At 39.0% G+C, this 144,179-nt stretch overlaps 2 protein-coding genes across 2 annotated transcripts; both read right to left on the bottom strand.

Annotated features, from left to right (window-relative positions):
- Positions 1-68,504: 68,504 nt before the first annotated feature.
- Positions 68,505-117,626, bottom strand: CPE (carboxypeptidase E). The gene is made up of 9 exons (XM_087724686.1): positions 117,102-117,626; positions 88,635-88,831; positions 85,035-85,202; positions 78,657-78,774; positions 77,633-77,815; positions 75,927-76,066; positions 73,393-73,492; positions 72,261-72,379; positions 68,505-69,746 (listed from the first exon to the last, which is right to left on the bottom strand). The coding sequence occupies exons 1-9, from the start codon at positions 117,418-117,420 to the stop codon at positions 69,648-69,650; spliced, it is 1,443 nt and encodes a 480-aa protein (XP_087580812.1). The 5' UTR covers positions 117,421-117,626; the 3' UTR covers positions 68,505-69,647.
- A 12,058-nt stretch (positions 117,627-129,684) lies between these two features.
- Positions 129,685-140,104, bottom strand: LOC106550763 (methylsterol monooxygenase 1). The gene is made up of 6 exons (XM_014068723.2): positions 140,002-140,104; positions 138,148-138,455; positions 135,153-135,301; positions 134,584-134,710; positions 133,730-133,884; positions 129,685-130,491 (listed from the first exon to the last, which is right to left on the bottom strand). The coding sequence occupies exons 2-6, from the start codon at positions 138,400-138,402 to the stop codon at positions 130,284-130,286; spliced, it is 894 nt and encodes a 297-aa protein (XP_013924198.2). The 5' UTR covers positions 138,403-138,455; positions 140,002-140,104; the 3' UTR covers positions 129,685-130,283.
- Between the last annotated feature and the right edge of the window lie 4,075 nt (positions 140,105-144,179).

Genomic DNA, 144,179 nt, shown 5'->3' with positions numbered 1-144,179 from the left:
CCACGCGACCTGTTTAGGATGCCACGTAAGTAAAGGGCCCGAGCGGAGCCTCTGGGAGAGTGAAAAACATGCCTCCCAAAAGTTCCAGAAGGGCCTCCAGAGCCTGAGAGAGGCCGTTTTTGCCCTCCTGGAGGCTTGAGGAAAGCCTCTGGAGCCTGGGTAGGGTGAAAAACAGGCCTCCCAGAAGTCTGGAAATGAGCCCGATTCAGGCCACCAGAGCCCCGGGAGGCAGTTTTCGCCCTCCCGGAGGCTCAAAGAAACCCTCCGGAGCCTGAGGAAGCCATTTTCACCATCCCAGAGGCTCAAGGAAAGCCTCCAGAGCCCAGGGAGGGCAAAACCATCCCTCCGGTGTGGTGCAGAAGGCCAACTAGGCCATGCCCAGCATAGCCGCTCCCTCCCAGCAACCAGGCAGAAAACCTGTTGCTAAAATTTTTGAAGCCCACCCCCAGAGATGACTATGGTGTCCTCCAGGTTTATGGTCTTGACAGTCTTCAATGTTTGAGCAGAGGTTTATTAACAAAAAAATCCAAACATTAACTTCTGAACTTTATAATTATTCAGCTTTTTGAAAAATCCATAGGAGTGGATTGTAAGCAAATATTTATTTTTCCTTCTGTGGATGATATTACATACCTCTTCTTGTAGCACTTGGTCAAATGTGGCCCCATACCCCCAACTTCTGAGAAAACCTCAGGAAAAAAAATAACAGTTTTGAATTGTTTTCTTTGCTATCAATTAGGAAGCATGTTATAGACAAAAATGACTGAACAACTTTGGCTTTGAAGGTAACCTGTGAGATGTTTTTAGCTATATGTCCACACTGGCTGGGCTGACCCTGGAATTTCCAGGATGAAATGTTAATATACGACAGGATGTATAAACATTAACTTTTAAATTTTCACATGGGGTGAAATGATTCTCCTGTATCAGGAAAGAGGGAACAAGGGCTATACTTAAACTCAGAGTGGAATAGAGATGATCGGGCTAGTTTTAATCTATTCAGCAAGGGACTTTGTACTGTTTCCAGTATAAAATTCTCCATGGAATTCTGCCTAGTGCATAGTTATTGGATGTAATATTTTTAATTTAAAAACATCAACCTTGGTCATGTGGCATTTTGATTCAGCTCAGGAATTTATTAATCTATCTTTAAATAAGACTGATTGATCACCCTAACTCAAAGTTTGGGAAGGTTTAAAGTCAAATGCCCAGAGGCTGCAAAATTACCTCATAGTTTCCAATGAGGCCAAGTCTGAGGTGGCATTTTCTCTTATAACTGATTTGGTTTTATATCATCCTCTTTCCTCTGCTAGCCTTACTTAGTGAGTTTATTCATCATATTCCAAACTTATATTTTCCTTAGAAGATATACATATATATATTCAATTTTACTACTTTTTTACTTAATTTCCTTTCCTTATTTTTCTGTCACAGTTTTGTAACATACGTACATATGAATATACTATTGGGGGTGTTTGCTTTCTTTATGCCTTGCCTTATAAGCAGTACAGTAGTGGGATTCAAATAATTTAACAACCGGTTCTCTGCCCTAATGATTTCTTCCAACAACCAGTTCACCTAACTGCTCAGAAAGTTAACAGCAGGTTCTCCTGAAGTGGTGCAAACTGGCTAAATCCCACCACTGAAGCAGTATCACCATTGAACTTTACTGATAGCTCTGTGTATAGTCATTTGTGTGAGACAGAGGAGGAGAGAATTAGGCAGTGCCACAAAGAGGTTGACACTTCCATCACAATCAAATTATGCTGGCGCCAAGTGCCAGAATTTCCCCCATACAACACAAAACGAGTTAAACTTTTTTCCATGCTGACGATCCGGTGGCCTAGTAGGTTTGTACAACCTTTGTACAGTTCTAAAGGAAATCCTTCAGAGATGATAGTATTTGAATTGGTTTGTGATAAAATGAATAGCGAAGACGAGACAATAGTTCAGACAAAAATAACCTACCTAACATTTGCCTGTACCTCATGAAACTGAAGAAGAAGGCATGGTGTAAGAACAAGAAACAATAACCACCAGAAAAAATAGGTTGTAATCTAGCATATTTAGCTTATTTTTGTAGGCATCTCTATTAAATTGTGTTGTTGGGGTTGTTTATTTATTTATTTATTTATTTATATGATTTATAGGCCGCCCAATCCCAGAGGACTCCGGGCAGCTTACAACGAAGAAAAAGGTAATAAAAAATGAAAGTAAAAACAGGTTAAACAGGTTGTCGGAAGTGATAGGGCCTGGGCATAAGCTTATCTTGTCAGTTTAAAGTGCAATGCAGAAAACTATATTTGTAATATACTTGATACTTTAGAACCCAATATGACAGGAATTAGGCCATTATTTAAATCTGATATAGTAATTTGAGTTAAAGCAAAAAGTCAAGCTGGATATTAATAATGGATTAGTCATTTGTTTCCCTCTTGCAGAAAGTTCTGCCAGAAAGATTCATTTGCTTTCTTGATTTTTTTTTCATTACCTGGTCAATGGTTTCATTATTTTTCCAAATATGGTAGATATTTTCAAAATTCTGAAATACAAAACTCTTCTTTTTATTTTTGCCCTTGTAGCTTTTTGTCATTATATTTGACTCGCAACATAACTGTTTGCTAAAGTCTCTGCAAATAAAATCAAAGGGCAATATAAAAAGTCATTTAACTAAGTCATTCATGCCATGTCATTTGATGGGATTCCGTAGTTGTTTAAAGTGAGCTTTTACAACGGTTCCACCACAAATGCGCGAATGACAAAAGCGCGCCTGACTAAACCGTGGTGACAAAACCGCGCCGACAAAACCGTGCCGACGAATGACCACTGAAGCGCGCCGACAACAGCGCGCCGACAGAAGTGCGCTGTAACATAACCCTAAACCTAACCCTAAACCTAACCCTAAACCTAACCCTAAACCTAACCCTAAACCTAACCCTAAACCTAATCCTAACCCTAACCCTAACCCTAACCCTAACCCTAACCCTAACCCTAACCCTAAACCTAACCCTAACCCTAACCCTAAACCGTACCTTAACTTAAATCGCGCTTCTGTCAGTGCGCTGTTGTCGGCACGCTGTTGTTGGCACGCTTTTGACATTGCGGTTTTAGCGCCGCGGTTTTGTCGGTGCGCTTTTGACGTTCGCGCTTTTGTCGGGTCACGTTTACAACACCCTAACATAGCTATATTGTAAGAGTTAATTGTTACTAAACTTTCCAACAATTTTAAAATCATATCACACATATTAAGATGTTGTATAAATTTAATCTGTCTCCAAACTCTATTTACCTAAAAAAAAGTCCCTCTCCCTTGAATTCAATGGGTGTAGGCACGGGTTTTAAAATGAGAATTTCTCCCTTCTTTATAAAAAGTTTTACATCGTCTTAAAAGGAACTTTTCCTGAAGAATTATCGAAACACTACTTCTGTAACTTTTTCCCAATAGTTTTAAAGTTTCCTTTATTATCCCTTTTTAATCTTATAATGCATTTTTAAGTAGTAAGACACACTGCTGATGGCATGTGTTACATTAATAGCATTACTGGAAAGGCTTCTATGTTTTTCTTTGGGATAATTTATCCCAACTGGAAAGCTTTTCAAAAGCTGTCAGCAGTATTAGCTTGTCCCCTTCTGAGGCCCAACCAAGGGCATTGGATGCATATTGATTTGTTATTCTAAGAATGGATGGAAATGCATGAGAATAAGCAACTCAGAGATACCTTTAGCTATGCAGGCCAAGTGAAGTTTAAGATGTCATTGTCAGCTCTATTTTTTTTTTCTTTTTGTGAGAGTAATAAAACTTTCCAATAGAAAGGACTGAGGAAAGAATGCAACTTTACCACAATTGTAAGGCAATCTTTTCAGTTTTATCTATTAAGGTCCCTTCTTTCAACATATTGGATAGATTTCTTTAAAAGCTCTCTACTAATTGAAAAACATTCTTGTTGCATATGAAATTTGGAAGGTTATACTTAAATTGAAGCATAAGTTTGAGAAATTAAAGTATAATTTCTGTAATCCATTCCGCTTACATAAAAATCCTATATTTCTTCTACTCAAAAGTAGATCCCACTCATACACTATCAAAATAATTCTAACATGTTTTAAGGTTTAAGGTTTTAATGGATTTGTATGCCGCCCAATCCCAAAGGACTCCGGGCGGCTTACATAAAAACAATTTTTAAAAAATATTAAAAGATATTAAAAGAATTTAAAATACAAGACAAAGTGAATTAAAAAAGGCATAACATGCACTCAATCTTAGTGGGGCTGAAGCTCAATCAAAGATCAGCAGCCCCAGGCCTGCCGGAGCAGCCAGGTCTTAATAGACTTTCGGAAGGCCGAGAGAGTGGGGAGGGTCCAGATCTCGGGGTAGATCGTTCCATAGGGGCGGGGCAGCTGCAGAGAAGGCTCTCCCCTGAGGAGCCGCCAGACGACATTGTGTAGTCGACGGCACCCGGAGAAGGCCCACCCTGTGAGATCTTATTGGGCGCTGGGAGGTATGTGACAGGAGATGGTCACGGAGATATCCAGGTCCTAGGCCATGTAGGGCTTTAAAGGTGATAACCAGCCCCTTAAAGCGTGTTCGGAGACCGGCAGGAAGCTATTTAATTAGCTATTGTGACAAATATATAATAATCAATGCAGGCAGATGTATTGGTTGAACAAAAATACACATTTTATATGGTCAAAATAAAGTGCAAAACTTTGAATTAAAAAAAATAAGGTTTAAGTTTCAGGCTTTGTGCCTTATTTTTCTTTTCTACATCTTCCATCTTCATGGTTTGCCCCTTGATACTTTTAAATCCTAACTTTGATTTTCAAACTAAAAAAGAAATGAAATTATGAATTAGTACATATCTTTGAGATATGTTGGACCAGAGGTCCAATCACCATACCTATTTTTAGTGCAATATTAGGGTGCAGAAATACTGATTTACTTAAAAAAAGGATAAATGTTCAGGTAGTCCTTGACTTACGACCACAATGAAGCCCCAAATTTCTGTTGTTAAGTGAGACATTTGTTAAACGAGTTTTGCCCCATTTTATGGCCTTTCTTGCCATAATTGGTAAGTGAATCACTGCAGTTCCTAATTTGGTAACACGGTTAAGTGAATCTGGCTTCTCCATTGATTTTGCTTGTCAACAAGTTGCAAAAGGGGATCACAAGATCTTGGGACACAGCCAGGGCCGGATTTTCCTATAGGCTAAGGGCCTCAAGATCAGGGCCTACATTCAAATTGTTAGCAAAATTAAAATTACACTATTCTAAAAACAGTGAACACTAAAACACTGAACAGAAAATAAGGAGAAATTCTATGCATATGACTAATAAACAAACATAAAAATGTATTGGTTAAGATCATTCCAGCGCCACGGCAGTTGGGGAGCCCACCCACGTTCCCGGCACCGGTGGTCGGGCGAGAGGCGCGGCTGCTCCCAGTAGCCGCCCCGTCGATACGGAGCCCACCAGCGGCCAGGCAGGTGAGGGCGAGGGGGCTGAGCCGGGCAGCTGAACGCAGCAGGGGAGGCAGCTGGCCTCGCTGCCTTTGCCACAGAGCAGAGCCGCCCTCCATCGGGAGGCCAGCTATATATATATTGATATATATTGATATATATCACGGTAATGATGTATTTTATTGTCTCTCATGTAACTTATAAACTTAAAAATGGGAGGTGAAAGGGCCTCATAAGTGGAATAGCCTAGGGCCTCTTTTCATCTAAATCCGGCCCTGGGCACAGCAACAGTCATAAGTATGAACCAGTTGCCAAGAATCTGAATTTTGATCAGACAATCATGAGGATGCTATAAAAATTGCAAGTGTGAAAAAATGCTCATAAGTCATTTTTTTACAGTGCAATTGTAACTTAGAACAGTCATTAAATCAGTGTTTCTCAACCTTGGCGACTTTAAGTCCTGTGGATTTCAACTCCCAGAATTCCCCAGCCAGCAGCTGGAGGAATCTTGGTGTCCACAAGACTTAAAGTCGCTAAGGTTCAGAAACACTGCATTAAATGAACTGTTGTAATTCAATGACTACCTGTATTTATTATGCATCAATGTCTTTGTCTGCTTTACCCTTGCAATAAATCATCCATATAATTTTTGAAAAGATGGTTGAAAAGAAGGTGCTACTTTTTCAGATTGCACACTTTGAAGAAGCTTTATGGGATCACAATGTGACAATTACTCTTTCTGTGTCTCTCTACATTTACTTTTCATATATATATATATAAGCTGAGCTCTCTGCAGCAGCCGACAAAAGTATCAATTTCATTTCAATGGGCTTCGGTTCAAGTGACAACAGTGCAGACTTTTACAATGTGGAAAATTAAATAAAGGAGGAGAAGCTTTGAACTTAAAAAATCACACTGTCAGGAAAAAAATATATCCAGAGATACTCCCCCACCCCCTGTTTCCCATGAATGTCACAGTGAGTCATAACTTTCTGATGGATAGAAGGAAATCTAGTTGAACTATATCTGCTTCACATGTTATTATGTGAAAAGCTAAAGTCAATTCTAGAATAAACTCTTCATTGTCCAGTTCCCTCTTCAAAGTCAGAAATGAATTTTACGATTGCCTAGAAGTTTGCCAGTGGGTTATAATTTTGCAGGCTTTTGAAAAAGAATATGAAGCTTCATATTTGTGAGCAATTGTTTCACATGCTTCAAAGGTATTGATTTCACAAAGTTGCATTGTTGTGCAATAATCGTATAAAGCCGTTGTAATATACTGCAAATGAAGGCATTTCTGAGGTTTATAACTAATAACATTATGTCTGGGACCATTAAAATCTGGTGTCCTCGGGCCATAATAATGCTCAGGGCTCATAATACATGTGTGGGAACTTAAGTAAAAAAAAAAAATCAGAATGAGAATATATGTAGCTCAGAGTTATTTATTACATTTATGTTCCATCTCATCAAAAATAACTGTGAGAGGCTTACGAACATTAAAACTGGCATACATTAAAATAATAAAATAATAAACAACAACAATAAAACATACCATTAAAAAATAGAGAGGAGAGCGACATGAAGAACACAGGAAAAGGTGAGATATTTCCTGACCCAACAGCTATCTCCGGAATGGTGCACCCCTGTTGAGTCCCGGGCCAGCGGCCATCCCCATCCCACTCTCACCAGAGAGCATCAATGTGTGGCCAATGCTGTTTCTGTCCCATAACAGAGCCTGATCCTGAGCAGAAAGGGTTCAGATAATCCATTTCATCCATGACCCTCTGAAACTACCAAGCAGCCATCTTGGTTTTGTCCTACCTTGTGCTCAACAATAACTAGAGTACAGGTAGAGCTCGACTCACAACCACAATTGAATCCAAAATTTCTGTTGTTAAGTGAAACATTTGTTAAGCAAATTTCACCCCCTTTTACACCTTTCGTGCCTCAGTTGTTAAGTGGACCACTTCAGTTGATGTTAGTAACGTGGTTAGTAACCATGTTACAAGTAACACAGTTAAGTGAATCTAGCTTCCCCGTTGACTTTGATTGTCAGAAGGTCACCAAACATGCTCACATGACCTTGGGACACAGCAACGGTCATAAATATGAACCAGTTGCCAAGCATCTGAATTTTGATCACATGATCATGGGGATACTGAAAAGGTTGTAACTCTGACAAATGGTCATAAGACACTTTTTTCACTGCCATTGTAACTTTGACTAAATGTACTGTTGTAAGTTGAGGACCACCTGTGGTTGCCAATGAAGCCATTTTGCTCTCTCACATGAACTGTCTTAATAGAAGACAATTTAACAGAACTGTTCCATTCCAAATAAGCTTATATTCTGTCTTTTTCAGTATTCTATAGTTCATCCTTCCTCTCCAGAGTTACTTAATAATTTTAATTGGAAATAAGAATTGACATAAATCAGTGTTTCCCAAAGTGTGGTATGCGTACCCCCAGGGGTACGGGAAGAGTTTGGTGGGGGTACGTGTTGTATCCGGTTTTAACAGAAAAAGTCCTGAAATACATCTTGCCTTTTCCAACTTCATATTTATGCGAAGTTGCTTTTTCTGCATTTGTAGACATTAAGTTGAAAAAAAGGAACAGACTATTGGACGTGGAACTGCATCTCAGATTAAAATTAACAACCAGGGAACCAAATTATGATGATCTGTCATCTCAACATAAACAATTTCATCCTTCTCATTGAATCAAATAAATGTTCTTTATAATATAACTTTCGTTTATTTTGCGTATGTACCAAAAAAATAAAAAATAAATATATTTTGATTTTTATTAAAGCATATGTTTTTATGAAGGGTACTCAGCGTTACGAAAATTATAGAAGGGGTACACATATGTCAAAAGTTTGGGAAACACTGGCATAAATGATTGAAGAGGGACAAGAGACAGAATTTTAAAAAATGGAATTTAACTAATTTAACTACTGTGATATGCAATATTTCTTTCACCAGGATATGGAACTACTTGTTTTGCAATAAACTGATGATTAAAAAGGAAAGTAACATCCATGTGACGGGCTGATTTTTAAAAAAATAATAATAAATATCTGGAAAGTTATTTCTGCTAATACTATGCAAAGTTTGAATGTGTTTCTTATTTGTTTTAATCAGAAAAAAATTCCACTGGAGAATACAGATCCAGAGAAGCCACTCAGCTACTTGAGTCAAATAACATAAGTACATCAGGAAGGGAAAGGTCAATCTCATTACTAGCTTGATACAGAAAAGGTTGAAGAAGTCCAGCTGAGACTTCTAAGATCAGAGAAAGGTGTTATCTATAACTCATTTAATAGCAGTAATCAAACTCTTGTTTATTTTAATATGCTTTACACATATACATTAACAACCAGTTCGCCGAAAATGTGAGGAAATGATGTCAGGCAGTCACAGTCAGTAAAGCAGGTGAGGCATCGCAATCACCTGGGCTTCACAGGTGGGGAATAAAGCCAGAGAGAGAGATAAATAAGACAGGTTAGCTCTGGCATGGGTGAGCAGGCCCAGCCGATGGTGGGAACTACCCATCTGCCCCAACCGGTAAAAACCGCCAGCAGTCCACCTTTGACTTTATAGAACGGTTTACAGAGTCAGCATATCACCCCCACAGTCTGGGTCCTCATTTCACCCACCTTGGAAGGATGGAAGGCTGAGTCAATTTTGAGCCGGTGAGATTGGAACCGCCGAACTGCAGATAGCAGTCAGCTGAAGTGGCCTGCAGTACTGCACCCTAACCACTGCGCTACCTCGGCAAGTAAAGTCAACGGGGAAGCCAGATTCACTTAACAGTTATGCTACTAACTGAACAGCTGCAGTGATTCACTTAAGGATAAAGGTTGTAAAATGGGGCAAAACTCACTTAACAACTGTCTCACTTAGCAATATAAATGTTGGGCTCAATTGTGGTTGTAAGTCAAGGACTAACTATCCTTAGGAAGACCCATGTGGGATTAGATGTACTAGCCTATTTCCTTTGCTACTATTCGATGCATAATAATATTCAAGCCATTGTATCTCTACTTTTTTCATTAATTTCCTGAGCATTTCAGATTTGCTTTATCTTCAGTAGCAAATAGAGCATACTAATTAGTATTACTGTTATCTGCTAGCTGTGTTATTAGCTTCAATTTGTTCTCTTTTTGCCTTGTAGCCATCTGATTACTTTTTGCAATTTGCAAAATTTACAATGTACTTGAGCAAACAGTGGCTTTTTTGCTAGATTATATTTTTATTGCTACTTTCTGTAGCGTTGGAGACTTCATTTTTTGTGTAATTGCATTTAGATCATCTTTATATGAAATCAGGTCTAGTTTTTATTGTTTTTATAATGTTTTGTCTAGGCACGTATTATAGCTAAGATTGTCCTTATTGGCTTATCTGCAAATTTTATTGCACAGCGTAAATTTTATTATACATTGTTTTTGTATTAGTCTATGACAGTAATAAAAATGTATCACTTCATCACTTCATCAGACTAGTCTCTCTCTCTCTCTCTCTCTCTCTCTCTCTCTGTCTCTCTCTCTCTCTCTCTCTCTCTCTCCCTCCCTCCCGCCCTCCCTCCCTCCCTCCTTCTTTCATTCTCCCTCCCTCCCTCTCCCTCTCTCTCTCTCCCTCCCTCCTTCTCCTCCTCCTTCTCTCTCTCTACCTCCCTCCCTCCCTCTCTCCCCCTCTCCAAGTAGAATAGAAGGTCTTTAGCAAAACAGGTGGGGGAGAGGCAATAGAGGAATAAAAAGGCTTGATATTGCATCACTTAAGACATTCATGCAAGTTAAGCTATCAATAGATGACAAAAAATAACTTTCTCCAATATGCTAGTACAAAACTTAAAATGAGTATATTGTGGGTTGCAAAGTACTATGTTCTGGACAGTACTTAGAAATTTTATGGTTTCAGCAACACGTGATTTATATTCTAACTGCTCAAATCATTCAAGTTAGGGATTTCAATCTGTTGCTTTCTTGAAACATCTATGCTTTAAGGTTTATATTAAAATGCACAAAATATGTATCGCTGGTATTTCTCATATGACAGAATTTACTATAACCAGTAATAAATAAGAGTACAAAACCTCTATATGGGCAATGTCTCTTAATAAAGCACATTTTAACACTTAAGCTAAAATAAAATTCTGGGAAATATTTGCCCTAAAGCAGTGTGAGTTACTTTAATGTTAAATGCAAAGTTACATCATTGTTTTACAGGGGGGGGGAGGGAGAAAAAGAGGGGGAGGAGAGGGGGGTGGGCTGTAGGTGTATGTTTGTGGGGGGGGAACAATATCAATTATTACACAAATTATTAATACTGTTAGAAACATATAAACAAAATTTATTTCAGGAAATCTGACTGGGGACTGTTTATATTCATTTATACCCAAATCATATTTTAAAAGTTCAAAAATAAATTAGCCTTAGTTTTTTTAAAAAAAAATCAAATAATTTTTTTATTAGTAGCTGGAAAATTATTTGGAGAAAAAGAATTCCAAGGCCAATTTATTTTTAACTTTCAAAATATGATTTGGTTATAAATAAATGTAAACAGTCCCCCGTTAGATTTCCTAAAATAAATTTAGTTTATACGTATGTTTCTAACAGTATTAATAATTTGTGTAACTTAAAAACTGGGGGAAAGAAACATTAATTTCTTTCAGTGTCTCCGAGTAAATTTGTCAGTTGCTATGGTTAATATGTTAATAATCTCAAATATATTTATGCACTTATATACATAGTTAGTTAAACATCAGCATGAAGACTTTAGAGATAGCAGAGAATTATTACCCATTGTTATTAGAACTTTGTAGAAATCTGGTAGCAAGGACAAAGGACTCCTAAAGAGAAAAGGATAAAAAATTAGACTCCTGTTGGAAAATGTGGACAAAAAGATAAGACAGCTGTACAGTGGCCAGGAAAGTTAAAAGTATAAAAGTGAAATAAAGAATTGCTAATAGAGCAATGTTAATAGGGAAAATGGACCAACTAAAAATGCAGTAAGGAAAGCAAGATAATTATAACCTGAAAAAGGAATGCTCAGCAAATAGCAGAATGTCGATAATCATATAACTGCATGATTTTAAAACCAATATTTGTCACAGCATTTTTCTGCTTTGCTGGGAAAATTAAATGAAATCCTGAGCATCTGCCAGTACCTTTTTATAGTTTGTATGTTTGTATTGTATGTAACAGAACAGAAAAACAGAGCTGGGTGGGAGCTTGGAGAAGACCCTACATCATTTCAGACAAGTGACTGTCCAGTCTCTTCTTGAAAGCCTCCAGTGATGAGGCACCCACAACTTCTGAAGGCCAGCTGTTCCACTGGTTGATTGTTCTGACTACCGGTATTTGGAAATTTCTCCTTAATTCTAGGTTGCTTCTCTTCTTGACTAGTTTCCATCCATTATTTCTTGTCTTGCCTTCTAGTGCTTTGGAAATAGGTTGACCTCTTATTTGTGGCAGCCCGTCAAATATTGGAACATTATCCTTTTGGACTATATATAAAGGTTATTAATAATAATGACAATAAAAAGAACAAAATTAGACACAGCTAATTTTTAATTATTAGGGGGGGTATGTTATGATATAGGATATAGTTAAATAAAGAAAGGATAATGATAATAAATTATATACATCTATGGGTATAATATAAGGGAATTTGATGTAAATGGTAAACAGGGATTTGGAAAGGAGGATTAGAAAAATTTGGTATTAAATATTATGGATGTTTAGCTAGAATAGGATATGAGGATTTAATATTAATGGAGGATTTTATAAATAAGTAAATAAAATGCCAGTATGTGGTTATGTATTAAATCTTGGTATATTTTATGATGAAGGACGTTTAAATAATCATAGTCAAATAAAATGGAGGTATGATGATGGTAATATAATAAATATCCAAGTTAAGATATTAGAGTTAATATGAACTATATTTGATGACGGTAGAAGAGATGCACAAAAGCCTTTTTTAACCAACTGATACACTTTCTGCAATATGTAAAGAAGGAGGATTTGTATGTTTGTTTTGAAAATAAAAATATATTAAAAAAAATATTGGAACATTGCTATCATGTCACCTTGGGTCCTTCTTTTCACTAGATTAGACTTACCCAATTCCTGCAACCATTTTTCATATGTTTTAACCTCTAGCCCCCTAATTATCCCTGTCGTTCTTGTAGTCTTTCCAGAGTTTCAAAATCTTTTTTTATATTGTGGTGAACAAAACTGGATGCAGTATTCCAAGTATGGCCAAAGGAAGGGTTTATAAGGCAGTACTAATACTTCACATGATCTTAATTCTATCCCTCTATTAATGCAACCTCGGATTGATTGGCTTTTTTTGGTATAAAAGTGAAATTATGAAAACACCAACCAAATTTCTGCTATTCTGATAGCTACCTAGAAAGCAAGGATCCACATAGCAAATATTAGCAACACCGACAACCAAGATTTCATTCCTTTTTGAAAAAAATAAAATGATGTGTTTAATTTGGAAGAGGAGGATTGGATGACACGTTTTATGAAGCTAGATCATAAACATTGTATTATTGACTGATGAACTTATAACAATAGGTATAAAAGTAAGCACAGAATTTTTAAGTCAGTGCGTGTACTAAACAAAGAGAAATTTGATATTCATTTTGCAGAACTGAAAGCTAAAATTGTTTTTTTAAAAGCATAATGTCACTCTTTCTTATACACTCTGTATTTAATTGCTGTTCATAAAATGCAAGAATATGGATGAAAACTACATCTGCAACCAAGGTGAGATTTTTGGATGTACATTCTTTTAAATCTAAATCAACGCTGAAATCCACGAAATCCAGAAAACATAACAAATTATAGAAGATACATTTCTGACTTGAAAGTAATAACATTTTAAGTTCGCTTTTAATTTACTACTAACTTAGCCAGATTTTGGCATAAAAATTCCTACCTCATCCTTACGGATGGTATGTCTTCCTCAATCTTACATCCTCTAACAGACGCCTAGGAGTTGGAGGGTTCTGCACAGTATCTTAGCTGTTCCTAACATGGCCATAGTACCATTAAAGTAGAATAAAATATGGATTAAAAATATAAGAATGAAGACATGGCATAAAAGGGACAGTTAGAAGTTTGGTTAAAGGAAATTTCATCATTTTCTAAGCACAAGATGTTCTAGCCAACGTCCCTATGTCAAAAGTCCAAACCACAAGGTTCAGATAAAGTTCATTAATGACACGTGGTCCATACCTGTAACAAAAGGAGAACTAAGACCCTCATCTATTTATTTATTTATTTATTAGACATATACCGCTTCATAGGGCTTTCAGCCCTCTCTAAGCGGTTTACAGATTTTTAGCAAATTGAGTCAGCAAATTGCCCCCAGTCTGGGTCCTCATTTCACCCACCTCGGAAAAATGGAAGGCTGAGTCAACCTTGAGCCGGTGAGATTTGAACTGCTGAACTGCAGATAACAGTCAGCTGAAGTGGCCTGCAGTACTGTAGCCTAACCACTGCACCACCTCGGCTCTTATAAAAGCCTTATAAGGCTTTTTCCCCAAAATAACCAATAAGAAATGAGTTAAGTATTTCTGTGTTGCAATGCTTTTGAGAATGTATAAGAACGCGTGCTTTGATGATGAAGGTTGTTCAGAATTTGCAATGTTAGCCATTTCGCTAACTTTTTGAACCTAGGTGCCAAATAAACCTTTCCTGTATCCTGAGAAGTCTAAAGCCTGTCATTTTCTGCAACACCATGGTACCTTTCCACCTTCTTAAACTCCTTTCTGATGTTACTTGGCATTGCTACATTTATCACCACTATTATTACCTGCCTATCTGCCTGCATCAGGCGGTCCCATAGGATCTTAGTCCTATTATTCTCCATGACACTCTGTGGAACCTCCCATCTGGACTTGGATGGGTCTAGCTCACAGCAAAACCAAATAATTGGTATTATATGCAAATGTTCTTCTATACCATACAGGTTTGGTTGTGCCACTCAGTTTAGGCTGTTCCTCCCTGAATATTATTCCTTGCCACTATGTATTAGGCTACCTCCGAGGCCTCTCTGCACAGTTTGCACCTTGGATCATATCTAGTGTGGTAGATCCCTTCTTCTGTGGATCTGACGCTTAGTGCCTTTTCTTGTGCTCCTATGATCGGTGCTTTGGTGCTGTCTTATAGTTCAGCCCTTTCCAGACACTGGACAGATTTTCTTACCTCGTCTATCTCTTTATTGTAAATCCCATGCAAAGCCTTATCTTGCCATGGAACTTCTTCTGCTGGGCTCCTCCCATGCCTGCTGCTACTTCAGTCATTTGCTCAACCATTGGTTTTTGAATGCCACCTTCTTGGTGAACTCTTCTATTCTCTGGGTTTGACACTCATCAGATCCAACCTAGAATGATGTACATTCTCTGGGAGTTGGACATGGGGTGGAAACATCTGTACATTGTAAGGAGTTACCAGTTCTTCATATTGGCAGTCTTCATGTCCCCTTTTATTCTCTTCACTATCTGACGTAGATGATACGAACTGAACTGTTCTTATGGAGGCAGTGTATTTTCAGCATTCTAGATGAAAATTATATAACTTAACTGCCTTCTATAGAGAGCAAGTGATTTTATCTGTGATGAATAAATTGGGTAAATCAAGCTTTTCAAGGATCTCAAAGGAAAAAAAGGAAAACATGCACTACATCAAAACAACTGTACTCACAAGGGGTACAAGTAGAATGGTGGTCTTGGTCGTGACCCGACAAAAGCGCAAACGTCATAAGCGTGCCGACAACACCGCGGCGCTAAAACCGCGATGTCAAAAGCGCGCTGACAACAGCGCACCGACAACAGCGCACCGACAGAAGCGCGATTTAATTTAAGGTAAGGTTTAGGGTTAGGTTTAGGGTTAGGTTTAGGGTTAGGTTTAGGGTTAGGTTTAGGTTTAGGGTTAGGGTTAGGTTTAGGGTTAGGTTTAGGGTTAGGGTTAGGGTTAGGGTTAGGGTTAGGTTTAGGTTTAGGTTTAGGGTTAGGTTTAGGGTTAGGTTTAGTGTTAGGTTTAGGGTTAGGTTTAGGTTTAGGGTTAGGGTTAGGGTTAGGGTTAGGGTTAGGGTTAGGGTTAGGGTTAGGGTTAGGGTTAGGGTTAGGGTTAGGGTTAGGGTTAGGGTTAGGGTTAGGTTTAGGGTTAGGTTTAGGGTTAGGTTTAGGGTTAGGTTTAGGGTTCCGTTACAGCGCGCTTCTGTCGGCGCGCTTTTGTCGGCTCGCTTTATGGCTAATTAGTCGCTCATTCGTCGCGTGGTTTTGTCACTGCACTTTAGTCACCGCGGTTTAGTCAGGCGCGCTTTTGTTGTGCGCGCATTTGTGGTGGAACCGGTCTTGTTTACAGATACAGTCAAGGTTTGCACAGGATAGGAAGAAGGAAGGTATTGCCAAAGATTACACAACATTAGATAAACTTTTAGAGCCGAGGTGGCGCAGTGGTTAAATGCAGCACTGCAGGCTACCTCAGCTGACTGCAGTTCTGCAGTTCGGCTGTTCAAATCTCACCGGCTCAGGCTTCCATCCTTCCGAGGTGGGTAAAATGAGGAGCCGGATTGTTGTTGGGGGCAATATGCTGACTCTGTAAACCGCTTAGAGAGGGCTGAAAGCCCTATGAAGCGGTATATAAGTCTAACTGCTATTGCTATTTTGATACAGGCAGAAAATAGGCTGATCAAAGTATTGTATAGATTTTTGATGGAATACAAGCTAGAGGAGGAGCATGTCAAAGAAACTATGGTCGCCTGGGCAAAAAAAATCGGTTACAATGTGGAATTGGCTAAGTGGGAAAAACTTTGGATACTTAATCAGAAACTAACAATGGCTACGCCGTATAAAGAAAACCTTTATACGATGTTCTACAGATGGCATCTCCCCCCAGCAGGGCTCTCCAAAATGTTTAAAAATCTGGCCCCAAATTGTTGGAAGTGCAAAAAAACACCAGGCACTTTTTATCATATGTGGTGGACGTGCAATGAGGCAAAAAAATATTGGAAAATGATTCAATCATGGTTAGAACAAATGGTGGGAGATCAAATCTTGTTTAAACCGGAAATTTTTCTCCTAGGTATAATACCGGAGGGGTTTAAGAAAGATACACTTTATTTAATTATACATGTACTAACTGCGGCACACATAATTTATGCACAATATTGGAAAAAAGAAAATACACCATCAGAACTAGATATAATCAGAAAAGGGTTGGCCTGTGCGGAAGCAGATAGGCTCACTCTTGAACTTAAAAATAAAGGGGAATCAGAATATTTTGAAGCCTGGAACAGATTTTATGACAGATTTTAAGACAAGGTGACAAGACTGGAACAAACTGTATATATTGTGAAGGATAGACAATGTATTAAGTAGGATAATTGTTAATGGTTGAGACTAGCTGTATATAATGTGAATGTATGGTCACTTCGACTTCGCGGTACTGCATTGTTTTAAATGTAAAAATAATAAAAATATATTGGAGAAAAAAAACCTGACTCCTATCCTTTCCCCTGATTGCATGAGTTGTCAGTTGTTAGCTCAATTTGCCTAGGTTTCTGGCTTCTACAAATTTTGGGATAATTTCTTTTTAAAAAGTCATTGTTGTGCAGAGGTATGGTCACTGAAATGGTCATTTATTTAACATATTTATATGCTGCATGTTTAATGACAGACAGTGAAGAGGAACCGAAGAGCCTCTTGATGCGGGTGAAGAAGGAGAGTGCAAAAGTTGGCTTGAAACTCAACATTAAGAAAACTAAGATCATGGCATCCGGCCCTCTCAATTCCTGGCAAATAGATGGGGAAGAAATGGAGGTAGTGACCGATTTTATTTTCCTGGGCTCCAAGATCACCGCAGATGGGGACTGCAGCCAAGAAATTAAAAGATGTTTGCTCCTGGGGAGGAAAGCTATGGCAAATCTAGACGGCATAACTAAAAAGTAGAAACATCACCCTACCAACAAAAGTGCATATAGTCAATGTTATGGTTTTCCTAGTTTCAATGTATGGTTGTGAAAGTTGGACCATAAGAAAGGCTAAACGCCAAAGAATTGAGGCCTTTGAACTATGGTGCTGGAGAAGACCCCTGCGAGTCCCTTGGACTGCAAGGCAATCAAACCGGTCAGGCCTAGAGGAGATCAACCCTATCTGCTCCTTAGAAGGCCAGATCCTGAAGATGAAACTCAAATACTTTGGCCACCTAATAAGAAGAAAGGACTCACTGGAGAAGAGCCTCATACTGGGAAAGATTGAGAGCAAAAGAAGAAGGGAACGACAGAGAATGAGTTGGCTGGATGGAGTCACTGAAGCAGTAGGTGTGAGCTTAAATGGATTCCAGAGGATGGTAGAGGACAGGAAGGTCTGGAGAAACGTTGTCCTTGGAGTCACGATGGATCAGACACAACTTCGCAACTAACAACAAATGCTGCATGTTTCAAACTGCTCCAAAGAGATTAAAAAAAATACAACTAAGTTGACCCTTGGAAAATGTATAGGAAGATTTGTTTGCATGCCAGAAGTTCTACAATGGGAAGTTCTATGAGACAAATCTAAACTCCAAATCCCATCCATAACCAAAAACCTATAGTACAATGAATACTAATGGGAAAGAGTCTCTCAAACTGAACATTTTTCCAGGTGACCCTATATGTTCATGTATTTTTTTTAGCAGCAATGTGAAAATTATATTTATCCATATGGTTTTTTAGTCTGACTTACATTGTTGGTATTTTCTGGTTGTCTTCCATCTAAGTATTAAGTCTAATCCTGCTTTTAAAAATTTACATTACAATCCAACAATTATGCATGTTTATGCAAAATTAATTCTTGTTGAGCAAATTCAAGCTTAATTCCAAGTAATTATCTGTAAGTAATTATCTCTGCAGCCTTTGTGCCTTTTAAATAAGAATAAATTATTGTACAGCTTCTGTACAAACTTCAGAAAATGGTTTAATAGATCCAAAGCTCTATATTATTGGTTTATTACTTTATCCAGCTGTTGAATTATCCAGCCCCATCCGAAATTATGAATGTTGTTGCAATTTTAAACTGTTGTTTTATTTTTATATTCCCTCTCCCTTTTTATTGTAAACCACCCTGAGTCTTCCGAGAGTGGGCGGCATACAAAACTAATAAATTATTATTATTGTTGTTGTTGTTGTTGTTGTTGTGATATCTTACTCTTATCACTATTAGATTAAATTTAACCGTTATTTGAGCTTTGAGTACAGCTAGTCCTTGACATGACCACAATTGAACCCGAAAATGTTGTTGCTAAGTGAGACGGTTGTTAAGTGAATTTTGCCCCATTTTACAACCTTTGTTGCCACAGTTATTAAACGAATCACTGCAGTAGTTAAGTTAATAATACAGTTGTTGGATGAATCAGGCTTTTCCGTTTACTTTGCTTCTCAGAAAGCCACACAAGGTATTTATATGACTCCGGGAGACTGCAACCGTCACAACTATGAGTCAGTTGCCAAGTATTTGAATTTTGATCGCATGACTATGGGGGTGCTGCAACAGTTGTAAGTGTGAAAAACAGTCATAAGTCATAAGTCACTGAACAAAGTGTTATAAGTCAAGAACTACATTATTTGTTTGCAAATATGGCAAGTTTATAGGAAACTCCACTCTACAAACTTGCCAATGATCTCCCGAGAAAATAGGAACTTCACCAAATTATTTTTGATCAACCTTCATCGGAAAGTGGGATAATGAGAACTAAATGAGAACGAAAAGCTTTAAAAACCCAGTAAAACCCAGTAAAAGCAGGTTTAAATAACTTTTGCCAAACTTCTGTCTCTTTGCCATAGCTCTCTTTTCAGTTCCCTACATAACCAATTATCTGCTACACCCATATCCTACACAGCTGCATTCCTGGCAGTATTTGAACTGGAAGAAGGGGATTTTAATAAAATTCACATGCTTTTACCCCCCCCTCACTTCAGTCAATTGTTGAATACCCAAAAACAATAGATGGGAATTACAAGGAAAAGAAACATTATAGCCCCACTAGAGATTATCATTTACACGACTAGATCTGGGAGAAGAAAGAGGTAGTCCACCAATAATTCTCACATCAAAAGATTGTCCACACCTCAGCCGGCAACTGAATAAATAGAAAGTTCTGAAGTGGGAGCCTTCTCTTTTATGCATACCTAACCTGAGGCATTTCTCCTATGAGCTATTCTCCGCTTTTCCTCCCCAGACTCTTTATCATCTGGACACATCTCAACAAAAACTCACATCTCACTTATCTAGTTGCTTTGACCATATAGCAATAGCAGTTAGCAATAGCAGTTAGACTTATATACCGCTTCATAGGGCTTTCAGCCCTCTCTAAGCGGTTTTACAGAGTCAGCATATTGCCCCCAACAACAATCCGGGTCCTCATTTTACCCACCTCGGAAGGATGGAAGGCTGAGTCAACCCTGAGCCGGTGAGATTTGAACAGCCAAACTGCAGAACTGCAGTCAGCTGAAGTAGCCTGCAGTGCTGCATTTAACCACTGCGCCACCTCGGCAGTGTGCATCCAATAATTTTCTTGGCATGTTGCCAGAATATGATAAAGGGTGCCCTTAAATTCAGCTCAAATGGCCCAGCTAATACTCTTCATGATAACATGCTGTATATTCAGAGAGTGCATAGACAGGGTGAGTCGTGTTTTTATGATACTCAGTAGCTCATAGGACAAGAGCCAAAGTTATCACAAGGAAGCATTTCCCAAAACTATTATACATCTGTACATTATTACTGCAAAGGCAAATGGTTTCAGTTACACATTGGCTCACAAAGACAATCATCTAGACATATTTTATTAATTTCACATAGCATCACTTAGCAGCGTACTGAAAACCTTTCAGAGAAATCCAGAGAGCCGAACACAGATAATTTGTTTAAAGTTGTGAATTGGGGAAAAATCATAACTATAGTGAGAACTGCCTGGCAAAGGCTATTAAAATGATTTTTTTAATAAAAAAAACCACATCATTGTAACCAGATGAAATGCAGGTTGACATTTTTGGATGTTGGCTTGTTTGATTTCCTGTCATAAATTCAGACTAACTTTTTTTTTAAAAAAAATCTGTAATCAGACACTTTTTCTATGGAAAACTCTGAAGCAAGCAAGGTGATTCGTGTCTGTTAGAAATAAACAAGTGTGGGTGAGCCAGCCCCAATGTTTACTTATGTAAGTAACAAAATATATTTTGCACAACTGTAACTACTGTATACTTCTGACTTTCTTAGAACATAAATAATTTCTCAGACCCTTTCTAATACATACAAATTTATGAGAAGGAAAGAGCTTTAGTCCTTGAGGCTATTTCAAAAATAAAGGGATGGTAAAACTTTACCAAACTTTTATCAGGGGCTTTCCTGAAATCTTATCTTAAACCATAACGAAGCATCATATGGCTGCTGGATTCCAGCCACACAAGATTCCTGGGAGTTCATTATTGTCCAAATTACTGAAGAATGTCTGATGTTAGCTAGCTCTATCTACATTCCTCTAGGACAGCTTTCCAAAATCTGGCATACTACCCATATAGAAGGATAACAGTTCCAGAAGGTCATATGCTCTGGGAATTATGAAAGCTGAAGTCAAAACATATGAAAAGGTGTCAGATTGGGAAAGGCTGCATGTGATTAAACCTGGCTCAGTAATCATTCAGAGAGGTCTGGGAAGCGGGACTTTATATTAGTAACAGAAAACATAGCAACCACAAATGACAGGAAAAAGGTAGGACTGCAACATATGCATGTTCAGACATAATCCAGAATTACTGTGTTTCCCCGAAAATAAGACAGGGTCTTATTTTCTTTTGAGCCTCAAAATAAGTACTTGGCCTTATTTTTGGGGAGGTCTTATTATTTTTGAAGTGAAGGAGGTGGCGAGCGTGGTCACCGCATGGCTGCTGCTGTGTTGCAATATTTTCAGGGGAGGGCTTATTTTGGGGGGGAAGGCTTATTTTAGCACATGCGCTCAAAAGCCCAATTGGGTTTATTATCCAGGGAGGTCCTATTGTCAGGGAAACAGGGTGTGAATAATGTTTGTTTATTCATCACAAAAACAACAGGGTAGTTGTGCATACTGTTGATTTGCTCTGTTCTACTAGTAAGGTAAAGTAAAGTGCCCCCACACATGCGTGCTAGTCATTTTCGGCTCTAGGGGCACTGCTCATCTCCGTTTCTATGCCGAAGAGTTAATGCTGTCCGAAGGCGTCTCCATGGTCATGTGGCTGGCATGACTAAATGCCGAAGGCACATGGAGCGCTGTTACCTTCCCATCAAAGTGGTCCCTATTTTTCTACTTGCATTTTTTTTATGTGCTTTCAAACTGCTAGGTTATCAGAAGCCAGGACAAGTAATGGGAGCTCACTCCGTTACGTGGCACTAGGGATTCTAACTGATGAACTGCCGACCTTCTGATCGACAAGCTCAGCGTATTAGTCCCAGAGCCACCGTGTCCCCTACTAGGTCTACTAAAGTATTCACACAAAGCAGCGAGCAAAAACAGCCTCTTATACATTAATCTGGATTCTTCCACTATGACATTCCCTGACAAATAAAGTGTGCTTTGTGAAAAGCTTAAATTTATTGATTAATGTCTGTTAATCGAATTAAAGAACAAACCAGAGGTGTTTTCAAGCAAAATGAATCATTTGTTGCCAGTAAACGTGTTTCCAAAAGTATAATAGCAGCTGTCATCTTTAAAATGACATTCATACTGGACAGAACAGGGTGTTTTGTTGACTAAACGATTAATGGTGCAAACTGGGGAAATGAATATTTGTGCATGAAATTCATAAACAGAGGTGTCCATTTCAGTCACTGACAATCTGACGTTCTACAAAGGAGGGCTAGATTGCTTCACCATGTGACTGTGCAGTTTGCGTACCACAAGGGTTATCTTCATAGGTGAATTTGTATTTAATTTTATAAGAATGTAAGAAAACAGATGAAGCAGATTCAGTGGCATCCTTGGAGAGTATCAACATCTAAAGGTCTAGTGTTATAATCAAAACCCTCTGTCTGCCATTTTGAAGATTTTGACCCATATGCATATCATACCATACCATGGATATCCCCCCCCCAATCCCCCAAAACAGCCTGCCTCGCAGGTGAAGGATGATATGGGTTATAGTTCAGCTCACCTACAGTTCCACAGTTGTTTTAAGCCAGAATAATATGTTCAGTTTAAGGAACTTGGACTTCAACTCTCCTTAACTTTTTGCTGTGGAGTTACTCAATTAGCTTATACTTAGTTCTATGTAAATGCTTGTATTACTATATCAATGTGCAAAAAACCTATAATCTTTCAGTAATCACAATCGAAATAACATTGATATCTTCTGATCCTTTCTGCTTTTTAAAGAGAACTGTTTCTAAAGCTAACACTGATGATGTTACTTAGTTGAATAATGAAATGTCTGCCCCCCCAAAAAAACCCACCAAGCTCAGAGAGCACCAAGGATCTCACTGTTTTAAAGAAAATATGGTGGCACTGAGTTAAATTGATTTGATGCATTGTGTCATAGGAGGAGGAGGAGGAGGAGGAGGAGGAGGAGGAGGAGGAGGAGGAGGAAGAAGAAGAAGAAGAAGAAGAAGAAGAAGAAGAAGAAGAAGAAGAAGAAGAAGAAGTAGTAGTAGTAGTAGTAGTAGTAGTAGTAGTAGTAGTAGTAGTAGTAGTATGTGCTTTGAAAGGGAGAAAAACATTCTGAAAGCTTTATCTTAGGGGAAACTCATATTCAGAAGTCATCCTTACAGAGTGTGCTTTCTTAACAAAAGTTCTAAGTTAGAGTTATCACATTTGAGCTCTGAAAAGGCAAATGGCAGCAGAAACACTAAGCTTCCATCTACTGGTCATCCAGATTTTTGCAGGCAGATCTCTATCCCATGTTTCACATTACAAAAACTAATGGTGAAGAAGCATGATAATACAGTACGTTACTCAAAATTTCCAGTCTAGAAATTTTCAATATAGATAGCAAAAGCACTTAGACTTATATACCACTTTACAGTGCTTTACAGGTTTCTCTAAGTGGTTTACAGAGTCAGCATTTTGGGCCCAACAATCTGGGTCCTCATTTTACCGACCTGGGAAAGCTGGAAGGCTGAGTCAAGCTTGAGCCTGGCGAGATTTAAACTGCCAAATTGCAGTCAGCTGGCAGTCAGCAAAAGTAGCCTGCAATACTGCCCTCTAACCGGTGTACTCTGTGCCACTGTGTAACTGTGTAACTATAAATATGGAAATCCCTTACAGCTATAAGTTTTGCCTGATGTTTAAAATGAATCAATTCACTGCAAACTCCCTTCTTTGAGAGTTACTTTGCAAAATGTTCTGTCCTGTTTTCGTATGAAAGAAAACAAAGTTGAAAGTGGAATCAAAGCTGAAAATTTAAAAACAAGATGTATATGAGCCAAAGTAATTTAATCACATAGAAGATAAGCTAACTGTCATCACTTTAAAGTACGACTCAGTGAAAAGCCTGTGTTAAGACTGTTAGTAACACTGAAAAAGATTCATGAGTTGTAAGAGATAATCTCTGATTGGCAAAAACAGATTTTTTTCTTGAGAAGAGAGGAATACACCCTATATATATATATTTCCTTTCAATGAAGTTAGCAAATACACACACACACACACACATCATTGAACAACTAATCAGAATTTAATCCTTTTCAAAACAGTCCACTACATGCCATTCACCTTATTGTAGAAAAAAGCTGTCTAAATATCTCACCAAAATATGGTTTTGTCCAGAAGCAAAATACTGAACTCAGTTTTTGAAGGCCATTGCATCTTAGAGCAAGGCATTACCACAGAACGGAAATACAATACAAGGTGAACAAATTAATGGAAGTCTCAGCTCCTTTGGTCCTCTGACTGCAGGCCAAATTGTGCTGAAGGATGTCATTTGTCAAGGATGTCATTAAGATTTAATAATGCATGAGTTTCATTTAGTCTCTATAAGAAACCAATAATTAGTTTGTTCTGCCCCATAACAGATTCCTTCCTCTTCACACTCAGAAAGTGAATCTGAATGTAACTAGATTTATAGTCATTCAAGATTAATAAGAAAGATTTTATTACAGAAATATTGATTTTGCTGATTTACCAAGTCATGCTCAGTGCAAAAAAAAAAAAAATTAAAGAGGGAATTAAAAGAAATGGAAATTATAAGAAAGTTTCTTTTAAAACATTTTTGTTTAAGTGAAGCATCTTATATATTACATGGCATATAAGCGACAAATGCATAGTCAATCGTAATGACTTCTCTGGGTGAAGTCCTATTGTTAAGTGTGTGTCTGGAGAAAGATCACATCCAAACAGTGGGATTCCACAGTTTTGTTTAGTTGTAAGCTGCCCAGAAATATTTAGCAGTTGGGTGACCTATTAATTAATTCATTAGCAAGAACATTTACCAAGAATAATAGAAGCACAGAAATGAGAGAGCTTTTGCTTTTTAGAAAAGGAAAGTACATGCATATTCTACAATTTTGTATCCACTGCCCCCTGCACGCAGAACCCTCTTTATCAGAGGTGTCAAACTCATGTTGTCACAGCAGCATCATGGGACGTATTGGGACTTCCCCCCCCCCCTTCACTAAACCGGATGGGGGCATGGCCCTGGGCCTGGAGTTTGACAGCCCTGCTGTACATTCTCTAGATCCGTGATGGTGAACCTATAGCACATGCCGTCACCCCAGTTCAGCTCTGCTGTGCATGCACACATGCCTCCTGCTGGCCAGCTGGTCTTCAGGTCTCTCCCCCACATGTGCAGGGAGAAGGACATGTGTGTGGGGGCATGCACACATGCATGGGAGGGTGGAGTGTGTGCAGGGGGCCACAGGTGCATGCCCATGGGGGTGCATGTGGGGGCCCACATGTGCATGTGGGGGGGCCAGGCACATGAGAGGGGCCTGTGTGTGAATGTGTAGGGGCAGGGTGCATGCACAGGGGCACACACATTGCATTTTGAGGGGTTGGGGACGCACCCCTTGGACACTCAGTCCAGAAAAGGTTAGCCATCATTGCTCTAGATGATAAAACTTTATTTTCTGTCTAGTAAGCAGAGGAGACCTCATATTGGCAATTTGAATTCAACATTTCAAATACGTCTTATTGCAGCAACCAATGTTCTCAGTATTTTGATGTACCAAGAATGAATACCATACTTTAGTTAGTGGCCAACAAGAGAACTGATCAATTCAGAATGTAAACAGCTGCCATTTGGTCTTGCAAGAGTTCAGTTGTTTGTTCTCCATTCAGGCCCCCATAACCTCCAGATACCAAGAGGTCAGCAACCTGGGTCACCAGGAGTATAGAGTTGGGGATAATCAGTATACTATATGTTCTGACGTTCCCCCTCCCTCCATACGGTGAGTCACGCCAACACAAGATGACTGTTAGCCAATTTATTCACAGTAATTAACTAACAGGCAAGACATTGGCAGCAACCTAGACTTCCACAGATAAGAAATACACACAAGAGCTTCTCCAGCTTTAGTATAACAGTTGTGTCCTGCAAAAGGTCTCCTCCCAAAGTCTCTTCTTATATACTTTCTTGGGAGGAGCCTAATCACAACCACTTGGACCCAATTATCTTCTATGTCTCCGTAATTGCTGCCGGCGCTTATCAGCCCGTCTCTGCCTGGTGTCCGGGACCAACTCCCTTAGCTCCTCCCCACTGCTCCAGGGCCTGACATCAGGGACAAACTCCCTTTGGCTTTCACCATGGCTCCATGCCTCAGGTGCCTCCTGGTGGCCAACCAGCCTCTCTGGTCCCTGCTCAGAGTCTGAACCCTGCCCAGGGTCCTCCACATCTTCCAGAGCCGACTCATAGGGTCCCTTGCTATCGGAGTCTGTTGGTAGCTCCAACGGCTCCTGCGGGGCCACAACACTATAGATACCTCAATCCTCAATGATCTCAGCCAGTGGCTTCATGTAGAGTGGAAGAGAAGAAGTAGAGAGAGAACTGAGTTCTGTGGAATGCCATGAGATAACAGCGGAGGGCTGGACCTCCCACTCCCTATTAACACCCATTGAGAAGGGCCTTGAAGGAAGGAGCAGAAACAGCACAAAACCTTACCACCCAGCCATTGCCATTGGCAACCCCAATGGATACCCTAGTCAATGGTATCAAAAGCCACTGAGAGATCAAAAGGAGTGAGGATGGTTGCACTACCCTCACCAAAGATCAACAAAGGTGACCAATGTCATATACGACACACTTTTATTATGCAGCAATCCATGTCTGGCAAAAGTGTTTATAAAAAAGAAAAGAAAGCAAATATGAAACTAGAACAATGTTGATACTTTATGCTGAATAATATTTTACTTCTTTTAGAACTCTGATATTGTTTTGGTTTGACATTATACATACCACACTGTGACATGCTTGTTATGAGCATAATAATAACGGTAATTCACTGACAGGAAAAAGAAAATACATTAACATACTTTAAATAAAACAGAAAAATAACTGAATTGTCAAAGATCGGCAATATTTAAAAGTCAAACCTTATTTACCTATGTTATATTTTGTCACGCAGCTGAATTTAATGTTTCACTAGCTTTAATAAAGAGTGTAATTTTGTGTCATTTTCACAATGTGTTTTCCTATATAAAAAAGACATGGCAGAATTCCAGTTTTGTTCAAGGAAAAATGATTGGGCTTATGATATTTATTTAAGGATAAAGAGACTGTCCACATATTTTTTTTAATTCCTCTTAAGTCCTACTTTTACTGATTTTTGAGGCTGGATGATGAATCACAAACACAAGAAAAATCTGTCATATGACTGCCTGAAAAATACTTCACTTTGCTTTAAGAGAACGTATCCAAAGAAAATCAGTAGGCTTGATTTCATATTCCTGTGGTTTTAGATAGTCTTCTGCATTTTACAGTTTTTGCTATCTTGAATTAATCTTTCAGATTTTTGGCAATCATCTTGTTTCCCTGCCATTTGAAAGAAATTAAAGGTGAAGGGTTTAGCTATATTTTTACTTCTGTATCAGCTCCTGGACTGTCAGAATATCAAGAAAAGCCAAATGTTATTTTGGGCCACTCATTTCTCAAAAATATGTTTGCAGTATAAAATAGACATTTCAGCGAGAGGTCATGGTGTCAATCAAAGGTCCGGATAACTGAATGCTATTATTCATAAACAACTAGAAATTACAGCTTACATTGTTACCATAAAAGGCTTTCAATAAGTAAACAGATATTATCTATGTATTTATATTATATTATATGCTAATCAGGAACAGAAATAATTTTAAAAGAGAATTAGAATTATTATATATGTATATGTGGTGGCAATGACTGAGGTGAAGCGGCTACTTTAACAGAAGCCTTTATTTAACACAACAACATGCTAACAGCAACTTCAGAACTTGGCAAAAGAACAGTTCCCACTTGACAGCTTTTTACCCCCGAGCTGTCAACGAGGGAGCCAATCAGGTTGCGCTAAACTTCCCACTCCAGCTTCGCGGCTTGGCCAATCAAAATCAACTTTGCGCGGACACATCTCCTGAAACAAGGACATAACAAGACATAACAAGGACATAACAAGAATTTTAATCAATTTTTTTAAAAATGTTATTGTTAATCTCAATTGGGTTTGTTTTTTGGATAATATATCTAATTTTTTTAAACTTTTGTAATATGTGTTTTTTTAAATGTTGTACACCGCCCTGAGTCCTTGGGAGAAGGGCAGCATATAAATCCAATAAACCAACCAAACCAAACCAAACCAAACCAATTAATATAATAGACTCATTTTTTGAATAGCAAGAACTATAGGAAAGAAACCTACAAAATTCAGCAAATTTTGAGAAATCCAGATAATTGCTTATATTTCAGTATTTTCAATAACTGAACTGTCCAGCTATAGACAGATGTGAATCTCAGCAAGTACTACTAGATTTCAGTAGTAATTGATGGATTATACAGACAAGAGCAGAATGTTTTACCATCCTGAAAATACACATATAACTGCTAATTTCTCCTTTACATCACAGGTTCGGCTCAGGGTTATTGTTAGGGTTAGGGTTAGGATTAGGGTTAGGGTTATACTCATATCGGTAGGCAATACCTTGCATTTTTATTGCCAATTGTTTTATAAAATAAAGTTTCTAATCCATTTTGAAACTCCAGCATAGCTTATTATTTTTTTATACCACTTGTCTTAGTTCTTACAAATGCGTTATGTTTCCTAACTAGTAGCCTAAAATGGAGAAGCTATTTTCTAACCATTACCTTTTGTATCCAATACTGATTTCCCAGCAGCCATTTATATAGTCTGTAGATGGGATGTCAGGATTCTGGTAGGCTTTTATCCTCAGACCAGAATTGGTATTCAGCTGGTTCTCTCTGGTTCGGGTGAACCATTAGCGGCAGCTGTGGGAGGCTCTGCCCACTCACCCAGATGTAATTTGCAAACACTGTGCATGTGCAGAAGGCAGTGATGATGCATGCAAGCTCAAATTTGCAAATTGGTAGGGAAGGTAAGTGAATCCCACTTTTGCCTCAGACCTACCCTTTGAAGCCTCCAGAGTCCTGGATCTCAAGGAATAATGGTGGTTGGGGCCCTTGGCTATACTGCCAATGTCTGTATTTGGAGCTGTTTTGTTGGTGATGTTGGACCAATGCCATAGAAAAATGGGCACACACATTGCATTTCGGGTGGTTGGGGGCACACCCCTTGGACACTCAGTCCAGAAAAGGTTAGCCATCACTGCTCTAGATGATAAGTGGGATTCACTTACCTTCCTACCAATTTGCAAATGTGAGCTTTATTTTCTGTCTAGTAAGCAGAGGAGACCTCATATTGGCAATTTGAATTCAACATTTCAAATACGTCTCACTGCAGCAACCAATGTCTTCAATATTTTGATGTACCAAGAAGAATAAGTACCATAGTGGCCAACAAGAGAACTGATCAATTCAGAATGTAAACAGCTGCCATTTCAATACTCTTTCAAGTCAAGCTTTTTCTGTCATAAAAGACAAAACTAAGGAAAAAATGGGAGGGAGCCTCCCATATTGAAACTAACCTGCAATTCTGGTCAACCTTGAGTCTGGTGAGATTCGAACTGCCAAATTGCAGGCAGACAGCAATCAGCAGCAGTAGCCTGCAGTACTGCACTCTAACCACTGCGCCAGCACAGCTCTTAAAGTCGAGGACTCCCTATACATAAATGTTTCAAAGCAAGATTTGTGGGCAGTCATGTCACATTAACACTTAGAAATGGGGGGGGGTAATGTCAGCAGGGAGAAAAAGGATTGATATTTATGAACAAAGCATCCAGGCTGAAAAATGCTGAAAACTAACAACAAAGCTGTAGAAGCAAAGCTTTTATTTCAAAGAAATGCATCAATAAACCAATAACCCTAGCAATAGCAATAGCTGTTAAAAGGTATTGGATCTAAGCACTCTTAGGCATCCTTAGGTTCTTCTGCGAAGGCCACTTTTCTTTTGCATGTTTTGTATTTTAACTCTGGGAAGGGAAATTTGTTTTTGTTGGTTTTGGATTGATGTATCTAAGCAACTAATAATAAACGAAGCGGCATGTCACTGAGCAATAAGGTTAAGAAGCTGCCATATGCCATATATTTGTTTTCCAGCTGCTAAGAAATAACACTAGTCTTTCATGGTCTTCTCTAGCTGAAGATTGTTTGCTACCTTTGTAGAAAAGGTATTTCCTACAAAGTGTTTTTTTTTTCCTAGCGGTAACTAAAGGTCATCTTTTCTGCATCTTTTCACACATGTAAAAAAATAGAATAAAGGCAAAGGCAAAAGAGGGAAATGATCTTTTAGTCTCCAGTCTGTTTTGTGTGCATTGATCCAATTATCAGGATACATCTCATGCTGGATAACCGTTTTTAGAAAATATAAAACAAAACATATAAAAGAAATTTTTGTGTATAACTTTCATGCATGTAGTCTACAAATTATTACAGTCTTTTAAATTCTGTAGCAGGCAAGCAGGGCATTATCCACTCGTGCTGAACGCACTTTGAAATTGTAAAGTGGTCCTTTGTTTTAGGAAAGTGCAGGCACTAAAATTAAAACCAACCACATTTTATGACATTTCAAAAAAAATTATCACGTGAATTTTGAGGGTTGAAGTTCTCCGTCATGGTCTTTAAAATTCTGAATAAGTATATAGTTACTTGAGCAGAGAGAAAGATGTAGGAGCAGAAACAGAAAAAGGAAGAATAATGAGAGATAAAATAATTCACACAGCTAACATCAATGAAGATTTCTCAAAAATTAGAGAGGAAATTATCATTTGTTTAAGCCCAGAATTATATTGCTCAAAATTGGCCGCCTTCCAACAGAAAGCCAATTCAAAGGCTGACTAGCTTAATTAAGCCTACTTTTTAATATATGGCATATAAACATAATTCTAGGAATGCATAATCACTTTTTTCACATAAATTCAAATACAATTCATCCATAGTTCTTCATAAAATTAGAAATCTACATTTAGGGATTTGGCTTGCAGTCATATTAATATTTTTTTTATTAATTTGCTTTCAAGAACCTGGGCCACCAAAAAATTAATATGTAAGGAGTGACCAGAAGACATATCCATGACATATGCACTAAGGTTCCTTCAGCTTTATTACATTTCCATTAGGAAAAAGATGACAGTTTTTTTAAAAATATTTCTCAAAGGTCCAAATACTGCTAAAAATTATTTTGCGGTTGAACTAATGAAGTTTTTAAATTATATAAAATAATTCTAACATTCCTTAAAACCTGAAATGGTGGGACTTTTGGGGGAAAGCTGGAGCAATAAAGGGGAGTTAAGCCTTTGTTCCAGCTGTGCTGCTTCCATGCCCAGACCTGGGTCATCACAGACAATGCCTTTGAGTCAGTGTTGATTTGTGGCGATGGTCTGCACAAGTCTCTGCAGTTATCTTGGCAAGATTTCAGTGGTGGTTTGCCTCTGCCTGTTCCCTAGGACTGAGAGCAAGTGATGGGTCCAACACAGTGGTGGGTTTCAAAAATTTTTAGAACCTCTTCTGTAGGTGTGGCCTGCTTTGTGGGAGTGGCTTGCCGGCCATGTGACTAGGTGGGAGTGGCTTGCCGGCCATGTGACTGAGTGGGACTGCTTGGCAGTCATGTGACTGGGTGGGTGTGGCCAACTTGTAAAATGTGGTGAAACTCACTTAACAACGCTCCAAAATGTTGGCTCAGAAACTCTGGCGTTTGATGCACGCAAGTCTTAAAGCTGTCAAGTTACAAGACTCCTGCACCCCTAACCCTTTAGGAAAAAAAAAACCCAGGGGTGTTCAAACTTGACAGCTTTAAGACTTGTGGACTTCAACTCCCAGAATTCCTCCTCTCGCTCTTCATCTTGATGATGTGTGGACGGGCAGGGGGAGGGAGCTGGAACCGATTCTAAACGGCACTGTAGATTTGTGGAACCTCTTCTATAGAAGAGGTTAGAACTGGCAAGAACCCACCCCTGGTCCAACATCATTTAGATGATTTCATGCAGACTGAAGTCTCCTGGTTTCAGTCTTAAACTACATCAAACTGGCCCTCTTCAGCAATGTGCTATACTACAATTCTCTGTTCCAAATTTCTTCTGTATCAATTTTGTATTTCTCTAACAAAATATGATAATAATAAGCTGTTGATTTAATCCATATGAAGTGTTCTACAATATATTCTGTGTCTCCAGAGTTTCAGAAGCCACAAGAGCTTTGGGACTGAAAGAGCAGACAGTTAAAATTTATTGCTTGCATACATTTTGCTCTTTGGAGATTGGAGGAATTCATGATGCACTGGCTGTCTGGATGTGTGCTAGAGATAGAATAGCATCTTTCACTATAGTAGTGGCAGCTTCCCCCTCCTTTTTCTCACTAAAATGGAATAACACTGTGTTTGAATTAATGTTGCAATGTTGATTTCTCAATATACTTTTAAAATGAGCAAAGGGGGAAAAACAGGACACATGACTTGCCATATAAGTGGGGGAAAAATACTTCAAACTACTGTAAGAATAATTTGAGACCAATTCTTGTTTCTAATCAAAACTTTCCTTTTAAATACTGTTGGTATTAGTAATAGAATGCTAAGACCTTAAAATAAAGTGACTTGAATTGTAAGTCAGCATGGTACAGTTAAGCCATATCTTTTTTTTACACAAGAGAAAATTGAGTTTTTATTTTGATGGCGGTGAAAGTCTTTGATCCATTTCTCTTAATCTTACTCTCCTTATTGGGTTATTGTCAAGATAAAATGGTGAAGAATGGAGACCTTATAACGCTTCTTCTGTCATGATAAGAATATCGAAATAATCTAGTCATCTATCTTAACATGAAAATAGAAATTTTATGTTATGTCCGTTGGATTATGGTCAAAAGAAATTGAATTACTGAACAATAAAGGTAAAGGATCCCCTCGTGCATATGTGCTAGTCATTCCTGGACACTAGGGGGTGGTGCTCATCTCCATTTTTAAGCCAAAGAGCCAGTGCTGTCCAAAGACGTCTCCGTGGTCATGTGGCTGGCATGACTAAACGCCAAAGGCACATAGAACGCTGTTACCTTCCCACCAACGGTGGTCCCTATTTTTCTACTTGTATTTTTACATGCTTTTGAACTGCTAGGTTGGCAGAAGCTGAAACAAATAACAAGAGCTCACTCCATTACGCAGGGCTAGGGAACAATAGTGTCTACTAAAAATAAAACAACCCCCCCCCCAATAAATTATTTATTTCCAAATAGGGCTGCAATTTATAAAAATATCAACTAGAACTGCAGTGAAAGTTCTTTTAAGCCTCAAAAAATGATTATAAGGTAGTTTCCAATAAGGTAATGATAAATGAAACTCATAGTAAAATACGAATGGAACGTTTGTGGATTGAGTATGAATTATTATAAAAGGTTAGAACGGTCATCAGCATGTTTTCAAGGATATTCTTCAACAACAGAGAAACATTAGATGATTGCTCATCTACATACACATAATACTGTATGTTAAATAATCATTGACAAAGCATTTAATAGTTATTTTGCTCCTGATCAGCAGAGGACAAAAATTGCCATATACTTTGAAATAAGATGTTCACCACTTGCTTCCTGAGGTAACCATTTCAACAAGACACGGGAATTCTAATAAGGAACATTTAAAGCATTAGTCAAGGATGAAACCTGTTACCAGAACAGAAGAGAAAAGGCACTTTAGAAAACAACAAAGAACGTTTTGCATTTCCAGGATTAAACAGTGTTGTAAAATATGTTTCAAAGCCGTATTCCTATCCTTTCTGGTTTTGATATTGGCCATTGTAACTGCAGCCAATTAGAACTAAGTGCCTTGAAGGTGAAGAAGGCCAATTTAGATTTTTGTACATCCATCTCAGTAGATTGCCAGCATAGGACAATATTTATTTGTGGTCCAATATTTCCAAATCTCATTCCTGTGCCAGGATAGTAAGATTACATTTTTAGTAAAATGGACGTATTATTTCCAGTCCTGTACTATGTTTAACAATTATGTACTTTATCTCTCAGGCTTTTCTCAGCATGCCATCAACAAGTTGTGTAAGTTATATTCCACTGCACATAATAAATAACTTTATGTTTATGACCTGCCAAGATCTTTTTTACTTAGCCCTGTGAGTAAAGCTCTGACATAACCATTAAGAATGAATGTTTTTTTTCTAAGATGCAAAGTGGGAATTAAAACATTTTCAGATATAAAGTTGAAACTGGCTCAATCAGTTTTTAATTCATCTGTAAAGTGCTTTTTAAGATTTTACATACATTTTTATTTATTTTGTATGGTTGCCTATATTAACATTCATACAAAGCTAAGTGAAGCTCAAGACTGCCTTTTAGTATTTTATGCGTTTTTGAAAGAAGGCAGAATATGCATAATGTGTATGAAAATTTATGTATATTGCTAACATATGGCTGATTACAGTTCTATATAATCATTTATTGTGTAGATTTACCATCTGCTTTTTTTTTTAAATAGAGTTGACTGTCTTATATTTTGAATCAACAATCTTGCACTTACTTACCAAGAAATGTCATGAAACCATTGTCACTGGTGGCTTATATTATTGTACTTGAAATAAAACAGTTTTCAACCAAAGTAGTATGATTTTTAACTTTTAAAAAGTATTGTACTTACTAATTTCCACTGTTATTTTCTTGACATATATTTGAACTCAATATCAAATTGAAAAACAAGGAAATCTTTTAGGATTTTCAATTCTGAAAACAGCCCTAGACATGTTTGGATCATAAACCAACTGTCCTAAATGAAGATAGTGGTATAGGCTTGGCCAATGTGAAGAGAAGTGAATCGAAACAAAATAAGGTTTAATAAGGTTTAATAAAATTTGTATGCCCACTCCCATCGGGACTCTAAAAACAATCCTCTGAGAAAAATCTAACTTATAATTTTAACTCTGTTCTATCCTTGATATAGATCCAGTTTGGTATAGTGGTTAAAGCACCAGACTAGAAACTGATCATGAGATCAAGATCAATTGATCATCAGATCATGAATTCTAGGCCTAACTTGGGCTGGGTGGCCTTGGGCCAGGGGTCTCCAACCTTGGCAACTTTAAGACTTGTGGACTTCAACTCCCAGAATTCCTCAGCCACCAGCTGGCTGAGGAATTCTGGGAGTTGAAGTCCACAAGTCTTAAAGTTGCCAAGGTTGGAAACCCCTGCTTTAGGCCATCCTGCTCTCTCAGGTCTAGCAAAGATGCAATGGCAAACCACTTCTAAAACATTTTATCAAAAAAACCTGCAGGGACGTTTCCAGGCAATCTCAGATAATGAAAGGGTGGGAGGAGGGGGACACCAATCCTTGATACAGGCATTGGAGGGGAAGACTCATTCTCCAGAACCCAGACAATGAGGGTAAGCCTATGTAGAGACATTTGTGGCCCATTTAGACCTCTGATTGTTCTTTGAATAGCATTCCTTCAAGTTGTGCAATATACCACACCAAATGTTCCTTCTGAGGCACAAGAAACTGCAATATTGCAGACTGGCTTATGGTATGACGTCTAAAAGATATCCCTGAGTTTCTCTTAGCTGTGTATGAATATGAATGTGAACAGACCACAAAAAATGTCAGGTTCCCACTGGATTAACTGAATAAATTATGTGGTTCTCCATAGTACAACCTTACTGAAGTATTTCTTAAGCAGACAAATAAAGTAGTCCTTAAAGAGGTAAAATGGGATAGAAATAAGTTATCTCATTGGGTGATAAATTAATAATTATAGTTGTTTTAATTTTTGTGATTTTAATATGTTTTATAATTACAATTGTCATATGTTTGTGTGTTTTATATTCCTGTAAGCCCCTCAGAGTTGCTTTGAACCAGGAGGTGAGCAATAAATAAATTTGAATAAATAAATACATAAATAGCGACATTGCTGTCTGGAACCTAGAATATTATGACCCAAAACCACATGGGTTTTAATGCAGTGATGATAGATTGATTGTCCTCCTTCCCATGTAATCTTCATGGTTCACCAACAAAGCTGATATCATGTCACTGACAATGAACATGAAATTAAAAGGGAATTATCCATTCATGATTCATTCATTGAAGAGTCATTGAAACATTCAAGAACAGTTAAAATAAATTAGATATTTCACACAAGCAGCTTCTAAATGATTTTTTTTTAAAAAAAAATATGACCATCCACCTGACAGCTTTGGTGAGGTACATATTCTTATTTTAAGTTATTATTATTGATGGTTTTAAAAAATGTGGATGATCAAATTGGGGAATCCAAAAATTACCTAATAAATTAATGGCAATTTTATTGGAAGAATGAGGGTCCATCTTCCACAAAGTCACATGAAAAAATATGCAAATCTAACAGGAAGCAGTTTCTTTTTTTATAGGTTAGGGCTACTTAACCCAAGTCTAAATTCCTTCTAACTATGTACAGCAATATCTCAATTCTGTGCCTATTTTAGATTTTCTTCTTTGGTCAAACATTTTACAGGATAATATTCCTTGCTCCAAAATGGTTCAAACTTGCCTGGAGCAATCTGAGGAATTGAGGTGACTGAATTGAATGACTTCAAAATTAACTGCTCATCCCTGCCATGGCAACTCTCTGCAATTATCCTCAAATACTTTTTTCTGTTTGCATTCTCTCTTTTCTTTGTTTCATCATTTATTTTTATATTCTCCTTCTAACACTTGTTAATTTATGCATTTCCAAATGTCCAGTCCAATCCATATATATATCCACTCTCTGTCATTAGGCTCGTCACAAGAGACCATCCAGACAGAAACCCAATATTTTTTACTGTTGCCTTTTTTGTTACATTTGTTATATTTTATGCTGATAAATAAATAAAGGGAGACTAGTATAGATCTATTTCAAGCTATTTAGCTCTCATCAGCTAGCCATACCCAAGTTTGGGAATCGAACCTGTGCTCCATTGCCTCCCAGGCAGGGAGTTAACCATTTGAGCTACAGAGAACGATTCCCTATCAGCCAGCCAGGGTGGGAGGTATATACTTAAAGTCACAACCCCTGGTATGCCCAAGTATGGGAGGAAGGTCACACTTCCACTCTCTGTCATTAGGCTCAGTTATAGGAAGTGGACAACGTAACTGACAATATATATATATATATTGTCAGTTACGTTGTCCACTTCCTATAACTAGATTAAGAAGAGGGTATGAATTACTTTCTTTGTCTTGCTGCCAATATTATACCTCTTATAATAGTTCTTCAAACAGTCTTTAATGTAGTGTATATATTGTTCTGTTTCTCATGCATCTTGATCTCAGTTTACATTTAAGGTGAGTCTGTTTTGAAGAATGAGCTCTGCTTAGATAGAGTTCTTAGACTATAAGAATTCTAAAATACGAGTTCTGTATCTTAATCTTAATTAAATGTGATGAAGTCCAAACCTTTCTGACAAAACTTTGGTGTAAAAATATTAACTCATATTTTCTTGATGACCATTTTTCCTCTAGATTTTTAATATTTTAGTAATCATTACCACTTCTAAAGCTGTGTCTTTTGAAGATTTCGTAAAAGTTCATAACACAACTAATAGTCAAAACAGTTTATTTGCAAATTAAACTCTACTATGCAATAGTTTTGTTACTAAAAACCACCTTCTGTAACAGTGTTCTCAACCATTGTTATGGGTATCTCTACTAATAGGACGCAACTTCTATTCCCAAAACAACATGAGGAAAATAAAAAGTACAGCCAATTTCCAATCAACTGTGCTGAGATCAGAATGCCTTAAGAATGACTGCAAATGCAGCAGCTGAGAACTGTTCTAAACTTCCCATGTGACACTCCCATGTGACGTTCCATGAGACACAAAACAATGGTTGGAAAATAACCAAGGAGAGAAGCAACCTAGATTTAAGGATAAATTTCCTAACAGTAAGAGCAATCAACCAATGGCATAGCTTGCCTTCAGAAACTGTGGGTGCTTCGTCACTGGAGGCTTTCAAAAAGAGACTGGACAATGATTTGCCTGAAATGGCATAGAGCAGGGGATTGGATTAAAAACAGGGGTCAGCAATCCGTGGCTCTGTGGCTCTTTCGTCCCTCTGCTGTGGCTCCCTGATGCTCAAAATATATTTCACAATCATCAGAGGTGGGTTCCTACCAGTTCGCACCTATTCGGTAGAACCGGTTCGTCAAATCTACCGAACCGGTTAGAAGAGGTTCCACCAGTGGACCCGGAAAGCAGGCCACACCTACAGAAGAGGTTCGAAAATTTTTTGAAACCCACCACTGGTCCTTGGATATGATTATTCTACACTATCATGCTCATATTTATAAAACTCAGTGCCTCTGTGAAAGGTAAGGATGACTACTGCGTTTGTGGTGCAATCAGAACATTGCGTGTGTTGAAGTTGTTTTAACGCAAACCAAAGATGCCTTTTAAAAAACAAGTTTACATCATATTCTTATACATGCCAGTGCTGTGTGTGAGGTAATTTAAGGTGGTTCTGACAAGTGTCGTCAGCATCTTCATATCCGGTCACATGGGTGGCAAGCCACTCCCATCCGGTCACATGGATGGCAAGCCACTCCCACAAAGGAGGCCACAGCCACAGAGTAGGTTCGAACAATTTTTGAAACCCACAACCGTCAATGTGTGACATCCACCAGCAGGCAATTTATGGAGCTTTTCAACCTCCAGTAGGCCAACCATGGATAAATCCAAGAAAAGAAAAGTTTCAGAAGAAAACAGACCCTTTAATTCAAGTACATGTGCTAGTTTTGTGGCTGCTCGGGAAATAGTCAGGAACGGGAAGGGTTTTGTGGCTCCCGGTGTTTTCCTTTCTGTGGGAAACGGGTCCAAATGGCTCTGAGTGTTTAAGGTTGCTGACCCCTGGACTAGAAGACCTCTGAGATCTCTTTCAACTCTATTATTCTATATTATATGTTCTTCTTGCAAGATAATCATCTGTACCTTTTTTTTGATCACCCCTTTTCCAGTCCCAATAGAACTTTTGATCGTAAGCAACATCTTATCTTAGGGAATCCACTAGAGTAATTGCTTCTTCCTTCCTTAGAACCAGAACTGAAAGTTGGGCATCATAACTCCTCCAGTCTCCTCCCCTGGAGCTAGCATCTTCTCTTTCCTTTTCTTCTAGGAATAGGTAATCCAGGGTCTCTTACAGGCTACTTTCAGTCTAAAGCAGGGAATTGTTTTCATTCGGGCAATATTTGCCACTGCCCATGCTATATTCACTCCTTACAAACATATCGCATGCATAATACTAATCAACTAATGTAATCACTGGATAACTGTTAGGATTAATGTAATCTTTGTTTTGCTCACCCAAGTGTGACAGTTACTATATTTTTATATTCACTTATTTTTTTTCCTACTGCCATTCTTCTGAAACTAGATCAAGCTGGAGTTTTGCTCCCTCTTTCTTTCTTTCAAATTTTTTTTTAGAATTCTTTTCCTTTTTCTCAGTTTGAGCAGAGAATAGAATAGAATAGAACAGAACAGAACAGAATATAATTCTTATATAAAGAATATAATTCTTTATTGGCCAAGTCTGATTAGACACACAAGGAATTTGTCTTTGGTGCTTATGATCTCTGTACATAAAAAGACAAGATACATTCATCAAGAATCATAAGGTACAACACTTAATGATAGTCATAGGGTACAAATAAACAATCAGGAAACAATCAATGTCATTGTAAACCGTAAGGATACAAGCAACAAAGCTAATAAATAAAGCAGATCCAATAAAGCACATTCAAAAACATGCCTTCATTATAAACATGTAATTTTCTTTCGAGAACCTATTTCTTATGAAAACCTCAACCGTCAACTAGATTAATGGTCAGTATAATAAACGTGCTGTTTGTCTGCTAAAGTAGTGTACATAAGCAGATCAAACAGATCTTGTTATAAGGCTCAGAAGGAATAACACTTCCAGATTTGCTTATCTTTCAGAATGCTAGGAACTAAAAATAGCTGAAGCCTTAACCTTCTCAATGTCACAATCTGTATTTTAATTGTAAGCATTTCATTCTTGGTTTTCTGCTGAAACTTGATGTTTCATGGATACTAGGATTGCTAACAAGCCTATAATCATGAAATGTTCTGTCTCTGCATGCACCCTTTATGATTTGCCATAAAAGTTAATTTAAAATAAGATTCTATCAATTCCCTGCACTTAATCATCCATATGCTTTGTGGATTCCCCCTACAGACTGGGCTAGCAGAATGCAGATTGAGAAACATTCTAAGAAAGCAATGGAGATGCAGCCAGAATTTTTGCCAATTGGAAAAAAAATAACAAAAACTTCTATTAGATTTTTTACAGCTTGTAAAATTTAGTACAGTTACTTCATAAAAGAAAACTCATCTTTTTATTATAGGCAATAAAACTTTGGAATACTATTTTTTCCCAAATCTGAGCAATTACAAAACAGGTTTTGTAAAAGTAATAGGTAAAGGTTCCCCTCACACATATGTGCTAGTCATTACTGACGTCTTCATGGTCATGCGCCCGGCATGACTAAATGCCAAAGGCGCATGGAATGCTGTTACCTTTCCACTAAGGTGGTCCCTATTTTTCTACTTGCATTTTTACATGCTTTTGAACTGCTAGGTTGGCTGAAGCTGGGACAAGTAACAGGAGCTCACTCTGTTATGCGGCACTAGGGATTTGAACTGCCGAACTGCCGACCTTTCTGATCGACAAGCTCAGTGTCTTAGCCACTGAGCCACCACAACCCTGTCACTACAAAACATAGTGTATCCCAAATAATGTTTCCTTTGAAACATCAACCTCTCCCTCTATCCCGAGATGAGATTAACCCCGAACCTTTCAGGTAGCTTTGAAGAACTACCTTTGCCAGTGAACATAAGGTTTGGAAAATGTGACAGAGCCCATGGGTTGATTGTGATAGTTTACCTTGACTACCAATGTGTATTTATTATATATTATTGCTATTTTATGCTTTTAATTGTTGTTTACCATCCAGAGCCCCAAGGCTGAGCTAGATGTTGCAAACTACAATAAATAAATTAAATAGCCTTTGTACAGAGGCATCCATTGGTGAGGGAAACAATTCAAGATGGTGGTTGTGGTTGTGTCATTGAAGACTGTTACCCTTTTTTTACAGGCCTCGCCTATGTCTCCACAGGTGAGGCCTGTGGAGGATCACATCCATTAGCTTGGATGTGATCACAGGATCACATCCATTAGCTTGATTTTTGTTTACGCTCTCCTGTGGATACTGCACCTTCATTATAAACATAATATTTATTATCCATAACATGTTTTACCAATATGCCATCTGTTCATTTGTGTTATTATTTATTCATTTCATTTGTTGGATTGGAAAACATCCAATTCCATAATGTCTCTGGAAACGTTACTATTTAAAACAGCAAAACAATAAAGAATCTAAAATGTGTGGACAACAATATCCTCACTTTTTTTAAAAAAAAGAACACCGACAGGGCTCCATAGCCCCCCCACACACACACCAAGGTCTGGGAGAACAGCCAGGTTTTTAAAGACTTCCAGAACATTTTTAGGGTGGGTTTTACAGAAATTTTTGGCGGTTATCATTCCGGTCTATGAGTTAGGTCTTGGCTGAACCGCTCACCAAATCCTCAAGGAAATGTCTAAACTCCCTCTAGGTCCATAAATCTCCATCTCGAATATCTGATGTATATAAGCAGAGTACAGTGCAAAGATGCTGTAAATTAAAATGCTTTCCAAAATAGAAGCGTTAATAGATTATTTTTTTATTGATTAACAATACGGAACGTAAATGAACAGAAGAGAAACCCAAATCAAATCAATATTTGGTGCGGCCACCCTTTGTCTTCAAAACAGCATCAGTTCTTCTAGGAACACTTGCACAAAGTTTTTGAAAGAATTTGCCAAGGTTCCTTCAAGTTTGTTCCAAACATTTTGGAGAACTAACCACAGATCTTCTGTGGATGTAGGCTCCCTCAAATCCTTCTGTCTTTTCATGTAATCCCAAACAGACTTGATGATGTTGAGATCAGAGCTTTGTGTGGGCCAAACCATCACTTCCAGGATTTCTTGTTCTTCTTTACCCTGAAGATACTTCTGAATGACATTTACTGTATATTTGGAACTGTTATCCTGCTGCAGAATAAATTTGGGGGCTAATCACACACCTCTCTGACGGTATGGCATTATGGATAAGTTTCTGTCTCTATTTCTCAGCATTGAGGAACCATTGATCCTGACCAAATTTCCAAGTCCGTTTGCAGAAACACAGCCCCAAACCTGCAAGTAACTGTTGTGGCCCAACAGTGGCCAGCTGAGCTGTTGGTGGAATCTGACAGCGATGAACACTATGGGACTGCCCTGGAGGCTGAGGAAGACTCTGGGGGATGTTCAGAGTCACATAAGGGACTAGAAAGGCCTGTTGGTCACCAGGTGGCATCTGAGTCAGGGAGCAGTGAGGAAGAACAGAAGGAGGCTGTCCCTGATGTATGTATGCATAGGACTGTGAGGAAGAGGGAGCAGCTTTGGAAGAAGGAAATAGGAACAGGTGGCTACTGATTGGCCCCTCCCGGAGAGCTTATAAGTGGGGCGATGGGAGGGGAATTTTGCAGGAAACAACAATTTACTGATCCAGCCGTAGAGAAAGATTGGGAGAATTTCGTGAGTTCAAGCCTTGTTTCATAGAGATAGCTTTCTGGGCTCCCAGCCAAGGGGTTGCTTATCTCCCTCCTTAGTTGTGGCAGAAAGCCAAGTCTGTGTCCGTATATATTACAGAGGCTTGGGACAGAACAGAAACCTCCACTATACTTAACAGTAGCCTGCAGACAACTCATTATTATACCATTCTCCATCCCTTCAGTGAACAAATTGCCTCCTGCTATAGCCAAATGTTTCAAATTTTGACTCATCAGTCCAGAACACCTGCTTCCATTTTTCTGAACCCCCATGTTTTCCTATGTTTTCCTACATAGTTGAGTCATTTAGCCTTGTTTCCACATCAGAAGTCCGGCTTTTTGGCTGCAATTCTTTTATGAAGACTACTTCTGGCCGGACTTCTCCAGACAGTAGATAGGTATACCTGGATCCCATTGGTTTCTGCCAGTTCTGTGCTGATGGCACTGCTGGACATCTTCCAATGTCAAAGGGAAGTAAGCATGAGGTGTTTCTCATCTCCATTAAGTTTCCTTGGCCAACCACTGGGTCTACAGTCCTCAACATTGCCCATTTCTTTGTGCCTCTTCAAAAGAGCTTGAGCAATACATCTTTAAACCCTAGTCTGCTTTGAAATCTTTACTTGGGAGAGACCTTGTTAATACAGTATAGCTACCTTTTATCTTGTTCCTGTGCTCAGTTTTGCCATGGTGTGTGAGATGGAGGTATCTTCCATCACTTCACCTTATTAACAGAGTTTGCCTGTTCCTCACCCAGTTTTAAGCCTCCTACACAGCTGTTTCTTTCAGTTAATGACTGTGTTTCAACCTACATATGAAATAGATGATCATTATCAGTAAGAGCCGAGGTGGCGCAGTGGTTAAATGCAGCACTGCAGGCTACTGCTAGATCAGCAGTTCAGTGGTTCAAATCTCACCGGCTCAGGGTTGACTCAGCCTTCCATCCTTCCGAGGTGGGTAAAATGAGGACCCGGATTGTTGGGGGCAATATGCTGACTCTCTGTAAACCGCTTAGAGAGGGCTGAAAGCCCTATGAAGCGGTATATAAGTCTACTGCTATTGCTATTAGCACCTGCTTATATAGTTGGTCAATCATACACCTGACTCTAATCCTGCAAAATCCCTGACTTTGTGCACGGGTAAGAATTGATGCTGTTTTAAAGGCAAGATTGCTCATACTAAATATTGATTTGATTTGGATTTCTCTTCTGTTCATTTACTTTCCATTTAGTCAATTGATAAAAAATAAACTATTAACGTTTTATTTCTAAAAGCACTCTTAATTTACAGCATTTTTGCACCACCACTTAACATTTTGCATAGTACTGTACATGAAGAATTTCTCAACTTCATTTATTCATTCATTTACTCAATGAATAAGTATTCAATAAAGAAATATTCAATGCTCAAATGACTAGGTGTCTCACTAAGTTAAAACATAAAAATAATACAAAAAAATAACAAAAATAATAACAAAAAACATTAAAACGGCAAAATCTATTTTAAAAGATAAAAACAACTTACTGCTATGTCACCTTCTTATTCTTTTTAAAGTACCAAGAAGTGTGCATTAACATACTTTTTTTTATAACTCAGCATGTAATATAGCCTCAAAGTCTGTAGGTAAGAAGAAGACCATAGACAACTACTTTGTTGTTAGTTGCGAAGTTGTGTCCGACCCATCGTGACCCCATGGACCCATCGTGACCCTCCAGGCCTTCTTGTCCTCTACCATCCTCTGGAGTCCATTGAAGCTCATGCCAACTGCTTCAGTGACTCCGTCCAGCCACCTCATTCTCTGTCATTCCCTTCTTCTTTTGCCCTCAATCTTTCCCAGCATTAGGCTCTTCTCCAGTGAACCTAGAACAGATATCTCAGATTCACTCTAAGATATCTTGGAGGAGAGTGACACAACAGCTTCTGGAGCACTTATTTAATATCTCCAGATCTTTCCAGATCTGCTCCATATTCATTCTGCTGAATTTAATGGCAAAAATACATATTTTTAGTGGCATAATTTTCTCTCTCTCTCCCCTCCAGTCTCTCACTCTCTCCCTCACACCCACATGCATACAAGCACACAATTTAAAATAATGTGTCCAAAGGGTGCAGTAAATTGTGGTTCTGTCAGACTCAATACACCCATTTTTCTCTTAACTTCTCTCTCCTGCACTACATAGATCAAGGATTTTTGTCCCATTCATTCTAGGAATATAAACTGGCCAAGCTCCCTGTAGTCCTTCATAGTAAAAAAAAATGAAATGAAATGAAATGAAAACATGGACCCACCCACAAAAACATTGACTACTGCAAGACTCCATCTCAGAGTTAAAATAGACAAAACATACAATACTTGTTTCCCTATTTTGTTTTTGTATTGTACTTACTTAAATCTAAACACGTGATACTGCATCTGGAGGTAGAAATCCAATCCATTCAGTTAGCTATTGCTCTTAGAAACTTTCACCTTTTTCTTGGAGGTGCCACATTTAAAACCTTTTGGCTTTGATCGAATTGAGATTTTGTAAAGCCAATCTTTTTCAGAATAATCATATCAGGGTATATATTAGAAGAAGACATTTCATGAGTTCGTTTGTTGTTCTGGTTTGATTCTGCAACCCAACAAGACAGACACAGATTTCAGAGGATAATCAGAACTGCAGAAAAAACAATTACTACCAACCTGCCTTCCATTGAGGACCTGAATACTGCACGAGTCAAAAAGAGGGCCGTGAAAATATTTATAGACCCCGCGCATCCTGGACATAAATTGTTTCAACTCTTACCCTCAAAATGCCGCTATAGAGCATTGCACACCAAGATAACTAGACACAAGAACAGTTTTTTTCCTGAACGCCATCACTCTGCTAAACAAATAATTCCCTCACCACTGTCAAACTATTCACTATGGCTGCATTACTATTACTGTTAGTCTTCTCATCATTCCTATCACCCATCTCTTCCCACTTATGACGGAATGACTGTAACTTTGTTGCTGGTATCTTTACGATTTACATTGATATTGTTTCCCGATTGCTTATTTGTATCCTATGACTATCATTAAGTGTCGTACCTTACGATTCTTATGATGAATGTATCTTGTCTTTTTATGTACACTGAGAGTATATGCACCAAAGACAAATTGCTTGTGTGTCTAATCACACTTGGCCAATAAATAATTCTATTCTATTCTATTCAGCACATTAATAAATATAAATACACTCATAGACATCTTGGTTACATCAACCAGAGAGGAGGTTTCACCATTTCATGAAAGAAATTCTAAATTTCTGAACCTGCAAAATAGAGCTCCTTCAAACTTCTTAAAATAAAGATAAACATTTCTAGAAGAAGAAATTCTGAATGAGAGTTATTTGGTTGGATTATATCCTAAAGAAATATATACTTCTATGTTGGAAGCACCGAAGTGCTTCTGTGGTTAAAGGATTTGCCAGTGACATTACGGTTACCTGGGAACACCCAATTGGAGGATCCTTTGATGTCCCCGTGAAGTTGCCCACAGAAGTGGTACCCATTTATTTACTTGCACTTCTCTGTTTTCAAATGGCTGGGTTGGCAGATCTGGAACATGTGACCAGAGCTTGCTCTCTCTCTCTCTCTCTCTCTCTCTCTCTCTCTCTCTCTCTCTCTCTCTCTCTCTCTCTCTCTCTCTCTCTCTCTCTCTCTCTCTCTCCCTCCCTCCCTCCCTCCCTCCCTCTCTCTCTCTCTCTCTCTCTCATAAACACACATGACAGCAATGGGTCTTGAAATGTGGCTGATGATCATCAGCCCAGCAACTTAACTTTGTGAGCTATCAAGCTCCTGTTTCTAAAGAATGGTAAGAAAGTACATAATATCAACTTCTGCTCTATGCCCTGTTTTCAGGAAGGAAAATTAAAATCGAAATGGTCAGTCTCACTGGGGTCCTATAAGGTTCATTTTATGACAGGAAAAGGACAGAAGTCCCCAAATCAGGATCATTTTCTGATGGCATCATGAACAGGTATACAAAAATTTCAGTGCAGCAGTACAGGACTGAGTAGTTAATTCCTTTTTCTGGAACATTGTTTTTCCAAATTTCCACGCTAGCTCATTGGAGGAATCCCATCAAAGTACTGGACTTGCAAATATCGGATGGAAAAATCCATACTGTCATTAAACAGCATTTGTACATTTCTTCCTTGATATCTAGTCATTACCAAGACCTGATAGCCCTATCCAGGTAGGCCTAATCCAGTTAGCCTTGAAGTCTATGCATGGTTAGCCACTGTCTAAGGTCCTGTGACAGTAAGCACATTTAAAGAAAAGGCCACATGAAACAGTTGCAAAATATGACCCAGTTGACTTAATATGTGGGTGAAAAGAACATGTATTGCGCACAAAATTTTTAGATAAGAGTCACCAGGGACAGGGGAGTGATGGGCGAGGCTTCTTTAGCATCTGGTAACTGAAACAAATTGGCCTGAATTCGATTCTAAAGCAAAGATATGTTTTTATAGTTCAACCTCCCAAAACACATTTGTATTCAAAGGATTACAGATCCATAGGAGAGGAAAAAAATATTTTTGCTTTTCTTCTGGTTCATAATTCTACATTAGTGGTTTTCTTGAATATATTGCTAACATTTTTTTTTCTCTTGTCTGCCCCAAAAGCTTTTTGAAACAGAAGGAATATTTCTTAAACTGAAGCAGTCCAAGATAGGGAATGCGTGAATGAATTCCAAAATCAAACCTTAGGTAAAATGAATTGCCATGCATTTCTTCTTAAGAAGCTTGTATTTTTAATCTTGCCAACTGCCTGAATTAGTCCCTATAGTTTTCTTCTTCTTTTTTGGAAGTAGCTGAAGGAGGGTGATTGCCCCAAGGTCACCAAACTGGCTTCATGCTTAAAACGGGACTAACATTCATGGCCTCCTGATTTCTAACCTGATGCCTTAATCCACACAACTGAACTAACTCTCAACAAGCTACCAAAATGTGTAAAACTGATATTTATCCAAAGGACATAAATCCTGAATATTTCAATCCTAGATTAGTAATGTTCTCCCCCTTTGGTATGGACCCAAACTAATCTTGGGTCCAAGTGATATTTTGAGTTGTCCTTTGGTTCAGATTTCCTTTAATGTCTGATTAAATTTGTGACTCCTAGTTAACAATTTCACACAACTGTTGCCTTTAAGAGTTTGCCTAAAAAATCAATCCTGACAGGTCTACAATTGCACATTTTCTATGAGAAGTGAGAGGGGGGAATTAACAAAGAAAAACTGAATTTTTCAACAAGTTTATGATAGTTTTCAGTCCCAATTCTTCATCTCATTCACCGAGGGAGGCACAGAGAAAAAGAACAGTAGGGAAGGGATCAAAACAACTATATCTGATAAATGTGCTATAATTCAGTTTCATAATTAATTCAAAACCATAACAAGTAATTCAAACCCATAATTATATAAAAAAAGAGAAAAGATAAAGTTGGATCTTATTTTGCAGTTTATCATTCCAGACATTTACAAATAAAAAAAAATGTGTTCTATAAATTTATCATTGCTTAAGTTATGTAAGCAGAATTGTAAGGATTCTAGCTTAATCAGAAACAATTGAGGTGCACAACTTCTCAATCATTCTCTGTGCTTTGCTTTTCTCTTTCCAAACAGAATTAGATAAACATATCTTTCCTCCCATGGCTTGTTTACCATGATATCTGAACCCAGATCCAACTGTCCAAAGTTGTGACAAAAGATCCAACTAGAATCTCTCATCTCTACTCTTGTATATATTATTGTATTGTATAGAGCAGAGTTGGTATTCAGCAGGTTCTGATCATTTCTGGAGAATCGATAGTGGAAATTTTGAGTAGTTCGGAGAACCAGTAAATATCACCTCTGACTGGCCCCACCCACATCTATCCTCTGCCTCCTGAGTCCCAGCTGATCGGAAGGGAATGTGGATTTTGCAGTAATCTTCCCCTGGAGTGGGGAGGGAAGGGAGATTTTACAGTATCCTTCCCCTGCCACGCCCACCAAGCCATGCCCACAGAACCTGTAGTAAAAAAAATTGAATCCCACTACTGGTATAGATGTATCTTTGGGTTAAAAAAGGCATGTTATTGTGCCATTCATCTGTGGATATGGAAGTGATTCTGCAGTCCCAGGTTGGAAGCTAGTGCATACTAATATTGGACCACATGGAAATAACTCCTTGCCAACTTAGGACAGAAGAATACTGTGAGAACTTAAACAATGTTAAATCAGAGTAGTGTCTTATCCCAAAATGCTAATCTGTTGAGCAAATATCTTAAGTCCAGATACAATTGACTGAATGAAGCTTCTCAGCTCTCCTAAACAAACCTCATGTTTAATTCATTCAAATGTTCAGATTGATATTAAAAGGTCATTTCGAATCAAGGACCCAGCTTTGCTAAGGAAACCACAAGTGTCACAAGCAGACTTCAAGGAAGGAAATGGACTTTTCCTCTAGTGTTTTCCAAGCTAGAACAAATCCATAAAAAAGAAATGAATTAAATGCACTTGCCTACATTCTTATACTGTACAAACAAAGCTGAAATGTAAACCGATGACCTTGGAGATTTCCACGCAGAAGGCAGAAAAGAGGAAGGAATGAGAAGCTAAAATAAGCAGATGGGCTGATGAGGTGGAAATAATAACCATTGAAACAAATATGATAAAGATACTGAAACATTCAGTTGGAGACAAAATGTATTAGAACAACAATACCCAACTATTAAGATAAACCAAACAACCATTTAGTATTCAAAATGAGATCACATAGTACATTAAACCGTAAAACACAAATTAACAAAACGTATCTGCTGCATTTACCTAGCATATTATTCCTTAATAAATATACTTTGTTATTCCAAAGGTGCTTTTTCAAAAGGCACCTTGAAGGTTTTTCCTTGAAGATGTTTCACTTCTCATCCAAAAAGCTTCTTCAGTACTTTATTATATTTTAAAGTAATGAAATGACCTGATCCATACAATAGCCTTATGCTTGCGTTCCACAACAGCCTGAAGTACAAATACCACATTAAAGTACTACATTTAGCCCAATTGTGTGTTCAATCATCCCAGTTCCAGTGTGTTAATGGCAATGATAAACATTTATTTAACTTCAAATTAAATTAAATTTAAAGTTTTAAATCCATCTGTTCCAAACTAACACCTGCATAGGAAAAAAATAAAATTGATTGAATTTCTGTGTACGTATATTTGTCACTTCATAAGCATATTATAACTATAGGAAACTCCATCAGTTTAAGGTGGAGTTTGAATGTGATTACTGCAACCATAGAAAAGATCATCTGTTCTTTGTCTGGATTCCCTTGACGATCACCATGCCCAGCCTGACCTTCCCCACATGCTCTCAGAAAGAGAAATAGACAGATGCAGTGGGAAGGAATCATAAATAAATAAAAACAAAAAATGAACAAACACTGAAGCTGAGTGACGTTACAGTGACGAATGCAGCAAAGAGAACGCCAGTACTTTGTGTAGTATCTTTTGTGTGAGCAGAATGTTCCCCAAGACAGCACAAGCCAATCAAGATAATTGCTTAGTGTTGGCTGCAAAGTTGTAATCAGGATTGTAAGACAAGATGCTACAAAGACTTTCACTAAACCAATTACCAAGGTGGTGCTTCTTCTAGCCATGAATCTTGACCTAGCTCTACTTCCTTTAACTTACCAAGCACTGAATTACTTCACACCATGAGGTTTGCAGTAGGGTGACCATTTTTTCATGCTAGGTATTACATATATTGAGTAATACAATATATATTAATCTTTGGTAAATATACGGCAAAAACATATATCTGATGGAATCATTCAAATTCCAGATGGAGGATGTTCTGTTCCGAATCCATGGCATTATTCTTTATGTCACTTCATCCCTTTAATCCAGAGGTGTCCAAACTTGGGAACTTTAAGACTTGTGGACTCCAACTCAGCTGGGGAATTCTGGGAGTTGGAGTTCACAAGTCTTAAAGTTCCCAAGTTTGGACACCCCGCTTTAATCAAACTTTCCATGCCTAGCACTTAGAAACGCTATTCATGTGAATAGCTGCAACAATGCTCTGCACAGCTGCTGAAATCCTAAAATCCCCTGGCAACTAGCCAAGCTTGCATTCAGAGAGCTCCCAGAATTCTCTGCAGGGACGATCCAATCTGCAGTACCAGAGATATTATAATGAAACAGCTGGAAGAAGTGAGAGGGAAGAAGCCTTACCAGGCTTGGAAAATGCAACCCAGATGGTGACATCAAGTGACATTGCAACAATCCCAACCGCATTGCTGACAGTACAGGGATGCCCTCATGAGAAGTGGACAGAAAGTAAATTAATGGAGGAAATAGGTTAATAATATAAAACCTAGCAATAGAAATAGATTACAATGCAGGAAAGAATTGGAGCAGTAATAAGACTATAGAACAGTGTTTCTCAACCTTGGCAACTTGAAGATGTCTGGACTTCAACTCCCAGAATTCCCCAGCCAGCATTCGCTGGCTGGGGAATTCTGGGAGTTAAAGTCCAGACATCTTCAAGTTGCCAAGGTTGAGAAACCCTGCTATAGAAAATAATAAAGGAATGTAATAAGAAGCTACAACAAACATCTGACAGAAGATAAAGTCCTGAGAAAGTCTTGGGATAAAAAGTAGAAACTTGGAGATAAGAACTCATGTTCACATTTTGTTTAGAGTACCACTGTATATTTCCATATAGAATAGAATAGAATTCTTTATTGGCCAAGTGTGATTGGACACACAAGGAATTTGTCTTTGGTGCATGTGCTCTCAATGTACATAAGGAGAATAAAATACATTCATCAAGAATAAAAAGATACCACACTTAGTGATAGTCAAGGTTATTAATAAGCTATCAAATCATACTAGGAAACAAATAAAAACAATATAAATTGAAAGATACAATCAACATCGTTATGGTCATAAGTGGGGAGAGATAGATACTAGAAAGGAAGAGAAGAATAATAGTAATACATTCTTAGTAAATTATTAACAGTGTTGTGGGAATTAGTTGTTAAGTAGAGTGATGGCATTCGGTGAGGAAACTGTCCTTGTGTCTAGTTGTTCTGGTGTGCAGTGCCCTATAGCATCGTTTTGAGGGTAGAAGTTGAAACAATTTATGTTGAGGATGTGAGAGGTCTGTAGTATCCTTAATTTAGTAAAATATAGTACCCTTATTTAATTTTAAAAATCCTTTGAGGAAATAAATGGCTGTCTTCTTTGAGTTTTTCATCATCCCTGGACCTATGACACTTATCCTGGACATTAAGAAAATGTTGAAAGACTATGATTGGGATTTTTGTCTGAAAATGAGATCTCAGGTCCCACTCTTTTGAATAGAATATCATTTGTCTCTCATCTCTCAACTAGTTTCGCCTAGGCAAATGCTAGATTTTGTTGTGGGAGACTATAAAGATGTTTAATCTGCAAGTAATCCCAGTTTCCAAGCATACCAGTATTAATGGCTCCATATGGGTATCGCACATTACTGGATTGTAAACTGTCCTCAACTGATTTATCTCCTCAATGCTGTCTCCTTTTTCTATGTGAAAATATGGCTAGGAATCAGCGTGGCAGAAGGTAGATTTTTCATTCAAAACACAGAGGATAGAAACACTGGGAGTAACTTTATATTACTCCCAAAGTGAGGCACAGGATGGAGATTTATCTCCTTCCTAAAGATTCCTGAGTAGTCACAGTATTTGGCTGCTTGTGATGTGCTATCAGCAGGTCATCATGGAAACAGAGGGGGTATGTCTTGCCCGAGACATGCAGCTTTCTTCATGTATAATCAGTACAATTAAACTTGTTTTTGTTTATAGGCATAAGTTGCTGACAATAAAATATTAGGCTGGGTCACAGAACAGGCAGTGCACTTCAGGCTTCCTTCAGTTTAAGAGGTAAAGTGTGTGTGTGTGTGCCGTTTCTCTCTTTGTTTTGGAAAACTGGTGCTAGTTGCAATAGTTTAAACGGTTCCATTCGCTCAAAAACATTGCAGGGTAGGGTGCAAAAGTGCTGGAAGAAATATTAAGCATTCATTGTGGTGCTTCTTCTTGTGTTAATATTACAAAAACAAATAAGAAGGATACCTTGCCACCATGCAAGTATGGAGGAATGGGAATCCATGAGCTGACCCTGTCCTAAGCGGTTCCACCACAAAACCGTGTTTGACTAAACCGCGTTCGACTAAACCGCGTAGCTGACGTCATCAACAGGGCGACAACAGCGCGGAGACAGAAGCACGCTGTAAACCCTAAACCTAAAATTAACCCCTAAACCTAACCCCCCTAAACCTAACCCCCCTAAACCTAATCCTAAACCTAACCCTAAACCTAACCCTAAACCTAACCCTTAACCTAATCCTAAACCTAATCCTAACCCTAACCCTAACCCTTAACCTAACCCTAACCCTAACCCTTAACCTAACCCTAACCCTAACCCTAACCCTAACCCTTAACCTAACCCTAAAGCTAACCCAAAAGCTAACCCTAAACCTAACCCTTACCTTAAGTTAAATCGGCTTGCTTTCAAAGCGCTATTTAAAGTGCCCTTCTTTCTCCGTGCTGGCTGTTGTCGCCCTGTTGATGACGTCAGCGACGCGGTTTAATCGGGCGCGGCTTAGTCGAGCGCGGTTTTGACGGGTCACGGTCCTAAGCATTCTCATGCCTTTCGCCCAATTCTTCCAATTCATCAGTCTTGAATGGGCAGATCTGCGAAATCCTTTTTTATATGTATTCAAAACAAAAGTAGAACCTGCACGTAACCACCAACCTTGTTTTATCAGAATAATCCCCATGATTTCAATCAAATTTCTTTTGAAATCTATTACAGATGTCTCACTGAGCATTGATAATCTAGAGAAGTATAGAGCTAGCATGCATAAGGATGTTACACGCAGAATCAGAAGTTCCTCCATTCTACTTTGTTCTTATTACTCCAAAACCTGAAGAAGGCTAGAATAACTAAGACTACAATCCATTATAGTTATTAAGTGTATTTATTAATCAAAATTCTTCAGTTAAGTCTTCAAAAATGGGTGCATCTACATGGCAAAGTAAAATGTTGCAAAGTACACGTATTATAGCATAGTCATTTTTTTTTTTCTTTTGGTAGAGGGGGAAAAAAGGTTATGTGTGCAGCTGCCTCAAGTGTTGAAAGGGGCATTTCCTCTAACCAGTCTTGTAACACAGCCAAGGGACACTAACTCAGGAAGGAAGCCAGAACATTGTAGATAGAAGCTGAAACTGACTCGTTTATCACTCTGAAGATTGCAGTTCGCACTCTTTTTCTGCTCTACTTTTAAGGGATCAACAGAGAAATACTTAGGAACCAAACATTGGACTATAAGTCCACTATAAAATGCGTGCTAGCAAAAGAACATAGGAGGTTAGAATTCTTCAATTGTCTTGAGGGAGAAAAATAACCATTAGCCTCCTTACACTAGAGTGAATTCTATGTAAATGGTTGGATTTTTCTTTCACAATATTAGTCACTGTGGAAGTTTGATATGAATTATCTTTGCGGATGGATTATATTTTAATATTCAGAACTGAGGACGTACAGGATGACTTTTCCTTCTGAGGTAAAAATAAAGGCTTTTGGTTTTGTGTCAAAGCATAGGAATCAGTTTTCCCTCTCAGGATATTTGAACCATATTACCATATCAATTACATGTAATTTAGATCAAGATTGTCCCTGCTGTGGTCACAATTTTGGAAAACAGACATTTCGAAGTTGATTAAAAACATTTTAATAGATTTCTCACTCTGATTCTGGAATAGTTATTGCCCTCTTTGGCCAGGGTGAACAAGGATTTCTCCGGTTCTTAAAATTAATCAAATATCTGTGAAAAGCTTCATACATTTTAGTACGCCGTAATATAGACCAGTTTTCCTAATTTGTAATCTCATTGTGCTAGATTTACAATTTCCGTTATTCTTAGTAAGCTTGTGCGTTCTGGTAATTAGGTTTGTGAAGAAAAAGATGAACTGGTTGATAGAGATTAGATAAAGATAAAGTAAGAAGCAAAGGAGATATTTTCTCCTTTTGTTAAATAGAGCCTTCTTCACCTAATGTCTTATATGATAGAAACTCAATGTGTTTCTCACTCACTCCCCATCCACTATTAACAACCAATGATGTAAAATAAAAGCAGAAAGCCATTGAAAATGATAAAGTCATCCACAGAATTGAAAGAAGCTCGCCGTTGAAGAGAACTCTGCATTAACTCAGAAGAATCCAAGCTTTTTACACAGTGCCTCCCTTCCCAAGAAGCAGGTCTAAAACAGAAAACAAAACACAAGAGAATAGAGCAAAACAGAATTCACCTGATTTTTAAAAAAATAAAGATACATTTAAACTTAGGAACTCTGAATGCCCTGAAGCTGCAGCTTGAGGTTCAACTTTCCGCACTATTCATGCTCCATCACACAGACCCCATCATACTCCAGGATGAAAAAAGGAAGAGACTCAGTAGCAGCAGTTCCAGTTTGACTACAGGTCAACAGGGAAATAGCTAAAACTGTATAAGTAAATAGAACATAGAATAAACAATGAAACAAGTAAATGGATGCAAAATCCGTACACTATTGAAACTCTACTCTCTGTTTATACCCTTCAGTTAGCCCAAATACTTCATTATGCCTGAAGAACCTCAAATCCACTAAATTAAAGAATGTGTAAAAAAAAAATCTGGGATCCATTATTCCTGTGGAATTAAAATTTCCGTACTGTTCAGACCAGGTTTTTCACAAATGTTATGATAACCACGGCATCCCTGCAGTCATGCAATCATATTTTCTGATGCCCCTTCTCACAAGTAAAATCAATGGTGAAATTTCTCCTGCTCCCAGTTTATTATATTTTTGAATATAGGTACTGTAGGACCAGACCAGGCTGCGCCTGAGTGTAAGGTCAAATGCATTATCAGTCAGCAGTCCCTACACCTCTAAAAGAGACTTAATCTCACCGGCTCAAGGTTGACTCAGCCTTCCATCCTTCCGAGGTGGGTAAAATGCGGACCTAGACTGTGGGGGCAATATGCTGACTCTGTAAACCGCTTAGAGAGGGCTGAAAGCCCTATGAAGCGGTATATAAATCTAACTGCTATTGCTATTAAGTCCAGGCCAGGGGTGGAATTCAGCCTAGGTAAGAAGTTGGATGTGAGGTAAGTGTAGCGCTTGCACAGAAACTCTGGGAGGGTGAAAAGCAGGCCTACCAGAAGTCCTGATATGGGCCCGTTTCCAGCCTCCGGAGCTCAGGGGAGGCCATTTTCACCCTCCCGAAGGCTTGAGGAAGGCCCCTGGAGCCTGGGGATGGCAAAAAATGGGCCTACTAGAAGTACCGGAAGTCCGAAATCAAGCCTGTTTCCGGCCTCTGGAGCCCAGGGGAGGCTGTTTTTGCCTTCCTGGAAGCTCGAGGAAAGCCTTCAGAGCCTGAGGAGGGTGAAAATGCCCCTCCCTACTGTGGTGCAGGAAGCCAACTAGGCCATGCCCCCATGGCCATGCCCACCCACCAACCGGGCAGAGAACCGGCTGCTAAAAATTTTCAATCCCACCCCTGATCCAGGTCTCCTTGAAGTCCATTGGCTCTTATCTGACGCCAATTTGCCTTGGCCATGAATAGGTCAGATTGAGGTTGTATAAGCTGTGTAGAATAAACTCACAATAGTCTATCCTAGTTCTGGTTTCTTGTGCCTGACAGATACCTCAAATCTGCTAACTAACTTAAAGGATGTGTTAAAAATCCATTACTCCTTGGAATTAATATTTCCACAATATTCAGAGCCATTGTATCCCCAAATCTGTGGTGTTTGCAGCATCCCCATGGTCATGGTCTGCCTAATTTTGCCACGTGGAAACAGAGGGAGGATGTAATGGTCAAACATCAAATATCATCAGGAAGTGGCAAGGTGGAGCAAGAACTGGATGGGGAAATGTAATGTTCATTCCGTTTACATCGGATTCTACTACCTTGTCTCAAAGGATGACGGAACAGGTCATAAATTGCCTGGAAATCTTTAAAAATACAGAGCTGTTGCGTGTATTATTTTGTGGGGGAAGGATTTGTTCCTCTATATTAAGTTCTTAAGTTACAAGAAGCAAGCAGCACTCATCTGAAAATGTAAAGAAAAGAAACGAAAGTTCCTTTTAAAGGAAACTGGTAATATTTGTAAGCAATTCTAGATTGGCTGACGGCAGTTTAAACAGGCGATTGCTGAGTCTGATCCTGAAGCAGTTATTGTTTTACAAAAGCTTGATCAACAAACACCTCTTCATACATCAAAACTTTCGTGCACTTTCAGAATAATGTAGTAAGATTCATAGGCAGTTTTTAGATACAGGAGTACTTAATAAAGCTCTATAACAGTGTTTCTCAACCTTGGCCACTTGAAGATGTCTGGACTTCAACTCCCAGAATTCCCCAGCCAGCATTCGCTGGCTGGGGAATTCTGGGAGTTGAAGTCCAGACATCTTCAAGTAGCCAAGGTTGAGAAACACTGCTCTATAAGGTTGTTCTTCTAGTTCAGCAAGACCTTCTTATAAATGAATATTATTATGAGAAAGTATTGATGTCTTCAATTTTGTAAAATAGGAGCTGCTTGTCAACTAATAGGTGCCTGATTAATATATGACAAGAAGTAAAGTGGGAAGCATACAGTGAAGTGGGATCATTCCTGCTGTTCTTTGCCTATCAGTTGGCCAGGGACGTGCAGTAAGGGGAGGCAGGGGAGGCAGAGCCTCACCACTATCATCATGAAAAGAAAAGAAAATGTAAAAGGAAAAAGGCGAGAGCTGAGGTCAGGCTGAGCTAGTTGCTGCCAGAGTCACCGTGGATGACTCTGCTTAGTGCTTAACTGTTTAAAAAAGCCTCTAAAAAAGTGCCCTCTACAGGAGGAGGCAGGAGAACGACGTGCCTCATGTAGTCTGATTTTACTTCACAAGTCCACAAGTCTAAAAAAAATTGAAATCCACCACTGTGTCAGTGCCTCACCAGCCATAAACCTCACCGCACATCACTGCAGTTGGCTATCTCTGGGCAGAGGCATGGTGCCTTTTTGAAAGAGTTTAAAGCCAGGTTCAGAAGCAGCCCAACCGACAGATATGGAGAAGAGCACTGAACAAAGCAAGAGAAATGATTAGTAATAAGCAAACAGTATTCCCTAGTAGTGCTCCAAGGGATAGACAATTCTGGCCCCAAGTTACCTAGGATTCCATTTCTGAGCTTATGGCTGGTAAAAGCCATGGAGGACGGGCAGACTAGTGCAAACTTGTACAATTATGACTTGACAGTTATCATCCTGGCGCTTAGTGCTTCCCAATAGACAATAGAGGAGTCAAAAATAATATTGCCCTCTCCACAAAGACAATGTACTGTAAGTAACTATGGAGCTTATTTTTATAAACCCTTGGGAACTGCAATTGAATGGGAGTGATCCTGGGACCACTATCTGGTCAAAATGTCCATTGCAGTATCTTGAGCAACCTAAAGAAATAGTTAAAAGTAGTAACAAGTACTAAATAGATGTTCATCAGGCACCTGCGTAGTACATGAGAACCATCATGGAAGACATTACTCAGGTGCCATGTGGAAAGAAACTGTTCTGACCGAGGCTTCCCAAGAGCATGAAGCAAACTCCTTGTCCAGACAAAAAACCCTTTTAGTAATTGACTGTGAATTCTGCTCATTCACACCCAACAAAGTCTTTCAAGGGAGGATGTACAGTCACAGACCTTATCTGGCTTGGAGAGATGCCAGGCCGATATCTGCAAAACTTGGCAAGGAGTCTCGCAGAGTCACAAACCAATTAAGCGAACGAATTGTCTCCTTCAAACTCCACTCCCCTTTCGCTCCTCTTTTATTTCCTCTGGGAGGGACCATTCATCGTCCACCTTACTTCCAAGTCAACTCCTGTTTTTTAGCTGTTCCCTTCATCTGGCAACTCCGTGCATGCACACACTGGGAACAGGCTCCAGCTGTTCGTCTGCTTCACTGATGTCTGACTCTGAAGGCAGCTGATCACTGGCATACGGCTCTGGCCCCCTTTCTGCCTCCGACACAGAGCCCTCATCAGAGCCTTCCCCAGATTCCAGAACTGGCCCATGTTCCTCCCCAACCTCCCCACTGTCTGAATCTGCTGCCAGCTCTGTGAGCCACTGGCGGGCCACAACAGAAATCTCTGCAGCAGCCAGGTATCCAGAGTACCCTGCAATCCAAGTCAAAATGGCCATGGAGGACCGTGCCAGTGACCAGATAGGAGGGGCTATGCTTGTGACAACTTGACATCATACAAGTAATTTCTATTCTCCCACTGGCAGCAGTTTCCTGTAACTCCCCCTACAGCAACTGGCCTAGGACAATTCAGATCAAAACTTGCAGAATTCCTTGTCAGCAAAAGTCACCTGCACAGGTATCAAACCTAAAACACATAAAAATTGCAGGTTCAGATAGGGAGGAACGCACATTCAAGAGAGAAGGCCAATTATATCAAAAGTGCTGGTGTATCCTGTCCTAATAGGAAAGCTCCAAAGTTTATTAAACATTGAATCCTCGGTGTACATGAAAACTAAAGAAATTGTGTTCCCCTAACCTCTACATATGCATTACTCATTGTGGATGCTGGCACATTAATGTAACCTTGTGTATTAAAAATGGTTTGAAATCATACTAGAAACCAATTGCTATAGTGTATACATGGAAGGACACTGCCCCTTAGTGGTCAGCAAGCAGAACAGAATTTGCAGCAGGAGAGATATTCTGTTATATTACGTTAGTCTTAAAAAAGTGCTGCCACCTTCTTTCTGATTTATAGTGCAACCTAACACTCTGGTGAGAAAATCTAAGCATCTGAGATAAATGCCTGAGTGCCTGAATATCTAAATAATATCCTTGCTTCAGGTTAAGCCTCAAGCTTCCTTCCCGTGAATAGCAGCTGAAGTAATAAAACCATCCCCAGATAATTCTGTTTCACAGAAAGTTAAGATGGTCCTTTTCTCTCTGAAATCTCATTTTAGACAAGTGTTTTTAAACATGGTGAGGGGTGGATCAAAGAGTAATGCCATGCCTAGATTATTTAAAATTATAGACTTAATGATTCTGGCTAAGAAACTATCCCTCGTGGGGTACGTATTTCATTGTTTTCATACTGTTATCGTTTGAATCGTTTCGTTTTCTTGTTAGCAGGATCTCTGCCCTGAAATTTCTGAAGATAATCCTGTCCAGAGAAGAAACATATTTATTTATTTGCAGGGGTTTCAAACTGACAGCTCGTGCACAGGCCACGTCCACTCCAGCTAGAGGTGGTATTCTGTCGGTTCAGACCAGTTTGACCAAACCAGTAGTGGGAATCACCCTCCCCTTGCCCCAGCTCTATGCAGGCCCTTTTTTTAAGCCAAAGCACATGTATGGAAATCTGAGCCCTTGTGCAGATGGGGGCGCTCACATTTGCGAACCAGTAGGGAAGATAAGTGAATACCACCCCTGACCCCAGTTCAGTGGTGGGATTCAAATAATTTAACAACCGGTTCTCTGCCCTAATGACCAACTGGGTAGGCGGGGCTCAGTGTTCATGTGGCTGGTGGGTGTGGTCAACTCAACATCACTCACGGGTGCTTTGCCGTAGCTGTTACAATGTAATAAGGGTTAACTGGAGAGGCAGTTTCTATAAGCAGGGCAATAAAGATTAGGCTAGAAACAACACCAGAATGTTTCCTTCCTGCCTTCCTTACAGGATTAGCCCTGTAAAATGGGAAAAAACAAAATGGGATTTCTTCCAACAACCGGTTCTCTGAACTGCTTAGAAAGTTAACAACCGGTTCTCCTGAATAGGTGCGAACTGGCTGAATCCCACCACTGCCCCAGCTCCAAGAAGGGGAGAACATCGCAAAAAGTCATGTGATGGCAACGAGACGCTGGGAGTTTGACACCCGTGATTTATGGAAAAGAAGAGCAATAAGAGACAAAAGTCTTATACACAAAGCTCTAAAAGACTCGAGGAAAGCTGAAGTGGCTAAGTAACCTTAGGACTGCCTCAACATTTTCTTTCATCCTGTCTTTTCAACAATTCATTGCAAATTAAATACACATTATAAACATTAGTTGGGTATAAATTAATTACTTAAAACATAACTCAACTCTCCAAAGCCTGAAATTGAACCGGAGGGTAAATGTTATGATTTATTTTTTTTATGTTGAAGAATGGTTACTAGACAATGGAGAATATCCAACAAACATACTGTGACCTGCTTTAATATTATATATAAACAGTACATATAGAATAATCCTGCAGCCTAAATATTGGCACTTTCTACAAATGAAATGAAAGGTCACAAACAGACTAATCTGAAATGTGTTGTCTTTTGTTGGCTAAAAGGGCAAAATTACCATTTTTCATTTCTAGAAGTCATATCACAGATATGATCATTTTTCTGTCAGTTTAAATTGGAAGAAAATAGACTTATATCAGCTCCGGGCTTTTTTGACTATCTGATTCTGGGACAATTATGTATATATTTTTAAAAAATTATCTTTTCATTTCTTAGGTCTTTTTATTGGTGCAATTATATAAATAATGTGACTATAACATTATTCCAGCTCTGTTTACAAAATAGATATGCCAACGTTTCTTATATGGGGAAGAAAGCTTGTTTTTCTTTTTAAAAATGTGTTTGAGGAGTTGACCTCGTTATCTATGCCGTATTTGGCTTCATCTCAACTGGAGCTTTCAAGAATTGTTACATTCATTGTTATACTGCTTCAGGATGACTACCATATCCAAATTTAAAGTTTACATATAATCTCCAGCTGACCTCATGCTATTAATTATATTCTAGGCCTTGCAAAGCCTTTGAAAGAAAGATTTCACAATCCCAGGAGGAACACATATAAAACATATTGTTTTGAATAGTTAAAGCAACTGCATCATTCACAAAATTTATAAGACTACAATGTAATCTGCTCCTGGCTGGGCCTAGCATATCAAATCTTCTGTATCAATATTCCTGATCATGTGCTAGCCCAAACAAGAACGGCTTCCCTTCAATTTTCCCCCTTTTCCTTCACTTTTCTCTAGGCTTGGCTTATGCTTCTACAATTTATCTTGCTTGGGCCACACTGAGTGAAAATAAATTTTCTTGGGCTGCATGTGTGTGTGTTTATGTGTGTGTTGTTGTAGATTTTCACAGGTATAGGTATGCAGGTCTTGGCGTATTCAGGTCTTTTCCTGTGTAAGCTTGACAGTATCTTGGCGACGTTTCAATGAGGTCACACTCATCTTCAGGCTGCTGTCTTTGGCTTTGTGCTTGTGCGAGCAAAGCATGATAGGAGCTGCCGTCTTTCTATAAATATAGGTGGGTGGGTGTGGAATGTTGGCTTTGTTGCTTGAAACGGATTGGTTGGCTGTGTTGTCACATCTTGATTGGTTGATGGAATTGATGTTTGGTGAGGGTGATTGGTGATGGTGTCCTGTGTTGTTCTGGCTCCTGTGTCGGTTTTTGTGGCTGCGACTCATTTATTGACTAGGGCTAGTTTCCAGATGTCTGGTAGGCGGGAGGTATCATCACATTTATTCATGTTGTGGGGGTGTTTCTCTATTTCGATAGCTTCCATAATTATTCTCTTGTTGAAGTGTTCAGTTTTGGAGATTAATTTGGTTCCTTCAAAATTAATTTCATGTCTTGTAGCTTTAAGGCGCTGGAAAAGGGAGGAAGTTTTGTGTTCTGCGATGCGTGCATTTATTCTCCTATTAGTTTGTCCTATGTATGTGGCTGGGCAGATTTTGCATGGTATTTCCTAGACTCCTTGGTTTTCTAGCTGGATTTTGTCTTTGGGGTTTCTTAAGATGTTGGCTATTTTTTGGTCAGTGCTGAAGGCTGTCTTGATATTGTACTTGTGGAGAATTTTGCTGATTTTATCTGTGGTGCCTTTGATGTAAGGGAGGAGGGCAATGCCATTGTCCAGTTCTATGTCTCGATTCTTGGGGGGAGTCTCCCTTTGGATTAGGTTGGTAATTGTTTTTCTTTGGAATCCGTTGGAGATTAATACGTTTGTGAGAGTGTGTAATTCAGTTTTCAGGTGGTCTTTGTCGGCTAGGCATTTGGTTCTGAAGATGAGGGTCTTGGCTACAGAGTTGATCTGTGCAGGGTGATGATGGGATTGTGCTTTTAAGTAGCGGTTGGTGTGTTGTTGTTTTTCTGGTAGATGGTGTCTCCTAGGAAGCCATTGGGTTTTTTGTAGATTAGGATGTCCAGGAAAGGAAGTTGGTTGTTTGCTTCTATTTCCTTAGTGAATTGGATTTTGGGGTGTAGGCTGTTGAGATGTGTGAGGAAGTTGTCCAGTTTTTCTTTCCCATGTGGCCAAATCATGAAAGTGTCATCAACATATCTAAGCCAGAGTTTGGATTTGTGTTCAGATTTATCTAAGGTGTTAGTTTCAAAATGTTCCATGTATACATTTGCGATGACAGGTGAGAGGGGTGATCCCATGGGTGCTCCTTCTACCTGTTTGTATCTTTGTCCATTATGGATGAAGTATGTGTTGGTTAGTCATCTTACCAAATTCCTCACCAAACAATTTCAATCCTACACAGAATCCATCACCTCACACGTACAAAACTCACTCCACTTCATAGAAACAATAAAGAATCAAAACCTACAGCCCAGCGACCTACTTGTGAGCTTCGATGTCATATCCCTCTTCACCCAAGTGTTGTAAACTCGTGTGTGAGTGTGGGTTGTTGTTGTGAGGGATTGACACGCAGGAGCCATGTATGCAAGACAGATCTTTATTAGTACCAGATGACAAGCGATTCAAAGATTCTCCCTGCAACTGTCAGGGTATTTATACTAGCCAGAAGCAACTGTCAAGCCCAACTGTCACGAGGCCAGCCAATCAGATGCTGTGCCTTGACCAACCAATTAGAACGCAACACAGGTTGTTGCTGGGTTATAACACCAAGTGTCTATAAAAGAAGCCTTGACAGCTATCCAGAACAAACACAACCCCCCTAAACACATCCTGGACCTGACCAACCACTGCCTAACCAACACATACTTCATCCATAATGGACAAAGATACAAACAGATAGAAGGGGCACCCATGGGATCACCCCTCTCACCATCATCGAGATAAAGGTTCTTTCCCTTTATAAACAGATCTGTTCTCGACCCCTTCTCCTAAAACTAAACTGAAATGGAATAATTTAAAACTGAGCAAACTGTTCTCAAAGACAACAGTTCCAAAGCTTAGTAATGCTAGGATCATTCTTTTTTTTTTTTTCATTTTTTCTTTTTCTTTATGGCTGCTTTAACTTGCTTTTCCCTCCACTCCTCTTTTTGTTTTAAAAGCATAGCAATTAAAATATAAAGCGGGCAAGAGAGGATGTGAGGATGATTCCTGCCATGGTTGCTGTGTTGAACTACCTCTCCCTATCTCTCCTTTTTATTCTCTTTCCTTTTTTTTTTCTCTTCTTGTAAGCAGATTAGAAGTCAGACAGGAAAAAGTTTTCTTTAATATAGGGTGATATGATTAAAAGCTAGAGCAAGAGATAGAAAGAAAGGGAATATTACATTTTTAGTTGATAAAATGGAAATAATAATGAGAAATAGGCGGAATAATTGAATAATGATAGATTGCAACCTAATATAGATGTGTATTGTAATGGGATTTTCATAAGTTGATTGAATGTAATAATAATTCTCAATTAGTTTTGTTTGTGTTGGAATGTATGGTGTTTAGATGCCACCCTGTTCACGCATTGATTTGATATTTTTATTGTTAAAAAAATTAAAAAATAAAAACTTAAATAAAAAGAGAACAAATCTCTTCTTTCCACACTCTTCCCCCTGCTTTAGCATAATTCTCAAACTTCTCCTTCTCCTTTGCCTAAAGACCCCCTTCCTCAAGCCAGCCCTGCTCCCGTTCTTGATGATTACAGCCAAATACTCAAAAGCCTCAGACACTCAACCCCATTTAAAATTGCAAAGTCTTTCACTTCAACCAAGCCTGTTTTTTTTTCCCCTGTACACTTGAGAAGTGGAACTACCAGACAGAGGCAGCTGCAGCTCCTCTGAATGCCACAGTGGAGCAATCGTATCAGGCAAATAAATTATTATTATTATCATTGCCACAAAGTTAATTTGTAAAAATATTGTACCAGGCAGTCTAAGAGAGATTCAAAGGCATAAGAGACAAGAGAAAAACCATTGCATTTTGAAATTTCATTTGTTGATAGATCTGAAGATTGCAGACAATGGATTTTTCAAAACTATTGAGAGTGATTGGAGCCTGGAAATGCACTGCTATAACTTGTCAAACATCTGATCTTTATGGGGCCTCCCTTTCCCACAATGGCAACTATGAGGAATGAGGAGGCCTCAAATGTACTTGTTCGTGGATGTTGTGTTTTCTTGGGAGGAATTATAGCTGAGGGTTTTTAAGAAGGTGCCATGTTCAATAATCATTTTGACGAGGTTCATAGAAAAGTAGCAATATAGCAATATAGCAATAGCAGTAGACTTATATACCGCTTCATAGGCCTTTCAGGCCTCTCTAAGCGGTTTACAGAGAGTCAGCATATTGCCCCCAACAATCTGGGTCCTCATTTTACCCACCTCGGAAGGATGGAAGGCTGAGTCAACCCTGAGCCGGTGAGATTTGAACCGCTGACCTGCTGATCTAGCAGTAGCCTGCAGTGCTGCATTTAACCACTGCACCACCTTGGCTCTTCAAGTAGCTTATGTGTTATTTGTGTTGGAATGATCACAACACCTTTATTAGGAAAATTTCAGAGCAAATTAAACACTGTAGGTTGTAGATTAAAATATTGGTAATTACTATTAAATATTGTTTTTAAATTGCTTTGTTAAAGCTAAAACTTTATCCCAGCAATTGTCAAATTCCTATTAAAATGAATGTGGTCACTCCCATTCTACATTTGGCAAACTGAGGCAGAAAGATAACTTGTTGAAATCAGGGAGTCCATGTACATCTCTCCATCCATTCAGTTGTATTAATTGGAAGAGTACAGATAATGTGTACTGCTATTGTGCAGATTAATTCCAGAACTCTGATTTGCAAAACATTTTTGACCCACAGAAAAGCAAGAATCTTGTTTTTTTTTTCTTGGCAGTGGCCCTGCTGAGTTAATATTCAACATGAAGGATATAGGTAAAAAGAATTCTAATATTCCTTTCTTGAGTATTGGTAACTTCAAATGACTTCCCTGTTTTGGCAAAGGGTCTTTTGAAAGGTTTTATTTATGATAACCCTCAATTTCTGCTTCATTCTTTGATAAATTTATTTATAACCAGTGATGTTTATATGTGGTTTGCTTTGGTTACATATTTCATTAAAATTACTCAGTTTTCAGTTCTTGTTTAGAGTTTAGCTGATCCAGTCCCAGAGGCCTAAATGTGCTACGCAGATATGACTAATGTATGCATTCCTGTAACTTCAAGCTATTTAATACTTCAATATTTAAGAATGCCAAATGATGCACATCGGAGAGAAAATAATTCCTTCTGAGCATGACAAACCCCTATATCAGGGGTCGGTTGCTTACAGTTTTGTTACCAGTTTGCAGCCTGCGTGCACATGCGCTGTTCTATGTAAATTGTTCTTCGCGCATTGGCAGAACAATTTACAATGAACTGTGCATGCGCAGTCACTAAAAACTGCAGCCCAGCAGCAGTGAGGGAACCAGTTCGGGGGTGTGGCAGGCCTGGGTTGCTGCCGGTTCTGTGACCCAGGCCTGAATTCCACTACCAGTTTGGCTGAACTGAACCGAACCAGGAGCAACGCACCTCTGCGAGCCGAGGTGGCGCAGTGGTTAGAGTGCAGTACTGCAGGCCACTTCAGCTGACTGCTATCTGCAGTTCGGCGGTTCAAATCTCACTGGCTCAAGGTTGACTCAGCCTTTCATCCTTCCGAGGTGGGTGAAATGAGGACCCAGACTGTGGGGGCAATATGCTGACTCTGTAAACCGCTTAGAGAGGGCTGAAAGCCCTATGAAGCGGTATATAAGTCTAACTGCTATTACTATTGCTATTGCCCTATATTTCCATTGACCTTAAGCCCTGTATCAAGAGGGGGGGGAAAGAGGGGGCACAAAACTGTTCTATAAAATATCTCAAGCCATCTGATAAATTGAAAGCAAAGGGTTAAATAGACTTTTTAATTGTAAGATAATTTGTGCCTTTTAAAACCAAACACTGAATTCCTTACACCATAAAACTATTTTACAGCCTTGTATATTTTAGCAATTCAACAAACCTTTTACAGATAATCCAGAAAGTCCAGTTGATGTCACACTTTGGTCATTTGTACTGAGTAGTTTTCCAGGGAACCTTTTACTACTATGCTACCTAAAATCCTAGAGACACCAGAGACTAAGAATCCAGATTATGCAAAGAAAGAACTTTTCATTCTCTTCACTTTTCTTCTAGGGATGTTTCAGGTATGAAGCATATTGGGTAAAAGTGTGACTTTAAATTCCATTGCTGCTCACTTACAATACAATACAATAGCAGAGTTGGAAGGGACCTTGGAGGTCTTCTAGTCCAACCCCCTGCCTAGGCAGGAAACCCTATACCATTTCAGACAGATGGCTATCCAACATCTTCTTAAAGACTTCCAGTGTTGGAGCATTCACAACTTCTGGAGACAAGTTGTTCCACTGATTAATTGTTCTAACTTTCTCCACACTTCTAAGTTGCTTATCTCCTTGATGTATAAGGCGCACTCAGATTTTCAGCCTCTTTTTTGAGGAAAAAAGGTGCGTCTTATACTCTGAAAAATACGGTACTTCTGAAGTAAATAAAAGTACCAGCATATCAAATCACATACAATGCAATACCACACCACACCACACCAAACCAACCTGGAAGGGACCTTGGAGTGTTCTAGTCCAACCCCCTGCCTAGGCAGGAAACCCTATACCATTTCAGACAAATGGCTATCCAACATCTTCTTAAAGACTTCCAGTGTTGGGCATTCACAACTTCTGGAGGCAAGTTGTTCCACTGATTAATTGTTCTAACTGTCAGGAAATTTCTCCACACCTCTAAGTTGCTTCTCTCCTTAATTAGTTTCCACCCATTGCTTCTTGTCTTGCCCTCAGGTGCTTTGGAGAATAGTTTGACTCCCTCGTCTTTGTGGCAACCCCTGAGATATTGGAACACTGCTATCATGTCTCCCCTAGTCCCTCTTTTCATTAAACTAGACATACCCAGTTCCTGCAACCGTTCTTCATGTTTTAGCCTCCAGTCCCCTAATAATCTTTGTTGCTCTTCTCTGCACTCTTTCTAGAGTCTCCACATCTTTTCTACATCGTGGTGACCAAAACTGAATGCAGTATTCCAAGTGTGGCCATACCAAGGCCTTATAAAGTGGTATTAACACTTCACGTGATCTTGATTCTATCCCTCTATTTATGCAGCCTAGAACTGTGATGGCTTTTTCGGCAGCTGCTGCACACGGCTGGCTCATATTTAAATGGTTGTCCACTAGGAAACCCAAGATCCCTCTCACATACTTACAGTATGTAGGTAATTTAAAACAAGGACAGGTGTCATCTACCAATAGCATAAGTGTGGGAGGAGCCAGTGACAAGCAGTGCTGAAAAGCTACTAAAATACTAGGGCCGGGATTGCTTCAGAGCCGGGCAGAACACAAGAGCGTCTTAAAGCAGCTATGCCACAAACTCCCCAGATAAGACATAGCTACTTAAAATGTTGCAGTAAATTTGAGCTTCCACCCATCTTAAAACACTTTTGAGGAACCAAATTTAAAATATTGCACAAGAAACGTCAGATATTCATTTATTTTGGCAAAATGAGTCTCACCATTTAGGCTGATCCTGCTATCCTCCATAAGCTGGTTTACAATGAAAAGCAGGTTGCTCCCCTAAGTGCTAGTGTCAAGTTAAACAACCATGGTTCATCTGGAAATTTCTCTATTTCAGAGGAAGTACCCTTACAATCCAAGTGACCGTGTTTAGCAATGGTGGAATTCAAGATGGGTGACCAGGAAATAAATTCCACTGAACCTAGAGAAATTGCTTCTCGTAGAAAACATGTTTACATTTTTTGATTTTTAAGAGTATGATTTTACAATCCATATTAAAGGAAGCAGCTGAGGGATCAGTTATGGGAGGAACTTTCTCTTCTTCATACAAAGAATATGGAAGCTTTCTTACGAAAACCATGTATACGTAATGCATACAGTTTCTGAAAAACAGGATAAACACAAATAACGTATTGCAAGCACAAGAAAGGAGTAATATACACTTACTATATGCTAACTGTTTATCCATCCAGAATTTTTAATCTGATTACCACGTTACTTAGGAACATTAATGAACACAAGAGAAAAAAAATGTACAATTTTTTCTTAAGAACAATGGAAGCCATTTCCATATGAGTAGTATATGTTATACCCAAGTACTTGGATTCTTATTTTGTATGGCTCTTCCACAGAAAAAGTTTTTTAATTGTTATGTACAACACTAAATTCTTATCATATATATTTTCAGTGCCGTTATGAGTTAGTTTTTTTTTTTTTTTAAACTAATTAGGTTTACCTGTATGGACAAATATTTGTGGCAGTTGTTGTAAGTGACTACTAATTATTACAGCTTTTTAAAGTACTTAACCTGCATATTTAGGATAGTAAAACACTCGAATTCACAGTCACTTTAGAGGAAGGACATATTTTTGTGGGCATTTGCCCTTCAAGTTGAATATGTAGGACAGCGAAAATGACATAAAAGGTTCCAGCAATATACTTTTATGGAGAATATGTTATTGGTATTTAAAAAAATTACTCAGCCCACCCCAAAGTTACATATTATGAGTTACACAAAATCTAAAATGTAGGGACTTTTCACAGTACATTACACTAAATGAACAGATAGTAGATTAAAAGATGTGAATTCTGAACTTCCGCTTAAAAATTTAAAGTTTCTGACATCATCTTCCACCATTCCATTAGCTCTTCCTTTTCCTCTTCTTTTCTTTCAGACAATGACTCCAAGTCAAAATCAACCTAGAAAGAGGAAGCAAACATGAATTCTAATATGAATCCAATTCATATCTAACATGAATTCTTAATTTATAAGTGAAAAAATTGTATTTATTAGCAATAGCAATAGCAGTAGACTTATATACCGCTTCATAGGGCTTTAAGCCCTCTCTAAGCGGTTTACAGAGAGTCAGCATATTGCCCCCAACAACAATCCGGGTCCTCATTTTACCCACCTCGGAAGGATGGAAGGCTGAGTCAACCCTGAGCCGGTGAGATTTGAACCGCTGAACTGCTGATCTAGCAGTCAGCTGAAGTAGCCTGCAGTGCTGCATTTAACCACCGCGCCACCTCGGCTCTTATTAGCTAAACTTATACACACACATACATACACACACTAGATTTACCATATCTTTTGAAGTATTAAAATGCACCGGAATATAAGACACGCCAAGATTTTGAAGAGGCAAATTAAAAAAAAAAAGTTTTTGCACTCTGCAGACTTCCCAAAAATGGCCCATTTTTTCCCAAAAGGGGCATGAATAGCCTTTAGGAGCTTGTAGAGGGGTCCTGGGGCGGGGGGCAAAATTGAGCAAAAAAGGCCCATTTTTCATTCATTTCTGCCCTCCCCAGCCCCCAGGAGCACTCTGGAAGCCTCCTAAAGGTTATGCATGGCCATTTTGGTGAAGGGGGCAGGATTTCAGAAAGCAAAATATGATGTATTCCTTGTATAAGACGCACCCAGATTTCGGAGTATAAGATGCACCCTTTTCCCTCAAAAAAGAGGCTGAAAATCTGGGTGTGTCTTATACACTGAATACAGATTTTTTTTGCCTCCTGAAACCCCATACATTTCACCAAAATGGCCATGTATAGCTTTAAGGAGGCTTTCAGGGTGCTCCTGGGGGCTGGGTTTTTGCTCAATTTTGCCTTCCCCCCCCCCCACCAGTCCCCAGGAGCACTGTGGAAGCCTCCTAAAAGCTATGCATGCCATTTTTTTTAAAAAGGGGCATGTTTTCATGAAAAATGGGCCATTTTTGAGAGGTCTGCAGAGTGCATCCAGTTTTGGTCACCAAAGTACAAAAAAGATGTTGACACCCTAGAAAGAGTGCAAGAATGAGGAAAGAGGAAAGATGATAAGGGGCTTGCAGGCTAAACCACATAATGAACAATTGAAGGAACTATGTATGTCTAGTCTACTGAAGTGAAAGTCTACAGGTGATATGATAGCAGTCTTCTAGTACTTGAGAAGCTATCATAGAGAAGAAATCAAGCACATGAAGGGGTCAAGCATATGAAGAAGTAATGGGTAGAAGATAATTAAAAGGAGAGCCAATCTAAGAACTAAGGAGAAATTTCCTGATGGGGGAATAATTAATCAGTGGAACAGCTTGCCTACAGAAGTTGTGATTGCTCCATCACTGGAGGTTTTCGAAAAGAGATTGGACAGCCATTTGTCTGGAATGACATATGCTTGAGTAGGGCATTGGACTAGAAGATCTCCAAAGTCCCTTCCAACGCTATTATTTTATGTTTTAGTAATTGGTGGGCTCCTTCCAGAGGTGGGTTCCTACCAGTTTGCACCTATTCGGTAGAACTGGTTCGTGAAATCTACCGAACCGGTTAGAAGAAGTTCCACCAGTGGACCCGGAAAGCAGGCCACACCTACAAAAGAGGTTCCAAAAAATTTTTAAACCCACCACTGGTCCTTGGATATGATTATTCTACACTATCATGCTCATATTTATAAAACTCAGTGCCTCTGTGAAAGGTAAGGATGACTACTGCGCTTGTGGTGCAATCAGAACATTGCGTGTGTTGAAGTTGTTTTAATGCAAACCAAAGATGCCTTTTAAAGAACAAGTTTACATCATATTCTTATGCATGCCAGTGCTGTGTGTGAGGTAATTTAAGGTGGTTCTGACAAGTGTCATCGGCATCTTCATATCCGGTCACATGGGCGGCAAGCCACACCCATCCGGTCACATGGGCGGCAAGCCATTCCTACAAAGGAGGCCACACCCACAGAGTAGGTTCAAACAATTTTTGAAACCCACCACTGATCTAGTTTTAGAAATCATGTGGAAAACAAATCGTATTTATCACGTTCATGCCTGTGCAGAAATATTTAAAATTCAAATGGATTCACAAATTTTTAAGCACCACTGTATCTGGCCTAGATTTGAAGGACTGAATTAGTTTTATATTGCTGTCTGTGGCTATTATATGGATCTTTCTTTGTCTCTCTTTTGATTAGAATTTTTCTTCTTTTGTCATTTGCTTACCGTAATCATTGTAATATAAAAGCAAGTTTTCTTTTATTCACTGTAAAACCACTACTGATTCTTTTCTACACTGTATTATATTTTTTTGCTTGCCTTTCTCTCTATTCCTTTCTGACAGTTTTTTTATCTTCCACATAAGAAATACTGAAAATAGTTCAGAGAGTTCCAATGAGACTTGATGTATGAAACATTAAAAAAAACATTAAGATAGGAATGGGTATTATAAGTGAAATGCAAAAATGGTACCACTTACCCTAATAGCAGGACTGAAGGGAACAGCCACTTTTTTAGTGATTGCTAGATAGCCAGGTGCTGAAGCTGTCACTTTATAATTTCCAGGTACCAACAGCCTCCAGTAATCACCATCCTTTGCTAAGGAAAGAAGAAAGATGCTGCTATTTTTTGAAAACTTTTAGGAACATGCTTAAGTGGCACTGAAATATGTTTTCTAATTAGGATCTCAGGATGCAACTGGGGCTAGGTGCAAAAAGAGTGATTTTGGAAAGGGGAAGAAAAAACCCAGTATATTTTTGTTCTTCCCATCTTAAAGCATGAAAACATAAAATCTTCCATTATTTTCAGACATTCGCGAGCATTAGTAATTTTGCTCCTGAGTGTCTTAATATAATGCAAGGATTTATATTTCTTTTTTCTGTAAATCGGACACCTGGATTAAGAATCAGGTGATAACAGAAAGGACTGCAATTTTGCATATGTCAATTTTAATATAGATCTGATCGACAGACAGGAAGCAACTTTATCCCAATTTATCCAGTTCTGAAATAAAATGTAAAAACCTTTTTTCAATTTCTTTTATGTAGGAATTCAGCACAGTTTTCTCCACCCATTGGCCAACATTTGAAAGGTATCATCTATTTTCATAAGAGGCCACTAATCCTGAACATTTTGTCCATTACAAGTAGTTTTATTAAATTGTAGTCTTCCAGTTATAGTTAAATGGAGGCATATAGATTTGAATTTCTGAACTGAGATTCAGATTTCATCCTGAATGAAACAAGAAAATGGGCTCATTCTAGATAAGTCTAACAATGCTATTTTCTAGATCCAATGTTATTTTTAAACACACACACACAAACACACACACACACACACACACGTTGTTAATGGAAACACTGCTTTCCTTTTTGGTGATGCCTATCCATATGAAAAAGAACGTTTTGGCCATTAGAAGTTTTCCTCAGTTGCAAGAAAGGCTAAGATTGTTTTTGCAATTATTCTTCTACTGATATATTCTTTGCTTTCCAAAATCTTATGTACGGATTGCATCCTATCCCCCCACCTGAAAATAAAAAAGGATATTGCTATATTCATCCATGTATCAGCATTCATTAAACGTCTCAATGTGGTACATATGAATAACTTACCTGATGTAATATCATGGTTTATCCCCTCTACAGAAACTGTGGCATTATCAATGGGATTACCCTGAAGATTTCTAACAAATCCTTTTATTCCTCGATGTATCTTAAAAATAAAGCACAAAAAGTCTTGATATTTCTCTAAATAATATATTTACAAGAGAAAAGAGAAGAAAGAACTTAGAACGATTCACCACTATTCGCTTCCTGTTAAAGTTAGTAGATTCACTCTCAGAGAAAATGTCTGTACTGGATAATCTTATTTCAGATCACTGTCAGTATGAACAGTGGTGGGTTCCTACCAGTCTGGACTGGTTTGACTGAACTGGTAGTGGTTTGGGGGTCTGGGTCGCTGGAACCGGCAGCCTGCCATGCCCCCAAGCCAATTATCCGGGTGGCACCATGGGCGTCGCCATCTTGTTTTTTGCGAACCGGCAGTAGCACCTGCCAGAACCCACCCCTGGTATGAACATGTAATGTTTAGAGCAGGTGTCTCCAACCTTGGCAACTTTTAGCCCAATTCAAAGCTGGCTGGTTGGGAATTCTAGAAGTTGAAGTCCGCCAGGCTTAAAGTTGCCAAGGTTGGAGACTTTAGTGGATTGAGGAAGAGACGAGATGAGAACCAGGACTGCAGAACAAAAGGTTTATTGCAAAGAAACTATTTACAGGCGATTCAGCACCATCCTTGCTTGACAGCTATTTAAACGAGCTGTCAGAGCAGGGATAACCAATAGGCGCCCATCAGCTGTCTGGCAACTGATGACGCTGCATCTTAACCAATCAGGGCGCCTCTAGCAGCTAGCAACAAGCCAGGCTGCGCCCTGATTGGCTGGGGCGCAGCATCGCCTGTTGCTAGCTACCTGGTCGTATGTCGAGGACTTTCCGAGTCCTCAACAGAGACCCCTGGTTTAGAGCCTGTTGCTGATAGACTAAATATAGAGCCTCTTCGAGCAATATTTTGAAAATTGCTAAATACTTATTTGACTTTAAAAATCTCTAATTATTGTTTCCAGGAAGAAGGCAGTGGGAAACCACTTCTGAAAACTTTGCTAGGAAAACTTCAAAGACTGTTTCAGGAGTCAACAGTGACGTGAAGGCACAGCTCCTCCTCCGTGCTTCACATTTTAATCAAGCTGATGAACTGGTTACCAGATTCAGAACAAACCACAAAATTAAAGTAACCTTAGCTTGTGATTTTTAAAACATGGCCAAGTTTGAAAGGGAGTTGATAAAACAGGAAACGAAAGAGAGACTTCCTCCTTTAACTGCATTTTGTGCAAAGGATGTGAGCAGACACAGAAAAGTATTTCCCAGTTTAGAAACTAAAATATAACTGTGTAAATATGGCCATCAACATAAATACGCCCATTCTTTGGTTTAGTGGTTGGGGTAAGTTTTTAATCCGTGGCTTCATATGTGAACATTTGGACTCAACCGCTGAATGCCTGATTTTCTTATTCACAGAATTGAGAATTAGGGTCTCAAAGGATCACTCTAATCTCATTTCAGAAGTCAATATATTTGCTTAGTTATGATAAGGCTGTTGTCCCAATTAGTGTAATTATATAATTTTTAACACTTGTAGAACGACAAAAAGGAGTTATTTTTAGACCCTTTATCAATATTTGATAAAGCAGCTATGTTGATTTTCTTTTCTGAAGTTGTGCATCTCTATATGTGTTTGTGTTTTTGTGTTTCTGCAGTTGTTCCATATGTCTGTATGTGTGCACTGGGAAGCATGTTATGTGCTACATATGACAATTCTGGATCACATGACTAGGACCAGGCTTCTAGACTACATAAGACACTAGTTTCAACTTGCTCCCAGCTGCCTCTTCTAGCAGAATGCACATTCAGAATGACTCTGAATCTGAAGAAGCCACTCCAGCTTGAGCCAGCAGAATGTGAACCTCAGAAGAGATCAAGTCATGAATCAGTTGAGACTGATCAAAGAGAGGCATTATCAGAATAGTTGGAACAGATAAGAAACAGCTTTCAAACCTTCAGATTCAGCAAGTAAAGATTCTCATTGAGGCTCTTTGGCAAGCAAGTGGGTGACTGTCTTAATCAGAGGACATCTGGCTGCATACTGATTTAAGTGGTGGCCTTGTTTCTCTATTGGAAGTCCAATTTCCTGTAACTGGCATATTGTTTCTGTATATTCTGCTCATACAAGAAACTCTGATCTTTGGATTGAGTAAGGACCTGTCTTGACTGCCTGAACCTCTGAACCTCTCTCCTGCATGCTCCTCTTTAAACTACATAGACAAGCTTTGTTTCCAGGAGACTGTTGATATTCATTTGCTTATCTGCTGTCTATCCATACCATCTTAAGCAAATTGCTACCATCCCCTAACAACTGCATGTTTGTGTGTTTGAAATAGGACACATTTGAAGGAGTGAAGCTGTAGTTCAAATGATGAAGCAATGAGCCTTGTGATCACCCAAAACTATTTCTGGCTCTATGATCACCGAAAACGAAGTATAATACTTGACGGTCAACAGATGTCCTAACCTTGTTCTCCAGGGGGGGAAAATACCTGCTCAATGTAACTGATAAGTGAATTCTTGTTGTCCTCCCAATAGGTTTTCAGAGTTTCTTCTGGAGGGAATTTTTCACAGCTAAGCTCCACGGTGATTTCAAAGCAATTGCTGCTGAGATAGTTGAAGTCTTGCATACCTATGTAATTACATATACAAAAGTTGGTATTTAATAGGCAGTGGGTTCTAAAGCATATCAGATTAAAGCTAAGTGGAAATAATTAGTTGGACTCAGTTGGAATAAACAGATGTGTACTGTAGAAAATTCAAGAGTGATGTATATTATGGTACACCTATACTGTTCTATTTACAAGACCTTCAAGGCAGTTCTTGAACTATAAGTCTGAAGGATAATATGATGATTGATTTGCAATCACAGCTGTAATTATACCACATTTAATATTACATTTGGTCTCTATATTTTGCTGGTATGTACATTTGGCTTCAAAATTCCTACTTAAGAGTCAAAGAATTTCCAGGTATAATTCAACTGTTTCCAGGTAAAATGAGTTAATAACAGATAATAACAACATGATTGATGAAGCCTTGAAAACCAAGGATTTTGAAATGGGCTTTTTAAAAAATAGTGCAATTTCAAGAAACACAGTATATCAGTGCTAATTATGAGATGGAGACTTACCCATGGTAAAGTTATTGCTTAGTACATTTGAAAACATAATAGTTGTTCATATATGTTCATCAGCCAGGGTGGTATTCACTTACCTTCCTTACTGGTTCACAAATGTGAGCACATGAGCCATCTCCGTACATGTGTACAGCCTTTTGCGCATGCGCTTTTGGCAAAAAAATTGTCTAAATGGGATGTGGTAGAGCTGGGGTGAATGGGTGGGGCCACCCACGATTTCCACTACCAGTTGGGGTGAACCGGTCTGAACCGGTAGAATACCACCTCTGTTTATCAGTCAAAACCAATCAAGAATATGCCAACGAATTTAAACAAAAAAAGAGGGTAGCATAATGAATCAATAAGAACAAGCTTTTCTTGATTTTAAAAAAAAATAAATGCTGTGGAAACTACATTGGAACAACAATGCTAACAGAATGTAAAGTTACCACAGTAGTATTACAATGCTCCTTGTTTATTTTAACTGTTTCAATCGTTCTCATTTTGCAAGCTGTCCAGAGTTAAAGTAACTCTGGGCAGCTTACAAAATGAGAACTATGGAAACAATTAAAATGAGATGGGCTGCATATAAATTTAATAAAGAAATTTTAAATAAATAAAGAAAGTTAATAAATAAATAAGCAGATAGAGCTGATGGAGATTTCTACCTTTCCATAGAGAAACACAGACTATCAGTTTATTTTAGAATAACAAACATTGGTGACTAATAGGTCTGCCATCAATGCTACTCAACAATGTATATGTACGCTAAGGCCTCCACTTAGTTACTACCGGTAACTGTTTATATACTACTGAAACACCACTACCTCCACTGAGGCCAGGGGAAGTTAATTGTGAAGGACAAGCTTTGTCTAGATTATTCTGCAACAGAGCAACCTCACTGTAAATCCTTCTGGCAACAACTATATGAGTTGTATGATATTTGCAGAATTTAATACATTATCTGCTCCATAAATGTGTGCACTAATAAGTCATATCTGACTTAGATTTCTTCTTTCAGCTCTACTCTGACATAAAGTATGTAAGTATAAAATTAAAATGTATTTCAGCAACACAAACCTCCTGGAACGCTATACCAAGCACCACCATTAGTTGTCCCATCAATGAAACTGCTGTCGTCATCATTCTTGCGACATGGTGGCCGATTTGGGTTTGACATGGCTGGATTAAAAGATGAATAGCTTCGAGCTAAGCTTTGGAAAACAGCATCATCTGGGCAGGAGCTGTATTCATGTGCACTCCCTGGAGGAAGAGTAGTAAAATACATAATAAATGACGGAAAGGAAAACAGAGAATGTAGGCCAACTTTAATGATCTGAATCTGGATCATTTAAAATTCAGCATTATCCTTAAAAAGCTGTTTCAGCCGTGATCCGACAAATGTGCGATAGAAATATGCGTGCCGACAAAATCGCGCCGACAAATTTGTGACGTCAAAATCGCTCCAACAAAAGCGTGATGACAAGCACAATAAAGGGTTAGGGTTAGGGTTGTTGACGACGCGATTTTGTCATCGCGCATTTGTTGTTGCACTATTGTAAAAAAATTTGACGCCGCTCATTTGTCCATCGCGGTTTTGTCGGCGCGCATATGTCTATCACGCATTTGTCGGTGAACCGTTTCAGCAATATGAAAAAACTAAAACAAAACTAGAGTGAGATATACTTTGTGAAAATAGTACTAAACTAAATAAAAAGAATGGTATAATCTCATCTTCATTATTATGCTCCTAAAACCTACTCCAGAGGTTTTTTTCTCTCTTCTTCCATGGGCTCTTCCAGCTTTTAAAAAAAGTGGGAAAGTGTTTTGTCAGTTTGGAAAACTACAACATACCATAAAGGGGGGGGGGGGGAATTGTGCCTCTCTACTGATTAAAAAGAAAAAAAAAAGTTTATTCTGGGAAGTCTGCAGTAACAGGCCAAAAGAAAGGAAATTAAAACTTATAAACAATACAAAAGCTTAATTAAAATAATGGGCAGTAAAAACTTAATCTGCCCAGGCTGGGAACATAAGTCTTAGCATACTATTTAGAACTCAGCATAGCCATCAAGCTGACCCAGGCTATTGAGCCTACAATACATACCAGTCCGAGTCTCGTCATATGGGTAATTTGCCACAAGATCCCCACCGTGCAGATTGGCGGACAGTACAAAGGGAATATCCATTATCCAGTGAATCACACCTTTTGTTTCTGGTGCAAGCTATGGCAGAAATTTATAAAAATTATAGTTCATTAGAGTACTGCAAAAAGCACTGCACATTTTTTGTAGAACAAATTAGAACAGGTTCATCAGTTGCCAGAAGTTTGTCCTGGGATGCAAAATGGAATAAAAGAAACTTGTTTCATATAGTACAGTGTTTCTCAACCTTGGCAACTTGAAGATGTCCGGATTTCAACTCCCAGAATTCCCCAGCCAGCAAGTCCAGACATCTTCAAGTTACCAAGGTTGAGAAACACTGATATAGTATATATTCAATGTGTACCTTTACTGTATAATGTTTCAACAGAGATTAATTATTAGTGAATGCAAATATAGGTATTATTTACTGTGATGTACGTATGATATAATAATATTGTGCTCTCTTTCACACACCCACAGTCTGATAGTTATCAGAGACACAGAATTCCAGTAAATCTTTAAGTACTGGCAGAAAAGAAGGATTTATAGCATTTGGTCAGGAATCTGGAGGGCGTTGTCACTAAGAATATTCTTCGTTCAGATGTTGTTGTGATCCATCTCCTCGCATGGCATAATGGTCAATCTTCTCTACTGTCACATGAAAAGCTGCAGTGAAATAGTTCACAACATGGAACACTTATTAGACAGTGATGTGCAGTCAGGTGAGGCAAGTGAGGCACAGCCTCACCTCTCATCATGAAAAGAAAAAAAAGGTAAATGGAAAAAATAAACTTACCATTCAACTAATCAGGCGAGAGCTTGCAGTGAGGTTGCAGCGAGCTCAGCCTCTCAGACGAGAGCTGAGGTGAGGCTGAGCTAGCCGCTGCCTCACCGTGGATGACTCTGCTTAACTGTTTAAGCCTCTGCTTAACTCTGCTCGTGCTGAGGGATCATAAAACGCCTAAAAAGTCAGACTAGGCGAGGCACGCAGTTCCCCTGCCTTATAGTAGAGGGCGCTTTTTTAGAGGCTTTTTTAAACAGTTAAGCAGAGTCATCCACGGTGAGGCAGCAGCAAGCTCAACCTCTCAGGCTGGTACCGTATTCTTTTTCTGCCCTTTACATGCAGCCTTGAGTATCTCAGGCTCCCTACCCTTCATTCATCCATCCGCTCCAAGAGCTGATTACTTCAGTGGTGGGTTGCTAATCCTGTTCCAACCGGTTCGGTTGGAACGGGGCTGGCGGCATCCTCGTGCACGCGCGCAGTTCACGCATGCGTCTTAACGCCTGCATGATGCTCCAGCTGCTCGTGGAGAATCGTGCAGGCGCTGTATGTGCCATGCGCCTGCGTGGAAGTGCAGAAGCCTTCAAAGACCGGTAAGGAGCGTGGGCGGGCGGGTGGGCACTTCGCCATTCCCGGAAATTACTTACTTCCGGGTTTGCCGACCAACCAGTTCGCGGCGACCGCCGCGAACCGGTTGAAACCCACCCCTGGATTAGTTGGTCTACCCTTGCTAGTCTCGCGGTAGGGCTTCGGTTACATGGTAGGAAGCGGAAAGCAAGGGGAAAAGCCGCCTTTAAAACACAGAGAAAGGAGAAGGAGAGATTCTTCCCAGGTCTGTTTGGATCTTTGTGTGTGTGTTTGTGTGTGGGTGTGGGTGTTGGATGACTTGTGTTGGATTAGCGGCCCCTTAAAAGTGCCGTCTCCCATCAAGTGAAACAGCGAGAACTGTTTCATTCCTGGGGAGGAAGAAGGAAGAGTGCAGCATCCAGAATTTAGAATAGAATAACAGAGTTGAAAGGGACCTTGGAGGTCTTCCAGGTCTCCTGCGTGAACATGGGGTTGGACTAGATGACCTCCAAGATACCTTCCAACTCTGTTACTGTTTACTGTTTAGTCCAACTGCCTCACCAGCCATAAACCTCACCGCACGTCACTGCTGTTAGACATCTCTGGAAGATCACTCAACTCTTAACCTTTCTCACTTGTCTCCAATTCTGATACTTCTTACCATTCCCATTTCGACTCTATCTGGTACAAAGACAACAAAGGGAAGAAGAAGGGAGCAGAGGAAGGATGACACTCGTCTCTTTTCAGCCATTTCCTCTCTTACAAAATGCCTGACTCTCTGCTCTTGCTGGTGGCAGCTGGACTCTGAACACATTTGAATAGCACCAAGATGTGAAATGGCAACGCTGATCAATTCAGTTAGCTGTTTCATAGATCCCATTTTGTACTAAACAACAGAAGCAGTGAAAGCCAAAGGGTAAACGAGTCATATTTCAGCTTCTTCTGGTTGACTTCACAGGTAATGTCTTGCTGTACATGTGATTATTGTAAGCTGAGATAGAAACTTCTCCGCAACACATCACCTGATGTGATTTCTATGGCACATATTTCATCAGATGGCACAAGGGTTATAATTATGGGAAGACTAAAGTGGTTTTATGTGGCTTAATATTTCATATTGCTTTCTTCTGTAGCTCTTCCTACCTAGCTTTTCTTGTTTGGTTATAATGACTATTTATTGTAAGGTACTCTCACAACAATTTTTCTTCTTCTCTTCAATAGTATCTGATTCTTGGAGACTGCCTGGACATGTCCCTGCAGTTTTCTTGGCAATATTTGTCAGAGGTGTTTGCCATTGCCACTTTCCTAGAGCTGAGAGAAAGTTAGTAGCCCAAGATCATTCAACTAGCTTTGTGGCCAAAGTCACAGTCTCCTAGTTCCTAGCCTGATGCTTTCACCTAATAGTGTCAAATTCGATTGCGTCACGACGTATTGTGACATATCACAACATTTTTTACCTTTGTGGAGCTGGGGTAGGCATGGTCTGCGCATGATGCATCCAGCCCATAAGCCACCAGTAACCAGTAGAGTACTGTAGTACTCCACAGTAAACAAGTCTATAATAATTGCTTTTATAGAATTCTGTCAAAGCTACAAGAGTTGAAATTAAAACTTTGTTGCTTGCAATGATGGGACAAGCGAAAAGTGTTTTATTAATACATTCAAATTAGATGTTTGCACAGATATTTCCCCTATTTTTCCATTATTATTGCTGTTTTAATATTGACTGTTGTGTTTAACTATAGGTTTTTTTAATATAACTATATAAAAATACTTTTAAAAGCTATTATAATCTTCTACCCCAGTATTATTGTATCCCAAAAATTCATTTAGTTTTTGTGTAGAAAAGAGAAGGGAGCCTACAAGTGGTGGGTTTCAATTTTTTTTAGAACCTCTTCTCTTCTGTAGGTGTGGCCTGCTTTGTGGGAGTGGCTTGCTGGCCATGTGACTGGGTGGGGCATGGCCAACTTGTAAATGTGGTGAAACTCACTTAACAATCCTCTTGCTTAGCAACCAAAATGTTGGCTCAGAAACTCTGGCATTTGAAGCAGGCAAGTCTTAAAGCTGTCAAGTTCAAGACCCCTGCACACCCTAACCCTTTAGAAAAAAAACACCCCAGGGGTGTTCAAACTTGACAGCTTTAAGACTTGTGGACTTCAACTCCCAGAATTCCTCCTCTCGCTCTTCATCTTGATGATGTGCAGACGGGTGGGAGGAGGGAGCTGGAACCGGTTCTAAACGGCACTGTAGATTTGTGGAACCTTTTCTATAGAAGAGGTTAGAACTGGCAGGAACCCACCCCTGGAGCCTAGCATATATACTGTGTAGGGTCAGGATTACCAACCTCTGGGCTGTGACCCACTACCAGGCTGTAGCCTATTCAGAATTGGGCAGTGCAAGTGTCTGGACAGAGCACGTGTGCACAGCTCAACTTACACAAGCAGTGGGCCAGAAGGCAATTGTGTGCATGCACACTGGCTCGCTACTCATGCAAGTCAAACTGGGAGCATGCGTGTTAGCCTGCTGCTTGCACAGCCCAGTTCCCCTGTCACCCCACAACCAGGCTGCCAAGCTCTTCTTCGCTTAAGTGCCTCGTGGTATCTAAACTACTAATAAAAAATCTTTCCTGCTTTCTAAATATAGTTACTCCAAAAAAGAACTCAAGTTGCAAATTCTTGTGTTGCTTCTTCCTGCAAATTTTTATCTAGCTTTGTTCAAGCTTTACTTTTTATCTTGCCTTTGGTGTTATTAAAAACAGGTCTGACTGTTAGGAATATAATCTAATGGTTGGGTTGGCAATATATAAATCATGTAACAGTGTTTGTGTATTCTCCAACACAACTCTCACAACGCTTCTCTGAATGCACTCGCTCTCCCAATGGGGAGCTTACCTAACTCCAAAAAAGAACTCAAGTTGAAAATTCTTGTGTTGCTTCTTCCTGCAAATTTTTATCTAGCTTTGTTCAAGCTTTACTTTTTATCTTGCCTTTGATATTATTAAAAACAGGCCTGACCATTTGCCAAGAGCACCTTAAGACCCACATTTGGTGGAATCCAATTAGGTATTTATAACACTTATAGCACTACATTTGTTATCATAATAAGAGGTTTATTTTTACCCACTCATTACAGCATTTCCATCTTTAAAATCTGTTCCAGAAATGAACCAATGCTCAGGAGCAGGTTTAAGGGACACAATAAGCAACTGAATGTAAGGCCTGTTTGCAAAAACTAGATTTTAACACTAGTCAAAAATATGATTTTTGTTTAGAATAAAGGCAGATAAAATTTTCAAGTTAAAAACAAAATCAAAAAAAGGAGGAAGAGAATGAACTCGACAAGAAAACATTACTGGGGGAAAATAAACTGTGAAATGTTACTCTGAGTGATTAGTAACTCCACAATTGAGTTAACATTTTCAGATACCCATGAACTGATTTTAAAAAAAAACACGTTACTGCTGGAGAGGCCATATAGAACTTTACAAAAATGACTGACAAAAAAAAGTGGAAATACAAATTATGAGATATTATATTCAGGCTACGTACTTTTCAAACACATGCATGGAAAACAAAGAAAGTTAATAAAGAAATAAAGATAGGATTGTGGATTTTAGTAGGTAGTAGTACTTATCGTATTGTTACTCTATAAAGGAATCTGGTATTCCCAAAGTTTCCCAAACTATCAATGAGAGGACTTCAGGTTTTTCCAAACTAGGCACTCCAGACAGAGTGGCCACCAGGAAAACGGCAGTTCTGAAGAATTTTATTTTAAAATGAGGGTTGTGTTTTTTTGTAAAGCCTTAGACATATCTCCTACTATCATTTTACTGCCTAAAGGGACACCTCCATCTGACTACCATGCACAGTGCAAGTTTTCCAATGGTGGGCTAGATTGCAACTGAACCTCTTTTCTCACGTTTCATCAAATCATCACAATTCTCAAAAACAGAAAAGAAGTCGATCTTTTATTTGCAGAGAGAACTCGGCAAAAAGTGTGTTCAGCGTATTATTATTGTTGTTGCTGTTGTTGGTCAGTCAGTCCTAAATACAGGCTGAGCACCTTACAACATCTGATTGTGCAATGAAAACATTTTTTTTCCTTTTAATGTCCCCGTAATCTCTTACATCAAGTGTTAAATGCAGAGTTCGCAGCAGATACTTATTCATTGTGCCCAGAGGCAATTATCTGCCACTACGTAGGATTGAACTCACAGCCACCTGATCGTGAGGCAAGAGTTCTACCTCTAAGCCACAATGAAAACAATGAACAATGTTCAATGAAAACAATCAAAGCCATAAAACTAAAAACAACCAATTAATAAAAGTCTGAAAAAAACTCCACAAACACCATTAATCTCAGCTCTAGGAATAGACCAGGGGTGGGTTCCTGCCAGTTCTAACTTCTTCTATAGAAGAGGTTCCACAAATCTACAGTGCTATTTAGAACCGATTCCAGTTCCCTCCCCCCACCCCCCGGTCCGGATATCATCAAGATGAAGAGCGAGAGGAGGAATTCTGGGAGTTGAAGTCCACAAGTCTTAAAGCTGTCAAGTTTGAAAACCTCTGGGGTTTTTTTCCTAAAGGGTTAGGGGTGCAAGGGTCTTGTAACTTGACAGCTTTAAGACTTGCACACTTCAATGCCAGAGTTTCCTTAGCCAACATTTTGGTTGCTAAGCAAGAGCATTGTTAAGTGAGTTTCACCACATTTTACAAGTTGGCACGCCCACCCAGTCATATGGCTGGCAAGCCACTCCCACCCAATCACATGGCTGGCAAGCCACTCCCACCCATCACATGGCTGGCAAGCCATTCCCACAAAGCAGGCCACACCTACAGAAGAGGTTCTAAAAAATTTTGAAACCCACCACTGGAATAGACTTATGGATTTCTGGAACCTCAGGGGAGTTGGTGCCATATGTATCTCTGGGGGATACTGTTCCAGAAGGTGAGGGTAGCAATCCCTCAAATATTTTGAATGAAATATTTTATACCTTTAGATTTTGGTCCACAGCTTTCTTCAGATTTTTCAACAAATGATTATTTGGACCTCCTTCTCTCTCGTTGACATAGACAATTCTATCCAGATCAGGGAAATTTCGATTTAGGTCTATTCCCTGTGCATTACTTCGACCAACAAACCAATCTTTGAGCTCACCTGGCTGAAAAGAAGAAAATATTATGAAACAACCTGACCTAGGCTTAATAGAATCATAAAACAGACTCTTTGTCCCGCAGAAAACTCTCTTTATTTGGTTAATGTGAATTCCTAGCATTCACATCCAGAAACGTCCCAGCAATAAATCTTCAAGATTTAATTGCAACAACAGATTTTATCAGTCCTTGGATAGTCTCCAGGCCCAGAGCTTCTAGTCGCATCCCTGTACAATAAAATACCTGGCAAAGAGTCTCTGTGAGGCACAAACTCAGATAAGCAAATCTTCACAATAATAAGCGAACTAATTGTTTCCTGCAAACTCCACTCCCCTTTTGCTCCCATTTATTGTCTATGGGAGGGGCCATTCAACATCTACTTGTGCTTTCACTCTTGAATCGTCCCTCGTTCCTTAATTGTTCTCTTCTCCTGACAGCTCTGTGCAGGCGCACATCAGGAACAGGCTCCAGCTGTTCTTCTGCCCCACTTATCTCTGACTCAGAAAGTAACTGATAAATGTTGGATAGCACTGGCCCCCTCTCTGCCTCCGATGCAGAGCACCCATCAGAACCTTCCCCAGACTCCAGGACTGGCCCAGGTTCCTCCCCAACCTCCTCACTGCCTGAGTCTGCCGCCAGCTCTGCTGTCCGCTGGTGGGCCACAACATTGATTATGAACTGTCATGATGAATTTCGAGAAATGGCCCGCTTAGTGCAATCATGTGTGCTCAGGAGAAGTTCAAATGCATGGGATACTAGAAACGTATGCCAGTTATTTTCAATCCCCATATTTGGTTCTTACTGATATACCAACTTTGAAGGCTGAATAATACAAACAAATTCAATACTCAGTTCTGCCATGCTTGAAGAAGACACTCTGAAATAAATGGAATTTAAGTTAATAATGACTAACTGGTATCTCACTAATTTCAGTGGCTCTACTATATATGATCAAATGTAAATACCATCCTACACATTAACTATGCTTAAACATGGTGGGTAATTTTAATGTTTTTAATGTTTTTTACATTGTAAGCCAACCAGTGTCATTGGATACGAGATGGATGGCAAATAAATTCCAAATAAATAATAAAATAAGTAAGTTCAATATTCATGCTTAAATGTTTGTGCTTCTAAATAGCATAATTTATTAACACTAACACACCTACTGTGGGTAGACTGAAACTAACCTGAAAAAAAACACATGAAGAAAATACAGCACGTGTTTTAAATTTATAGCATTCATATACAATTATTGTTGTCTTTATTTGGCTGCCTTCAAGCCACTGTTGACTTCTGGCAACTGCCTAGCTAGTCCCTTCAATTTTCTTAGGGAGATTTCAGAAGTCATTTGTATTGCCTACTTTCTATGAGAGGGAGGGAGGGTGATAGAGAGGGAGAGAGAGAACTCAGTTTCCCAGTTTATAGCCTGGTGTCTTAATCGCTACACTGAATTGACTGATCCTATAAAATTAGAGTGCCCGAAATTCAGAAATAATGATTCAGCTCAAGGCACATAAAACAATCAAGTATCAGTTGATCAATTCAAACAATATTGAGCTCCAAAATGAAAACCTCAGAGCAAATACAAAAATAATTATTTGGGGGCAACAGCTATTTAAATGTGTAAATTTATTCAGAACCACCTGGGGGAGCTGTGGTCCTGAACATTCCTAATCAACATGGTAAATTTTGCTTTTGCATATGAAAGGAATACTGAGATTCATTAATATAAAGTGATTTTAGATTAATGTGGACTTCTAGCATAATGTATTTGGAACAGAAAGAGTGCTGGCTAGTATACAAGCATTCCAATGGCTACATTACATATAAGAATGCCAAGGATCATACAGGGAGTGGGGAAGATCAAAAGCTTAAGATGGATTACAAATGAATTACAATCATGTAATTACAATGTGTGTGTGTGTGTACGTGTGTGTGTAGGTGTGTGAATACAAATATGTATATGTATTGTGGCCAAGCAGGAGCCGTTGGAGCTGCCGACAGACTCCGACAGCGAGGAGCCCTGTGAGTCAGCCCTGGAAGATGTGGAGGACCCTGGACAGGGTTCAGACTCCGAGCAGGGACCAGAGAGGCTGGTTGGCCACCAGGAGGCACCTGAAGCATGGAGCAGCGGTGAAAGCCAAAGGGAGTTGGTCCCGGACACCAGGCAAAGGCGGGCAGATAAGCACTGAGAGCAACTACACAGATACAGAAGATAATTGGACCCAGGTGGTTGTAATTAGGCTCCTCCCAAGAAAGTATATAAGGAGAGACTTTGGAAGGAGGCTGTTTGCAGGATTCAACTAATATACCAATGCTGGAGAAGCTCTTGTGTGTATTTCTTATCTTGGAAGTCTGGATTATTGCCAGTGTGTGTGTCGGTGTGTTAGTTTACTGTCGGTGTGTTAGTTTACTGTCGGTGTGTTAGTTTGTCAGTGTGTTAGTTTACTGTGAATAAATTGTCTAGCAGTAATCTTTTATTGGAGTGCCTCGGCGTACGGAGGGGGGGATCATAACATATATGTATGTATGTATGTATGTATGTATGTATGTATGTATGTGTGTGTGTGTGTGTGTGTATGTGTGTGTGTGTGTGTGTGTGTGTGTGTGTATATATATATATATATATATATATATATATATATATATATATATATATATATATATATATATATATATATATATATATATATATATATATATATATATATATATATATATATATATATATCAGGCAACCAATCTAGAATAGCCCTTGACTTACAACCATTTGTTTAATGACTATTCAATGTTACAAAAACTGCATTAAAACCAGTCCTTACGTTTTTGATCACTGCGCCATCTCTAGGATACATGATCAACATTTGGAACATTTGACGAAAGTTCAAATCCTTTTTGTGGTCCTAGGTTGAAGGCCTATCTCTTGGGTGTCAAATTTGCTATGTCACATGACTTTTGTGATGCTGGGGTGGGCGTGGCCTGTGTATGACACATCCGGTCGACTGGCCGCCAGTTTGACACCCCTGCCTATCTGCATAGCATCTAAATGCTGGATTTAAACTACTACCCATCCCAGCTAGCATGACCAAGAGATACAGATGATGGGAACTTGGATTCCAACAATTTCTGAAAAGCTATGATTCCTGCCTCTGATATACATTACATTTGCACCGCAGAAGCCACCAAAAGATGTTGCTGCCTAAGCAATTTTCTACCAAAGAACATGCCAAGTGCAGATGGTACTGTTACCCAGGTGGGGTGAAGAGGGTAGATTTCTGAGTTATTCCTTTTCTTTGCATTCATATTGAAGAAATTTAGATCAGAACACCATCCCGAAGCCCTGCCCCAAAGGCTTCCTTATATTATTCACAGGTCACTCTTTTTAAAGTAGGTCATACAAATGCAAATAATTGCTTTTGGGGTTATGATTCACATACCTGTGATGCTGCCTTCTCAAAGCCATCTGGATTCAGAGACGGCATGATGTGGATGCGTGTACTGTGGATCAAATTAATGACAGTCTCATTTCCCTTCTGATATTCATTGCACAAGTATTGAGCCAAAAAGATAAGAAGTTCTCTTCCAACAGCTTCATTTCCATGCATGTTGCCAACATATTTGAATTCTGGCTCTCCTAAAACATACAAGAAATGCAGGATCTCAAATGTGTAGAGATTTAAGAAATGCACAAAAAGCAAAAGCATGTCAAATCACAAACATTCTATAATTCCTTCGTTCAATTACCCAGAATCTCACTCACTTTCCTATTTATATTAGGGAGGACAAAATTTAGGTTAACCTCTCTCTCCATTTTCAGTCCCCTGTGCTTTATTTTGCACCACAGCTAAACATTCTGTAAGTCAAGGAATCATATTGTGCAGCAAGGGAGCAGCTGGGTGATTGGACATCTTGTTCCATGAACAACAATTTTGTTCTCCCCGTAGAGATAAAATAAGATATCATGCCAATCTATACTAGATCACATTGATTTGAACTAAAGCCCAATATACAAGTGAAGTGGTTATTGTGTCTTCACACAGATGCATAAACTGAATAATTGAATAAACAGTTTCAATCAGCCTGCGTAAAGGTGAAGGATTTAGCGATATTAATGTAGGTATGTTCCACAGAGCATCAATATTTACAGAATGCATAGAATCTTATTACTATTCAAAGCTTCCCAATTCAATGTACTGTGGAGATAGTGAAAAGGTTACTTGGTACTGACACAATGGAAACTATATTAAAAATTGAGATAGTCCTGAAAGATGAAGGATTTAGCGATATTAATGTAGGTATGTTCCACAGAGAATGCATAGAAGATATCCTGGGATCCCAAGATCCAAGTGTGTGTGAGTGCGTGGGTGTTTTTCCATTTATCTTTGCTAATCAGAGTAAAATCATATTCTTGAATGGTGAATATTCTCACTTTCTCCATGGATAGCACACTGAAACAATCGGAAATAAAACATGACTATATGTTAAGAGTTAATATTTATAGGAGTCTATATTTAAAAATGAAAACTGGACTTTAAAGAAGCAGAACAGGAAGAGTGTTGCCACTTTGAATTTTGAATTTTCTGTTGGTGAAGACTCCTGAGAATACCATGGACAGCCAAAAAAAAAAAAAAACCCCAACAACAATTCAACCTAGAGTTTTGTTTTCCAAACAGTTTTAAACAGTATTCAGGTGAAACTCGAAAAATTAGAATATCGTGCAAAAGTTCATTTATTTCAGTAATGCAACTTAAAAGGTGAAACTAATATATGAGATAGATTCATTACATGCAAAGCAAGATAGTTCAAGCCGGGATTTGTCATAATTGTGATGATTATGGCTTACAGTTCATGAAAACCCCAAATCCGCAATCTCAGAAAATTAGAATGTTACATGCAATCAATAAAACAATATCGGACCTCTGAAAAGTATAAGCATGCATATGTAGTCAGTACTTGGTTTGGGCCCCTTTTGCAGCAATTACTGCCTCAATGCGGCATGGCATGGAAGCTATCAGCGTGTGGCACTGCGGAGGTGTTATGGAAGACCAGGATGCTTCAATGGCGGTCTTCAGCTCTTCTGCATTGTTCAGTCTCATGTCTCTCATCTTTCTCTTGGCAATGCCCCATAGATTCTCTATGGGGTTCAGGTCAAGCGAGTTTGCTGGCCAATCAAGCACAGTAATCCAACAGTCATTGAACCAGGTTTTGGTGCTTTTGGCAGTGTGGGCAGCTGGAAAATGAAGTCAGCATCCCCATAAATCTCGTCTGCAGAAGGAAGCATGAAGTGCTCCAAAATCTCCTGGTAGACAGCTGCATTGACCCTGGACTTAATGAAGCACAGTGGACCAACACCAGCAGATGACATGGCTCCTCAAATCAACACAGACTGTGAAAACTTCTCGGTGGACTTCAAGCATCTTGCAGTCTGTGCCTCTTTATTCTTCCTCCATACTCTGGGTCCCTGGTTTCCAAATGAGATGCAAAAGTTGCTCTCATCAGAAAAGAGGACTTTGGAACACTGAGCAATAGACCAGGTCTGTTTTTCTTTAGCCCAGGTAAGACGCTTCTGACATTTGTTGTTCAGGAGCAGGTTGACAAGAGGAATACATCATCTGAAGCCCATTTGCAAGATCTGTCTGTGTGTGGTGGCTCTTGATGCACTGATTCCAGCCTCAGTCCACTCCTTGTGAATGTACCCAACACTTTTGAATGGCCTTTTCCTGACAATCCTCTCCAGGCTGCGATCATCCCTGCTGCTTGAGCACCTTTTTCTTCCACACTTTTCCCTGCCACATAACTTTCTATTAATGTGCTTTGATACAGCACTTTGAGAACATCCAAGTTCTTTTGCAATTACCTTTTGAGGCTTTTCCTCCTTATGGAGGGTGTCAATGATGATTTTCTGCACAACTGTCAGGTCAGAAGTCTTTCCTATGATTGTGATTCCTACTGAACCAGTCTGAAAGACCATTTAAAGGCTCAGGAACTCTTTGTAGGTATTATAGCTTAATTAGCTGAGCCTAGAATATTTCACCATTTCACAATATTCTAATTTTCTGAGATTGTAGATTTGGGGCTTTAATGAGCTGTAAGCTACAATCATCACAATTATGACAAGTCACAGCTTGAACTATCTTGCGTTGCATGTAATGAGTGTTATCTCATATATTAGTTTCACCTTTTAAGTTGCATTACTGAAATAAATGAACTTTTGCATGATATTCTAATTTTTCGAGTTTCACCTGCACACCTTTTTTGCAATGGTTCAACTTCCCCAACCAGGGTACCATAACTAACAAGACATTAAAAATATTTGAAGTCTGAATTCTAAGTTTTGCTGGACATGGTTTTTTGTTTCAATAAGGAATAACCTATCCAAAGATTGCTCAAAGAGAGGATGAGTAAGGAGTATTATGTATGTTTGCCACCTTGAGTTATTTATAAAGTAATAATGCTGGAATAATAATGTAATGAATGAATGAATGAATGAATGAATGAATGAATGAATGAATGAATGAATGAATGAATTAGTTCTGTTCTTATTAAAATCAGCAGGGGTGAAATTATAACTAACTCCTTTCTCAGGCATCAGGAAACCAACTTTACTGTCCAAGTTACAAATTTCATGACATACTGTTTTTAGTCACCCAAAAGAAATGTGTAACTTGGACAAGATTGACCAAGACTGACACTATTTAGTAAAGAAAAAATACAGCTTCCACCACTTAGTTCAAACCACATAAGGTAGAAAAGGTTTTACTTATAATATAATTCCATGGATTTTCTCTGAAGCAAACTACTTATAACTGGACTGTGTGGTTACATAGGAAGACTGTTCGAAATAAATTCCAGAAAGTTTCAAAGTAATTCAGAATTCAACTCTCAATAGTTTTGTATTAGAATGCAGATAGATCGGGGATGTCAAACTTACAGCCCGCAGGGCGGAAGCGTCATGTGTTGGCCACGCTCTCTCCCATTTAGTGACGGGGGGGGAGTCATGATACATCATGTGGCAATGTGACGCCATGAGTTTGACACCCCTGAGCTAAAAGAATTAAGATTAGTTTTACTGATAAGATTCAGTACAGCTGGTTAAATGAATGGACTTATTTAATTATAGGGAGGAAAATGGTAAGTGGTAAGGACATTAAACAAAAGCTCAGGCAGTAAAGAAACACCCAGAAGCCAAAGAAGGAGTTTGCCAGTTTTGATTCTATTCCTGTTAAACCAGCTCTCAAATTGAGCAGACATCATTGGGTTCTTGAAGGTCTGGAGCCAACCTGGGAGGAACAAACTGACCTGCAGAACTCACTAAGCTGTGCTTGTTTGTCTTAGTTGCAATTAGCACCAATAGATCTCGCTGACACGAAGGGCGGATGGATGCTGCAGCCAGAGAGAGGAAAAGCTGCAGCTTTCTCTGTACTTTCACAAATTGCCCCCAAATGCAGCAACAGAAGAATTAAAAATCAAAGACCTTCATAATTGTATCAATAAACCTAAGAATTTAAACACTTGGCATCTTATTAAATACCAGATTCTTTTCAAATAGTGAGGTGCTCGGACCCTGAATTTGTGCTAGGCTGATTTAAGTCAAAGATGATTTCCATTCTATAATCTCCAAATGTTTTGCGTGCAAATGTTAATTGTTGGTCTCCAACAAGAGACCTTTCTGGAGACATGGATATTGGCATGAATATTATCAGTAACTTCTCAAGACTCACCAGAGGTGGGTTCCTACCAGTTCGCACCTATTCAGTAGAACCAGTTCGTCAAATCTACCGAACCGGTTAGAAGAGGTTTCCACCAGTGGACCCGGAAAGCAGGCCACACCTACCTTCAAAAAATTTTTTGAAACCCACCACTGGTCCTTGGATATGATTATTCTACACTATCATGCTCCTATTTATAAAACTCAGTGCCACTGTGAAAAGTAAGGATGACTACTGCGTTTGTGGGGCAATCAGAACATTGCGTGTGTTGAAGTTGTTTTAACGCAAACCAAAGATGCCTTTAAAAAAAAGAAGTTTACATCATATTCTTATGCATGCCAGTGCTGTGTGTGAGGTAATTTAAGGTGGTTCTGACAAGTGTCGTCGGCATCTTCATATCCAGTCAGATGGGCGGCAAGCCACTCCCATCCGGTCACATGGGTGGCAAGCCACTCCCACAAAGGAGGCCACACCCACAGAGTAGGTTCAAACAATTTTTGAAACCCACCACTGAGACTCAATGACATATTTCACAAATGATATGCCTCTTTGCTTGCAAACACTAAAGAATCCTTCTAAGGACTGTAAGGGCCCTTGATGCAATATTGTCTTTCTTTGAGAAACTACTGGAGACAAAATGTCTCCAAAACTGGGACAAAGGGATGGACTTAATAAGTTTTTGATTTGGAAAAAAGCTATTAGGCTTCTTGGTTATTCAGGAGGCCCTTTCTGATTTAGGCTGGTTTATTCTACAATAAGCAAACCTTTGGGACATAGGAACTCGTAACAGTTTAGCTGTTTGCTTATTCACAAAATGCCTGCTATGATATGTCTGCCCAGTCACATCATTTGCTCAGTCATTTGCTGAGGTAACTGCCTACTATTCATCTATCTTCCATCTACCTGACCTCTCTTTTTTTCCCCTGAGCAATGCAAACACCTATAATTTTTTCTAGGGATGCTTAACAAGAAAAGATAATACTCATCCTTGTTTTACTTTTTAATTACAGGTATTTAATAAATGCTTATTAAAGTACAAAAGCAGTACAGCATGCATCTAAGAACACATCTGAAGGTTTAATGATGTTTGCTGGCTTTATGCTATGTTCCCTGCTCTCCTATGACAGCAGCATGATTGAATTGAATCCCTGTGGTGTCTACTGTTAGTACAAACAAATATAAACCCTGTTCGTTTGAACAATCATAGAAATGTAAGCTGATGAAGATATACTGACAACAGACTAATTGCCTGTTTGTAAGATCATACATTAAGAAGGTAACATTGCATTTTAATGATTTCTGCAGACTCTAAGGAACCAATTATTTCATTCCTGTCAAACATCCATCAATTCTGTACAGCTAGGCTGGATGTGTTCATTTCATTCCTTAGCCAGAGATATGAATAAATGGAAAATTACAAATTAACTAAAAGCACATAGAGGCTGACAGTGCAACTGCTCCCAAGGGGAAACCAACATTTTCAGGTAAATATTCTACAGGATCTTATTACTATTCAAAGCTTCCCAATTCAATGTACTGGTGGAGATAGTGAAAAGGTTACTTGGTACTGACACAATGGAAACTACATTAAAAATCAAGATAGCCCCTGAAAGTGGTCAATTCAGGAAAACAGCCAAGTAGCTCATAGGTTATTTTGAAACTATTATTCGAGCCTCACTTTCATAAGGGTGTTGCAAAACTAAATCCAGGGGAAAAAATATTTTACAGGGATGTGCAATTCTCAATAATTCAGAGATCAATTTATTATTTCTGTATTAATTTAAGAGGAACAAATTAACACAAACATTAATAATGAAAGAATATACTTCTGTCTCTTGCTGTGTAATTATTGTATTGTCTCATTGTACAATTTATAAATCCCTACCTTATGGAAAGGACACCCACTAAATTTCTATGAGTTGTCCTCCCAAAACATTATCTCTACATTTTCTCTTCTTAATTACAAATGACCCAGGTTTTGGCCTCAATAGAATAATTAATCTTTAAAATCTGCAGTATCAAAATATGTATTTGAATCCATGTTTTTAGCTTTTCACATGCCCATCAAGCATGATAAAATGTCCCTTCATATGTTCACATTTTCAACATATATTTGAACTCCCTGTATACGTTCTAGATGGTTTGTCTGTTGTTACACACCAACTTTATATAGTTTGTATTAGCTTTTTATTTTCTTTTTAAAGGTTTTTGTATTTTCTAAATAAGAATAGAAAAGTTGATTTAAAGTTCTCCGGGCATTCTGAATCCATAGGAAATGGACTTAGGTTCTTTGGGACAAATATTATAAGATGGATGCTTAAATCCAAGGGGATTATCCCAGTTTGGGTCAGATGAAGTCCCACATTTGGCTAGTTTCATATAAGTCATTGTATCATATGGTTTCAAACAATTATTATAAAATAATTGATAAAATGTTTCATAAAGAAGAAAAGGTTACAAATAGCGAACTGAGAATTCCCTACTATTTGCCAAAGATATTATGAGCACAAACCTAATAGGAAAAAATTCATTAAAATCTTCCATTTATTGTTATATACTTTCTCTTCGGCTTTCTTTTTTTAAAAACATTTTTTTTTCTTTACGTACAGTGCTTTTTAGCATGTTCAATTTTGAGATTTACTTTGCCTTTCCTTGCTATAAAATATTTATCATTCTCCCTGCTTTAAAAAAAAACTAGACTCTGAAGAATTATGTCATTTTCCCTTGTTCTGAAGAATTTCAGAGAGACCAGAAACCTAAACCCATTCTCTTCTCATTTTACTAAACACAAGGCTGGTGACACTTTGTTGCGTTCTTCACATCAATTGTATTACGGTGTCAATACTTAGCATTTGCACACTTTTATAGGGCTGTGATACTGTTCTGAAGATGGGTGTTAGAATGCTTCAGGCTTCCAATTATACAACTCAAAATAGTACTTGTTAAGTAGAGCTAATATCTATGTAGCAGAAGAACATGAAAATATGTATTTCTAATAATCTCTCTTTTAAATCTGGACTTAGTCCAAGTTCTGAGCCCAAGAACAACTTTAATGGGAACTAAGGGATGGAAAATAAAATCACTGTCATTCTCACCAAGTGCTTTCAGTGTACACCTATCCTACAGCCCTTGACTTAAAAAGATGTTGGATCTGGGGGTCCAAAGGATACCTATTTAATTTGCCAGCACTTGATGGAGTGGGAATATATATTATCAACCCCACTTGTTTCCTACAATTAGTACATTTCCAAGGATTCAGGAAAAAGAAAACTAAAAATAGGATCGCCAATATGATCGCCAACATCCAATGACAGATATGGCGGAAGAGGGAGGAGGAGGAGGAGGAGGAGGAGGAGGAGGAGGAGGAGGAGGAGGAGGAGGAGGAGGAGGAGGAGATTATTCTCAGTCATCCAGGTCATGGATGAGGAGCGAAACAACTTCTTCCTCAAGGAAAAAACAATCCAGTTGCCTTTTGAAGGGGAAAAAAAGCACCTTTGAAACTACTAAGTTGCATCTGGGAAGTCTCATGTGTGGCACCAATTTTTTCTGGGTTTTATTGTTTCTTTTGTTTCTATACCACAATAGAAACATACACCCAGCATTTACTTTAAGAAGGGTAGCTGTACAAATGTACGAAATAAAATAATTAAAAAATTACAATGCTGGATTCATACAATATGCCAGAACATTGGATAATAAGAGTTGGAAGGGACTTCAGAGTTTTCTATTCATTTGTCTGGCTGGTTTTTCTGGCGTTTTTGCTAATGTTCATCAAATGGGCACTTTTCTTGAAACATTATTTCTCTAAAAGGACTAAACTGCTTTGATTGATTGTGCTTAGAATCTTTTAAAGTTATTGAAGAAAAAAATTGCAAATGAGTTTGTTCATATGAAGACAGGAGACCGCAAGACTTTTCCAGTGCTTTCCTAATATTCACAATTTATTTTAAAATAAAGTGCCTTTGAGGGGATAACAAAATTAGAAATTATAGAAAAGTCTAGAATGAGTCAAAAAGCAAATTGTGTCTTTTCAGGAACCTTCACTTTGTAAGTATCAGTTCGAGTATGAATCTTTAACTTTGCATTTTGTAATTTTATAAAATGGGGAAGAGAGTAGAAATTCCACAGAATATCCCGTTACACCTCTAATGTATAACAAAAATGATGTTCCTTTAATGCATATATGTTGATTGTTCTTACCATGGCAAGGATACTATGATTTACTGATGAGTGTGATGAACAGCCAAGTTTAATTTTTAAGTTGCAAATCGTTGTTCTAATAAGCCAGGATCAGAGGTGGGTTTCACTTATTTTTACCACCAGTTTGCCCCGCGTACCCGTGCACCTTCTGTGCATTTGCCTGGTCTTCTGCGCATGCGCCTGGCCTCAAAAACATGACTAAATAGAACGGCATAGTGTTGGAGTGGGTGGGCCTGCTACCAATTGGCCCAAAGTGGTCCAAACAGGCTGAATACCACCTCTGGCCAGGAAGGGGTAAGATGAGAAGAGGTGGAAGACAACCAACCATTTTTCAACATGTCATTTTGTTAACCAGGTTTAAATTCTGAACTTCCCCCATCGTTTTGCAAGTACAGCTCATAATCTAGCTGTTGCTGTAAATAATGTTCCCAAGCAACTTGCTTTTATATTGATATTATCATGAAAACATACAGTGTTTCTCCAGAGAATTCAGTTCTTGCATTCCTAAGAGGCTTTTTCTGACCATATTTCATTTCAGTTTCTAGAGTGCCAGATAAAAATGCTGCTATTGTTTAGACCTGATTAAGAAATACAACTGTTGGCAACAGGAAAGAGATATGTGCAAGAAAGAGAACACTTTTTTCTCTCCCCCTCCCCCCCTATGTGGATCCCTGAATTAGCATGATTTTTCATGGAAAAAATATGCAAGCTTACACTGCAGGAAAATCCAATGATAGCTATATAGGGAAAGATGCAAAGGTTCTGTTTAAGAAATGGTGGAACCAGTTTATGTGATTTACAGCAAGGGTGTCAAACTCAAGGCTCGGGGCCTGGATCCGCCCCACAGGGTGCTTAGATCTGGCCAGCAGGACCACCCTGGATACAGTGAAGGACTGGCCCATGGTGCCTTTGCCAGAGAAAATGGAGCTTGGGAGAGGACCATCCGTGGCCCTCCCGAGCTCTGTTTTCACTGGCAGGGGGTTGCAGGAGGCTGTCGCAGCTGAAAATGGAGTCTGTTTTCGCTGGCAGAGAACTCAGGCCACCAAGGCCACCCCCGACATGAGTGATGTCGAGCTGGCCATGTTCATCCTGGCCATGCCCGCCCCGGCCCGAGGCCAAACACAATGCTGATGCAGCCCTCAATGAAATTAAGTTTGACACCCCTGCCTTAAGAGACTCTACACTTACCTTTCTTGAAATAAATCATTGATCTCTTATTCATTCCATCTATCTGCAGGCTCCTGCAGTGAGTTAGAAGAGGCTATGATGACTTACGTATCATGACACAAATGATGCAATTGATTTACTTGTTTTACATTGTGATGTAAGGACAAAGTTTTCTCCTTAGCACAAAGATGTGTCATAATTTCGTGCAGACTTTTGAGAACACAACAGATGTTTCTGCAGTTCATACACCCCACCCGAATGTTGAATGAATGTTGTGTTTTATTGCTATTATTATTTGTACTCACATATTATTTTACGTTCTGTCTTGCACCCCCTTCCCATGAGTTGTAAGCCACCCTGAGTCCCCTCAGGGAAAAGGGCGGCCTATAAGTGACAATAAAATACTAAAAATACTAAAAATACAGTTATTAATATTTGTTAGGAGCTACCAAGGAGCATTCCTTCATTTTCCTCCAAATTTCAATTAATCTACCGCAATATTTAGAGCTACATTCACAGTAATCTTCTATTACTATCTTGGGAAGAGTGAATGGTTCCAATAACAGCCATAATAACTGGAGTGGTATGGCATTTTCTAACATCCTCTGGCTAATAAATGTGAGGAGTGAGATAACTGAACTGAGTTAAACATGGAACAGAAAATGTAAACAAAGGTACTACTATATAATTGAGCAAATACTGGAAAGAAAAAATCCAGACCCTTTCCCTTGTTACTGGCTGCAGTTCATAAAGAATTTTGGGCAGAGCGCCTAAATTCTGTGTCTGTTGTCCTTGCCAATCTAAAAACCTGGATCCAATCTGACAAGGACTTTATAAAACAACAAAGCCGCAAAGCTGTATGGTTTGCCATGGTCCTTTATAAGAGGTGAAAGCAATACTGCTTCATGCAGCGTACAAGTAATATGTCAAATTAATTTCCACAAGATTGTGGAAGACACTACTCTCTTAGATACCTTTCACCGGGTGTTGGATAAATGAAAGGGACAAATCTATAAAGAGATATTAATGTTAGGATTCAATATGACCTCTTGGCTGGCAGCAGCTTGCCTTCAAGTATTAGTGGCATGCAGTGACGTGCGGTGAGGTTTATGGCTGGTGAGGCACTGACACAGTGGTGGGTTTCAATTTTTTTTTATTTGTGGACCTCAACTCCCAGAATCAGTGAAGCTGGGCTTATATAGTTTTATCCAGCTGTGTGTGTGTGTGTGTGTGTGTGTGTGTGTGTGTTTGAAAAGGCAATGTGGCTCTGCCTGCAATCAAACTACACTTGAGGAGGGATCTACGCTTGAGGATGAAGTTTGAATTCCTCCCTCTCCCTCACATACCTTTTCCAGCTGTTTCAGAGAGGATTTCAACTCTGCTCTTGCCTGTCATCATGAAAAGAAAAAAAATGTAAAAGGAAAAAGGCAAGAGCTGAGGTCAGGCTGAGCTAGTTGCTGCCAGAGTCACTAAAAAAGCACCCTCTACAGGAGGAGGCAGGAGAACGACGTGCCTCACCTACATCAGGAAATTTTAGGCTTTTAACCCTTGCTTAACTCTGCTCAAGTGATCATAAAACGCCTAAAGTCAGACTAGATGAGGCACGTCGTTCTCCTGCCTCCTCCTGTAGAGGGTGATTTTTAGAGGCTTTTTTAAACAGTTAAGCACTAAGCAGAGTCATCCATGGTGACTCTGGCAGCAACTAGCTCAGCCTGACCTCACCTCTCGCCTTTTTCCTTTTACATTTTTTTCATGATGACAGTGGTGAGGCTCTGCCTCCCCTGCCTCCCCTGACTGCACCTCCCTGGTGGCATGGAAATAGTGCCTAGGGATAGGTTATTGCCCCATTTCCTGCTTGTAAGACCGTTAAGATATCTGTTTGGCCACTGTGAGAAACACAATCCTTGACTAAATCGGTTTTAGCCTGATCTAGCAGAGCAACCTTACGTCATGCACTGCTTTATTTATAATTTAAATCCAAATTTTATGTTCTCTTCTTCTACTAAAATAAAGAACAATACAAAAAAGTCCCAGCATAAATGGGGTACACTCTTTGCCATATAGAACAAAAGAATTGATTAGAAAATGAATAAGTTAAATGTTCCATCACCAACATCTCCCATTTTGAAAACAAATATCTCACATCTAAGACGGATAGTATTTGAAAAACATATGACCCAAAAGCTAGCTTGTATTCAAAAGCAATAAAAGCAATGGTTCTCCAAACTTGACTATGAGACTTGCGGACTTCAAATCCCGAAATCTCCAGCCACCATTCTAAATATGAGACCTAGGAGCTACAATATATGCTTGTATGTGCCTGGGCATTGGTGGTGGGTAGCATGCTTGCATAGGTGACTGTGCCTTTGTCTCCATTATCACATCTGCATGTATACATATATGGAAGTAGCATACACTGAAAGAAACATACATGAGGGAGTTTTTTTCTAGAATAAATTGGTGGAAGTTTATTGTAAATCCAGAAGTTCAACAACTATGCATTACTTCCAGTAATGAGACATAAACATGACTCGCCTATATATCAGGTTTTATTCCAAAGTAAATGTCATTCAATTTCAGTTTAAAAAGCTAATTTAACCAAATAAATCAGTTGGCTAAAAAGCTTTTTAAACTGAATTTAAGCAAGTTTTATTCCAACTGAATCACATCTATTTTGGAATAAAAGTTGTTTATACAAGCTAGGCTTGTTTATGTCCCATTACTGAAAGTTTATCCTAGTTGTTCAACTTCTGGATGATGGGAAATATGCTTGATATTGCCTCATCTTAAATAGCTCTATGTAGTCAAAAGTGCTTTGCAGCAACCACAACTAGCTAGGTTGGTAGTATTTATCATAAAGGGTGAAGCTCCAGAAATCAATGATTTGCCTAACAAAGCCACCAATATTAAGCAGCACATTCTTAGCAGTATAAGGCGGTAAATAGACACATGCCCTCAGCAGGTTAGAAATTAAAATGACAATAAACAGAAGCTATCAGTCTACACCAATGGTTCCCAAACTTTTTCAGTCCATCATCCCCTTGGTGCTACAAACTGATCCTCAGTGCCCCCCACCCAGTGGTGGAATTCAATTTTTTTACTACCAGTTCAGTGGGCGTGGCTTGGTGGGCGTGACTGGGGAGGTCATGTGACTGGGCGGTTTGCACGACGGAAGGAAGATAGTAACAGTAAAATTCAAAACTGTAACAATTAATTGCACATTTATTCAAAATCCAATTTAAAAACCTTTTTAGTATCTCAATTTTAAGATTTGTATTACTGTTTTCATCCAGTTCCCATCCCAAAATGGCAAGAATCTCTGGTGTCATTTGTTTTTAAGCAACCATGGACAGATAATTGCTCATACTTGCCTTAATATTATTGGCCAAGTTTCTTATTGGCTATGCTAACCAAGAGATGCTCTGGTCATTGTTAACCCTGCGGCAAAATGTATGTGTGCACATATCCACACATACAAAGGCATACAATATAAATTTATCTCCTTCAGATTGCCAATTATTTTGCAGGACACAGACATTCTGCCTTTAAATGCTTACGTGGTCTCAATGGCTAAACTTCTGCTCGCCGAACCAACTATTCAAAACCAGTATTTCCGCAAGGAGAGAGGATGGGAATAGGGATATTTGAAAAACTAAACACATATCCTAAAAGAAAATCCACCCATGACCAGCATTGAGTGGAGCTTTTATAAGCTTTAGAATAAATGAACTGGAAGGGACCTTGGAGGTCTTCTGGTCCAGCCCCCTGCTCAAGAAGGCGAACCTATTCCAGAGGTCTTCAAACTTGGCAACTTTAAGACTTGTGGACTTCAACTCCCAGAATTCTCCAGACAGCTATGGACTTCAACTTCCAGCTATGCTGGCTGGAGAATTGTGGGAGTTAAAGTCCACAAGTCTTAAAGTTGGCAAGTTTGGGGCCTCCTGACCTATACTACAGTAGTATATACATATAGTATACTATACCTATATCAAAGAAAGCTCCCGTGAGTTTAACAACACCCATATTTCCAAGGCTAGAAACGGAAGATTGCAATACGAGCTGCCTCCTGCTGGTAATCCAAACCTCCCTAACCAAAATCGGTTCACCGACAAAAGGGCGCCCGACAAAAGCGTGCCTCATGAAACCGCGATGACAAAACCGCGAGTTCTAAACTGCACCGACGAATGAGCGTTGAAGTGCGCCCTAAACCTAACCCTAACCCTAAACCTAACCCTAAACTTGACCCTGACCCTAAACCTTACCTTAACTTAAATCATGCTTCTGTCGGCGCACTGTTGTCGGCGTGCTATTGTCGGCGCATTGATCACGTTGCGGTTTTCACGCTGCGGTTTTGTCAGCGCGCTTTTGTCGTGCACGCATTTGTTGGGTCACAACCAAAATCCACACCGCACTTCCGCTCATCACACCTTACCCCCAGTTACTTCTACCCAGCAGCGTCTCCATGCAAAGGAAAAGAATGGCACGAAATATGTGGTCCTTTTCAAACCAGTGGCAAAGAGCTCTCTTGCAAGCTCAACTAGAATTCGATTGGTGTGGTTTTTTTTCCCCCTAACAACATCGTGCATGATCTCCCCGCCCACCGACCATTTAAAAAAAACACCTTTTCACAAGCCAAGCCAGTCGGTGACGATCAGCTGGCCTTTATCCCTGAGCATGCGTGCTAGCCAGCTACTTCCTTCCAGTTACTGCTTTGCTGCTTTATCACGTGCCTTCTTTCTTTCTCCAGCCCCTCTCCTTCCCTCGCTTGCCCTGGTGGCACCTCAGTGGTAGCAGCCAAGTGAGGAAAGGAGGGGCACAGTAAAGCAGCCCCCGCCACCAAGGGCGAAGGGGAGTGCCCCTCTGGGCATCCTCTTGTCTCTGCTTAACCCCCACCCACCATCCTTTCTTCAGCCCTTGTGACCAGGCAACACAGGGGAGGAGCAGGAGGAAAAGCATCAGGAGGCAGGTGGGTGAAGAGAGAGAGGGAGGGAGAAAAACTCGCCCGCTTGCTGGCTGTCTTCACCCAGGCAGGCGGTGCGGGCTCTGCTACGACATATATCTTGCTGTGACTGCCCCAATGAGCAAAGGAGGTGCCAGCCACAAATCGCCTGCCCACATTTAAACCAACCCATCTCCTCTCTCCCTGCATGGAGTCTCTGAAGTAAGAGGGAAGATCTCTCCGAAGACCAGCTTCTTTCCTGCCCTCCTGTGGTGTCAGCCCATAGAGAGGGGGCACAGACCATTTGGCGCCGAGGTAGAAGCAGCCGCGGTGGCAGTGGAAGTGAGGCCTCTTTGCCAGCCTCGTAGCTGGCAAAACAGAAATTTTTGCCAGTTCGGTGGGCGTGGCTAGGTGGGAGGGGATGGGACTAAGTGGGCATGGGCATGAGTGATGTCAAGTTGGCCACACTCACTCAGTCACATGCCACCCCCCACCTAGCCATGCCCACTGAACCGGTAGCAAAAAAAAAATTAGAACCCATAACTGGCTATTACCTGTATGCAAATAAATTGTGTACCAAATTAACTAAATTGCCTAATTTAACTAATTATACAGTTAAATAATTAGTTTACTGAAAACTCGGGATTAATTAAAAATCCTCTTTAATGCTAGATACTGTGCTTTTTATATATTATTTATTTATTTAGCTCTTTATTACCAGGCTAAAGAGAAGTTTCAGACTAGAGCTGCTTCCAGTCTTATTATTTAGAAATATGAAAATATCTGGGATTATAAATAGGTGTTTTTTGTTTACAGTAGAATTTTGTTGTGGTGCTCACTATTTCTAAACATATGCTCTAATAGACAGGAATATGTGTCTTCACAGAACTTTATGCCACCTAAGATTTACTGAGCTTTTATAGAATGTTAAATTCATCATGTATGGCCTCCAATCAGTACTTAATGTGTGATTGACAAATAATGAGAAGACACAGTCTTTCTCAGCCCAATCAACCTCACAACATGGTTGTTGCGGGGGGTGGGTGGGAGGGGTGGAAGGATAAAATGAAAAGAGAACCCGAACTAAGCCACTTTAAGCTCCTCTGGGCTTAAGTAAAACCTATATGGTTTATAGATACTATTTATAGGTACACAATCTGTTTGGTCTTATAGGGATGGCTGTAGTTTTCTAGAATCCAGCATTCCTAAAACTGTTACATGTTTCTCCTCTTCCATATTTTTGACATTGGCTTCCTTTTAAGCCTTCTGATATGAAATTATCTTTTTCTGTCCTTGCTATAAGCCTTGATAAGTACAGAATTTCTTGAGGCTTCTCTTAAAAAACAAAACATTCAGTGGGTTAAAAATGATGAGGAGTGGTTGAACTGATAGGAATTTGCCTCCTTCAAAGGGATATTTTCTAGTATTAAAGACAACGGTGTCTTGGTAGATATAGAACAGAAAAATCAAAGCATGTTATACAGCAGAAGGCCAATCTCACTTATTCTGCAGGCTATGCTTCCTCTAAGCTACATATTGCATGGCTAAATCTGGCACCAAAAGTGAAGGCTCATTTAGTATTTCCTGAATGGTAACTAGAATAGCCCTTTGGGAATGTAAATATATGGCTTAGCTCTTTATTTACAGAAGATCCCTAAGCTCTGTTCTCCAGGCAACACACTTTAAACCCAAGTGGCTTCACAAAACAGAGACGTATTAAGAAAAACCACCTCCCAAATCTGTAGGATTTTTATTGTACTTACATACATATATCACCTTGTCAAAAAAAAATATTGTATCTTTTGTCTCCTGGAAATAAGCAAGAGGCTATAACCACAGAATCATATAATAATATTGTAATTAATGTATAATGGTGACCAAAGATGAATATGGCTATCACTACTATAGAAATATTAAGTTAACTATTTATGATGTTGCAAACTAATTTACCTGGCACTAAAAGTGAAGCTTTAATTTGATGGTCCCGAAATCTTTGGGTTAATAAACTAATTTATCAGATAAATTAGTTAAAAGTTTCCAATATCACCAGGAAATTGTCACGTTAACACATAAAACAGACTGACTTACCCTACAGAAAGTCTTGAACAACAAAGGAAAAAATCTGCAGCATAAAACATAGTAAAATAAAATGTAAATGGAGGAGGATGAGGCATTCCTATTATACTACATAATTAAGAACTGAATTTAAATTGGCTTAGATTCAGTTCAATGGCTGAATTCTCTGTTTTTTTACACTCATGGTAACCTCATGAAAATCACCTAATTTAAGATTATTTTTTTTCTCATAGTACTTGGCTTTAAAAGTACATTTCTTTCCATAATCTGATGGGATCTGGTTTTGCTTAGAATGGGCTTTTGCTGGAACTATTCCGCTCATTCTACGTTCTTGAGAATAATGAAATACTACAGCATAAATTGTTACAAGGAAAATGCACAATGGAAATGGAAAAGATTTAGGTGTAAATCAGAACTAAAGAATAACAGAGTCCATACAGATAAAAGGATAACCATGCGTCAGCCTCTGCTTCGCTTGCTTGCTATTGGCTGCCATAGAAACGGGGAGGGTGAGGGCATGGTGTTGGGAAAGGGAGTTTTGTTCTCACCATCCTCTGCGCATGCTGGTGGCTGATGTTTGGACTTGGTCAAGGCCAACCGTCTCGCATACCAACCTGATGAGGCCCTTTGAAGATGCACACGACATGACACCTTAGGGAGTTGCAGATTGGACACTGGGCTGGGGTAATTGGAGGGAGGGGGCTGGGGAATCATTTGATATGTACTTGTTCGCGCCTTTTTGGCTCAGATCTTGCTTTCCTTTTTGCTGCTTTCAATTCATATCTAGTAACAGTACTTTATCTCTATTCAAATGGAGTTGAGGTTTTTCTTTCTTGGATATTGAAGGAGGCATGCCTGACACCATCCCATATTAAAATGGAAAGGCATCCAGCAAAGTAATCTTCTGAATGCTCAGAGAAACAGTTCATCTCTGTATACATTTTCAAACAAAGGGTTCTCTAAAGCAGGGGTCTCCAACCATGGCAACTTTAAGACTTGTGGACTTCAACTCCCAGAATTCCTCAGCCAGCATCGCTGATGTTTGGGCGATGCTGGCTGAGGAATTCTGGGAGTTGAAGTCCACAAGTCTTAAAGTTGCCAAGGTTGAAGACCCCTGGTCTATAGAACGCCTTCCCAAAAAAGGAATGCACATATGCAAGAGAAAATTATTATAGCAGCTATCTTGGTTCATGAAAAAAGGCAAATACTCATAGTACAATTATACTTTAATGAACTTCAATTTAAAAAAATGACCAGGTAACTGCAAGGAATATAAATCCATTCCATTCGCCATCATTTAGTCAGAACTAGAGAAGTTTCTTGGATGAGAAGCGAAACATCTTCAAGGAAAAACAAGAAGGTCCAGTTGCCTTTTGAAAAAGCACCTTTGGGACAACCATGGCCTGAATGAATGAGAAACTCAACCTTTTTTTTTTGTCTGGAGGAAACCTTGAAATAATTTGCAGGTCTCAGAGAACTCCTTCAAAGCCCTAGAATGTGGCAGACCCCAGTTGAGAAAGAATGGCTCCATGTATCATCCCGTTCTTTAAAAAATGATTAACTAGGTCAACATAATTGATAATAAACAGAAGCAAGCTGCTCAGTTCTCTTCAGAACAGAGCTGTACCTTTAAATACTGCCTGTGCCAGATGGTCTTGGCATATAAAAGCAGCAGGAGGACAGCATTCTAATGTTAGTCAAACAAGCAAGTTGTGCTAGCTGCAAACCAACAGAAGCCACTTCAGCCTGCTAATTCCGTAACCATAGCAACTTCTATGTCAAACAGTTCTCTGGTTTTCAATTAGTCATCTCCGACTTGGGTTGAGGACAGAATAGATGGATTCAAGAGATGGGAACTGTCCATTAAAACCACATGTGCACATTTCTCTCTGAAAAATATCAGCCGATTCTATTCAAGGTGCATTGTTTGTTACATTGAGTCAATGCAAGCAAAAGGTGATACCATGTCAATGTTGCATCATCAAAGCATTCTTGAAGCCACTACTTGAAGCTTTTTGGAAGTAGTCATAAGTTATTTATTCACAGCCCAAGATCATACGTGTTAAACCTTCCATAGGAACGTACCTGAGCTGTGAATGCTTTATAAAGGATTGAAAGAAGTGCTCTGAAACATGTATGAAACAGCCATCTCTTCAAAGCATCTGGGGGGAAAAAGATGTGATTTCTTGATGAATCACTTTGACAATGCCTCCTAAAATACTCGAAAGTTGGCAACGTGCGGTGAAACCTGAACATGCATATAGATTTTCTGCTTCGTTTTCAAGTACACAGCCAAAATTAAAGTTAAATTTTTTTTAGATCGAACGAGCCAGAATAATTTTATCCAAGTATGGGATTGTTCAATTTTATGTTAGCTAGGCCCCTGAATGAAAGAGGATAGTTTTACCCCTGGTGAGGAAACTCTCAATGGCAGGTTGTTTTCATAGTCCAAGAAATGTTACTTTGTTCCCAGATTGAATCCAATATCTTATTTTGAAACCAAACATGTTCTTTTTGAGGCCATCCTATTACATACATTACTCTGCCCCTTAGGACTCTCTTCAGTTTTATACATTTAGACTGAGACTTTATGAATTTTGCCGACAGTGTGACTTTCCGTTTTCTTCTGTTCTCTTTCTCTTTTGAAATAAGCTCCTTTTATTTCCAGACAGCTGACAAGAGTTGTTTATTTTAAATCACTTCTCATTAAAATTTCCTCATGCAGGGCTACGATTTTTATAATTTCCAAAGGTTTGATGTATTCCAATTCTCAAAGTTTTGGGAAGAGAACACAAATGCTTTCCTTCTTATGCAAGAGCTAAGTGAAGAGAAGAGTCATTGTAATACAGTATAAATCCTTGCATAGTAAGTATAGATAGTATCTAAATCCTTGTGTAGTAAATATAGATAGTATCTATCTATACATGTTATGGTTTTCTAGGACACTCAGTTTGATTATAATTATACTTCCAGACCAATCCTTGTAAAGGAGGAAATCATACTGCATGTAAAGGACTCCCCCCACCTTTCTAGATATTTTTGCATCCATTTTACTGAACCAGGAATAACAACCATTATATCGTGTGACATTCACAAACAAAAATCAAGACAAAAAGAAATACCCAAGACAGAAGGTGTGATGGAACAGAATACCTAGGCATGAATAATGTTATATGTAGTTGTAAATTAGTATTACAGTAGGATCAGCAAGCGTCATCTGTTCTAGTTTCTATTCAGATTACTGATGTATATTTCAATAAAATGTTGTACTGCAGTTTTATAACACTGAATAGATTTACTATAGTATACTTCTGGAGTTTGGTTGCTGCTGTTGGTATAATAATGCAACCATGATCCAGCTGTCAGCCTAGATTCCCCCCCCCCAACATAGTATTTGTAATTAGAGAAGTATCCCCTGAGTGGGCCTATTCCTTAGGATTTTATTTTAATCATTTATTTCAAAATATTAAAAAATCATCAGGAATCCATCTATCCATCTATCCATCTATCCATCTATCCATCTATCCATCTATCCATCTATCCATCTATCCATCTATCCATCTATCCATCTATCCATCTATCCATCTATCCATCTATCCATCTATCCATCTATCCATCTATCCATCTATCCATCCATCCATCTACCTGCCTGCCTGCGTGCGTGCGTGTGTGTGTGTTCCAGCATAATTCTGGAACACCTTGAGCAATTTCAACCAAACATGGTACACAGATAACTTACCCTCTGGAGAAAAAAATTGTGGGGGTAACACACTCCTAAAATCCCTCGGGGTGTATGTTCTGTTAAGATACAGCTTGTTGTGCCTTAAAATGGCTTCTACTGACTGCTGTAAAATGGCTTCTACTGTGCAGTGCAGTGGAATTGCCATGGTAATGGCTTCCACAAGGGGGGTCCCTCTGGTAAGGGGAAAAATCCAACATTAGAAATTATTTTTGGTCTGGATATTTTCCTCCTATAAATAAAAATGTGGGTAATGCGAGGTTATCAGCTAGTATTAAAATAAACCCCAACGTGGATAGAATACTAGGATACTAAAACATAACAATTACTAGAAATTAAACTACTTACAGTAAGGTCCACCTAAGGAAATGATTACTTAAGCATATCATGCTTTGTGAATTACCATTGTATAGAACCCAAATAGTATCCAAAAAGGATTGATCCATTGATTGTTAGTGTTAGTGCATATTCTGAGCCATAATTTAGCTGAGGCTAAAAATAATCAGGCAGACTGCAACAATATGTGGCATAAAGATGATCAATTACCAGGTTGACCACTCCAGGGGAGGTAACATCATTTCTCCACAATCTCATATATATTTCATGAAACCCTCTATAATAAGCAGTGTCTGGATATTATTTATATAGGCCAAACTTCAACATTATCAATAGGTTTTTTTTACAACATTCACTCAATAAAGCAGTTTCTTCCTTGGGAATTTCTGTGGAGGTTCTCGGTCATCCAGGTCATAGTTGTCTCAAAGGACTTTTTTTTTTTCCGAAAGGCAACTGGACTGCTTTTTCTTTGAGGAACAAGATGTCTTGCTTCCTTTCAAGAAGCTTCATCAGTTCTGGCAGGATGGTGACCTATCTTGTCAGAACTAATCCCCACCACCCTGCCAGAACTGATGAAGCTTCTTGAATGAGAAGTGAAATGTCTCCTTGTTCCTCAAGGAAAAAACAGTCCAGTTGCCTTTTCAAAGAAGCATCTTTGAGGTTCCTCAGGAATTATTTTTATTTCTAGTGTACTAAGGAAGGACTCACTGGAGAAGAGCCCAATGTTGGGAACGACTGAGGGCAAAAGAAGAAGGGGACAGCAGAGAATGAGATGGCTGGATGGAGTCATCAAAGCAGTAGGTGTGAGCTTAAGTGGACTCCAGAGGATGGTAGAGGACAGGAAGGCCTGGAGGAATGTTGTCCATGGGGCCGTGATAGGTTGGGCACGACTTCGCAACTAACAACAACAACAATGTGCGCAGTTTGGAGTATTAAAATAAATATATGGTTTCATAAATCACCCTGCAGTTCGTTCAAGGCAATTACCCTGCCATTTAAAGCAGGAAGGAGCTCCCATCTATGCTACACTTCTCTATACTGCAGCCAAGATGTGCTGAAATTTGATCATTATCATCCCTGATTAAAACTGTGACGCATGATGAGGATTAGGAATGATGCGTTCTGTAGTCCAACTGTAGGAAAGGAGGTTACAGAATAGTCCCACAATACACAAAAATGTGAAATAACCTACTTCAAATTTATTTAATTATTTGAAACATTTATATAGTTGCCCATCTGTCAACCAAATACCAATCAAAATTTAAAAAACATACGAAGACATATTAAAGCTATAAACACAACCAAAGGAAACATTAAAAACAACAGATACCTGGCACCCAATCAGTTCTAAGGTGTGAATATTGACTCTTCTCCCAATGTTTGTGGGAAAAGCCTTACAGAAGTTTAAAAGGGTGGAAGCCTGCTGAGCTACAGGGGACAGAGTGTTCCATAGGGCAGGGATTGCCATGGAAAAGATACACTTCCTAGCTCCCATCAGATGACAATATTTAGGGATTAGGAGCATATTTGACCTGGTAGGATGGATAGAAGTCTTTAGGGAAAGATAGTCCAGAGATGGGTTCCTACCAGTTCGCACCTATTCGGTAGAACGGGTTCGTCAAATCTACTGAACCAGTTAGAAGTGGTTCCACCAGTGGACCCGGAAAGCAGGCCACACCTACAGAAGAGGTTCCAAAATTTTTTGAAACCCACCACTGGTGGGTGTGTAATGTCCCGCAGTTATCTACGCATTAATAATGATCTAGTAATATTTTTTTATACATTTTCGGGAACTTTCCTTACGTAATTGGTGTCTTCTTTCATACTTTTGGATTTCTAATTTCTGTTTCCGTTAGTTGGCTAAAACCAATCCCACGTGAAAAAGTATTCAAAGCCGTCTTGATTTTAATTGTCAATTTATTTATTCCTGCACACGTAATATTTATTCATTTACATATCTGTTTTTCCACTGTTGTGCAAACACAATTCCAGCAGCTGCTAACATGTGTAAAATTAAATATATATTATACTCCCTTTCAAATAGCCAACGAAATATTTCTGGTTTTAATTCCATATCTTGCTTTATGGTTGCTTCTAACCACTAACTTCTGAATAGCTACTGGGACCGACCTAAGTACTAATTCATAATTTCATATCTGGTCACATGGGCGGCAAGCCACTCCCATCCGGGCATATGGGCAACAAGCTATTCCCATCCGGTCACATAGGTGGCAAGCCACTCCCACAAAGGAGGCGACACCCACAGGGTAGGTTCCAACAATTTTTGAAACCCACCACTGAGGTAGTCCTACAGTTAGCCTGGCCCTGTGGCCCACATAGGGCTTTAAAGGTGATAACCAGCACTTGAATTGCACTCAGAAAGAAGCTAGAAGGAAGTGCACCTTGGGCAACAGAGGTGTTACATGAGCAAAACTGGAGGCTCCATTACTGTGAGCGCTTTCTGGACCAGTTGCATTTTGGACCAGTTGAAGTTTTCAGTGGTTTTCAAAGGCAGCTCTATGTAGAATGCATTGCAGTGATGTGCTCTATTATTTAAGACTTGTATACTGAAACAACAGAATACTAAAACACAAAGATTACCAGCTTGTGTGGTTTAATCTTCTTTCTAATATCTCTTGCTTTTCTTATCTGACTTAGGTAGCATGCAATTCTTCTTTCTTCATAAACTTGTCCCTTCATTGAACAGCCCAATCCAGAATTCCATTCTTTGCCAAATATCACTTTGGATCAGGCGCAAAAGATCAGGACATGTGACATCAAGGTAATTTGATTTATTACTAAACATACCTCTGCACCAGAATTTACTCAACTAACCTTTAGCACTATCTTGGTGCTAGATAAGAATCAAAGAAATTCAAGAGGTTGGATTTAGTCTGTTTGTGGTTATGCACAGACTCTAGGCTGATTCCTCTTTTGACTTCACCCTCAGGTTCAGCCACCCCTTCTACACTAGATGCACGTATGGATTTTTTTTTAATGAACCCCTCAAAGCTCAAGTTAGATTTAAAGTGAGCTTCCACATCACTCTTTACAGAATGGGCATTTATATGGCATAGAAGCTTTGACAGTTTTAGTAGAAAAAAAATTAATCTTCCCCAAGCCTCCAAATTCATCAATAGGGCAGAATATTTTAGAAACAGCATGCAAGCTTAGTGAAATGGAATCAATGAAAGAGAACAGCCAGGCTAGTATCAATTTGTGATTACTAAGCTTTCAGGATTGTTAAGCACATAAATCAGTTTGCTACAAAATCCAGCTTCCTGAAATAAACCCAAGAATGGAATACATTTGTATTATATATAACTTGAAAAGCTGACTCAGTCTATTATCATGTAATGTTATCAGTGTCTTGCAAAGTGCCCATTTATTGAACAGCTTAAACATAAAGCTTTATGACAGGATATCATTATTGGGATAACAAGATGCTACAAACACTTAGTTAGAACAAACAGAAAACATGTACAGTTAACCAAACTAACTAAATCATCTCTAGAGAAATCAAGCTCCCCAAACTGACCTTAACCTCCTTTAGATTAGTTAAGTAAGTAGTACGTAAGGTGTAAGATGGGATTATTCCAGGCAGTAGTATATATAGCTCAACATTCTCTGGTCAATGACAGCAATATCCATTTATTTGTGCAATTACACGCTGCCATTCAAAAAAAAAAAGGTAAATTTCATAATATAAAACTAAAAAGTAATATTAAAACTCTATGCTAAATTCTTTAAGTCTCTATTTTTACTAAAATGTCAACCTTTCAACACAAGTATTTTTTCCCAAATCTATCAGAAATCAAATCAAATAAATTCTAAATAAAGATTTAAATATATGGAGTTCCATGATAAACACCAGGTTTTAAACTTTGTGCACTGTGCAATGGAGTTTTCATGTGCCACAATTCAGCTGCTGGCCTGAAACTTTCGTATTGTTGTAAACACTATAAAACATGGATTACATATGTAGGGTAGAAATGAATTTTATTGTAAAGTTGTTGTTTTTTTATATGATTTTGATGAAGGCGTTCCCTGAGACCTAAAAATCATTTCAAGAACTCCTCTGGGATAAAAAGATTGAGAAAGTCTGCACTAAAATATGCTGAATTATTCTGTAATATAATATTTTTTCTTAAAACTATAACATGTGTATCATTCATACATGAATTGCTTCAGGCATTAGAAGTTGTGTCAAAAGTATTGTGCCTGGTAATTTCTTAATTTATTCATTCTTAAATACTTTTGTAGCAACACAGTAGAAGTTTAAAGGTAGTCTTATAGGTAGTCTTATAACCATTCATTTAATGACAGTTCAAAACACAGCAGCGTGAAAAAAAAGGATGACCTGTTTTCACACAACCACTGTAGGAGGGGTTGTTTTCACTTACCTTCCCCACCAGTTTGCAAATGTGTGCGCACCCTTTCCACGCCCGCGCCCGGCCTTCCGCGCATGCGCTTTGCTCAAAAAACATCCGTAAAAGGAACGAAATAGAGCCAGGGTGGGTGTGCAGGCTCACCTTTGATTTCCGCTACCAGTTCAGGTGAACCGATCCAATCCAGTAGAATACCACCTCTGCACTGTAGCATCCCCATGGTCATGTGATCAAAATTCAAGCTTGGGAACTCCCATCATATAAGTCCAAGAATGTTCTACCTCATAGCTTATGATAACTAAATGTAAGTTTCAATCCCCCACTTTTCTCACATTACCCAAATAATTTTAAGAAATTATGAAAGGAATCTTTATCGTTTAAATAAGATGGGGAGAGGCAAGGGGAACAACTTCCTTATTTATCTAATCTCTTATTCAAATACAGATCCTCACATTTTCAATATGACCATACTTTATTCCAATCACCCATCAAGACGTCTTCAGTATCTAAATATGGATCTCCTACCTGAATGTTGCATTACTTTTAACTACCTTTAATTCTGGGCAAATTGCAATGACAAATGAGGCCACTTTAAGAACTATCAAAAACATTCAAAAGGTTTTTTTTTTAACGTTTTACTGGCATCTAAAAACTAGTTGGCTCAAAAATGCAGATTCTTGAAAATAGCAATGAATCAGAGATTTCTGAAGAAAAGAAATTGAAACCTGACAGCATGATTATACATACAGTGACTTAAATTCAGTTGGATTTGTTCCCAAGAAAATGGGTATTGGACTTTTCTAGTCAACATTGGTGAGAGGTATGCTTTGTATAGACAGAGACAGAGATAGAGATGCCAGTTCTGCATCTTATTCAAAGTTATGCTGACTGAATTGTATTAATGTCATTATACTAAAGGTTCCCCTGTACATGCATGCTAGTCGTTCCCGATCTAGGGGGTGGTGCTCATCTCTGTTTCTAATCTGAAGAGCCAGTGCTGTCTGAAGACATTTCCGTGGTCATGTGGCCAGCATGACTAAATACCAAAGGCGTATGGAATGTTGTTACCTTCCCACCAAAGATGGTCCCTATTTTTCTACTTGCATTTTTACACGCTTTCAAACTGCTAGGTTGGCATAAGCTGGGAGAAGTAATGGGAGCTCACTCCGTTATGTAGCTAGGGATTTGAACCACCGAACTGCCAACCTTCTAATTGACAAGCTCAGTGTCTTAGCCACTGAGCCACTGCGTCCCTTCATTATACTACATCCGTTATAATCATTTTCTGCACGGCAATTGGCAGCACCAAAAGATGAGATAATTCATCTCTTACAATCTTTATTTACCATTCTGGACACATTGTAAACTTAAATCAAGCAAATATTTAGGATCATGGTGAAACAATGAGGAATCAATTTTCAGTTTTCCCTTAGGGCATGCAAACCTCCTCTGATCTAATTCTGAAGTTCCAGAATTAGGGGCTCCAGTCCTGTTCAATTTATCAAAAACTCTCATGCCCTTAATGAATCCAATCCAGCTGCAATATTGATTCTCAGTTTCTTGTGCTACTTTTGGAAAATAGCAATTATTTAACAAGAATGAAAAGAGATTGCAAGAGATTGTGTCCTATTTCCATTATACCAGACCTATTACATATTTAGGCTAGACATTTATATATGATTAGTGGGAAGTAAGCTCCATTGAAGTTAATTGCCATATTGGAGCAGGGTTATATAGGACTATATCATTCACTTTAAATAAATATAACAACAGTTAGAATTTAAGCATTTACCAGCTCAGAAAGGTGGTCTACCTTTCTTTCTTTCTTTCTTTCTCTCTCTCTCTCTCTCTCTCTCTCTCTCTCTCTTTCTTTCTTTCTTTCTTTCTCCTTCATAAAAATGCTCCTTAGCTAAAAGTAGCCGTAGTCAATAGTTTTTTTAAAAGCTAATAGAAGGTATAATATGTATGAAATCAAGAGGACCAAGATATTATATATTAATCACATCAGGATGCCAACAGATTCTAAGCAATCAGCTGTTAGAAAATTAATGTGATTGAAGGAAAAGTGGAAATATTTTAGACTTATATGTAAAATAGATTCGACTTAGTGGGCTTGCTTATTTGTTTATTTGTCCCCTTTGCTTTGTAGATGTATTTTTTACTGAATTAGCTTTATTTTTCATGTTCTGCTTGAACTTATATTTTGCAGTTGTTAGCATTCATAAGCACAATTTGCTATCCTATGACAAAACCTAGGCTAGACTGATCTAAGCAAAAAGTCATTCCTGAAATCAACTACTGTCAACACCATATACATAATGTACTATGTGTAATTTTAGATGATGCTTTATATATGCTGAGTTATGAAGAATCCAAATGATATCCTGTATCCATAATCTGCCATCTTTGACTTAGTTCATTTAGTGATTGTTTAAAGTTACAACAGCACTGGAAAAAGAAGTGGCTAATGATCGTTTTTCACATTTACAGCCGTTGTAGCATCCTGATCAAAATTCAGACCCTTGGAAACTGATTCATATTTACGGTGGTTTCAGTGTCCCAGGGGTGACGTGATCCCCTTTTGCAACAAGCAAAGTCAATGGGGAAACCAGATTCACTGAAGCAACTGTATTATCCACTCAACCGCTGCAGTGATTCACTTAACAACGGGGAGAAGCAAGGTTTTTAAATGGAGTAAAACTCGCTTAACAAACCACATAAATGTTGGGCTGAATTGAGGTCGTAAATCAAGGACTACTTGTATGTTGTCAAGAGTACAATATATTCTTGCAACCAATGTTACCAGGATGACGACGGCAGCGGCGAGCATCATGAGACAGCTGAATGGGTTCTTCCTACTGAAGTTCCCAGCGCCCAAAACAGATCCAAGGTGGCGCAGTGGTTAAATGCAGCACTGCAGGCTACTGCTAGATCAGCAGTTCAGCGGTTCAAATCTCACCGGCTCAGGGTTGACTCAGCCTTCCATCCTTCCGAGGTGGGTAAAATGAGGACCCAGATTGTTGGGGGCAATATGCTGACTCTCTGTAAACCGCTTAGAGAGGGCTGAAAGCCCTATGAAGCGGTATATAAGTCTACTGCTATTGCTATCCTCAAATCGATTTAGGGACGTGTAAAAAAAAACCTGCTCGGAGAAAACTCGGCCTTTTGCGAGGATACAAGGAGAAGAGAGAGCGGAAGAAGTCCCGATCTCCCCCTTCACACTCCATCTTTCCCTCTGGACCGGCAGCCGCGAGGCTTAGAGCATCAGTCCCGCTGCCGCCCAGGTGCTTGCTTAGCCGGGCACGGACAGCGGCTCGGTCCCAGACGTCCCCCCCCGTCCCCAGCCTTACCAGGTTCGTGCTCGCCAGGGTTGTCCGAGATCTCGATGACCAGCAACTCCCTGCCCTCGAAGCTCCGGCCCACGGTGTAGATCCGGCTGATGGACGGACACTGCAGCCACACCGACACCAGCGCTTCCCGCAGCTCCGGATAGCGGTGATACTCGAAGGAGATGCCGTCCTCCTGGCTCAGGCGCCGCCGCCTGTTCGCCCCACCGCCCAGAGCCGCCGGCGCTTCAGGCTCATCCGCTTCGGTTTCCTGCAGGCAGAGGCTGCCCGGCAAGGCGCAGAGCGCCAGCGCCAGCGCCCAAACCCGACCTCGCCCGGCCATGTCTCAACTGCAGCCTCGGGGAAGGAGAGGCGGGGTGGGGGGGGGGGTGGCTGGAGAAAAAAAGGAAGAGGGCGCCTTCCTTCTGCCGGGATCAGCCGGCCGCCTCTCCTCTCCCGCGTTCCCCGTTAGCCGCGCAAAGCTCAACTCGGGCGCGCCGTCCTCGCTAAAGCTAAACCTGCTCCATTCAGGAAAGGGGAGGCAGAGTCAGATGCGCTAAGCCCTGCAGCCCGTACTACTCGCAACTCCGCAGCTGGGGGAGACGCAGGATGTACCACTATTCCACGTAGGGGAGGCTGGGCGACGTCCTGCCACGCTGGTGTCGATCTAGGAGACGCGTGGGACCCCCATGTGCGTCACTCTCGCCCAGCGCATCCCTTTGCGAGGTGCTCTTCGGGCTTGAACGGCGCCATCTCTTTCTGGCGCCAATGATGTTGGCTCCGAAAAAGAGATTATTTAGGAATGGACGGTTGGAGGTCTTCAGGAAGCCAGCCTGGCAGAACTCTTTAATCCAAATGCCTGCAAATTGGACAGTGGTGCCAAGGCTCTTATGCACACCCAGTATGGCTCTTGTTTGCCCATAACCCATGCCTAACTAGGGCTATGTATGTTAGGATACCAACATAGCTCATGTGGGAAGTTATCATCCAGCCCTCTACCAGAAAAATGAAATTATTTTTTTTGAGTATTTATTAGACATTTATAGGCCGCCCTTTTCCCTGAGGGGACTCAGGGCGGCTTACAATCAAAAAGGAAAGGGAGTGTAGGACAATACAAAAAGAAATGTGCACAAAAGTAAATTAAGCAATAAAACTCAACATTCACTCAGCATTCGGGAGGGGCAAAAATAACTTATCCCCAGGCCTGACGGGCTAGCCAGTTCTTGAGGGCTGTGCGGAAGGCCTGGACGGTGGTGAGGGTACGAATCTCCACGGGGAGATTGTTCCATAGTGTCGGAGCCGCAACAGAGAAGGCTCTCCTCCGAGTAGTCGCCAGTCGGCACTGACTGGCGGATGGAATACGGATGAAATATCCTAGGAAATATTGAAAAGGCAGAATATTTCTCTAGATATGAAAAGAAACACGTTTTAAAAGACAGAATAGTTGCCTGTAGCTTCCTGCCCATCCCCATTGTTAATGGGCCAAGCTAGTCCACTTTTACATAATAAAGACTTCTCCACTACGGCTGCAGGGGGAAAGGATTAAGGGACTTTACTCAACTGACCACATGGCATCTGAGAACTCATCCATACCTGGATTCAAAAACACAGCCTAGAGAGTAGCCCCTGCATAGCCCCATGGGAGTCTGACAACCAATCAGAATACATTTCTTACACAGGAACAGGAAACAGAGAGGTGGGACTAAACAGGTTATAAAAAGCCTAGCAAGCCCCTCCTTCAGCCCTTCTCTTCTTCTCCACCAACATTTTCTATTCAGGGCTCAAGCCATGTGGCCCTGTCCAACAATAAACCATCTTTCCAAGCAGCCTCCATGTCTCCAGTGTCTTTATCCCCACTTGGAGCTGAACCCAGAAGGACATTTCTTTCATCACTCAATTATTTCCACCTACACACAGATTTTTGTGCTTTATTTTACACAGTGGATTTTGCATTAAACATTAAAATATTAATGTTTTATTTTTGTGTTGTTAGTTGTGAAGTCGTATCCGACCTCATAGACAACGTTCCTCTAGGCCTTCCTGTCCTCTACCATTCTCTGGAGTCCATGTAAGCTCATGCCGACTGCTTCAGTGACTCCATCCAGCCACTTCATTCTCTGTCATCCTATTCTTCTTTCGCTCTCAATCTTTCCCAGCATGAGGCTCTTCTCCAGTGAGCCCTTCCTTCTCATTAGGTGGCCAAAGTATTCGAGTTTCATCTTCAGGATCTGGCCTTCTAAAGAGCAGTCAGGATTGATCTCCTCTAGGAATGACCCAGAGGTGGTATTCTGCTGGTTAGCCCTGGTTCAGGCGAACTAGTAGTGGCGGCGGTGGGAGGTTTTGCCCACCCACCTAGACGTCATGACGGATGCTGTGCGCATGCACAGAAGGTTTTGCGCATGTGCAGAAGCACCACATGTGAGCAAAGCAAACACATGCGTATGCACCTTCCCAGTTCCGAACCGGTAGCGAAGGTAAGAGGATTTCATTCCTGGACTGACCAGTTTGATCGTCTTGCAGTCCAAGGGACTCGCAGGAGTCTTCTCCACCACCAGAGTTCAAAGCCTCAATTCTTTCGCGCTCAGCCTTTCTTATGGTCCAACCTTCACGGTCATAAGTTGCAACTGGGAAAACCATAGCCTTGACTATACGCACTTTTGCTGGCAGGGTGATGTCTCTGCTTTTTAGTATGCTGTCTAGATTTGCCATAGCTTTGCCATTTGCTGTTTTATTTTACACAGTGGTTTTTGGTTTTCTTTTTACATTGGAAGACAATTGTTTGATAAAATATTAAAAACCATTTCCATCTTAAAAAGTGCATCCTGCTAGCAAAAAGTAGGCATTGTGAAGATAGAAGAGTTGGATCCTTCTCTCCTGGCATATGCTTTTGATTCCATTCCAGACCATTTTACTAGGGTTTAAAAGAATGAGTTCACTCAATGAACTCAAGAATTCATCACAGAATCAATTAAAAAAAGGTTAAATTTCTATCTCCTTCCAACTCTTTGATATTAGAATCTGATCTTTTCAGGGTTCACCTTATATGTGATTGGGAATACAGCTTTTCCCTCCTTAGTTTTGCCCAGAGTCATAGAACTAATTACAAATTCTACATAAAGGCCTCCAACTGTTTTGAGTTAACTGGACATCACAACAGAACAGATGCTGCTGTTCAAAAGCCTTGGTTGTGCAAAGATTAGAAAATTAATAATGAAAGACAATTAACAAACCAGAAATAAATATAGATATGAGGCTAGATAGAAGAATACTTACTGTAAGTAATACTACGCCCAGACTGTATAAAAATTAAAATACACAGAATGATAAATATATAGAGAACTATGTTAGAAGCATGGAAATAATAGATATAAATATGATTCTGTATGAATATGTATGTATGAATAAGAGATAAAAGGTTGGAAGGAGGTATAGTATTATGTATATTGTATATTATAAATATAGCTGATACAATCAATATACTGTTGTTGCAAAGCTGAAACTGTGATGCAAAATGAACAAAAATGTAGAATAAAAACATTTTTAAAAACCCTTTGGTTGTGTTTGTATAAAGACCAGTAACAGAAATGGACAATAATAAGGCAATCCTTAGTCTGTTTCCAGTATAATGACTAGTAATGGAACAGTTAAACAAAATCTATTTCATTAATATACATTTGGAATATTAATTCATTAATTTTGTTATTGTTTGATGTTAGCTTTTATGCTGTGTTAATCTAACCACTTTAATTTATGATAGCAAAGTGGTAGGCAATTGTTTAAAATCCAAGGATTAAATATATCATTTTAGGATGCCCCATATCATAAAGAGGGAAGGAGCCTTTTCAGGGATTGAAGTTTGGAAAATTTGGTGTTTTGTTTTAACTGCAATATTTCTCTTTCGGGGTTTATGCTACTGTTCTCATGCCTTTCTCATCTTAAAATGGTGAAAAACTAATGCTGATTATTAATGTTGACTAGTTAATAAATGCGTTTGTATCCCTTAGAAGAAAATTCTGGTCTGCTACTGAGCCAGGATGACACTGGACATGCTGCTTGGACAGGAAGAAATTCTGTGATTATTCAGGAGCATGAAAAATAGCACTCAAAGGTAGGCTAACCGTATGGTCATATTTATAGGTAGAGTGGTTCTTTGAAGGGGTGTGTGATTCTGTTCTTTGAAGTATTTACTCCGGCGGATGTGCAGGTCCAGTGGAGAGATGTTCAAATTTATTTTTTACCAAGTTTATAGATCTTCTTCATTTGTGCCTATGTGTTAATTCTAATCTCTGTGTTAGGGACATTCTGCATTGTAAAAGATTTTCCTCTATAATATGCTATTATATGTGTTGCATAATTAGTTTAGTCTGATTACCATTTAGGATTAAGTGATCCTTTGCAACATCATATTGACTTCTTGATGGGGCTGTCACAAAGAAGAGGGGATCAACTTGTTTTCCAAAGCATCAGAGGGCAGGACAAGAAACAAATGGTTGGAAACTAATCAAGGAGAGAAGTAACCTAGAATTAAGGAGGAACTTCCTAGCAGGGAGAAAAATTAACCAGTGGAACAGCTTACCTTCAGAAGTTGTGGGATGCTTCATCACTGGAGGTTTTTAAGAAAAGATTGGACAGCCACTTGTCTGAAATGGAATAAGGTCTCCTACTTGAGTTAGGAGCTAGGTTGGTCTAGAACAGTGGTTCCCAGACTTGGCAACTTTAAGACTTGTGGACTTCAACTCTCAGAATTCTCCAGCCAGTAGTTAAAGTTGCCAAGTTTGGGAACCACTGGTCTAGAACCGTGATGGCGAACCTATGCACCTGTAGCCATATTTGCCGGCATGTGAGCTGTCAGCCCCAGTGCATGCGCATGCGGCAGCCAGCTGATTTTTGGCCTTTAGGAAAGCCTCCGGGGAGGGCAAAAACTCCCCCCATACACCTGGGAGGTCATGCATACAGGTGCAGGGGGTCACATGTGCAGATGGCGGGGCATATTGCATTGTGGGTATGGACACACCCACGCACAATTTTTGCATGCCTTTACAAAAAGGTTCTCCATCACTGGTCTAGAAGATCTCAAAGGTCCCTTCAAGCTCTGTTCTGATGGATTTGGCACTAAGCTGAAGATATCTGCTCCCCATGCATTTTGTGTGAATTTTGCTACTCTTGTACATAAACATGGCTCGTGGTTTTAGCATATGGTGTGACTCCAGCCAATTATGTATTATGTACCAGCCAACAGTACTTTAGTGTAACATGTGAAGTCTATCATGAAGGATAAAAACTCTGGAACACAATTGTATCTTGAAAACTATTGCTGCTAAAAATAGTTATTAGCACTGGTAGTCCCAATTGCAGCATCCCAGGGTCACATGACTGGCATTTGCGACCTTTCCAATTGAATGTCAACAAGCAAAGTCAATGGGGGAAGCTGGATTTGCCTAATAACTGCATGATTCACTTAACAACCATGGCAAAAATGTCATAAAATTGAGCATGACTCACTTAACAAATGCCTCATTTTGTAATGGAAGTTTCAATCCCAGTTGTGATCCTAAATCAACTTAGTTTATTCCAGGCTAATGTTGAATAACCCAGCAACAGCTTATATGAGAGATAGATGGAGTTGAAATGAAATAATTAAAATTGCCACAAGTAAACGTACTGATTCATACAAGGAACTTCTGTTTGTTATTTAGTTCACAATGTTTTTATACTGCACTTTGTTTATATAACCTTTTGCATTACAACAATATAAAACAAATAAAATAATGAAGAAATATACAAGTAGAATTGTGTTTCAAGCAAGCTGCCTTTACAAGTGATTTACAACCCAATCTATGTACATCTACATGAAAATAGACCCTGGGATACACCCAAGTAAGCATAATGTGAAATTCATTTTGCTTCTACTAGAGAATTGAATTAATGGATTATAAACAAATAAATTATTAACTTGTGATGAATGCTATATTAAACTCTAAGGGCTGGAATTTAGATGATAAGGCTATTTATAGGGAATGTACTATCATTAGGAAATATCTATACAATCATATAACTATATATAAAACTAAATATCTGTATATGAATAACATTGATAATTGCATTCGAAGATCCTCTCTACATAAAGCTCAGTACTTGCCAGAATAGAACGATAGAAATATTTTTAAGAAACCACCAGTTCTTTGTTACTAAAAATATTCCAAAAGGTCTTCATTTTGCTAATCATGCACAAAAGATTGGTTTTCTTCTGACCAATTTGTATGGCAGCCACTTGAATTATTGGTGATATTAAAAGATCTTCAAATATGTGAACACAATCATAATGTCTCTGCTGCTGCTTTAATTTCCTCACATTTCTCTAGGAAACCATAATAGATTATTTAGGAACATGTGTTGCATTAAATATGCATTCAAGAATGAGCATAATCGAAGTAGCCATACATTATTTTAAGCAGTTTGTATTCCAAGTGTTTTATTTCTCTAAGAGCAGTTCTAACCATTTTCCTGCACTCTCATGTATTGTGTTCTGCATTATTTATGTGGGCATTTGCTCAGTATACTAAAATTAATTTTAATATTGTTCAATATTAATAAAATATATACTTAGAAACAAAGCTTTCAAAAAATAGCATATAAACTATATTTCTTCCCCATTCCTTAATTCTTGATAAACAGTGAATTTGTTTAAGCCAAAAATACAAACAAATCCCAAATTTGTCAAAACTATTAAAAACTCGAAGAACAAAAAAAACTATAATATCTCTGAAAATAGTTTGTACATTACATTAAAGAATTTACTTTTAAAAACAGAATTTAATTGGACTCATGCTTACGGTTTTCCAAAATGTTATCACTCCGAGTTTAAATTAAAAGAAAGTTACCACTTCCCAAACAATTGGGATTTGTAAATTCTGTCGCTGATCACTCAGAGATGCATACATACACACTTTATTAATACTTTATATTATTCTGGCTAATTCAAGTTAGGAACATCCAATTTGCACAAAACATTTCTTCAGTAGCTTCCCCAGTGACACAAAGCATAATTCCACAGTGATTCAGTGGCATATTCCAAATATTGGCAATACAACGTTTTATCAATCTTACATAGAAAACAATACAGAATAGGATGGATTAGGCTTTTGAATAGACTTGATATACTTAAAATGCCCCCTACACACCCAAAATAACCTAAAGAAACCAGTCCTAATTATAGTATCTCATTAAAACAGTATAATTACATTATACATGTACTGTAGCACCTGGTAACCAAAAATGATTTTTTTAAAGTGTGATAGTTTTCCAGCTACCAAAGGTTTGTCTAATTTAAATGATTAAAAAGTAACAAATCTTCTCTTAATGTTTTTCTGGAGTTTTAAACTATATTATAAAGTTTCCCCTTCCTGAATATTTAAAGTACATGATTTACTTAATAATATTTATTATTATTGATCTATAAAATGTATCCAAACTCTGACAATTAACAATCAAATGGTGTTTTTGTTTTGTTTTGGTGCAATAGCCAGCAAAAAACCTGCCTAACAAATGCTGGTCATCTTTATCTATAGTTTAAATCAATCCTTATTAATCATCCTCCAAAATTCTAAGGAGAAATCATTGCTCAAGAAGACCTACAGTAAACAGACCATGATTTAGTCATGCAAAACACTATGATCCTTTTACACTGTCCCTGCCTTTTAAAATTCAACAACACTTGGTTTACAGAGGACTATTTTTAATTAAAAGAACACACTATGTTCCAGACTCTGAAGAATATACACGCCGTTTTATATGTGGGCAGCATTGCTTGCATACTACTTAGTCATATTTTTGAGGCATGCAGAGGCATGCACAAATAATTACAGCTGTAGGATGTTAGTTTCCCAGATGATTGGCATTTATTCCATCAGATAGTAGCAATTAGTGGTTCAATACATCTGAACCAGTAATGAGGCACATGATTACACACCCATTCTAATTGCAGATTTAAAGTCATTCCAAATGTTAGTCCAAGCTTTTAAGAGTTCCCATCACAGTGGAGATCTCAAAAAAATAGGTGAGAGGGATTGCATCATTTTCCATTTATATGTCTTGGGAATAGGTGACTAGGGATGGACCAACTGTTGCCAGAACCATCACTTTTATTTCCAAAGCCCAAACTCTTGTACTCATCCATTTTTAGACAGACAGACAGACAGAAAAACAGACATAAATTAAAAATGAACAAGTTACTATACATGGAAACAAAGCCTACCACAAATTACTGTCTCGTAGCTTTAGATGTAGTTGTCTGAATATATACTTCACAGTACTTGGGTTGTTTGAGCTGGCCATAGGCTGTTTTGGTCAGTCCTGCCTGGGGAAAGAGGCTGGGGATTTCTGGTTTGGTTCCCACAACATGCAAAACCCAGGTTAAACCAAGAGCAGAGATTCAACCTGAAATAAGGAGAAATTTCCTGACCGTGAAAACAATCAACCCATGGAACAGAAATTGCCTTCAGAAGTCATAGGAGCTTCATCACCCGAAGCTTTCAAGAAGAGACTAGACTTCCATCTGTCAGAAATGGTGTAAGGGGAAGGGTTGGACTAGATGACCTGCAAGGTTCCTTCCAACTGTTATTCTCTTATTCTGACCTGTACTTGAATTAGGGGTGACATGATAGCAGTCTTCCAATATTTGAGGCTCCCAGGTATTGTCCCCCCTACATCTCTTGTTTGAACAGGGGGTTGGACTAGAAGATCTTCAAGGTGAGCTGATTATAGCAGTGTTTCAAAATTTGAGGGGGGCAGAAGAGGGGACTCAACCTACTCTTCGAAGCACCCGAAGGCAAGACAAGAAGCAATGGATGGAAACTAATCAAGCTAGAACTAAGGAGGAATTTTCTAACAATGAGAGCAATTAATCAATGGAACAGGTTGCCTCCAGAAGTCATGGGTGCTCCATCACTGGAGGCTTTTAAGAAGAGAATGGACAGCCCATTTGTCTGAGATGGTGTAGGGTCTCCTGCTTGAGCAGGGGGTTGAACTAGATGACCTACAAGGTCCCTTCCAACAATGTTAATCTGTTATTCAGTACTGGGGGGTCTATTTCTGCTGACTGCCAGCTGCCAGCAGTTCGGCAGTTTGATCCTGACCGACTCAAGGTTGACTCAGCCTTTCATCCTTCTCAGGTCAGTAAAATGAGGACCCAGATTGTTGGGGGCAATATGCTGAAAAACCGCTTACAGAGGGCTGTAAAGCATTGTGAAGTGGTATATAAGTCTAAGTGCTATTGCTATATACTGAAAGGTTCTTTTTCGGTTGTTATTCCCATCATTGCGAACTTTTAGTTGGTAGCGGAATATAATAGTGCCTCACTGGGCTCTACTTGGAGTTATTTAAGTTATTTATTGTTTGTAGAATTTTAAAAGAATTCTAGAGACGAGGTTCGGAGTAGAAGAATAAAGTTCCTTTTATTCAAAGAATATTAGAGCTAATTTGAAAACGGTTTGCAAAGCGTTGGTGGGTCTCACCCTGACTTCACCTGAGTCACAAAGGAGAGCCACACCAAATTCGAAAGTAAAACAGTAGTTATAGCCTCCCTAACTCCTCCTACTCCTCGTCAGCTAGCCTGACGAGGGTGGTTACAGACCAATCAGAGACAATGATTACCCTATCTTTTACCTTATTTGGGAATACAATTTTAACCAATTAGCCCTCGGCATCCCTCTGGCCAATCAAGCAATCACATTTTTCCCGCTCAATTCATAGCCACTCCTCTTACAGTTCATTGTTCTCCTCTCTCCAATCAAGTATTTACATATTCCTTCTCTCCGCCATTACCACGTGGTATAGCTCCCTCTAGGGGACTATTTCAGTAAAATATAAACACTTTATATTATTTTATTACTCCATTTATCAAGCTTAATAAAACGTTGGATTTTGTTAAGTATGCTGAGATCTGCCTTCTTTATGGTCATAGGTGGTTTTGTTTTGCTTTATAAGGAATACTATTCAGAAAAAGAATGCTGATGAATACATTGCAACCTGAGTCAACAGCATGGGAACTATGGATGCCAAGGAGAAGCTAAATCTGAAGAAATACCTGCTTGGTTCTCATTGTCCTGTTTCAGAATGAAAAAAGTCCCGCAACTTGTGAAATATTAAGATTTTTTTTTGGTGGTCTCACAGGGGATTTTTCAAGATGGTCATAAGTTCACTTCGTGTAGTTTTTGGATTGATTAGTTTGTGCAATAGCATGTGGGTCTGAAATGTCATAAAGCAGTTATTGTTTTATGAACATATAAACTTTACAAATAATTTTACCTGGATTTTTATATATTAATCCACAAAATAGAATATCCCACTTACTGAACTAACAAAACAGAAATGAATTAAATCCCACCTTACAATACTGGGCAATGCAACACTTGTGGTCTTTAACCCATTCAGATATATTAACTTCTGCTCCCTTTATGCCCAAGTGGTTGGGAATTATGAGAGTTAAGATTCAGTGAACTTATTTTTAAAAGTGAATACTAATATTTAAAAAGTTATTACTGGTAGAGTTGTGTGATGCAGCACACAAATGAAACCAGTGGCTCATTTTTATAATGCCTCGGTAAGGCCACACTTGGAATACTGCATTCAGTTCTGGTCACCACAATGTAGAAAAGATGTGGAGACTCTAGAAAGAGTGCAGAAAACAGCAACAAAGAGGATTAGGGGACTGGAGACTAAAACATATGAAGAACGGTTGCAGGAACTGGGTATGTCTAGCTTAATGAAAAGAAGGACTAGGGGAGACATGATAGCAGTGGTTAGGGTGCAGTACTGCAGGCCACTTCAGCTGACTGTTATCTGCAGTTCAGCGGTTCAAATCTCACCGGCTCAAGGTTGACTCAGCCTTCCATCCTTCCGAGGTGGGTGAAATGAGGACCCAGACTGTGGGGGTGATATGCTGACTCTGACTCTGTAAACCGCTTAGAGAGGGCTGAAAGCCCTATGAAGTGGTATATAAGTCTAACTGCTATTGCTATTGCTATAGCAGTGTTCCAATATCTCAGGGGTTGCCACAAAGAAGAGGGAGTCAAACTATTCTCCAAGGCACCTGAGGGTAGAACAAGAAGCAGTGGGTGGAAACTAATCAAGGAGAGAAGCAACTTAGAACTGAGAAGAAATTTCCTGACCGTTAGAACAATTAATCAGTGGAACAGCTTGCCTCCAGAAGTCGTGAATGCCCCAACACTACAAGTCTTTAAGAAGATGTTGGATAACCATCTGTCTGAAATGGTATAGAGTTTCCTGCCTAGGCAGGGGGTTGGACTAGAAGACCTCCAAGGTCCCTTCCAACTCTGCTATTGTATTGTATTGTAAACTTGTATGAGCTTGTTCTATGAAGACAGAATACTGCTATTCATTTGAAATTCAAGCCTGACCATTTCCAACAGCTGTTAATATTCTGCCTGCATCCTAAGTGCAGCTTTAGAAAGGAGGTGGCAAAAATCACTCTTAATGATTTAGTATGGACCAGAATATCCAAGCAAGCTAACCCTATTCCCAAAGCATACCACACACTGAACAGAAAGTGAAGGAGACTGAATTTTATTTAACTGAATTTATCTGAGTTGAAATTCATTATTTCTTTCAATACTGGGAATGTTTATCCTTATTTCTGTGAATTTTACATTGGTCCAGTCAACAAGAGTTTGTACATTTGGATTAAAATCTAACCAAATAATCAGCTGGTTATTTAACTTGGCCTGGAATTCTTCAAAGACTCAAGGTTCCCTGAGTCTAAACATTGCATTGCAACATTGACGATTGAAGATTGGTTGAAATTCATTTCATTTTAAGGGTGCCCAATTCCAAATGACCAAACTGTCAGTCCTAGAGGAGATCAACCCTATCTGCTCCTTAGAAGGCCAGATCCCGAAGATGAAACTCAAATACTTTGGCCACCTAATGAGAAGGAAGGACTCCCTGGAGAAGAGCCTAATGCTGGGAAAGATTGAGGGCAAAAGAAGAAGGGGACGACAGAGAATGAGGTGGCTGGATGGAGTCACTGAAGCAGTCGGCGTGAGCTTAAATTGATGACAAAAGATGGTAGAGGACAGGAAGGACTGGAGGAACGTTGTCATGGAGTCGCGATGGGTCGGACCCCCAGGAGCGTAACAAATTAAAAGTTTAATTTTTATGTATTGTTTGGACTGTTAAATTGGCCATGCCCACCCAGTCACATGACCACTTAGCAACACCCCCCCAGCTTGTCTGCCCCCCCCCCACAGTCTGAAAGACCATGAATTGGCCCCGTTTAAAAAGTTTGAAGACCCCTAATCTAAAGTCTCCACTATCAAATTTCATATTCTGTTCTAATTATCAATACCTGCCATTGTGTATTAACAGAAAGTAAAATTGTTGCTACAAACATAGCACTTTTTCAATCCATGCAACTTTTAAGAAGGCTTGTATATTTACAATTATAGATGATTAAAGTTTAAGAGTAAATACCTGCAAAATTAGTAAGAAATTGTTCTTTTTGTTTTTGTTTTTAGGAACAAACCAAAAGGAACCAAGGAATTCCTTTTATTAGGAAAGGAACCTTTAAAAAAAAGAAACCAGGCAATAATAGCCTGAACCCACATATTATTTTTATTTGCTGTACAGAAAAATGACAAAGAAATCAACCACAGCTATTTTAAGACAAATTAGCTTAATAATCAAATTATCAATTTACAGTTATGTGTAATACAGATTACAATAAAAGTAATTAAAAACGAAGTAAAAAGTTTTTTGTTTTTTTTTTGGAAATTAAGATGGTTTCTTAAATCTTTTTTTTTTACACCTAATTGGGAAAGAGGATTCCTGCAAACTTTTAATTGGTGAATTCAATATAGCTGTTCTTTCTAAACTTTAGGATTCCCGTTAATGCAAAAAAACCTCTCTTATTTTAATGTATATCTTTTTTACATAATTTCAATCGTTTGTTCATATTTAACATTTTTTTAAATATACACTGCATTTGTTTGAGATATCTATAAGAAAAAGTGCAATCATTTGGAAACTGAATCAGTGAATGTTTTTCCTGCTGCAAACCTAAACTTGGTTTGTTTGTTAAAAGCCACATTTTGCTTTCAATTGCAATACTTGTTAAGTTTTCTAGTTTTAAGCAAAAATAGGAGGCCTCTTCCCTCTTTGGTGCTCCAAAGAGTGTCGCAAATGGGAAATTTATTCCATCTTTTTTTCCACTGTGTCTTTCTGTTTCTTCATGTTGTCTTTGTAAGAAATGTATTGTGAATCAGTTCCAAATAATTTATCCCACCATGTGAAGGTTGAAGCGTAGTTTCCAATGAAGTTCATATGATGGAAGTCATGAAAGCGAGACCCAGCATAAAAGGGCAGCAAATGTAAAGGATTCAGAGGAATATCATAGCCACTGAAAGGGAAAACAATGGAATGCACCTTTTAATAATATAATATTTCTCATATTTGATATGTAATTTGTTTAATGCTAAAGGTTTGAAATGGGATCCTGTATCTATTTGGAAATAGGTCCCTCTGAGTTTCATGTATGTATGTATGTATGTATGTATGTATGTGTATATGTGTATATGTGTATATATGTGTGTATGTATATGTGTATGTGTATATATATGTATGTGTATGTATGTGTGTGTGTGTATGTATGTGTGTGTGTATGTATGTGTATGTATGTGTGTGTGTGTGTATATATATATATATATATATATATATATTTTACTGTTGCCTTTTTGTTACATTTGTTATATTTATGCTGATAAATAAATAAAGGGAGACTAGTATAGATCTATTTCAAGCTATTTAGCTCTCATCAGCTAGCCATACCCATGTTTGGGAATCGAACCTGTGCTCCATTGCCTCCCAGGCGGGGAGTTAACCATTTGAGCTACAGAGAACGACTCCTTATCAGCCAGCCAGGGTGGGAGGTATATACTTAGAGTCACAACCCCTGGTATGCCCAAGTATGGGAGGAAGGTCACACTTCCACTCTCTGTCAAAGAGAGACAGAGAGTGGAAGTGTGACCTTCCTCCCATACTTGGGCATACCAGGGGTTGTGACTCTAAGTATATATATATATATATATATACTCTAAGTATATATATTATACGCTTATAACATGTAGAAAAAATTAAAAAATAATATACTAGTAAATTCTAATACAAGTTTCTATACAGTTGTTACATTCCATAAACCTAGTCAAGCAAGTTATTCATATTTTTCATTATCTCCCACAGTATCTGCCAACCAATCTGATCTCGCAGGATTGGTGCACTTTTGAGTTCCATTGATTAAACAATAACATCTATCAGAACCCTAGAAAAATGCCTTTCTCTGTACCAACAACTGCCCTCTGGAATGTGGTTCCTCACAAGATTTGAATGGTCCAGCCATCTGATGTTTTCAAGGGCCCTGAAAATCTAGCTTTGCCCTGGCTTTTGGTGAGTGTAACTCAAGGCCCCTTTTCTTTGTTCCCATCCATGTCTGCTAACTCTTTGCTCTTTTTTAAAATTTGTTTTAAATGTTTTTAACGATCTGTAATCTGCCTAGATTTGTTGAGTGCCAGTGGCATATAAACTTAATATATCATTATTATGGTTTGTCATGCAGTCAGCCAGTTGTTCAGACTGGATTTAGCATTTTTATCTGCCTAATGGTTTTAAAGATAACATCACAGAGTGTTAAGCCGCCCTAAACTAAAGTTGCCTTTTGCAATTGGTTGGTTTGGTCATGCCAAACCATGGTGCACCAGATGTTTTGGGATTACGCCCAATGGGTCTATTATTATTGGTACTGTCATTACTTTCTTTTGCCATAGTCCTTTGATTTTGATGTCTCTCAGTCTTTTTGTCTTTCTTATTAACAATTGTTAGATTTGGGGAGTTATATGGCAGATTCCCATCTGTTTGAAATCTAATGTTCTAGAGCAGGGATGTCAAACACATGGCTCGCGGGCTGCATACGGCCTGCACAGGCCACACCCATCTCAGCTCCGCAAATGCAAACACCACCCTGATATGGTCTGTGATGCAATCAGATTTGACACCCCTGTTCTAAAGCAATTTAGCTTCTTCATTATCTATTATTTTTTTCTATTTTTTTCTATTCCCACCAATTCTTGCCTGCAAGCAAATAATATTTCTTGGAGATCTTCCAATTCACCATTGTTGCTCTTTTGTCATGCCATGACTTGTAATCAGTTTGGGCAAATTTTCTGCAGCAAACTAGGTGATCCACTGTTTCTACAGCTTCTTTGAAGAGGCAGCATTTGCTGACTGTTGGTGTCTCCTCCATTCCTGCTTTCTATGCGTTGAGAACCCAGATTGTTGGGGCAATATGCTGACTCTGTAAACTGCTTAGAGGGCTGTAAAGCACTATGAAGCAGTATATAAATCTAAGTGCTGTTGCTATTGTTCTTAAGGTTAGGTCTTCTGCAACCAGAATTAGTTTCCCTCTGTCTCTTTCTTCAACTTTCTTGCTCTCAGCCATTGTCAGGTCTCTCTAATACTTAATAACCTTTCATAGTATACTAGCATCAATGCATCTTCTTCAGTCCAGATATACATCCAATAGTTTTGTTTTTTTTCAACTATCTTGCAACATTCTACATCTACCTATTTTCCTTGGTAAGTAGTCTGTCAACATTGCTGTTTGGATGAAGGGCATGGTTCATTGTCATTATTTTTCTGGTCTTCCTATCTAGGACATTTAGTTCTGCTTGACTCCAGTATGCTATTCCAGCTGTGTATCTAATAAGTACTAACTGCCTTTATGGTATCTCCTCCACTGAATTGGGACTTTAAAATTGTCTTCACTCTCATGATATAGTCACTTCTGACCTTTTTCTTGTTATCAAAGTGCTTGATGTTGTCAGCTTGAAGGATGCCCAGGTTTTAGTAGTGATCGTCTTCATCCAGACTCTTGATGGCATTTCCATAGAGCATCTTGATTGCTTCCCTTTTCACTATTTCCCCCTCCCCCCCCGCCCCCAGTTGATGGTGAGGCTGGCATGTTTACCCAGTTCAAATTCCATTGCAATATCTTGGCTGTATAAAGGGACTGTCTTGAGAAGGAATTCTGTTTCAGATGGTGTTTTTTCATGCAGCCTCAGTTCATCTATGTAAAATAGGATAGCCTGGCAGAAGTCTTTGATGTTTGATAGCCATGACTTGATTTATTCAGTACTGTTGACAATAACAAGCAGTAGTGGCAATAGTGAATCTCCTTGAAATCTCTTTTAATATTAACGTCTCCTAGTCTATCACCACTGGACAAAATTGTATAACCTCAAATATTTACCAGTAACTATGTCTTCCATTGTGCATCTTTACACAAAACCTCTGGTGTTTGTCCTTGTTATTTCTAGGCTCCTGATTTTTCTTGTCTATTTCTATTTTTATTGCAAGTTCTTTCATTTCATCTTATGTTTTATTCTAATCCACTTTCTTTATCTAGGCTGCATTTTTGTATTTCTTTATGTAAAATACTTTTTTTGTATCTTTCATACTTCTTTCTCCTATTGGCATCTTAACTATTTGAAAAAATAACTATTTTTTTTCCAAATAGTTATGTTTAAATAATGTTAAAATTTCTAAATCTGAACATAAAAAAGAATCATAAATAAGTAACAGATTACCTGTGAATATCAACGGTTTGTATCAAACGACAAATTAACCATGCCCATAGCAAAATTAGGTGATTCCATAAGATAATTATTCCAATGAAGAATCCAGCTCCAAGGACTACAGTTTCTAAAGGATGTGTATACTCAGCTTGCATCCCAAATGGTGCCTGAAGAAAAGTATACAGAAAAGGTTTGTGCATCTATATCCATACTGAAGAAAAAATTTCATATATATGCTTTAATATGGCTATTTCAGGACATTTTCTTCCTTCATGTGCTAACCTTGAACTCAGACATTTTCAGGAAATGTAAGACTGAATAAATTGATTACATTTCTAAATGTAAGAATATTTGCTATTGCTAACTCCATTCAGCTCCTTAAAACAGCAGTCCCTTATATAACTGTGTGGATACTGTATGACTTAAAGACACACAAATAAGATTCTATAGATCAGTACACTTATGTATTCTATGAAGTTTTCCTCAATATTTTAAAAATATCATGCTAAAGAGGTTGCTTGAAACTAAATTTATTATTATTTTAGAAACAAAAATTAGTTATTCGAGTAAAATTGACAAATGTACAAATGTTGTACAAAAATATTGTTGGTTTACTGAAATGCAAACTCTTCACCTCTTGTAATCTTTCTGGCTCATATAGTAGGAAGAAGAGTAAATCAATCATATAGGTAAATAATAAACCTGCTGGTTTCTTCTCCCTATTTCTAAAAATAATAGCTAACACATGAAATTTTAAGGTTGCAATCATGTACTGAAACAGATCCAGTGAGTTGCATGGAATGTTCTTATTGGTAACTGCATATACAACTAAACCATGTAAACCAAAAACTTAAGAAATTACATACACTAAATTCATGATGTACTCTGTGGATGTATTTATACAATCTCTTATGATGAAGTAGTCGATGCACGAAATAATGCCAGGCATCTTCAATCACAGCACATCCAAAACACCGAGCAAGTATCTCAAACCTTTAAAAGAAAATTAGCTTTTGAGATGTATGCATATATGTATGTGCAATCTATCTAATGACCAATGCTAGAAACCTGACATATCAGACACAGAAATTTTAATAAAACATTTTTCCCTCTTGGAGCAACAAGCACAGCAAAATAAATTGCTGTTTGAGATAGTACATAGTAGTTACATAGATGTAGAATGTATAGAGATTAACAGACAATTAGGAATAACAGGCATTGCTTCCCTGCAACTAGTCTATGAAATTAAGGTTTCACTCTATTGTCATTTTTAATAAATTTGAAATTACTGAACCACAGATTCAAAAACATTTTTGGTCAAACTTCTAGAAATTTCTCCAAAACCCAGTTCTTTATCAGCATACCAATATTTTTAATATGTGGAAATATGTATTTTTAAGAAACAAATAATGAAAAATAGTTGAATATTGCTTACCATCTTGGCATCCTTTCCCAGTCATAAGGAATATTAAAATATTCTGTGAAATAAAAGGTACCACATGTGAGAGGCAGCTGAATAAAAAATTGATTGAAGAAAATTGTTCTGAAACATTTCCATTGTCCTGTCCATGTTTCTGGTTTATCCTATAACAGCAGCAAATAAACAAAAATAATTAAAATAGTGCATGTAGGAAACTGATTACATCTTACCCACTGGCTCTCTTTCCAACTACAATGCCAACATCAAAAAAGATCCTCATGTTCTGTACTTCTGTTGAAATGTCTCCTATTGGCACATATAAATATTTGAGGTTATACAATTTTGTCCTTGCCATCTACCCCATATGCATATGTTTATTCCAAGTATTGAGACAGGAAAATTACTGCCCATTCATAGTGATTCTCTTAATTAAGAATACAATATTAGGCAAGTTTACTTACAGAGATAGCTGTCATTATGTTCAATGGTATTTTCTCCATAAATATGGATAGGACTGCAGCAAAGTAAGCTGCTTAACTTGAGTTCAAATATTGCACTGCAAAATGTGCATTCATGCGGTGATTTGAATATAAACCATCTGATTTTTTAAAAAATTAGAGAGGTTTTCTCTGATTATTTTTAATTTTGATTTTATTTGTTCTGCACTAAGATGTTGGCTAATAATTTCAGGTGAGATTTCTTCTGATGCACTTTAGTCAATGCAAATATTAGCGAGGATTCAATGAATAATTCACACATTATATAAGTTATAAATCAATTGGTATCATTTATAAACCTAGTTAAATCTCTGCTTCAAATAAAGTTTTCTGTAGGCAAGTATATGGCTGCCAATTAAAGGGCTGCCCGTAATTTCATGATAGTTTATGAATTTCATAAAGACTTCAGTCTTCTTCCATCAAATAATTTGCAGGCACATTAACAACATGTTCTTCAACAGTGACTAGCTCCAAGCCTGACAGAAAAGCTGTTTGTTCTCATGATTTTTTTTAAAGTTATATTTTCACAACTTGTTGAGTGTAATTATTGAAGCTTAGCATTTATTGCATCTCAGGCATATCTTTGAATAGATCATTGTGGTTAAGAGTAGCCAAATAATATCCCAGTAGGTAAATTTAATTTAATTTAATCATCAGAGTTTCAAGTCCTTTTTATTCATTTCTTTCAATACTACCAGATAGAACTGAAACTAGATACCATTTATTTTTTTTTGCAAAAGAACAAATGGACACAAATTTGACATTAGGACAACTCATAACAAGGATAAAGTAGTATCAGATCACTTTAACCTCCCAGGACACACTATGGTGGTCCACGAAGTGACATCCAAAGGTTTCAGGCAATCACAGAAAATCTCAACAACCACAAAGGCTTTTAACACACTATAAATGTAATTACCGTATAAGATGCACTTTTTCCTTCAAAAAAGAGGGTGAAAATCTGGATACGTCTTATACACTGAATACAGCATTTTTTGCCTCCCGAAACTCCGCCTCCTTCACTCTGTAAGCCTCCTAAAGGCTATTCATGCCTTTTGGGGGGGGGGGGGGGAAACAGGCTCATTTTTGTGCAAAATGGGCCGTTTTCAGGTTTGCAGAGTGCAAAAAAAATATTTTTTTTTAAATTTGCCTGTTCAAAACCTTGGTGTCTTATACTCCTGTGCATCTTATACTCTGAAAAATATGGTATATGTAATTTATTTTATACGTAGTTTGTATCTGTATAACAATCTTTCCTCTCCCTTCACTCCAATTTAAATCCTAAATGTAACCACTCTGTGCATCTAAAGAAATGAACTTCAATGGCATTTGATAATGACACAAAAACTGATACTTGACTAACAAAGGTTAACCCAATGTCGTCAATATTTACAATGAGAACACAGTGGTTCAGTCAGGTGGAATAGGAATCTTATCAAGAAACGGGCACAGGATGCATATCTTTTCTAATCCAATACAAACAACATATCATTCCTAATGGAATGAAATAACCTCTACAGTCTGAATACCAGAGTTGAAGGTCTTCTAGCTCAAACTGGAGACCCTATACCATTTCAGACACATGGTTGCCCAATCTCCTCTTAAAAACTTCCAGTGTTGAAGCATTCACAACTTCAGAAGGCAAGTTGTTCCACTGGTTAATTGCTCTCACTGTCAGGAAATTTCTCCTTAGTTCTAGGTGGCTTCTCTACTTTATTAGTTTCCACCCATTGCTTCTTGTCTTACCCTCAGGTGCTTTGGGAGAATAGCTTGACTCCCTCTTCTTCATAGCAACCCCTAAGATATTGGAACACTGCTATCATGTCACCCCTAGTCCTTTCTTTTCATTAAACTCAAGAAAGCCAATTCCAGCAACCATTCTTTATGTTTTAGCCTCACGTCACCTAATCATTTTTGTTGCTCTTCTCTGCACTCTTGCTACGAGTCTCAACATCTTTTTTACATTGTGCCAACCAAAGCTAGATGCAGTATACTCAGTGTGGTCTTACCGAGGCATTATAAACAGGACTTCAAGTCCATCACTGAATGAGAGGTTGCTGAACATGAATGTTATTTATTTTTATCCTCCTTTTTTATAAGTAGCTCAAGACAGCAAACATACTTAAATGTCCTTCCTCCTATTCTCCCCACAACCCTGGGAGATGGTTGGGTTGAGAGACGACAAGCTCAAAGTAACTCGGATGGATGAACATATCTCTCAAAAATTTTAGCAATCTCAACAAACACGTTTTTAACATAATACAAATTCTGATATAATAGTAATCTATCTTACACATAAACTGCATTTCCCTAACCAATGGTCTTGCCCTCCTTACTCCCATCTCACCCCAATTTAAATCCTACATTAGTATGATAAAGTGAGTTGCATATCTAGTAAACATTTATACGTTTTAATGAATCCTTAGCTAAACAAAGTGCTACCAAATTCCTGCTAATGTTTTAGCACTATAAATTAAAACATAGCTCTCTACACGGTTAAAATTCCATCTTACCTTCTGTATTTTATATTTTTGCATATAAGGTATAAATTGAAATACAAAGCTAGGTAAGCATATTAAAAAATATAAAAGCTCATGAGCAAGAAGTGAACCCCAAGTCGCAATCTGGAATTTAGTGTAATTGTCCAGCATATAGTTCCAAGCATTTTTAAGTGGTTGCTGTACTGGATTCTCAGGCAGGAAAGAGTCAATGTATTCTACAGCAAAGTAGGCCGAATGCAGTATCTCAAAACTATTGTTATTCATCATCGTTCAGTTCTGGCACATCACACTGATAATTTCTTAACAAAGTTTCTATGAATCTGTAAAATGTCAAATTGAGAGAATTCGATTATTGGTAAACAGCAGTACAATATTAATATTTTTATTCTATATATCAACTCTTCAACCAGCACATATTACACAAACAGGTTTGTGATTGCTAGAACTTAAATTTGCAGATAGGTACGTTTTGAGAGTGGTTTCATCTAGAGCCCATGTAAAAATTCCACAAAGAATGAGATTCATAATTGTCCCCATTCTGAGCATATGGATTTGATTTGTATTTTGACTATGGTCTCATATCAGGTACCTGTAAAAACATATATGTAGAAGTCAAAACACACATGGCTCAGGGTCTTAGCCTCCGCATCTCTATTATTTAATATAATTACCAGTAAAGGCATTTTGCATGATACAGCTGACCATAGAGCTGGAACAGCTCTCTACTTATTCTACCTGTTGCTTTCCAGAGGTGTAATACAAACTGCTACACCTAAAAAAGGACCTCAGGTTGGGCAATGTTTGTCTAGAATATTTGATAAGGAGTGGAAAACAGAGATTTTAATATCCACTCAAAAATCTTAAGCCATTCTATAACTCTGATCTGCACTGGAACTTTGGGAAAATATCATGGGGGACAGATACATTGCCTTGAGTGCCTTGGAAAAAAGTCCAGGACCAAGTTAGCTTTATTCAGCTGTTTCCTTATTTTGCCACAACAGGCAATCATTATGAATAAACCTACCCATCTGTTGGGAAAGTACCTTTCAATTATCACCTCCCTTGCAGAAAACAAATCTTCCCTCCCTAATTCAGAAATCTGCTTTGTTTCTTGACAAAGAAATTTTATTTATTATTTCATTTGGTTTGTTAAGCATGTATGATAAAACAAGTATAAGTATGAATATAACATAAACATATTCGTATAAGCAGATGGATACAAATACATGGGAATATTAGGACAGGGACTGGTGCGCTTATGGACGCCCTCTTAGGAATGTGGTGAGGTCCTTGGTAGACAGTTTAAGGTTAAAGTTTTGGGGGTTAGTTAAAAGATAATGCATTACAGCATTATTTTATTTATTACATGCCTACCGCCCGTGTCCTAATATTCTCTTGTATTTCATGTATTCATAATCATGTCTATACTTGTTATCTGTTACCTAATTCATACTTGACGAAATAAAATTTTTAAAAAATGCTACCCTCCACCCCGCCCCGGCAAACACACACATTAATAAAACGGGGAAGAAATCACACGCACGCAGACCAACAAACCAACATGCGGAGGGCATTTGTCATTCTTTGGGGATGTTTAATATGATAACGTACTGAAAGGCAATGAAATTCATTTCGAAAGTGCCTGTGCCTGCATTACTGTTAGGAATACAATGCAACGGTTGGGTTGGCAGTATATAAATCGTATAGCTGTACCCGATTTCAACGGGGAGCTTACTTAACCCTTTCCATCCTCCGCATGATGAGACCGGTTAATTTCGCTGCAAAAAAAAAAACCAAAAACGCGAAAAGGCACAGGGTTCACACAACCACACAGTCACCCTAAAGCGAGGGACCCGGTTCACTTACCTGGCGCAGCTCTCTCCGCCAAGCAGAAGAAGAAAAAACACATTCACCCTCGAGGAGATCAGAGACGCTCAAAGACACTCCCCGGGAGAGCTAGGAAGGCTGCGCTGCTCCGATTGGCTAAAGCGCGAGGTGCCGTCACGATCAGGCGTGCGCTCGCTCGACAACACAGGAAAGGTTACTATTGGTGGGAGGAATGGAGTGAGATGGGTAGGTTTCTGGGGGATTCAGCTATGCTGGCTGGGGGATTCTGGGAGTTGAAGTCCCCAGGACTTCTAGTTGTCAAGGTTGAGGAACACTGGCTTAAGCTACCTGGGCAAACGAAACATTTTGATTTTCTACACACGTAAAAAACGAGGCTCCGTTACTGCTCTTAGTACTCCCAATCTGGGCTGCAAAACTGGCCTAAAGACACACAATTCTTCCGAGTTTTGCAGCCCAGATGCGGCCAGTCAGTTATGAAATCTTACTGGCCAGTTCTAACCCTTTTCCTACTTGAAGTGTGCTTTATTCAGCTAGCTAATTGTTCTTGTATCATATTTTCAAGGCGAAGGAGTGTATGAATCAATATTGGCGTCTGCTTATATTATTGCATACTGCCAGAAATTAGTTGTTTTCTAGCCTAGCAAACTGTAACCTTAATACTGGACTGCAAATGTTACCTCACTGCTGCATCTCGCTTTTATTCTTGGCTTCAAAGCTAGAGACATTCTTGAAAGCTAGTAGAAGAAATTGTTACACAGACAGCACAGATAAAGGAACCAAACTAGGGAGTTTTCCCAGCTCGTAAATCCTTAAAGAATTCTGCCAAAAAACAACTTGGCAAAGGAGGGGCAGCCACCTCCTACACAAGGCCATAGGAATACTCCATAGATCAGGGGTGGGTTTCTCGCCCCATTCCAACCGGATCGGTTGGAACGAGGCCGGCGGCGTCCTCGCGCACGCACGCGGCGCGCGCATGCATACTAGCGTCTGCGCGATGCTCCAGCTGCTCCTGGAGGATCGCGCAGGCGCTGTATGCGTTCTGCGCATGCGTGGAAAGCGCAGAATTTGTAAAAACCGGGTAAGGAGCGGGCGCGGGTGTGCGGGCCATAGATAAAGTAGACAGAGACAGGAGCTTGACGAAAAGAAAGCTTTAAAGATCACAGTTGGTAATGAATCTTTGTTTCTGATTGGTTTACCTTTGTTTCTATCTGCCTAAAATGTATACAATACTCTGAGCCACTCTTCCAGGGTGTGGCTATTCCTTACATGCATTTGTTCTTATGCTTTGAATATAGTTTTGTCACCCAGCTTTTGCTATGGCCATAAATACAAGCTGATACTTTTTTTGCAAATCTCGTCTCGAATCTTACTCTCTTTGGCATTTCAGTGCCTCAGGGAAACTGCTGGAACCTTACAAAGGATTGTAGGAAGTTATCACCCAGCCCTTTCCCAGAAAATGAAATATCCTAGGAAATATTGAAAAGGCAGAATATTTCTCTGGATATGAAAGGGAAGAAACATGTTTTAAAAGACAGAATAGCTGCCTGTAGCTTCCTGCCCATCCCCACTTTGTCAATGGGCCATTAAGAAGGCCAAGCTAATCTACTTGACATAATAAAGAGTTCTCCCCTTCAGCTCCAGGGAGATGGGATTAAGGCATGATAATATTGGCCCTTTACCCAACTCACCACATGGCATCTGAGAACTCAACCATACCTGGATTCAAAACACTGCCTAGAGAGTTGCCCCCGCATGGCCCCATGGGAGTCTGACAACCAATCAGAATACAAGATCAAGATCAAAGGCCAAAGGGGGGATAAAACCAGGGACTCAGCTTCTCTGCTGCCCTTCTCTTTTCTCCATCAACATTGAAGCATGTGATCACTTTTTCTGTTCAGGACTCAAGCCATGTGGTCCTGTCCACCAATAAACCATCTTTCCAAGCAGCCTCCATGTCTCAGTGTCTTTTTCCCCACTTGGAGCATTTCTTTCATCAATTGGAGACCCACAGATGGGACTCCAAGCTAGCCTAACCAATGGGTATGGCCCAGGTAAGCCTCCCATGCTGGCACAGACCCCATTAAGTCTGTGGGTGGCCTTAATCATTTGGATCTAGGCTTTAAAGGGGTTTTGAGATTGAGCTCAAAGGCTGCCTGGAAAGAAAGTGAGTACCTCTAAATTTTAATTCTGGGAAATGTGTGTATGCCTGCATGTGTATGACTGATGGGATCCGTCTCCTGATCACAGCTGGATCTTGGTTCCTCTGTGTGTTTTATCAAGAGAGCCTGGAAAGTATTAGGGTCAGGCCAGAGCACAGGACCTTTTGTTAGGGAAAGGAGAGTGTGTGTGAAAATGGATGGAAAAGTGAATGAAATTTTTTGTTGTTGTTGCTTTTGTCCTGTGAAAGCAAAAAACCAAAGGCCCAAAAGAGTGGAAAACAGTAGAGGTGCCTGGTACTAACTGCAGAGGGTGCAGAGGTCCTTAAGGATTACGTTTTTGATCCTCAAAACCAGGTGATTCCCTGAGACGAGGGGCCAAATACTTTGTGGGGGAATCGAAGTCCTTCTATATTTTTTTTCCCTGAAACTTATGGTGTGTGGTCACCCGGCTTGGCCAAAGTGAGCCCTATATGTAAAGGGTCATGGGAAGCATTAGCCCTACATGTAAAGGGTCATGGGAAGCATTAGCCCTATATGTAAAGGGTCATGGTAAGCATTAAGTACGGAGATTTCCTTAGATGCCAAGATTTTGGCTGAAAAAGAGAGCAAGGAAATTGCGTGAGAAATTGGCTTTGCTGAAAGATGATACAGGGAAAGTATTTTGGCTACATAAAGGTACATAAAAGAAAAGGGAAAATGTTGGGGTTTCTTTTTGGACTAGAAGATCTTCAAGGTGAGCTGATTATAGCAGTGTTCCAAAATTTGAGGGGGGCAGAAGAGGGGACTCAACCTACTCTTCGAAGCACCTGAAGGCAAGACAAGAAGCAATGGATGGAAACTAATCAAGCTAGAACTAAGGAGGAATTTTCTAACAATGAGAGCAATTAATCAATGGAACAGGTTGCCTCCAGAAGTCATGGGTGCTCCATCACTGGAGGCTTTTAAGAAGAGAATGGACAGCCCATTTGTCTGAGATGGTGTAGGGTCTCCTGCTTGAGCAGGGGGTTGAACTAGATGACCTACAAGGTCCCTTCCAACTCTGTTAATCTGTTATTCAGTACTGGGGGTTTATTTCTGCTGACTACCAGCTGCCAGCAGTTCGGCAGTTTGATCTTGACCGGCTCAAGGTTGACTCAGCCTTCTATCCTTCCCAGGTCAGCAAAATGAGGACCCAGATTGTTGGGGGCAATATGCTGAAAAACCGCTTATAAAGGGCTGTAAAGCATTGTGAAGTGGTATATAAGTCTAAGTGCTATTGTTATATACTGAAAGGTTCTTTTTCGGGTGTTATTCCCATCATTGCGAACTTTTTGTTGGTAGCGGAATATAATGGTGCCTCACTGGGCTGTACTTGGAGTTCTTTAAGTTATTTATCAAGCTTAATAAAACGTTGGATTTTGTTAAGTATGCTGAGATCTGCCTTCTTTATAGTCATAGGTGGTTTTGTTTTGCTTTATAAGGAATACTATTCAGAAAAAGAATGCTGATGAATACATTGCAATCTGAGTCAACCGCATGGGAACTATGGATGCCAAGGAGAAGCTAAATCTGAAGAAATACCTGCCTGGCTTCTCATTGTCCTGTTTCAGAATGAAAAAAGTCCCGCAGATTGTGAAATATTAAGATTTGGGGGGGGGGGGGGTCTCACAGGGGATTTTTCAAGATGGTCATAAGTTCCCTTCGTGTAGTTTTTGGATTGATTAATTTGTGCAATAGCATGTGGGTCTGAAATGTCATAAAGCAGTTATTGTTTTATGAACATATAAACTTTACAAATAATTTTACCTGGATTTTTATATATTAATCCACAAAATAGAATATCCCACTTACTGAACTAACAAAACAGAAATGAATTAAATCCCACCTTACAAAACTGGGCAATGCAACACTTGTGGTTTTTAACCCATTCAGATATATTAACTTCTGCTCCCTTTATGCCCAAGTGGTTGGGAATTATGAGAGTTAAGATTCAGTGAACTTATTTTTAAAAGTGAATACTAATATTTAAAAAGTTATTACTGGTAGAGTTGTGTGATG

This window comes from Thamnophis sirtalis, unplaced genomic scaffold (genome assembly GCF_051295495.1).
Source record: "Thamnophis sirtalis isolate CommonGarterSnake01/CBP01778 unplaced genomic scaffold, rThaSir2_p1.2 scaffold_10, whole genome shotgun sequence".
Taxonomy (NCBI): Eukaryota; Metazoa; Chordata; class Lepidosauria; order Squamata; family Natricidae; genus Thamnophis; species Thamnophis sirtalis.
The sequence above is the reverse complement of the archived record's forward strand: the minus strand, read 5'-3'. Positions and strand labels throughout refer to the sequence as shown.

What these genes read in the sequence shown, in the direction of transcription:
- LOC106550763 (XM_014068723.2), bottom strand. Translation starts at nt 138,402, where the DNA reads ATGATGAATAACAATAGTTTTGAGATACTGCATTCGGCCTACTTTGCT. An exon ending in TGGGAAAGGATGCCAAGATG is followed by an intron (nt 134,711 to 135,152) that starts GTAAGCAATATT and finishes TTTCTTTTAAAG; the next exon opens with GTTTGAGATACTTGCTCGGT. An exon ending in CAAACCGTTGATATTCACAG is followed by an intron (nt 130,492 to 133,729) that starts GTAATCTGTTAC and finishes TTTCCCTTTCAG; the next exon opens with TGGCTATGATATTCCTCTGA.
- CPE (XM_087724686.1), bottom strand. Translation starts at nt 117,420, where the DNA reads ATGGCCGGGCGAGGTCGGGTTTGGGCGCTGGCGCTGGCGCTCTGCGCC. An exon ending in ATATGACGAGACTCGGACTG is followed by an intron (nt 77,816 to 78,656) that starts GTATGTATTGTA and finishes CTCTTCCTCCAG; the next exon opens with GGAGTGCACATGAATACAGC. An exon ending in AAACCATGATATTACATCAG is followed by an intron (nt 72,380 to 73,392) that starts GTAAGTTATTCA and finishes TTCTTTCCTTAG; the next exon opens with CAAAGGATGGTGATTACTGG.